Raw genomic sequence first — 139,225 nt, 5'->3', positions numbered from 1 at the left:
GTGGCAGTAATTGAATCAAGGGTCGTAGACGGCAGGGATATCCGACGGGGATCTCGTGCGGGTGTGGTCCCAGTAGTAAGCAGAGAGGCTGACGCACTTAACACGTCGGCTTCCATAACCGTCGGCCAAGAGGGTGTTGATGGCTTCTTTTTGGTGTAGGTACTATCACGTACTCAGCTGTCAGTGCATAATGAATTGCCATGCTTTGCCGTATACCGATCAAATATAATAATAAATAATAAATGCGGACAACATCACATACATTGTTCTGAACCCAAAGTAAGTTGCTAAAGCACTTGTGTTATGGAATTCAGATACAATGAAGGTACCACAAACACCCAGACCCGAGACAATGTAGAAATGTGAATTTTTACATTGACCCGACCGGGGATCGAACCCGGGACCTCAGAGATAGCGACACCTTGAAACCGGTGCGTACGCCACTCGACCACGGAGGTCGTCAAATATGGGAGACGTAACCTAATAACATCCCCGGAAAAAACGAAAGGGCACTGCACAAATGTATAGCATGAGGTAGAGAAACATTTTAAGTATCATATTACTAATTGCTGAAATCACAAACCGAACTCATCAGTTTTGTTTTTTTTTACTCTGTGCAAAAACTAAAAAAGCAAAAAAAAGTATTTGATGTGCGTATATGTTACGTCCGGTCGGCAGAGCATAAACAGCCATTTTATTATGCTTATTGTTGGTTGTTTACCAAAATCCTTAAATATATTTGCATAAGTTAAAATAATTAAGTTAACTATACCTTAACGTAACGGTTGAAGAAGTACTACCAGGTATACGACATACGGTTACGGTCATAAAATTGGTGGGTGACAATTAGTTTGAGGGCACTCACAACCGATTTGTTTTTCTTTAAAGTGTGCGAAACGCTCACAAAAACAACGGGTGATCTATTCATATAGTAAAATGCAAGTAGGTATGTATTTGTTAGTTTAGTGTATAGTTTGATTAAAAAATATTTTTGTTATCCAACCGAGTTGTTTATCTTTAGCCTATTGTACTGAACCCTCTGCGTCGCGAGAGCAACTCGAGTAAATTTTTCCTTTTCATTAATCATATATTGTTTATAAACGTAAATACATTCATACTCACGACAGTAATGTGGGTCTGGCATATGGTGACTGCCGAGGTAGGGGAAATGCGAGGTGTGCACGAGTGGAGTGGACTGGCAGCTCCCTTACTGCACAGCGACCCCGAGCTTGGCTTAGAGATCTACACGATTAAAGCACGGTATTACCACATAACTTATGAGTTAGAGAAGAAAACAACCAGTTCTTCAAAATTACGCATTCTCATATTTTTTTACAGATTATGTATTATTAGGGACGAAAAATCATCGGAATCATTAAAAGGTACAAGCGCTTTTTTTCCTGTTAGAGCTCGTTGAAAGACTCATATTTTTTCATGAGTCATTTCATGTTTACGTGGTCCTTTCATAGTTTCAGTCTTCAAACCCTGGTAGTGGAAAGTTAAAAAGGAGTTCCTATTTACCTAAGAGTAGAACGTGCTACCCTTTGTCCGGCAAAAAAGGCGTAGTCCTGCCTTGCAGCTCGAGCCAGCCCCTCCTCCGCTGACGTCACCAAATTATCAGCGTCGGAATATCCTCGAATGTAGAATGCATTTAGCTGAACATCTTTTGTTGACTGTAATATGAAACTAACTGAACTTTGTCTGGAATCTACACTAATATTAAAAGGCTAAGAAATTTATTTGAATGCGCTAAAAAATAATTAATATGGTCCTATTTCTTTCAGTGTTAGATACCTAATTAATGGAGGAAGACTATAGAATTTACCATGACACTATGATTAATAGGAGCAGAGTGAACGAAACTCTTGAAATATTAATACGATTTACAGAAACCTAGCTTCTATCTTCTTACCCAAACGGACGCAGTCTAGTACAACAGGTAGTTTATTATAATTTTTCACAAGAATAAAAAACGTAAAAAGTAAGAGAAGTACGATCATGATATACGAGATGTTATTCTGTAGAAGGTATAAAACCGAAGTAGTTTAATTCTAAAGTAAAATAATATGACAAAGAAATGCTAATTTTCATGTATAATAATAATATTAGTTAGATAGTCGGCTTAATGCGGAACTGTAATAAGCAAAAAACTGATAATTAAAACTAACAAGTATTTATTTTAAATGCTGGTAATTTTACGCTACGCTTTGCTGAATAACCGGAAAAAGGCTCAGAGCTTTGTTTCTGGAAAAATCATTATTACTGTGCCACAGCTTGACTGCTGTAAAAAATTCTCGAAGCCATTAATATATATTTTTTTAAGTTACAGCCTCACTGCGTGGTAAAGGAAGGCCCCTTTCGATTTTTCCACTCTGTCCGATATATTGGTCCTAAAATCCATTTTTGTGGTATGACTCGTCTTTTTTCATTTTATGTATTTGTGAACCCACTGGGTTATAGCTTTTGCCCATTGGGACAGTAGGGGTAAAACAATCTGAAGTTCTGCTTATAAATTAGTCCTATAAAACGAGTATGTCGTGAGCAAACTTGATGGGTGCCTTATTTTTGTAAACACTTTATGAAAACCCCATCTACCTCTAATCAACCATCTATCATACCACCTAAAATAATAAATTTCGTCATCATGGCGACCGTATCAATTAGGATAACTACGTCACTTGTTTTACCCTCGCGATGGAAACTTACTTACCTTCAACAAAATCAAATACTTCGATCAACAATTCATTCATTGTAATTCAAATCTCTCCTCAAAAGCAAACGAGATAACTTTTGTCAATAGTTGTATCAATTTGAATCCATGGCTGAGCTTTGTAATTTAAAATATCAAATACACATTTATAACGAAATAGATTTTCTGAGTATTGGTTTTGGGTGTCTCTGTTTTGTATATAAATACCGTGCTTACACACATTTTCCCTAGAATAGTCCCTAGACAATAGACATATCGAAAATTCTTAATGATGATGGAAAATGTTCAAGTTTATGAAATTGCAGATATCTCTTCGAAATGTTATTTTCAAACAATTGAACACACACTACAACTTTTGTAGAAATGTCATTAGCATTAAAATCAGTTTTGAATATTGATGAAAAGGTTAACATTACCATGAGGTACATTTGATCAGCGCCATTTCTTATGTATCCGATTTTAAAGTTGGGAGAGTGGAGAACTGCTGCAATGGTGTCAACACTGGCCACTCGGACTGATAGAACTGACGTGATGAAGGCAGCATATGCATTGTAAGTGACCACAGCGAAGAACAGGCAGACTATCAGCACCACACTCGCGGCAGGATTCGAAGGAGTCCACGTACCGCCTTGTAACAGAGTAAAATAGGTTTTTTTTTTAAATTCCACAACTTTCACACAACGCCATCTAGTCTCAAAGTAAGCAAAGCTTGCATTTTGAGTACTAGACAACTTATAAACATACTTAAATATTTCTAAATACATACATGATTTAGATAAATAACACCCAGACGCAAAACAAATTTATGATCGTGCTCATCACACCATCATTTATCCTAGGATCCACGACCTCCGGTATAGCAGTTAGGGTCACTAACCACAAGACCATCAGGCAAAATACATTGAATACTAAAGAGAGACTAGCATTATACGTAAGAGCTCGGATAGTTGAATGGTTGAGGTCATCTAGCCAAACCAAGTGGCGTGTCGCTCGATCTCCGCATGGGAAAAGAGTGTATTAGATCCTCAAATGCTTATCCTGAGTCTGGGTGTATTTGTGCATGTGCTTTGAATGTTAGGATAACGTTAGGATTACATTCATCATTGTGCGAGACTTAATAGAGCTAAGTAACTGCATTTATCTGTTCTGAAATAGCAACATTTAAATGGGAACAATTCAACATAATCTGTCAGGCATACGAGTACTTTTACTGTTTTACATAACTATCGAAATACAATTTGTAGTTAAAATTGACTAGCATTGAAGTACGTCATTTTATACTTCGCTTATCAAAGGACCGACAGAAAATCGAATTCCGCCCTGAAGATACGCTTTGTCGACAAACACATGACGGCATATCCTAATCATGTATTACAGGAATCCAATGTAGTTTCATATAACCAGATAAACAAGCAAATATGTATCAAACTTGTTAATTATTTCGTAAGAATTTAGGTTATTGACAACTCCTTAACTTTCGTCTTCAGAAAACAAAAGCACGTTAGCGCTATGCTAATCTATGATGGTAAAGGCAGCGTTGAACTTACTATGAAAAAATATTTACTTATGAAGTGGAAAATCACTAAATTAAAATGTCGTCTTTAGCTTTTCTATTAATTCCAGGCATTCAATTAACACTTGCGTATTACGTCATTTGTACTTTACACCAAGTCATGAATCTAAAGCATTAGGTATTTTAATTAATGTAAGGTTCTGTTTATGATCACGAAACACAAAATAAATAAGTTATTTATGTACATAAATAATTTTCTTGACAAAACTGTATCACATGGAGCCTAAAGAACTTAAATCTAGCTAAGTTTTGTGCAGATCGAATTTTGCCACATAAAACGTGATTAAACAAACATGCGTAATTTAGTGTAGTATACTGACATTTTTGACAAGCGCTGAGCAGAACAAATACAAGAAGAAACAAAATTATAATGAAAATTAAAGTACTTATACCACATTTTAAAGACAATCAATTTTCATTCAAAAAATAAGTTGCACCCTCTATTCTCTTTTTGTTTTCTGAGCATGAAGATAAGTAGGTACTCGTTGAACATAATTTGTGATGAGTTTGTAATTTATCGGAAATAGGTTTTCAGTAAATACTAATTTATTGACAAACTTAATTATGAACAGTTGGACGTAAACTAGCACTTACTGAATTATCAATAAACCAGAATTGTCTTGCTATGAGTTATAACATCACACTGTTTTGCAAAACATCTATCTTGAACACAAACCCTGCATTTAAATAAATACTTTTATGCCTAATATAAATAACAGTAGGTGAATCATACCGTCGCAATCTGATTTTGTTAGTGCTACGGAATAGTAGTTTCTCAGTGGAGTAACGAAACGCTAATAGCCGAGCAGGTAAGTGAAAAAAAAATAGTTTTAATATTAAGTAGGTACATATTATTAAATGATTTTTTTTTTCAAAAATAAAGTTGCGTATTATAACGTCTAACGTTGGATATTTTTGAGCGTAATGCAACTTAAATATAAATGAGAAGCAATAGTCGATATCTACATATATCGAAAGTGATCAGAAAGACCATAGTTGGTACCCAAGCCCTTTAACAAATCTGAAAAGTACACTAGCGTCTACTCAATAATTGAATTAGAATGAATAAATGACAAAATATAGAAGTATGCTATCCTTATCCTTCTCTATAACCAAGACATTAGAAATACACGTTATTATGATCCTTCAGCAGGATACTCCTGCTACATATCTTTTATTATTAGTACCTGCTAGGAGGTCTTTGGTTTTTAGTTTTTTAAGCGCCTATGTCTGATCCCACCTCTTCGAAACAAAAGCTTTCGTTTTTTAAACCTCTCTGTACCTATCATTCGATTTTTCTGATGCGTCCCGCGTTTGCAAAAAAAACACCTCACTGCCGTTTGCAATTAATATTGTTATTTTTTTATCAAATAAGTTCGCACCTTGTTGACATAGAATCCCTGTAGACCATATCAGTGCCTCAGTACAGCCCATGCGTCTTTCCCTACTGCGTACAGTCGTGGTCATTCTGCTGATGACGAAGACGGAGATCGCGGCGAGGAGTGCGACTGCCATGACGCAGGCTACGAGCCGAGCGCTGAACGGAGCCAGGAATATGTCACGGACCGTTGACGTCTCTTGCTGTCGAATATATATGTTGCACCTAAAACACAAAGAAGTTTTATACATACAAGTGACAGTTGATAGAAAGCCATTATTATCTTAATTTTTTGAAAACCGCCAATGTATGATCCTCATCATCGGCCTAGCCTTTTTCCAACTATGTTGGGGTCGGCTTCCGGTGTAACCGGATTCAGCTAAAAAGGTCTGATACGTGTAGAAAAGAAATGTCATTTCCATACAGCAAGGGCAAACTTGCTACAGGCTGAAGTGTCTTAAATATGTAAAATAATGTTGTACAGTAGTATTCTGGTGTTAAAACTATTTATTTTCTATGATATTAAAATCGGATATTGTTCAGGTTTAGAATATATCGAACAAGCCTTTTTTATCCTCATATTAATAGTATACAATAGTACTGCATCTGTGTATGAAACGGAAACTCTTAAACGGCTGGATCGATTTAAATTAGTTTCTAGTATATGTTTGCTTAGCTTCCAAACTTATATAATCCGCCATATTCAACTTACATTGTTTCTGCTATTGGGAAAATAAAATCCATGTCTTGTCGGCGCGTCGCGTGAACTGTAACGGGTTCGAGTGCGAAATCTACAGAGTCATCCATCAGGGCGCCAAGTAAGCCGGTCCAAGTACCCTCATACGTGCGGAAACCCAGCTTACTGTAGTAACGGATCACGGAACTGATAACAAACACATTTATTTGGTTTAAAAAGTCTTTATTTGACCTGCGAGGATTGGAAGTAAGGAAAAAAGAGATCGCGCAGTATTTTTAAATGTGGTTCCAAAACATTCTAATGTGGAAAGTGTTCCACTTTTATAACGTTGCCTTTACGTAATAAATTGATTTAAATTAATATTGACTAAATCTGATAATGTAAATCTGTTTAACCTGTCAGACAGATATCCAAAAAATAATGAAACCGTGTTTTTCTGTTTGTTACATCATTCAAAATTAGGGAAGATTTAATAATAAATAAAACCTTTAAGATTTGTACTGGTAAGTGACGTCTCACGAGATTTTTAATCTCAGTACCCCTACATTATCGGTTTTTGGTGAAGACCCTCACTATAATACTCATTGACATTTACGTAGTATTCAGTCGCACTGTCAAGAAATGTAGTATATCGTCCAACATTGGTTCTGCGGTCGGTCCCTCGTCGTCTAGCGAAGGGCTTCCATTCTCCGTTGAATTGCATCTGCCCGCAACAAGTTGTTCTCCCAAGAAATTGCGGGATTCTACCGGGAATGGTACCTCGACCGCCGACATTGACTGAACGTTATTCCAGTTACCTGTAATGTAAAATCACTATCACTATCACTACATTCTATAAAACGAAATCGCTCAAGCTGTCTGTCTATCCCTATATATTTAAAAGATTTTGATGTGTGTTGTTTTGTAGGTAGAGTTATTCAAGTTGAAGGTTTTTTAACATACTAACATCCGTGGTTTCTTAGGTTTACGCGAATGTTAGACATTGAAATGAAACGACTTTTACGGATTTTATCGCGGTTTAATTTTTGGTTTTAGTTCCCGACGTTTCGACACCTTTGCAGGTATCATGGTCACGGGCAGACTGAGATGGTGTTCGTCTTGACAGAAGATGTTGCTCGTTCTACCTTCATATTTTTAATTAATTATTTATGGTCCTCATAGGACCATAAATAATTAATTAGTAAATAAAAAATTAAGGTGTCGAAACGTCGGGAACTAAAACCAAAAATTAAACCGCGATAAAATCCGTAAAAGTCGTTTCATTTCAATACTAACATCCATCAACTAGTAGCGAAACATTAATAATTTTAGAGGTTTCTTATTTAACGATATTTTTTTGCGCTTTCCGTGCAAACGCTATAGATCAAAATAATGTACTTACTACAATATTATCACACCTTAGCAAGGTCTACAAAAAACTCCATAACAGCACGTATAAGTTTGGCACAGATAAACCATTTTCATGCTTATAAGTTTTGTTTTAAAAGAATGCTGATTTGAAAAGCTTTTTATTAAAATTATATTTATCTTTGTTCAAATAAATAGGTAATTGTTGACAAATGTTCAATATTTTGCCGTTGTGCCTTAATAAGTCTTGTTGTTAGTTTTGGGAGTTCCTAAAGCTATTGGTTTTCAGGATTCCAGGTTTACCTTTTAGGTACGGTTCTATTTTTTTTGTACTTTAACTTATTTATTTTCTCAAAATGAGAATTCTTTCAAAACCTTTCAGCAATAACTAACATCTACGCGAGCAAAGCCGCTGACAAAAGCTAGGGTTATATAAAATGAAAGTTCTGAGAATATTGAATACGTGTTCATAAGTGCATTTCAGTACGCTTGCTTGCGAATTTCATTTGAAGAAAATAAATGTTGCTGTTATTGGTTTCAGTGAAGTAAAAAAATTAATGGTCGACTTCTTGTAGAAAGGTAATATTAGACTTACCTAAATAATACGCATATAACGTCGAGTTTGATCGTACTTTAAAGTACTGAATGAGGCTGGCTACTCTTTCAGCGCGGTGACCTTGATTCCATTTCTTGAATTGATTCGAAGAAAATTTACTTGCGTTCCTCATGTTGAATATCCTTGAATAATTGAAATGTATTATCCCTGACTGGAATAGCGGTAAAACACTTCCATCTTTCTTAAAGGTTTTGTTCCTGGTTAAATTTTTGAATCTTTCTGATGTACGATAGTAATTTTGTTCGTATTCGTTTTGGTGGTTTCTGTTTCCGTTGCGGAAATAACTGAATTGGTTCCTTTGGAACGTCCGCCGGCTAGTGGAGTCTCTACGGTCTTTATAAATAAAGTTTACATCACAAAGTCCAAGAGCGTCTCTTTTAAACACAAATTGACTATAGGGATAAGCAACGACGATGTTCTGATCAAAGCGCACTGATGTTGCATTTAATATCTCATTGACAGATCTAAAATCGTGATAAGACCTTGCCGTTAGGAGCCAGTCATAAGATGAAGTGTCCATTTTCAATTCATGAAGCTAAAAAGATAAAGATATAAATCGTTAAATTGTCAGAAGAAGGCGCGATAAACTTAGGTTAATGTACGTTACTTAATAAAAGTTACCTTTTTAACGAGTTTTGTAACATTTTCTGTAGCATTTCGTCTAAAACGAGGTAACAGGACAATAATTCCTAGGTTTGCTCGTATCCGAATGTTGTCCAGTGAGTCTAAAGAGGAGCCCACCCCGTTGATACTGAGACACTTCATAAGGCGGACTATGGACCACTGGCAACCTACAATTATAACACAAATAAATCTTATATATGCCTAAGATGTTATCCTCATAACAGAATTTATGTCTGTAATACGATATTGATAGACATTAACATCATTATGTAACATATGTTCTCTTAAATTTGCTTATCGTAGTATCGAGGCTTTGCACGTTTTACTTTACTACATTTTCATTTACTGTGAACCTAAGATAGCGTAAAGAAAGGAATTTACTTATCCCCTGTGTATGATGATATTGGAGAGGGCTGACATATAACCCGGACAACACAGTCTCCCTTTGGAAAACCTAAATATCGAATATTTCGAGATAATAGCGCTTCGGTTATTGGAGACAGGTCTTCTTATTCACACATCATTATAAAAATAACCTTTTTATTTACATCTGTTTACTTAATATTCACGCGTTTGCATTAAATACTTATAACTAAGATGTTTGAATACAGTTCACTAGTCTCTTAGTGTCGAAATAGATAGGCACAAATATTTTTATAGATTTCATAATACAACCATTAAACAAACAAGCCGTTTTTGTCTAGATCTTGGATATGTGACAAAACATAAAATGTCACATTTACTACTTTAATCTGTCGAGCAATTTAAACTGCAATAAAGCAAAAATCAATTTCAACTAAATCGTTACTTTGATATTGTCCATTGTTTAGACCGAGATTATTCTTCACGTCATCATATTTCTTTGTGGATTTAATATATTGAAGCTAGGAGCGGTATTCGTGTCACGTTGCGCATTAGGCATATATGCGGCTTCCATGGGTCTGATCGGTTTGATGGAGATCGATTCAATGATTCACAATAGCGATTTATGAACATAGTTATCAGTATTCAACGTCTTTGGTGAAAGTACGTGACAAGGTATACGGTGGTCAGATTGTGTACTGTACCTCAGACACGTAGGGTAAACAAACGTGATCGGTGGTCACCACGCTCACATACATTTTGTGCATTGCACAGATGTGAGTACGCCTGAATCACACGTGAATCGATTGTGGTGCTTGGATTATTTAAATGTTGTGGATTGTTTAGTGTTTTATGTAAACCGGTGAGATATTGGTAAGTGGATATTTATGATGTTTTTATTACTTTAGTTATGGATGTATATGACTATATATTTTTTAGTGGCATAAGGATATTGTTTTTATTTTTCTATTTATATTCGTTTTTATGAACACCTATAACTTTCTGAACGGATCTTTTTATCCCGCATGCTTTTTATTACTGTTAGCTTATAAAGCATTTATCGTTTAATTTAAAATTTTCTTCAAAATTGAATTGTTTCATGAGATTTTTGATCTTGTAATTATTTAATAAATTACTTATATATTGTGTGAAATATTATATTATTGAATATTGACATTTTATTTTTTCATCAAAAATAGAGATCGTGTTTAATGAATAATCCTACGTGGATACGGTATAGGGGCTTTACATTAAGATTGATTTAAATAGCAATACAAATATGATCACTAAGTAATTTGTGAAATATATAATGTATTACAAAAGTATATTTACATTTCAGTTATGACATTAGTGGTAATGGAATAGTCGCAAGCGCAAAACGTTTGCAAACAAATCAATATAAAGTATTTTAGCAAAAAAATTACAACTCGTTAAAGCCAACAAACTTTTGGAACGTGCTGTGAAGTTATTTTAAAGAAATCACGTGAATTATTAGAATGTGATCGTTATGATGAGTCCTCATCAAGAGTATGTCCGTGTTATAGTTATATATTATTCATCATTATATAATTTACACTTAAGTTACCTTACATAACGTAGTTGGTTACTTTATAATTTTATTTGTATGTTGTCATGGGACATTACCAGCCATTGCAGCATCTATCTACGTACCTAGCTCCGGTCTATTGGGTTAAGTAATTAACACTATTTAGTTTAATCACGAGTTTCATTTATTCACCTCATTTTGTAAGGCTACCTAAAGCATTTTTAATTGGGACCTATTAATATCCAGCTTGGGATAGTGTTGGAGTAAGATTCTAAGTTATGGAAATTTATATTATTAACGAAGACGAAGATGGGCTGAGGATAATGATCACGATGACGAATACCGGCCTTTTCTGTTCTACTGCTAAGCCTGCCTCTTCCTATAGAGAGAGCCGACCAAGGGTGGTCCCATAGATCACTCTTGATCGGATCCCTCGGATTCTTGCTCACTGCGGCTTGGCGATTCCTGATTCCCATATAATGAATAATCAGTGAAGTCTTAGAAGAATGCAAATTCTTAGACTTTGTAAAAGTCATATTGGCACCTTCCCGCGTTGAGTTTGAACTTGCTACATCAATTCATTAAACCGCAAGGCCATTACGACATTTTTTAACATTAGGATAAATTTAGTAATAACAGAAAAAAAGTACACATTGCAAATATTTGTTAAAAACTCAACAATTTCAACGTACGTGTCATATTGAGTGTGTACGTAAGTGTGATGTGTTGCTCTTATTCGAGATTGTGAAAACAGCCTGATGATAGCAATCATTTATATCGGCATAGTTCTAATAGCAATCAATCTTCAATTCCGCATATCTAAGGAGTATTAGAGCTTTCTTATAAGGATTACCTCTCTATTTTGATTAAATGATAAGTTTATTTTTACCTAATGAATTTTAAACTTTACGCGAATATTAGACATTGAAAGACATATCATTTTCAATTACTCTCGCTCACACTTTTTGGATCGTAGATAGTTTTTGTTTGTGTTATAAGGAACACCTTTTCAAAAATATATTATAAGTACTTACTAAGGTACCGTACTTAGATCTTTAAAATATAATACCCTTAGTGTATAACATCAAGAGACATAGAGGCTACTTTTAATACGTTTACAAAGAGGATAAAATAACCTATAAGCTGCTTTTGCTTTGACATAGTAAGTAAAGTATATCAAATAGGACAAGGCATAATAAAAACGGCGTTTCATTTCATAAAATAAATCGATTTAGTGGTACGGAACCCGCAATACGTGAGACTAACACGCTCTTGATAGGTTTCTTTATACAAAATAGTAATAATAAAAATAATCCCTGTGAAGGTCCAGCAAGGTCTTGATGTAACAAAGCTGATAGGTTTGCTCTAGGCGGTGTTTATCTAACAATTAGCAAGAGACATAAACATAACTTTGTAGCCACATTAGTTCAGTAATACTAGCCTGTTTAACTATTTAATTATATCTTATGTGTTTTAACTAATTTAATACACGAGTTAATGTATACTAGAATTACGGTTTATAGCTTCCGTCTATATTCTTAAAGTTTTGTTGTTGATACGCAAATACTGTTATTGTCAAAAAAAAATACAAAGCAAATCTTCAGTGTCAAATATATTTACTTCGTTAAATAATAAGAGATTTCGTTTTATTACTTGATTGCTCTTCAGATATAACTTTTGAAAGTTATTCTGGAACTTCTTTTCAAGAATACTTATTATTCACACAAGAGTGCACAAAAAGACTTACTTATTTGTAATTTTAATTTGATTTAAGCTGCGATTGCACAGATTTATTTATCGCAAATTAAACTACACCTGATACGGTCGGTCCGTCGAGGAATAACCATTTATGTCATAACTAGTTCCTCCGTATTTCGGAAGTCTTAAATTGTGACACGACTTTTATTAAAATTTACATCTTTGTCAGTCGTCGGATAGTTAGAAGCTAGAAAGAAACTTTGACAACCAGTACTAAGGGGTAACGTCTTGCCAGGGTTACTGGCTTGAGGAGGTCTGATAGGATGTCGCTCCTTGTGCAACATAGATTCTTAGCTGCATCCGGTTAGAATGGAAGCCGACCCCAATATAATTGGGATAAGGCTAGACTGATGATGAATTGGTGTGTTTAAACGTAGTTATTACTAAAAAATAACGCATTAAATAATTTGATGTTTAATTCTTCATTGACACTGACCTTTCATAGTCATGTTCAAGATAGTGATTTATCATCTCTGCTCAGCCTCTTCAAGAAACGCATCAAGAGTTGCAAGAAACTCAAATCTTGCACGAAAGATGTTTCGAAACAAAATATTAGGTACAGGCTGGTGTATTGCATAGATATAATTACATGGTCGAAATTGATAATGTGTTGGTATCGAAATCAAAAACGAAAGTTAGAAAACAAGTTTACTTAATTATACACAATCGTACATAGAACATAATTAGATAAGTATATACTATGCAGGTTATTATGATTTGCTTATCAATTCAATATCGAAATAAAGATTAATTTCACTACATTTCTCTCTATACAATTGATAGTTTGTTTATTAAAATAAAAATACAAACAATTTTGTAAGGATTTTCGAATTTTCTTTGGGTCGACATTTTCACTTGGGTTGAAATTTTCACACATAGGTAATGTTTTTCGGTAGCCGCTATAAATAATAAAATAAAAATCAATTTTAAGTAACGGTTGGAACGGTCATAACACGTCAATTAATTTGAGGATACCCACAAATTGGATTTGTGCTTCGTTAGACTATTTGTACGGAACCCTAAATATCGCGAGTCCACCTCGCAATTGACCGTTTCATTTCTAATAAGTGCGTGATATAAACAATATTTTTAAAATGTAAGTATTTTGATTGCGTCATGATATATTATATTTCTAGTAGTAGACATTAAATATCGAACATATGTTAATTATTTCGCGTTAAATAGGCCAAGGACATTGGATTGAAAAAATCTTTTGAATAGTATTTGTATGTCAAGAGAGATTACTTGTGACATGACGCTTTTAGCAACAAGTTTTTGGTTACCACATCTCATAGGTGTTATGCAATACGAACATCGGCCAAATAATTAATATTACCATTGACTTGTGTTGACATTTCATTTATAACTTTATCTAACAACTCTTTTACACATTCTATGGATTTTAGTTTGTTAGCAGTGATAATTTGAATTTATATTTTTTCAAGGATTTTTTAAAACATCAGCGGTCACGGTCACTCAAAGTTGGGTTTATTAAATACGTTTTTGACGAACCATGACGCTTATGTTAATGTTAAAAAGGAAACCTTCTTAATATCTGCCTAGTGATCTAAAATATTTTAAAGTGCTGCTCCCGTTGAAATTAAAATATTGGTAAAACCCCCTTTGTACCCTTGATTTTTGTTTAAACTTGACTTTCAAAATTAAGGTTTGTCCGTTACGTAAAATGATTCGAAACCAGCGGAGTGCAGCGGGTTGAACTTACCGCCTGCGAATGACGGGGCTCACCCCACTGACCTTAATAAGATTTTCGACCTTCATAATGCAAGTTACATTATCAACATATGTTTTATAACACAACATTAGCAATTGTAGCCTGAAGCTTTTGATAACCTTGATTATTATGTTAAAATACGAATATTCACTTTTTTGTTAATGCCTCGACTCTAATTGAATGTTTTTATGTACATTTATTAAAATGACTACGATTATCGCACATGCGCGTGTTTTTGAATACGTTCTTTAATGCAGATAATTCGTCTTCTCGATTCAATTTGACGCACACAGGGTCAGCAGCTACCATACCATGTTAATTCTACGATACGCCGGAAAACCGGATATCGTGAGTAATTATACGGCCAAAAAAGTGTTTATTGTTTAAAAAGGTCATGCGTTGAGTCGATGGGCGCAGGCTATACCAATGAAGACCTCAGTTGGATTCCGACGGATATGAATAGGAAATAGTTTATACCTTGTTCTAAATCTGGTGTGAAGACGATTGCTTGTTGCCATCCGCGCCACACTGCGTACTCCAAAACAAACTGCAGTGGCGCCAAAGCTGATTCCGGACAAAAGGCTGTCCCACGCGAAGCTTGTGTAATCAGAAGAGCACACAACACAGGCCAGAACTTCATACTTAGTTATCTAGATAAAAACCCGTTGTATCCCACGGGATTTTGCCTATCGCTGGCAAGGGAATAATAATTATGATAAAACTTAGTTTCAAGTAGATGCTTCGTTTACCAAGGCTACTAAATCAAGGAGTAAAACTCATCCAGTGATTAACATCACGTCACTAACACCAAACCCGTTATGAACTAATGACGTCATGTAGTTTAGACAAAGGGTCAGGAATGACTTGACAGTTATTAATTAATTGCGCAACCCTATTTCCATCACATATCAATTTGTTTGCATGCTCAAATGTCTTGTCTGTTGTTAATGTTTTGCAATAAGAGGTCATATCTATGACCCTACGTTACACAATATTTTTTGGCTAGTACAAAATTTTTCGTACTCTATACCGAAGGCCTAGCCCATTGGTACCAACAAAACAGGAAAAGTAACCTTGACACTTTAGAAATAAGGGCGATGTCAGTGTCAAAGTCACCAGTGATTTGCGGTTGATTGTACTAACCTCACCTGACAAGAAGTTGCAACATAGAGGCTTAACGTACACACTTCACTTAAATTATCTTAAAACGAAGTGGCTTTTGGTAGAAAGTATATGATTGGGTTAAGGACACATAACGTTTTAGACAGGTAATATAATATATAACGTGATAGTAATATAAATTCTCAAAATGGAAAGCGCTAAGTGCGTTTTTGTTGTATTTTTTTTCGTTTGCATCAGGCTGCAATACCAGTTACTTATCATGTAAACATTACATATCAACATCCAAGAAAAATAGCTCATAAATAAATCGAGGCAAACCGCGAAGTCATGCTTGTATATAAATCCTGTTCATAGACAATCAATCTACGGTTATTTTGAAGTTATAGCTTCAAATATGAGGTAAATTATTATTTCATGTGATAGTACATGATTGATGTGTATGATATGTAGACGGTGTCAATTAATATTTGATTGGTATTTGTAAATTACGATTACTAGATACTATTAGGAATTTAGGAGTGACACTTTATTGGTGATTAATTGTCATGTTTCAAAATTGTTTCGACGGTATAGATAGCTAAAAGGTAGGGATAAGCAACTGGCTGTATGTTACTTTACTCGCGTTCTTCGCGCAACTGTAGGTTGTAAGATGATTAAATACATTTATGCCGACTAAACATTATGCGAGAGTGTCGCGGGTTCGATCCCCGCGTAGAACAAGTGTGTGTGATCCACAAATACTTGTCCCGAATCTTTGTCTTCATGCAAGTGACTCAAATATGTATGAAACAAGAATGAATAAATTTCTTAATGCGTTGCTAGTTTTTTTTATAAAAAAATAAATAATCATTACACAAGAAAATGTGTAATCATTTGATAAGAAATTTTCTCTGAATCATTATATACCTCTTTCGAAGATTTAATATGAACATCATTAAAGTTATTAAGGGCTTTATTGAGTTGGAGATTATAATAATAATAAATAAACAATTGATCGTAAATAGCTGCCCCTGAGTTCACGCCTGCTATCAAAAAACGTGAAAAGCACGGCCTTTGCCGCTACATCTTTGTCATTTCAATGCTGTTGGTTATAAAATAGTTGAACTTACAAATATATTATGAACGAAAAGTACTAAGCTGAGGCAGTAGTTTATATTATAAGTAAGTATATTTGAAGGTGAAGATGCAGTAATCTAAAGAATCACTATTTCGAATTTAACAAACATTATTATATTATTGGATAATTAAATGATCGAGGAGCTATGAGTTCGAAAAGATCAACCTTTATAAAACTGACATTATATCTACTTATGTGCAGCTAGTAAATAAATTATAGTTAAATAAAAACCAGTTTTGGAGATATAACTAATGCAATCTCTTTTACATAAGGATAAATGATAGACTTCTCAAGGTCTACAGAAAACGTAACAGTTCAAAAATGAACTTTAAGCGTGACTTGCTAGTTTAAGCTTTCTAAATTCGATTCATCTTATACGTTGCATAATCATTTTAAGGCATAATAAATCGTCACAACTATTTGATGTAAAGGTTATTTTTTTAATTAAATACCTACTCTAAATACACCCTGATTAGAAACATTTTGGTATTTGTAAATAATGTGTATAATTTTTGTTTTGGTCGTATATTTTTTCAACCGAGTTCAAAAGTATCCACACTCTAAGTGTTAGATACTGATCCTTTTTGTATCAGGAAATATATACTAACCAATATTTTTCTTTTTTTACAGTCTTCTACAATGGCTCCCATCACCTTCACCGAGACTGAGTTAATAGAACCCCTGCACACAAACGACTTCATAGAATACAAACTCACTCAGCCAGCTAAAGAAAAAGATGAAGACACGAAGGCCAACGGGAAGGGATACACACTCAGCAGCTATGAGCAAATGCTTAATAAGCATGACCCCAAGTTCTTGGCGCCGGTGCGAGCGTGGGAGAGGCGAATGGGATTCCTGACGCCGATCAGATGGGTCAACGCTATCAGCATAACTCTGTTCCATCTCGTGGCTGTCATTTGGCTCTTCCACTACATGTTCCTCAGCAACAAACCGTTTAGATGGCAGACTGTTTCGTTCGGTAATTTTCATAAACCCTTATTTCTTATTAACCATAGCAGCCATTAAGGCTGTTTTAGAATCTCCTTCAACGCACTTTCTATACAAGCTTGGTAAACTGTGAGAATATGCCCAATGGAAACACATTTGCTCACTGATTTATGAATTTTACCGTTCCAGGTATGTTCCTTGGTGTAGTTGCTGGCTTCGGCGTCACTGGCGGAGTGCACAGATACTGGTGTCATCGCTCCTACAAAGCTAAATTACCACTACAGTGGATCCTTTTACTATGCTATTCGATAGCTGGTCAGGTAAGTTCTACCGCCTAGATTGAATAGTAAGTAAAACTATGCACGGTCAAGTTTACAAGGAGCATCGCACTTTTATGAATTCAAAATATCATGAGCGATGAAAAACTCAGCTCTAAAAATTTGACCTATATATCAAAGATAGGAACCTAAATCGCGGATTACATAGTTACCGCCTAAACGTTACGTACTTTATAAACTTTTCGACGTTAGTCCGTTGCATAGTTTGATAGATTGGATAAACTCGAGTAAACGATTAGGCGTCTTAGCCATATAGGGAGTCGTGCATTCAAACAATTTTATTTGCAGTTTTTTTACCTTTTTCCCTAATTTGGCTACTAGGTATTTAGGTTTATAAAAATCCCGAATCTACTTTCAATATATCCAAATTTATATTCAATTCCACTTATAAGGAAATAGACACCAAGATTAATATTAATATTTATCGCAATAGAACACCATATTCGAATGGGTACGGGACCACCGGGTGCACCACAAGTACTCTGAGTCATCAGCAGACCCTCACGACGCCAACCGCGGCTTCTTCTTTGCCCACGTCGGTTGGCTCATGATGAAGAAACACCCTGACGTGCTGAAGAAGGGCGACCAGCTGGACATGAGTGACATCACTAATGATCCTCTTATTCAGTTCCATACCAAGTAAGTTATAGATTTTACTTTAAAAAACCGCCCAAGTGCAAATCGGGCTCCAATTTCGACGGTCCTGTGCCAGCCTTATCCATACTCGACCCTAACTATATCGTCGACAAATCTTCCTCCCTATAAAGCGAAACTAAGGGTCTGATTCATAACTTTATCTATTCGATCTAAGAAAAATGGTTGAGTTGCGAAGGCCAATTCATAATTTATTTGATTATTAAACTTATCATGGCATAAATGATGGCAAAATTACTTACCCAGGAAATCGGCAAATCTTAGCAGTGTATCTATTAAGTTATACGCAATTATCACGCTTATTTACCAATTTCTGCAGGTACGTACCTGTATTTTTTTACCTGCCTATCATTTTTCATCTTATGTTTATTTAATGAGACATGCGTGTGGTACATCTCGCGTGCACAATACCTATTATTATTCGAATAACATAATAGATAAATACGTGAATTGCAATTTTTCAACCTTTTTATCGTTATTAATTTAATAATTCATTGATCAAAAATATATTTGGCAATAATAAGAAATAATAGGGTCTTGTGTACGTAGCTTTATAATACCTACAATGCTTTTTATGATGTTCTACATCAAACAATTAAAGTCATCCGTCATTTTCCATAGCGCAATAATGTGTTTACTACTCACATAAACATTAATGGTCCATTCGCATGGCTCTTGATGTGATTCCGTTTACAGAAAACACCCAAAAATAAAAATTGCTATCTTCCAATTAAGTACAGTCGGCAATAGAAGTAGGAAACACGATCCGAGAAACTAAGTATATACGAGGGGGTATAGATAGGGGGGCCCCTATTTATAATTGCCGACGATTGAATGGAAATTGGATTAAAATGACGATAATCGTATTTTCCTAAGCATTTCAATGTTTCAGTTCCAACACAATAATTGCAATTTCACTGTATTGACATTATGTGTATTTACATGAAAAGCAACCCATTGAATTCGATCGTGTACAATCGTGTTAAACCTTTCCTACTAAATTCATGTCATTGTACTTGCCTAATTAGAAATCTTTTACCGTTCCAGATATTTCATGCTATTCAAGGTAGCGTGCTGCTGGGTCATACCGTCGATAATACCAGCGCTGTTCTGGAACGAGAGCTGGGAAACTTCCATCATGTCGCAGGCTGTATTACGGTACTTGTTGAGCCTCAACTTTACGTGGTCAGTCAACAGCTTTGCTCACCTATGGGGCAACAAGCCTTACGACAAGTAAGTATGATCCTTGTATGATCCATATTTTTTTATGGTTGGTTATAGTTGGTAAATGGTTATAGATTTACCGATTTGCAAGGCTTTTGAGTTTAGTAGCATTATAAACTGTACTGTATACATACCTAAGATCATACACATCATAATCAGCCCAATAAGCCGCCATACTAGAGAGGCACCTACCTAATGTCGAACTCCTTGTTTCAGATACATCATGCCAGTTGAAAATTGGTTAGTTTCTCTTGTAGCAATAGGCGAGGGCTGGCATAACTACCACCACACCTTCCCGTGGGACTATAAGGCTGCAGAACTTGGAATACCTATGAACCTCACCACATCTTTGTTGAATTATTTTGCGAGCATTGGCTGGGCTTATGACTTGAAGACGGCGTCGCCATCACTTGTGAGGGCGGTGGCAAAAGCCCGCGGAGAACCGCAGGAAGAATTAGATTAAAACACCCGTGTTTTACATTAAATTGTAGGCCATTCAATTGGGCAATAAATTACCTATAAACTGTTACCTATAACATCAGACAAAAACGCGCGACTTTTTGTCGATTAATGAATTCGAAACTTAATAGCTTTTTTGATATTCATATTTTGTATTTTCGAATTCGTTATCAGTCAAATTTGTCTAAGTTTAAAATGGAGTACATGCAAGAAAACTAACGAACTACCCTCTTTTATGATAGGTATGACAGAGAAGGGTAGAATACCTAAATCATTTGTTATGCGATAATAGTCAAATAGGTAGACTACTAAGCACCACACTATCATGCATACAATAGTGATAATATTTATTGTTATTTGGGTGTTCGTTTCTTTGATAGTTATTATAAATGTTAGATGGTGACAAACCAGTATAATGATTGTGCTCAATTATAATTACTAATAAGTTACTCTAGTATAAGTATTTACCTCACTGTTTAGTTATACCGTGCAGGTACCAGCGCCAAGACTTGGCAAACGTGATCTTAGATAATATTTATGGTGTACTGAATTTTACATAAATAGAGAAATATACGTAGGTATTATTCATTAAGTCCTTTGTCTATGTAACTAATTATTAAGTTCATAGTTAAATAAATAAAAGTATAAAACCTGCAAAATGTGTTTACTTTTTGCGTAGTAGTAAAGGATAAAAGCACTTTACATTTGACAAGTAACATTTTGACTTGTGTCCTAACAATTCCTTTTAAAAAAAGGTTGTACTTTTTATCTTTGCCAGTGTCTCTGATCAAGAGCGATACGTGCTTTGACGACTAATAAACATTTTAAAATTATAAACAGACATTTGATGAATTAGGAGTTACTTTAATTTAATTCAACAATATTATGTAAATGAATCATCCTCACAAAGCATAAGCATGATCTGTCCAATCAAGATTATTGAACATTATCAACAGTTGAAATAATACAGATTCAGGAAAACCTCTAAAACGATTTAAATCACAATTGCAGCACCAACACTACAAACCTAAATAAAATAATGTACCTTATAACAAGAAAACAAAAGTGACTCTGGCTCACACACAAATCTTTCATTCACTTAACACTTTATATTTTGACCACTACATTCAGATCAAGTTTAGATTTATCGTAAAATTATGTTATATTAACAACTAACAGTTTTACCTAGACAGTACTATTTAATACAACATGAATGAACAAAACATGGCTTCTTGACACATTTCTGTTAAAAGACGAACTAAAACTCAGTCTACAAATGCCAGAAACAGTCCTTCACTTTTATCTATCTAATATATAAAATTCCCGTATCACGATGATAGTTACCGTATTCTTTCGAAACAACTTCACCGATTTTTACCAAATTTTATATGCGTATTCAATAGGTCAGAGAATCCGCTAACATCTATTTTTCATAACCCTAAGTGATAAGGGTTGTTCACCCTTAATATTTTGTTTAGTTAGGCGGTACGTAGTTCGCCGGGAGAGCTAGTGATGTATGAAAGAGGAATTTATGTGAATACTCATAGAAGTTCATAAATCTGGGATATAGTCATGGCTGCTTCTATAGGTTCTCTAAAAAAAGTTTCTTTGAAAAGGAGTCAATCTAAACTTATCAGCCCATATCAGTTTATCACATTTAAATTACATGATCATAATTATAATACATAATATATAATTATCTCCAAAATGGCCATTTTATAAAAAAAAATAGGAGATAATTAGTACTCATATTTCTGCGGGCAATAGCATTTGATTGTGACTAAAATGTAATTGATTAAATGCAAAATCTAGAATTACCTACCTACAAACTTTGGAAAAGATTTTAGATAATATAATATGATAAAGAGCAAATGGAATTGATGTGAAAAAATTTTGAACATAGAAATAGACTTTCAGGTAATCTAGTAAATAAATCTCATCAATGTGGATACATATTCTGCCCTATCATCTAACAGTTACAGCATCATGTATTAAATTTCATTGAGTACCATCTAAGTCACCTAAAGTACCAAAATTTTGGAATTGGTGCTTCAGTCTTCAATTAATGAGAAAAGCTCTACTTTAGGCTTTACAGGGTTCCCTATGGAAACCACCTCTAATTTATTATCCATTTTGGGTTCCTTCACAGACCTTACATTATTCTCTTCTTTAGGTGGCTTCCTCTTTAGGCTGAGGACTTTGTTGGTGTAAATACCATCAGTTCCATTGTGATCACTGTTTGAGACCTTCCTTTTCTTGCTCTTTGTGGTGGTAAGGTCTGCATCAGAAGAGTCTTCGTCATCAAAATCATAAACTGGCACAGACCTGCCACTCCTCGTGGACCTCATTGGTTGTACTCTTGTTGTCTCCTCAACTATCTGTATTGGTGGGGGCCACACAGCAAAGTTAGCAGACTGCCTTGCCTGGCGATAATTGTTTAATGACATGAGTTTGATATATATTGCTAGAGTTCTAGCTTTTTCTGCTGGAGTTATTGTGGTGGGTAACAAACTCCATGGCAAACGTCTGTCTCTTACATTTAAATATCTTCTTTTCATAGACTTTTTCGGAAGACTACTGCTTACATTGTTCTCTGTCTGAAACATTTGAGAAGACTAAGAAGTTATAAGCTACAAAGATGCAGTTCAATAATATAAATCAAATGTTTAGGTATTCGGTGTTGTCAGACACTAACTTTGTCTCGGGCAATTTCCTCCTCTTTTTCAGTGGATTTTGAGTTTTTCAATGCCTTCAGCAGATCAGTAATTTCTTCTTTAGTGAGATTTTCTTCATCCAAACCAAAATCTACAATAAAAACCTTTAGTTAAAATTTTACTATCAGTGATGATTGATTTTAACCAATCGTTAATTTTACACAAAGGCATTTCATAATCATAACAAAGACAAAACGAAGGTGGAAAAAATAAATAAACATATAAAAATAAACAAAATGGCATTTGTAGTGGACCGAGGTTAATCACAGAAATGGGAGAAGTTTATTTTAAAGAAAACTAAATGCATGAACACAAAATCAGCAGCTGTAGTAAATTATTCATTTACCAATCAATTCGTTCTTCATCATCCTCATTTCAGAATCACAACTATCATCTGACGATTGTGCGGTCTCCATTTTTTAAGTTTTTACTTTTAACCGGTAATATTCTACATTGTTTAAATAAATATTTAATGTATCATCAGCATATTAGTTTATCCATAAACGTTCGACAACAAAATCTAACAAGAAGAATGTTGTATCGTATTATTTAGTTGCTATAGCTATTTACTACTAATCGTTATGTCAAAACTTTTGTTGCTGAAAACTCTACTCATGTAATCAATATTAGACTCCAATCGAGTATACTATAATCGACTATTATTTTGTCTACAGATTATGTGAACTTCCAAGCTATTTGTGAAAAGTGTCCCATGACAAGGATATCAGAGTATAACTGTGCATAAATTTTGAATTAAACGTGGCAAAGTTCCAGTATGAATAAGCTAGACACCATGCTCACTGCGCTTTCAACGCCATAACCCTCCATAGACTGGGGAATAGTGGGGAACAACCAATTAATCGTCACAAAAGACTTTCTTGCCAGGGACAAATGAAAAAGCGCATCGAAGATACATCCACAAATTGTTTCATTCGTTTGTTTTATTTTTCTAATAAATTGAATAATAACCAATACGCGGTTTAAAAGTTAAATATAATTATTTAGAAACATTTTTAGTCGATTATAGTTTATCTATGTAAAACACACCTGTCTAAATACTTAGTATTGTTTAACGTTGTACATACCTACGATCAGTGTTATTAGTTTTTTATACTGTAGTGAGTGTTGCAATGCATGTTGCGCTACTTTTCAATTTTATTGTTATAGTTATCAACAAAGTTTTCAATAAATAACTTTCATTACTAACAATAGAAGCAATGTAATTTGGATAAAAATATTTCCAAATGCAGTAAATCAAGTTGCCTAGTCAGAACAAAATGGAAGAGGAGATAAGATGTTTTGTTTGTAAAGAATTCTACAGAGAACCAGTATTGCTGCCTTGCGGTCATGCCCTTTGTCGAGTTTGTGCAGTTAATTTGCAAACCCATGTACACGAAAGTGATAATTCGGTAGCCTCTAATGATTACCAAGAAGCAGACAAAGCTTCGGTATCTAGCGAAACTGACAGCGGAGTAGTATGTGGATCAAGGCCTAATAGTTACGCAGGAACTCCGGCAGCACCCGCCTATTCTAGTGCAGCATTTACCATATCATGTCCGTCGTGCAGTAAAGTTATTTATCTAGATGACAATGGTGCCGAGGGCCTACCTCCCTTTCGCGTTATGCGAACTATCGTTGAGAGGTTTGGCGGAGTCACAGGAGCGCCCCCAGCTGAAGAAGCATGTCAGATGTGTGAGGGTGAGCGACGGGCTGCAGTGGTTCGGTGTGAGCAGTGCTCTGTGCGATACTGTGCGGGCTGCAGAGACGCCTGGCACCCGACGCGCGGCCCGCTGGCGCAGCACGAGCTGCGGGCACTGGGCACGACGTGTGCGGACCATGGCTCGCCTCCAGTACTCTACTGCAACACTTGTCTTGTCCCCATCTGTCAGCGCTGCCTTGCTGAACGACACTCAACACATGAGACACAGGCATTGTCCATTGCTGCCAGAACTCATAAGGTTATTTTAAATTTATTAAAAAATATTTCTATAATTAGAATTTTTAGTGTTTAGTTTTAGAATAAATAGAAAGACCTCCAAAAGACCTACTTCATCTATGGTATACCATAACTGACTGTTATGGCATTTATAAACTAAGACTTCTAGCAATCAAGATAAAAACCATGCATAAACCGGATGCTAGGTTGCAATTTTGAAACAAACTTCACCAGATCCAAAAACACAACAACAATTTAGAACCTGTGCAAACATTAAAACTTAAATATATCAACAGGAGCTTTAACATTTCCTGATCTATTTTCTTACACTACCAATCTATATTGTTTTCATTCAATTTATGAAACTTAGAACTAATTAACAGATTTTGATTGATCCTTATTTTGTTTTTACAGACTGAACTATCCCAATCATTACAACATCTATCGGAGCAAGCTAAAGCCATGACAGAATATATACAGCTAGTCAAAGGAACAGGAGAAAAAATTAATGTAAGTATAAATAATCCTGTTATACTGAATGTTCTTAAGTATATCTTTAGTTTAGCAAATATTGGATGTGAAACATACTCCTTCAGTGGAAACATAATATGAATTATTTAGATTATAGTTTTTTTTATTGAAATATTATGCTTATAGTCTATGTCAGATTCCACTGCTCAGCAAAGGCTCTGCCTTGTTTTCTCTGTCCCTCCCCTTTTATCTTTCAGACCTCTCTCTCTGTCGAGATTTCTGGTGCCTCTGCCGTGCCCTGCGTATTTCACTAGATCATCACACTACTTTCACCGCGGAAGACCTCATTGACGATGTCCTTCCTCTAGCCTCCAGTGGGAGACGATCTTTGCTGTATTCGCGCGACAACCCCTCCCACTTATCAAGAGAACGAGTCTTGAGCTACCACCACCCCGCATCTGACTTTTCTAAATCATAGTAGATCCACAAGGATCCATTATCTTTATTTTAAGAAATTCTGCTTTACTCTAACAAATAACAACAAACTACTAACAAATTTTCATTTTTGGCAGGAGTCATGTGAAGAACTAGAAAAACAAATAGATCAGGCTTGTTCAGAAGTAACTCGTGCCATAGAGAGAAGACGCGACGAGCTAATACGAGCGGCGCGCAACACCCGCTCGCAGGCCATCACGAATATGCGCTCGTTGACGTCACACGCCGCACAAAAACTGAGGGAAGCTACTGCACTCTTACACTTCTCTATAGAAGCCCTCAAAGAATCGGATCATGCAGCCTTTTTACAGGTATGCATAAATTGTTTTTTTTTTGTATAATATCTTTCATATAACCGCATAAATAACCGACAGGGGTTATTAGCGCGTCGGTACCCACATGGTATTATGAGAAAGAATAGCGATATACCCACGTGAACGATAGCCGAAACAGGTGACGGTCAAACTTTTCATCGCGCCCCATTACATCATACTGCATGACAATGATATAATTAGTAAATGATAGCATCGAATCTGATGGTCAATTCGAAAGAAACAAAATGATGATTATCTTTTACTTTATGAAATGTAGTTTTCAGTATACCATAGGACTTCCTTTAGGTAAATACAAAACCATTAAGGTATTATCTCTTCCTTGTGAGATACAGTATTGTTAGATCGACCTAATTCTAATGCCATTCGCCGATACCGATGTATCAGCACTCTGTTACAATAAACATTGTCGCACTGATAAACTCCGTGTTATCTCCTCCGTGTCGTTTGAATAACATACAATAAAGTTGATGGATCTGGCATAAATTACAAAATGTTAGTTTTATTGAGCTATGGCCTAGTGACTGCATTTTAAAGTAGGCTAGTGTAATAAATTTCCTCTTATTTTGGCCTTTTCGTGATAACTATTTCGACAACCGCCTCATGTAATTCAATGGTTCATAAAAATACAGAAAATATAATAATTTTGCATATTTTGTAGTGTAGCACATAAAAGAGGAATTAAAAGGTCATTACGCTAAACAAAGTTTAAGTTCGCTTTGGGTAATACGTAGTGCTATTCTAGATTCTGTGATGTAGTTGCTGTCATATTCCAAATAACACAATTTGTTCCATTAAAAAAACTACGTTACTGTCAAAAAGTAATCGGGATGTACCTATAAATACACCTCAATTGTCCGTGTTAATTAGTGTGTGTTGTGTTACACGGAAAACTGAGTTGACAAAAACAATGTAGTTACCAGATAAACTATCTAATTTATTAGTCACGATGGGAAAGGCAGTGATGTAATTACTCATAGTATTTAGCCGTAACAGGTGGCCCGATCGTACGTCTATCAATAGTAAGCCATCTTAGAAATGTAAACAAATCACCGGCCGATGTCCGTGTGATATAACGGGCGCATTTATTTGTTTTCAGTGTACTGAAATACTCCTAGATAGGATATTTAAACATAGCTCTGTGCTACGTAAATTGTGGATTAGAATTATAATCTACCATTTAACGAGAATTCCAAAACATTAAAACTTTTTTTGCAGCGCTCATAGCGATCGTAGCATAGTCGCGGCATCTATAGTATCTCGTAAAATATTTCAGTATGTTTTGTTTATTAATATCGTAGGGCTCTGATATAACGATTAGATAAATAACCATTGTCTTCTTTTCTAACTATTGTTATACAAGGAATGTGGTATTATGTCAGGTGGGTAGCATTCTGTCGGCGCGCGCGCAGGACACGGCCTCCAGCCTGTGTTCGTCGCTGGACTCGCCGCCCGCTGCGCCAGCGCTCACCCTAGACATCGAACCCGTACTGCGTACCGTCAAGAGTATGAATTTCGTGGAATGCATACGTAAGTATAAAATATAACGATGAGCGGATTATATAGAAAGCCGTGCAATAATGACGCAATGTAAAGCAGAATAGAGACAAATGGCTATTTCACTTACCTAAGTACCGTTCTAGCATGCACCTGAAAAGTATTGATAATAATGATTATAATACTTGATTGTACTGATATGTTCATTTATTTTATGCGTCACTAAACTTTTTCCAAAATTATTTTCTCTTCATTGGAAATGCAGCAGCGGAACAACTGATGAACACTCCAGGTAACATTTGAAACGATCTGTAACGAAATAAATACCTACTCATAAAGAAGGTGAAACTAAATAAATGTATCAACGGTAATGTTGGTGCGTATTCACGTCATTAAATTTTGCAATTTATCTAGCATTATCACCAATTCGGGCTAAGTGTATCCGACAGTTGTTTGTTATGCTAGATTAACTATGACTTAATAGCAAACCTTCCGATTGTCGGTTCTATTTTACACCGGCAACATATCCGGTATTGCAAAACAGATTTAAATTATAAGTTTTCATTTCCAATCCTTAGTCTGAGCACGCAAGATATTGACTTGCTATTAAAAATATTTTGTGAGATCAGTGTTATTTGATTGCCAGTAAAAAGCAATGGAAAAACATTTATTCAAACAAATAAGAAGTCGATTCCAGATCAACCGTAGGTACTTCTACTATATTGCTATTGAACCATTTCAACATCATTCAATGATGCAACGGTCGGTCCCAGCTGGAGTCCTTAATCATGAGCTGACTTCGAATCGAAACAAATCGACTCGCGACCCCGCCATGTCAGCCCATGATTAAGGACTCCGGTTAGGTCGAAAACTAGTCGGGCACTCCCGATAAATACGCGTGAGTGAACCGTTGTCATCTTTATTATATATTTAATAATGAATTAGTCTTACGATAGTAACTATAAACATTTCAACATCAACTGAACATTAATATTTTCCGATTATGTTGTTATATTATTATGGAGTGGTAATAGGTTATGTTTGTATGTAGCGCCCGGAGCCCCAGAGATGGCGGTAGAGGCGTGTGCGGCGCGCGGCTGCTCGTGCACGCTGGCGTGGCGCGCGCCCGCGCAGCCGCAAGCCGTGCGGGGCTATGTGCTCGAACTGGATGACGGGCTGGGCGGGCCTTTTCGGGTGAGAACATTACGCTTTTAATAATAGATTTTTCAGGTTACCTTGTTTGAACTGATCATTAGTAAGGTTGGCATTTTGTTTTATCAAAATGCACAATATCACAGTATCAATATGGTAAAGCAAAGAGAAGAGAAGTGAATGTTTTTCTAAATCGACTGCAGGAGTTCAATATTTTATGTAAACGGTTAATGTTTAAATTAACTCTTAAGTTTTTTTTTATACTCTCTTAGTTTGTGCTATTTTCATATGTGACTTGTATTATAACCTGCAAAAGTTCGAAATTTGTTTGTTCTAATTAGCCAAACTCCCATTAAGTCATATTTCCTAAATTATTCAGAAAAGTTATCTTCGTGGTAGAAACTAGCCATTGAATCATAATTCGTACATGAGAACAAGCCAACTCAAATAATTTTTAGTCTATCTTTTTTTGGTTTGAGTCAACTATCAAGGCATAATAAAATATTGAACTTGGCTCTTATTTAACAATTATGTTTCTGATGGGATAATTTAATCACCTAATTAATTTTCAGGAGGTATATTGCGGTCGAGAAACGGTTTGCACTATCGATGGGTTGCATTACGCTTCTCTGTACAGTGCTCGAGTAAAAGCTTTCAATGGTGCTGGGGAAGGACCCTACAGCGAAGTTATTGGACTACAAACATCTCCAGGTACAAACGATCAAATAAAAAATTCGTGAGGGGCGTTGACCAGTGATATAAACTCATAGCTTTGGTGCATGTTTCAAAAACAAGTATGAAGTTGCTTGTATGGCCGTTAGTCACACCATTCAGTATGCGACGTAAACTATAATTCCATTCATTCTATCAGTAAAATTTTGTCTAGACAGATTTTTAATAAGATGGCCTGTTGGCTATTTCCAAAGTCATTTCATTTATGTAGTTCTAGAAGTAGGTATATCGTTAAATAGTTGTTGATGTCGCGTGTGTCGCAGTGGCGTGGTTCACGTGGGACGCTCGCTGCGCGGCGGCGGAGGGCGGCGTGGCGCTGAGCGCGGACGGGCTGGGCGCGGCGGCGGCGGGCTGGCAGCCGCGCGTGGCGCTCGCCGACCAGCCGCTGGCGCGCGGCAGACACTACTGGCGCCTGCGCATCGACCGCTACGACGGCGACGCCGACCCCGCCTTCGGAATCGCGCGCGCTGATGTCGCCAGGGATAAGATGCTTGGTGAGTCCCATCACATTGAATCGTGCTGATATAAAAAAAATGTTTATTCGGATAACTAAGATCCATACAGTACAGTAAACGACACATGTTAATATACAATAGTGAGCAGGGACTTAGTCCGCTGTACTAGTTTCCACATGAGGAGACAATCTATTCTATTTGCAATAGCACCCAGGATGCCGTGTCGACTTTCACGCTGCCGACTAAAAAATGATGCGGTCTTTTTACGCCATCGTGCTTATTCGATACTTCAAGAGTAAGCTATGGATTTTTTTGCCTTTTCTTCGAGATCCTAGAGTCAGTAGTTCTGTTATCTAACGTTTCTTGAGTACCTACTATAGGCCTACTGGCAGTTAAGTGGAAACATCTGCATTTTTTTTTTAATTCTCCAGCGGTTTATCTCAAAAAATTAGTAACGTTAAAATTATGAATAACGGATCATTATGTATAATGTTTCCTTGGTTGATGTGTGCAGGCAGCGACGCGCTGGGCTGGGCGATGTACATCGACGGGTCCCGGTCGTGGTTCGTGCACGGCGGCGCGCACGGCGGGCGCGCGGCGGGCGGCATCGCGCGCGGCTCCACTGTGGGCGTGCTGCTGGACCTCACGCGCGGCACGCTCAGCTTCACCGTGGACGACCAGCCGCAGGTACGCTCCCCACCCAACTACTCTATTATTGACTTTTGCATCGGTATATTTACCGGCACGGATCTTGACCGCTGACCTTCACCTGCTCAGAATTAATTTTTTGGGTCCCTTTTGCGGTATGAAGTGAGGCGCGAGGCGGGCTAAAGTGCAATGATTGGCCCGCAGCGCATCGCGTCATAGCCGTCACTCGTGATTGGTTGATATTCGTTCTTTACTGCAGTTGTATGCACAAGACGAGTACGCACAATTGATTGGCGTTTTATTTTACGATGCCCAAAGCGATCCCTACTCTTTCGCCGAGCGCTCAAGATCCGTGCCGGTAACTATACGCGTCGGTAAAGTGCGGAGGGAGCTCCCTAAGATCTATGACTGGCCTATTGTGTTGAAGGTAGTTTTGGGAGACTCAAGAAGTTCAGAAATCTCCTGGGAGATCTTCAAGATTCTGAAAAGGATCTCAATGTAGCGTTCCGCGTTACTTGCTTCTATCATATTGCCTATTCTCATTTCATCTGCTTTATACTTATTCGTCATTAATTTTAGCCCTCAATGATTCATTAAATCGCAGCAATAGTAAAGGTTCAATAAGTACTGTAGAATAAATCATTGAGTGGTGTTGACCTGAGGGTTTGTTGCCAGGGTGACATAGCTTTCACGGGGCTGCGCGGCGCGTTCTACCCGGCGGTGTCGCTGAACCGCGGCGTGGCGGTGACGCTGCAGCCGGGGCTGGCGCCGCCGCCCGACCTGCTCGTGGCGCAGCTCTCACTCGACTGAGCGTCGCGACACTCACGATGAGGACAATAAAACCCCACCTTAACTGCGCCTGTCTTACTGATCGTCTGTTACAGTCTTGTCAAGCGCACAATATGAACTGTAAATTCCTCTTAAACAAACATTACTTAAAACGCCCAAGGCAATACGTAAACTATTCGTTTGTTAGGAAACTTAATCAATATATTACTGACGAATAACGACGCCATTATTTATTTCTAAACGTCCATAGCTGTTACTTTGGTTCATCATTTGTACGATAAATACATAAATGTATTTACTTATTTTATTTTTTATATTACGAATAATGTTTTTCGAGCTATATATTTTGTATCAAGGGAAGTAATAGTGTCCCAGGCGATATCTTTTTAATCGCCTAATTAATACGCAATAGAATAACGAATTTACATTATTGTTATTGAATACATATTTTGTAATGGCCCCATTAGAAGTAAGCTGCGTTTAAATCTAATATTAATATATTAACGTCATTTAGATAGGTATACGATTGAATGGTGTGACATAATATATTGTTTAATTGAAATAATATATATTGATTTCCTTAATATAAAACTTATTATTAATATCGATATTTGACAATTATTTATCCTATGACTGAGACATTATGCACAAATGTAACTTAATAAGTTTTTGTAAAATTTTACTAAACCTGTGTGCTTAAATTATACTTACTTTAGACTCCGCAAAACTTGTACTTAACCATTATTTTGCTTGATCTCTTAAATCATACAATTCTATGGCATGAATATGAATTTGTTAAAACAATGGCTATGGTAGACATGACATTGCCTTTATTATATTCGCTATCATAAGTTTACACTGTTTGTGTTCTTTAGTTTTAAATTTAAAAAGAAACTCTCTAATTATGTCTGGGGACCTGATAGGTTACTAAAATATTCCGTTTCCCACCATGTACGTCCGCCATTTTTCTACTTTTATTTTAAGTACTTTTGCAACTTAAGTCAATATTTAATTTATATTTTGTCACGGTCAACTACGTAAACATAAGAATAATAACTATGCCTATAATATATCAATTTCTAATCAAGTATTTTCACTGATTTATAGCTTGGGCACTAAGGTAGAAGGGGATATAAATAACTAGCCTTAATGCCTAGGCTACTGTGAAAATATTAAACATATCTTAGTAAAGAATAATATCCTGTTGGAAGCTTAAGTTCGTTTCGTTATCATTTTATATAAAACTAGCTGTTGCCCGCGACTTCGTTCCCGTGGGAAGAAGAAGATATAAGTTATTATTTATACCCGTTCTGTTTTTTTTCACAATTTCCATTGTATCTTCGCTCCTATTAGTCGCAGCGTGATGGTTTATAGCCTAAAGCCTTCCTCGATTAATGGTCTATTCAACACAAAAAGATTTTTTCAATTTGGACCAGTAGTTCCTGAGATAAGCGCGTTCAAACAAACAAACAAACTCTTCAGCTTAAATATTAGTATAGATTAAAGGTCTGGCAAATACTCCGCAGCAACTCTCGATACCGTGTACAAATTGTGTACGTAATTCGCATGCAAGGAGACGTATATTCGATTAATCCGATTCATTAGTTGTCGGCTAGCGATAAGTTTGCAGTATAATTATAAAAAAAAGTTATGTAACTTAATGCTCGATTTTATTATTTTATTGATAGTCATGCTGTTAAGGGTACCGTTGCTGCGGTTGATATACTCCTTTAGTTTAGGTACTTAAAAAATGTAAACTACCTTACAATATAAATCGAATTCTTTTTGCTAATGTGTATTGTATAACATTAGTTGTAAGTTTTAAACACAGTAAAATTGTATACCTTTTGTAAACAATTATAGTTCCTGTTTAAAACGCTACCCAAGTACCTAAACCAATGGAATAATGTGCCATGATCTTAATTGCTACAACTGCAACTTGAAAATATTCATAGAATATGGAACGTTTAGCCTATTCGATGTTAAATAAATTAAGTGTCTAGGCCTTTGGAGATGTGCGAAACGTCGCGGTTTCAACCGCAGCTGGGTATTAAAACTAACCTTAGTCGCTGCAGCGAATGGCGTTATCAGGACTTTGACATCCACTACCTAATCTGTGCAACTATGTACTTAATTATGACTGATTTCCATTAAAAGTTTATTATACAATAAATTATTAAGATTCAACTTAAAAAGTTGCTTATTTATATTAGTTTCTAACCCTCAGTAACCGACTGCAAAAAAGGGCAGAGGTTTTTACTTCCGCCGGTTTATATGTTTAAACATCTATTACTCTGAGCTTCCTGATCCTATAAATTGTTTTTTAGTTTGATGAACCCTAAGTTTGATAAACAGGAAAATTAGATTGACTGACTTATTTCAGTACTTGGTGATATAACATTATAACTTGGCATTAAGTTTTTGTTTCTTTTTTTTGTAAAAGACATTAAAGTATGTATGTGAAACAAGAGTGCGAAATCATTTGTCGAATCCTTGAATTGCGAGTTGTATAATTTAAATAGTTGCGGAAGGCTGCCGCATAGTATCTATTCTGAACTGCCGCGGCGTGAGTCAGTGGCTACCTGTAAAATTATGTCAAAACTAGCGACTTCGTCCCTGTGGGTAGAAGGTATTTCCTTCTACCCACGGGGACGAAGATAATAAGTTATGATTTATACCTGCCCTGTTTTTTTTTCACATTTTCCATTGTATCTTCGCTCCTACTAGTCGCAGCGTAATGATTTATAGCCTAAAGCCTTCCTCGATGAATGGTCTATTCAATACAAAAAGAATTTTTCAATTTGGACCAGTAGTTCCTGAGATTAGCGCGTTCAAACAAACTCTTCAGCTTTATATATTAGTATAGATTATTAATGGTTTCATATTAATGAAAATGTCTTTATTTGCACATACTTTAGGATATTACATGAAAAGGCAACTTCAAGACTTATAACATTTTCCTACTACCTATAATCACAACATCATTAGGTTGTTCTAGCCGTTAAAAATAAATTCCTTCGTATATTTTCTTGGGAAAGAATAGCACCTCGAAATATAACACCAGCCACGAAATATTTGCAGAAAATGACACTACACATCTCACACTGAATGAACAGATTTTATTGTTAAAATATTTTCTTTTAGTACCTTAGCAAATTGAGTATATACAGTAATACAGTACCATACTGTAATAGTAACTATAAAAAAGGAATACAGTACCCACGCTTGCTTGCCAAGAAAGAAGCAATGTCTACAAGCCAAATATAGCGCAAGCTTGCACATAGACTTGGTGTCTAAGTTCTAGCCTCATTGCTCGTATGCATAATATGCATCATCATATTATTATGATGATACCATCATCAGCCGGAACAAAAGTTAGAAAAAGGAAGGGTTTATTTTATAATTACTGTAGGACTGTAATCTTGTTGAACATATTTTTTTTATTAAGTCAACGTTTACTGTCTGTTTATTTATTGCCTTGTACTGAAAGCTAGCTTAGTTTTAAGCATACTGCAAGTCAACAAGGATTTTAACTCAACTATTCATTTGGTCATATTCCTTTACTAGTCATGCGTACCACCGGTACCACGCTGATTGCTGGAACGAAGGTTTAATAGTAATCGAATGCAATGTGATGTTTTCCTTACTAACAGGGCTGCTAGCCGCCGAAGAGGTAAGCAAGACGTAATAAAAGATAAAATGGCGTGAAGAGTTTATTTTTGGCCCTTTTTCAACAACAATATATTTCTGAAATGTTAAAACAAGATAAATAATTAAATTACAGAATACGCTACTGCCAATATGGATAATTCTAGAATACTTTCGACACATTTGTATAAGAGCATGATTTATTGAAACTATAACATCTTTATAAAATCTTATCTGATATGCTTCCATTTTGGGTTTCAAAAAATCTGGTGTATTTTAATACGCTCACAAAATCGTTGTTTTGAAGTAGACATTGGTTCACGGTATTATCATCATGTTTCATAAACGCAGCAACAAGTTGTTGCTTAGTAATCAATGCTTTCTACACACGAAACTGAAAAGTAGAGATCAAACGGTGTGTGCATGAGAGCTTGACAATCGGTTTGAAGCGTCATTACGGTACAAGTGATAATATTACTTTTACAAGTATTGCAGTCTGTTATCAGACATCAATACAGAGAGCCATGAATCAATGTCCTTTGTTTCCACTTTTGCATTAACATTATTGCTGCTTTATTTTATTAACCTGCATTTCTCGTTATATTTAATGGTCAGTTACATTTACACATACTTCAAGATTATCGGAAGACTAAATAATTAAATATATGTATAGTTAGAAGGTACACACTCTATCTTAATCCAGTTATGCATGGGCAGCAACACAGATGTTTATATTCTCTCATTTTATCCAATTATTCAGTATATTTTAATAACTATAAATGTTTGCTGTGTTGCTGGGTGTACCATGAAACCAACATCAATCTATATCACAGATATATTTTGTCAAAATCATTTTTCCTGACTAACAACATTTGTATGCAATTTCCACCAACATCAATTGAATTTCTCTTCCATATTCCAAAACAACCCTTACATCTAAACACAATCAGCAAAGCAATCTTTCCAAACAATTTTCAAGTAACAAGACTGTTTATAATTGCATGAAAATATTCTCTTAATCCAACAGGCTAATAAAATAAAATGTACTTGGTTAAATTGTAATAATATATGAAACCAAATGATACTGAATTCTCACTTCACTAGTAGATCAATATGGATCAGTTAATTAAAAATAATGTTACAAACTCAACATCAAAATAAGAAAGGTGCATGAATTGACAGTAGAACATAATATGTACAACATTAAAGTTTGCCCTTTAAAATCCAAAGGATCGAAATAATAATCGACGAGTTTAAGTGTAATCTACTTGTTAACCAAATTAACTCTTCACTTGACATCCCGAATGTTTTATATCCCCTGAGAGCAGATTTTAGTTTTGTCATTAAAACAAAGCTCTCTAAAACAAATAAATCCCCAGTATGAGAAATGTGCCATATCTACAAGCCGTAACAGAATGGTACATTCCCCAACTTTATTTAACGTCACAGTTTCATGCAAGTATTAGGTTTTCTAGATCAACATGATATTTATACCAGGTAAGGACTGGAGAGCAAATTTTAGCAGTAACACATTGTTTTGCAATTTGGTTCTTTTTAGATCAGTCATAGCTAGTTTTTTTTTATAAGTGTCAAAATCAACTGTTATATGAATATTATTTTGACCATATCACCCTCCAGTGCCTTTTCATATCAAGCTGCAAATTAACTAAGTACTGTGACAAGAACCGCTTAACAATTAAAAAATTAAAAGTATTTTAACAGACAACTGCAAAGCTAGGGCAATATGATACTTCATCCAGACTAAAATAAAACTGAAATTTGATGTTCTTGATTATACTCAAATTTTGAGATCAGTCATGTTCTGTCTATGGGGATTTGTATCATAATGACCATACTTTTCCAAAAACGGCTTGATGACCAACATTGTTTCAAGCGGTCAGAAACAACATTACAAACACTGAAATGTTTCTTCTTTCAACAATAAGTGCTGTTTGAGCTAGTCTTACCACCTACCCACCTCACAGAATTTTATGATTTTTACAGAAAAATAACCCAGTGCTAGCTCAAACTTACAATGTGTGGGTAGGTATCCATGATAGCAGCAGAAAGTCTACCAAAATTTATGTAAGATGATGGACAAATCTAGGTAGACTCTCACAGATGATGCTCAAATAAATATTTTTTATATTTTAACAATGTAGGAATTCGCTCACAATATCCAATATGGACAAAGTACGCAAGATACCTTTTTGTTTAAGTCCTGATGTGTGGTTTATTTACACTTTAAAAAAGTAACCCATTTCAGGTCAAAGTCTTACTCACAATAAACTATTTACACTCACATTTTGTTACAATAAATTCATTACACTTTTTTACAAATAAGTTTTTTGTTTTTAAAGATTTAAACTATGTAGTTCCTTTCACCAGTCAGCAAGTCCAGTTAGTTGCGGTGTGCGCTGCAAGCATGTGCGCAAACGGTGCGACGGCGGCACGGCGTTACTTGTCGGCCGAGTCGTCGTCGTCCGGGCGCGACACGTACAGCGCCGGGTCGATCACCTTCGGGATCGGCTTGATCTCCGTGCCCAGCTCCTGCTCGATGCGGTGCAGGGCGAAACGGTCTTCGTACGTGATTAGGTTGATGGCGATACCCAAGTGGCCGAAACGTCCGGAACGACCGATGCGATGCAGGTAGGTTTCCGCCATGCGCGGGAAATCAAAATTGATGACGACGTTGACAGCTTGCACGTCTATACCTCTAGTAAAGAGATCAGAGCACACAAGATTGCGGCATAGTCCAGCACGGAAATCGTGGAATACGCGATTACGGTGCGCCTGCGCCATACGCGCGTGAATATAATAACAGCAGTAACCTAACTCAGTTATTTTCTTTGCAAGCAGCTCCACACGTTGAGTTGAATTACAAAATATTATAGACTGGTTTATTTGCAACTGTAACAAAGAAGAAAAGGAAACATTTATATTTCATGTATTGAAATATAAGGATAGTTATAGAACAATTTAGATTCTCTACCAACCTTTGAAAAAAGTGTATTTAAACAATGCACTTTTTGTCTTTCTTGTACAAATGCATAGTACTGTGTAACTCCTTTCAGTGTTAGTTCTTCCATGAGATTAATCTCATACGGCTCTCTTAAGTGTTTTTCCATGAATTGTTTAACACTCAGTGGGAAAGTGGCAGAGAACAGCAAGATCTGGCGTTCTTTGGGTAATCTGAAGAAAAATAAATGAATTACAGTGAATAAATTCCAGGCTCTTTAAGACATTTTCATGTCATATGATGAGTAACAAAAATGTATCATTTACACACCGTGAAATAACCATATCCAGCATTCCTTTGAAGTCTTGAGAAAGAAGTTTGTCTGCCTCATCAAGAACCAGCATCCTGCACTGGTCCATCTTGGCAACTTGTTTATCCATGAGATCAATCATACGACCTGGCGTAGCAATTATTACTTGAACTGAAACAAATTATTGATGAACTTAGTAATGCAAAAAATGTTTACAAATTATTAAAAATAAAATAATAATTGAGAAATTCTTTACCATTTTGATAAATACGCATAATATCATCCCGGAGATTAGTACCTCCTGTAGTAACCATTACACGAATATCTGTGTGCTTTGCCAGTTCAATGCAAATTTGTGATGTCTGGAGCGCTAACTCCCTAGTTGGTACCACAATTAAAGCTTGGATAGCATCTTTTTTGGGATCGACCTAAATGTAGAAAATTCAAAATGTTTTAAATAGCTCACTAATTATGCCTGAAAGGTATAATGTCTGATAAGAAGATCAGTAAATACGGGTTTTATCACTTATGAAAAGTGAAGGGGAATCCAAAAATATCATCATTAAAACAACAAAAAAAAACAAAAAACATACAATTAAAAATATTTTTGTTCAAACCTGTTCTAAAACTGGAATACAATAAGCGCCAGTTTTGCCAGTACCGTTTTTAGCTCTTGCAAGGACATCTTTACCACTAAGTGCAATAGGAATGGAAGCCTCTTGTATGGGGGAAGGCTTTTCCCATCCCTTCTCAAAAATGCCCATCAATAGCTCTCGTTTTAGGCAAAACTCTTCAAACTCATTTCCTCTTGTGTCTGTTACATCCTTTAAATGCAAAAATATAGTTATAGATACTTTAAAGTTAAAAACTTAAGAGCAGTCAGATGATAACATTTTCAAATGAGTTTGTGCTATTACAACTACTCAGTAATTTAAACCAAAACAACTCAAAGAACTGTAAAAGTGGAATTTTTTAAAATACAAATTTTAAATACAACTTAAAAATTACAGTCCCTAATAAGTGTTTGACTGTTTATTATTTGTAATAATAATAAGAAAGTATAATTATAAGTTAACACATCAATAAAGTATTTTATTTATATCTGTGATAGTGAAGTGAAAAAGAAACAAACAGTTACAACATAATAAGATAAGAAGAATAAGATAAGATACTACAGCAATATTTAGTTTTTCAATGGGACCCTATTTACACATGAATATTTTTCTTCCATACCTAATGCATTATTTACCAAGAATCATTTCGCATGTTTAAATAATTATAAGCAAATTGAGTGATTTAAAACAAATTAGGGCATTATTTGCAATTGAAACTTAAAAAATCAGTTTTGTTTACATAATATATAATAAACAATAAAGATAAGGAGCTCCTTTCGAAACTCATAAACATGTTTTATCTTAAACATTATTTGGTTGTGTAAAAGCAACTAAATAGGTTAATAAAAAATCAAGTATAAAATAATGAGGGTAAACATGAAAACTTACACTAGTCTTTATTCTCCTGTCTTTCGGGGGTATTTTTAATTTTGATTTCCAACCAATGTCATCGATACTTTTATCGACATCTCTGTAAGAATGCGCAAGGTTAATAAAAAAAAATTGAATTGTTAATATGCAGCATAAAGAGAAATACAAACCCCTTATTCTGACTGCTCATACTGTTTCCGACGTGATTACTTGAACTAATTCTATTTTCGGTCATCATTTTGCCAAATAATCCCACTAGGGACACGACTAAAATTAGAAACTTAGAATCACAATTCTTTGTCCAAGTCTGACACTAAACAAATTTTACGATAAGTCACTTTTCGACACATAAGCTATTTAGAAGTTTATCACGTTCACCAACTTAGTCCGGGGATATCTGAAACAATAAATAGACAATCATTAATTATCGGCCCACTTCAGACCGAGACGCTAAAGTGAGTTATCGGTAAACGAGATTACGAGACGCGTCAACAAGCACAAAAATAAGTACAAATAAATATAAAACAGTTAAAACTGACTTACACACTCATTCTAACAACAACTAATACAAGTTTAACCAAGTAAATTCAATTTAATTCCGGTTTCTAGAGTATTGAACTGCAAACCAAATATGATTGCCAAGATTATACGGGATAAAACAAAGTCGTAGTAGTTCCTTCAAATTTTAATATGGCCGCCAAGAAATTTATAGATGACAAGTTGTTAATAACTAATTGATTAGGAAAGTTAATCAACAATTAGGCAATCAAAATTGCATATATTGGAACTAAAAATAAAAGGAATTAAAATCATAAATAAACATTACCTTGATAAAATTCTACAAAAGACGACGACACTCGATACTCGACGACGACATCACAATGTAACCAAAACAGTGTTGCCAACTTATGACACACAGTTATAAACACCATTAATAATACCAAGACAACACGAAAACATTCTAAAGAAATGTGTAACTAATTAAAGTGTTTTAAATAATGTGATAAAAAAAACTCAGAGGGTATTTGTTAGCTTTCTAAGCTACCCTTCTGCTAAATTTGAACCCTTAAAAATCTGTTCTCAATTAATCAATCTGCTTGACCTCGTCTCCTTGGGTTTTAAAAAAACTGTTAGCTGAACTTGCATTGCGTAATTATTCAAGAAATCGATACTGCAAGCCTTTAACAATTACAGAAAAATCGGGCAATCTCAATATTGCCAAAAATCTAAGTATAAAATATACTCGTTACGAATTAATACATTTTACTTTATCCCAGACCCTTTATTTACTCAGGAACACCTTCGATCCATAAGGATTAAGGCAGTGATAATATACTATTGTCAATGCTCCCGATTTATTTATTTTTTAGTTTAGTTGAACAAAGTAAAGTAGGCAACTCTTTTAAAATAGGTACTATTACTTTGCCATCTGCTTAATGTCATTGCACTACACATGTCAATTGTCTGTCATAATAAAATATAACTTGTATTTACTTATCGATTGTTTTGTGATTTTCATTTATATAAATTGGCGTAAACCATGTAAGTAGCTTTTAGAAATAACTAGTTTAGCATGCGATGCAAACGAACCCAATAACTGATAACAATATACATTTTATTACTTTAATAAAACCTAAAAACTTTCAGGACCGAGTATTGGAAGTCGCAAGCTAGAAAATATTGTGAATTTTGCAAATGCTGGTTCGCCGATAATAAAGTGGTAAGTTTATTAAATATCTCGCTTTTCTATAATTTTATATTATAAGCACATAATACAGCGATGTATACTAAATGACTTTACTACACACTTTAATACTAATACTTTATTTGATTAATATTATACCATTTACTTAGGTACCTAAAAAGGTACACAACAATCTTGATGTGACTTTTTATATGAACACATAACCAATTATTTTGCTTTTTGATAAAAAATAATTTGTGATTTTTGTTTTATTGGTCACATTTTATATTTATAATAATATTGAGTTTTTGCATCAAAAGACAAACCATACAGACTCTCCGTGTTATAATTTTAAACCAACAGTATTATTTTGTCTTTTAATAATATCTTTTTTAAACAAGTAGGTTTTAAACCTGCAACATTTATAAGATAACAGGCTTTATATTTTTAAATTCATGTGCAGAAATTAGAATTAAAATCTTCAATGTCTATTTCAGTCTATTTCGTTCCATGAAAATGGTAAGAGACACAAAGAAAATGTTCAGAAACACATATCCCAGCTCAGTAAAAAAAGTGCTAAAGAGTTCAAGCAGAAAGAAAAAATTGATGATGATATTAAAAAAATGGAGGCAGCAGCAATGGCTGCTTATTTGAAAGATGTGCAAAACAATGCAGATCTAACATCACAGGTACATCTATGATACTACTTCTACATTCTATGATATTGTTATTATTAACAACAATAGGAATGGACTGATTCAAAATGGTAATAGTAACTCAATCAGAAGAACATACAATATTCTTTTACCTTGCTTCAAGGTTAGAGTTTCAAAATAATACCAAGTTGAATATCAAATTATTGTTTACAGTGTGGTAGTTTAATAATAAATAATGGAGACATATCTTTATTTTGTCTCAAAAAATTACACTGAATGGAACTTATGTGTATGGTCGTTTCTGTCAGAACTTTAGAGCAGTTTATCTTAGTCAATTTTTATTTTGCTTAGTAAAGCCAAAAATATATCTTATATAATATTTAAAGTTTTTACTTTTCACACCTAGACACCATCCGGCCCTATTGTATTTTTAAATATTAAATCTTTTATTTTTCAGAGCATAAACGAAATGATTAACCTGAGTGGTGGTAGCAGTGAAACAACTTTAACTGTAGCTGCCACACCTACCAAAAAGGCTATCTGGAATGAAGTGAAGAGTGAAGATGGAAGCTCATATTTCTGGAACACTGTAACAAATGGTATTGCATGTTGGTCAAAATATATTTGTTGGTAATTCTTTTAATTCATGAGATACATTCAAGGAAAGAAACATGGACCTGTTTAAGGCTAACATGGGGACACGGGTCCAAATAGGAGGTCTAGTTAAGAGGAATGCAATCTGAAATCTACAGGGGATCCTTTCCACTGAATACAAATAGGCATAAACAATGCAAATTTATTTCATTCTTTGTGTGAAAAGATAATAAAGCTATTGTACTGTGAAATCCTATGTTGGCCAGTTCTGAAAATTGATCAGAGAACTATAACATTTTATTTGTATTTTTTTCTTACATCAATCAATATAATAAGTGTCATGATAAGTTGACAATAACCTTTGTGTCTTTAGTCTTTATCTGTTAGAAATCGGAAGTTTTGTCATACAAAACTATATACAACCTTAGCTACTATTACTTTTATTTTGCAGAAACCTCGTGGGATACTCCCGATGAGTATGTTTCAATAGCAGACCAGGAAAAGAGTAAGCTAAAGAAGGAATCACAAGACAAAAAGGAGAAGAAAATAAAGTGAGTTTGTCTATTTTGCTCATCTTTCATAAGTAATTATTCAAATACAGATTATTGTGTAACACTATATAGTTTTAGTATTTTAAGTTTTTAACAAATATACAATTGTGTAACCGAATAATATTTTAAAATTGTATTATTTTAATTCAAAACTAATAATTTAAAATGCACAGATATTGTTTGATGGAAAAGGCAGTGTGTAAGGTATTCCAAACACGTGTTTTCTTTTCAGGAAACAACAACAAAAGCAAGCTCAAGAAGAAGTGAATAAGGAGGTCAATGCTCATTTAGCAAGGGAGAAAATGCGAGAGCTGGCTGTAAATAAAGATCCACCACCTCCTAAGAGATTTATCGACTACGGGCCGCCGCCGCGCGCCGTGAAACCATATGGGTCATGGACTCCAGTTATAACTCAGTAAGTAATTTGAAATTTATTAATTCTCATTTGTGCGATTAAGGGCCGATTTTTCAATCATCAGATAACTTTTATCTGAGGAATAAATGTGGCCGTTTGACACATTTTCTATACAAAAGCTGTCAAAACGTCAAACATATTCGTCGAATAAAAGTTATCTGGCGATTGAAAAATCAGCTCTAAATCACATAATTATGCATTCATAAAATTAATCGATAATAATATCCGATGATATTGTTATTTTCTTTCTGCTATCGCGAATGGTTTTTTTTTTAAATTCAAAATGCCTATCCGCTCAACCCTAAATAACTTTTTATGTCTACACTATGCGTTTCAAATGATAAGATAATAGTGATTGCGATCATTAAGCTAAGTTTTACAGCTAACAACTAAATATCCATATTGGATAGGTTCGAACGTGTATGTGTGAAGTAACAATGACTGTATTTTAATTTTCTTTTTAACAAATAATTACGAGACATTTTATTATTTAAATCATAATGGCTTAAAACAGTTATCTAAGTACATAATTTTTATTTTTACTTCTACTTCTATGTACCGATCTTCATGGTTTGTAAAAACGTGTTTGCCAATAGCTCGAATCTATGACTATGGCTAGCTGATGACTCGTTTAGTAACTTCTTCACAGAAGTAAAAATTCTGTTATATGAATTGTTTTTTCTCGCTATTATCGCTTTAACGTGATGTACACGCTAGTAACTTGTGTATTAAATGTTTGATTCCATTTTGCTTTCGCGAATGGTACCAAACTTCTCCGTAACGTTTTCCGACCTTGGTTTGTTTACTTGTTTCAGACCTACTGAAGTCGTTGACCTCCAGTTACCTAAGCCTGGTAAGGAGCTACCCCCGCCGCCAGTTATAATGGAACCAGAAGTCTTTCAGTTTAAGGAGAAGCGCATACAGTCACTCGGTGATGAACCTGTCGAGTTTAAAAAGCGGAAAATCAATAACCCTAAGAGAAACATGCGCCAGAAGTTAGATGATGATTAATGGTTAATATTAATAAAAAATGTAAATAAAATCATACTTTTTTTAATTTTTCCTTCCTTCACTTAATTTCAATTTGTATTACTTATTTAGTGTTCACATTTGCTAAAATAATCCCAAATGCTACAATTGTCCAAATTGCAATAAAATACTATTACTACGAATTGTTACAAATCCCAAGTGATATGTATTTCCTTAATTTGAAATTCCAATTGTTACAATTGCTAGGAGCGTCAAAAAGATTACCAATATATATATAAGGGTAGATACAGCGATAAATTTGTTTTGTAACCACCTTGCTCGATCGGTAGTTTACATTTTGAGACTGAATATAAAAAAATAATTTTAGATAGAGTCGACTATCACCCTCCAATCTGAAATACTGACTCAGTATTTAAATGATTATTGCCGTGCCACGACGGCTTTGTGGACCAGTGTCGTTCCAGTGGTCTTGACAAGGCCCATGTTTAGGAATGGATGTTGGTGTCAGGCGTGATATGTTTAATAATCATAGTTTAATAAGATGCTTGTCAAAGTTGTAGATGTAATACCCACTTAGCTACACATAGTTATGTAATGACTTGGGCTTATGATAAGGGTCGTGTGCATTCTTGTTCATTTATTCGTAGCAGTGTTAATTTAAGAATAAACATTTCTATTGATAAAAGATACCTGAAAGCGAACTCTACAAAACTAAAAGCCGATCAAGTGCGAGTAACGCTCGCGATCTTGAGGGTTCCTTGCAAGAAAACACGATTTGCAGAAAACATCGTCACCTATCAAGTTATCACCATGGCAATAGTTACTTCACTGCGATGTTTTCGTTGTGAAATAGGGAACAGAATTTAGCCTTTTTTTAATTTCAACCGTTTTTCTGTCACAGTTCTTGAGATTATAACCTGGTGACAGAGATACAGACAGTCAGCCGAAAGTTTGTTTCTAACTGTTTTTACACTTTGGCTACGGAACTAAAGAGATAAAGCACCATTAAACTACAAAATCAATGAAAAATACATGCATAATGACCCCTAAAAGATTTATTGTATTTTCTGTTAACGGATAAAACAAAAGTTAAGGAAATTGAACCCTAACTTTTTTTAATAAATTTTACTCACCTTTGTAGGGCTTCACTTTGGAAATAAAAGAGCACCCCTAATTAAAAAATCGTTTTAATTTGTTGATTGTGCTCAAACGGAAGTAGGTAGGTCTACTTATAGTTACGTAGGAATTTGTTAAGTTTTAGGGTCTTCGGGAAAATTCCAATGTTTTTCTTTTTAATTGTTTGAAATTATATTATCAATATATGATAGGTACTAGATTTTGTCCGCGACTTCGTCCACGTTGTTATGAAGGTATGAGGTAGGATATTTTTTTGATTTCGATTTTAGACTTATCGTGAAATTGCAGTGAAAACAAAAAATAATAAGAAGAAAAGTAGATAAATATTTCATCTATCTCATTGTAAAGTGGCTTCGGTATTGCGCAAATACGCTAATTATTTTAAAATTGTTATAGTGAGTCAACCTTAAAAGCTAGATATAGGAACGCTCAAGCGGACTTTTTTTTTTGAAGTTTTTAAGAGGAATAATTCTGTCATGAATGATTTTTACGTAAGTTTTTGCAATATTTCTGCTCTACTGTTATAGAACTCTACTAGGTGAAATATTTTTTTGAATAAGTTCATTAGTTTAAGAGCCAACTATTTACAAACAAAAAACCTAACTTATCCTCTGAAATTAAGTAGCACCTAAGTAAGTATTATGTTGAGTTTATAATATCAAGTATTCATAGAACATAGGACATGTTAGCTACGTGACGATATAGACGAGTTTGTTTATGTTTTTACATTTTCATTTATTTATTTATGTATGTTAACTAGTGCTCTGATCATGACAGATGGTTTATTTAATAATTGAATAAATGCAGTGTTCGTGACTACGTGACTTATAACTATAATTGATACTGTTGGTTGGCGTGCATATCAACCGCATATCGACCCATAGCAGTTCAATTATGAATGTGTATTCAAATCTGAGTAGGAATGTGCTTATCGAGAACATCAGAAAAATCACAGCCTTTACTATTTTTATCCTATCCTTTATTATTTTTTACGTCGTACCTTCATTCAGTTGATTTTAAATGTAACAGGTCCTACTCAATGAAGGTACCTACCTACAAAAAAAAAAACCGTAGAGTAAAGAGTTCTTATATGGGTTCTTGAAGCAGAGACTGAGGAAACTAATGTACAAATTTATGAGAACCTACTTGGTTTGACCGAACCTCGAAAAAAGTTAAGGATCACGAATTGTAAATAAATGTAGTTCGTATTACATACCAAAGGATTTAATAATAGAATACAAATGCGACAATAGTGTTTGTATAAACATTTTTTCCAGCCATTAATCAGTCGTCGAATTTTCTACGCGTCTATTGTCACAGCATGATCCGGGACCAATATGGAAATGAAGTACTATTAACTGTTAATGCGACATTGTGTGTGAGATTTTTTACATCCTATATGCCGCATGTTGAGGACGGTCCGAGGATCATTAGTTTTTCCAATCACGGACGGGACGCCGGACCTCGGGCTTCGTTCTGCTCCGTATATAAGCTGGACGGGCGCAGGAGAAGGCATGACATACACAGTCGCATCAATCGGCATCAGTCCTGTCTAGTGATCTACTAGATCTTGTTAAGTGAACTGTTTCATCACTGTTCAACATGTTCAAACTGGTAAGTTTATTTGTCTGTTGATAAATATATTTATTCAATAGTCATAGAATAAAATAAGTATAAGTAGGTACTAGCAGTGTATTAAAAATTGTGTAATTTGCAGTGACGCGATTTACTTTATAATTATATAATAAAATAGAGACAATGTACATACCTACTATCCAATTAATTTGATTGGAGTAAAGACACATTATTTGATGATTTGTATATATCAATATATATTTCTTTAAAAAAAATGAGATCCGCATTAAGGAATATAATTCTTGTGGTTTGACAAAGAATTCACAAGCCCAAAGACACCCAGGTTCTGTCCAAGCACTCGTGGTTAACACAAATGCTTGTCCTACGCATGGATTCAACCTGCGACGTCATGTTGCGCTGTTGGTTTTAGTGTCTTGACTTGAACCACCCGGCTATCAGAGTAAATATTGGGTATAATTTTTAAATTCCAATATCTTCCTATATAATTAACCATCTTTATCATGTCAATTTAGGATTTGTTGATCAATATGAAGACATACAACTTGTGTTTCGCAGATGATGTTGATCTTTGCTGCGGCGATGCTGCTTAGCTCTGCAGTAGCCAAGCCGCAATACGTGTTGGACTACGGGTACTACCCGGCCGCGTACTACGGTAGTCCTCTGGCGTACAGCTACTCCTACCCTTACGCTTACTCATACGGATACCCGCTAGCTTACTACTAGGACGACTAGTAGGTACAGTCGACTACGCTTATGTAAACAAATGACCTTCACTGCTTTGAAATAAAAGCGCTCTCAATAATTTTCAAACTTGTGTTGTCGACTGTACTTCACCCCTTTAGCCCGCCAAATTACGTATACCATGGTATTGTTTATCGTTTTACGAAATAAATGTAGTACCTATCTTGTATAACTGTGTAAAGTGTAATCAGTATTTAAAGGCAATAATAGTCATCCAAAAGTAGTCAGAATGTGTGATAAATTATTTCTTTAAGTGACGAGTATTAAAATTTATTTATCTGTAATCAGAAATGTTTTCTTTTTTAAATCCTATTTCTCAAAGCATGTTCCTTTTTCAAACTATGCTCACTATGTACTCATAGAACGAAATTAGGTACTCTTGAATTAATACTAAGCCACCTAATTAAGCTACCTTCTTTGATTTCTAGTTAATTTAAAACTTGAAAAGAAAATCATTCCAAAGTCAATAAAATCCATTAAATGTAAGGGTTCTTATTAGAATTCTATGATTTAACACGATATACCTTAATAAAACGCAGCTTATTGAAAATAAATGACGCATATTTTATGCTCGAATAGAGCCGCTAATAAAAATGCAAAACTATGAATGAATCTCATCTCCATAACAATTAAATATAGCATGAATTGCGGCACGTACATAGCTAAGTACCAATATTTGAATAAAACAACCATGATTATACCAGCCGACGTTTAAGACTTCAAATTAATTTTACGGGTTGAGAACAATTTAATGAGATAAAAACTGTTCATAAATTAGATAGGTATTGGTAAATTCAAAGTACAACGAGTTTTAATTTAACTTTCTTTAAGTTCATACAAAAACTCTGAACTCAGACTCTGAACAAGTGTTTGTGGACGACACAAATGCTTGTCCTACGCGTGGATGACTTACCTACACCACTCGGCTATCCATGGAGTCAAAATAATATTTGTAAAAAGTAAAAATCAAACTTGACCAACTGTATTTTTTTGGTCTTATGAGTACTGCAATTATCTACGTTACAGTACATAGCTTATGAATGTATCCTACTAAGCTTAGGTATATTAATGGTATCTAATCCATTCCACGGTCGGGGTTTTGACCTCTGAATAATTAACTTACAAACTGCCAAGAAGGTTCGTTTACGTATCCCAACCCAAAGTCTAGTTAATCGTAATACTCTTGAGTTTGACTGATCGTTTCTTAAACTTGCCCAAATAAACAAAACTGAAAGCCGAATTGTTAATATACGTACATTTAATATAAAAATATTGGTTTAATTTACAAATTGTATGTATTTTTTCTAATATTGTTTTAAATAACTACGCTACAATGATTAAAGATTTGCTCACCTATTTAATTACCATGCGTAAAGGATGTGACCAAAAAAGACTATAGTATACTTTAATATTAATATTTACGAATAAATGTTTTCGAAATAGTAACCGTAGAGGACACTTTTTGTAATTTTTACTCAAAAACAAAATCAAGTTTTAATCTCGAATATGCATACCCTATATACCTACAGTAATGAATATATGTGCACATTTTTACTTGGGATTGGCTAGAAATTGCTACTATTATTAAGTACTACAGACGATATTTTTCACGATCGAATAGAACTCAAAAATTGTGTGGCTCTACGTATGGTGTAGTTTCTGAGATTACCCCTACAACGACAAAAGCTTAATAAACTTTACGCCTCGCGCCCTAATAATATTAGTAAGTTTAAAATAGGTAATGGAGAAACATAATATGTTGCAATTGACAAAATACTCACGTATCGTAGTTACCCAGGTAAATACCTAAAATTTGTCATAAATATATTGGTAGACGCGTCATTCTTTGTCACCGTAACCATACATATTTACATGCAGCACTTTATTGATTGAGATGACATAGTCAATGACACAATAATCGTGGTATGTATCCGCAAGGCCACACTTACATCAGTGCGTGTACTAATTTGTATGCCGGCGCGGATACACCATGCTTTGACAACACAATGCTGATCCGCCTTTGGGAACATTATCGCACTTATTATATGTGGTCATCAAACAAGGAAAATACATGACCCATATTCAATAAATTGCTGTAGTAAATGACCTGAAATATCTTAGAAGCCTTACCTTTTGAGGCACTTGGTTCTTCAAACTACACTTATGTAATATTCCTTTTTTTAATATCCTAAGACATTCATTAAGTAATAACGGATCAAGGCAAAGGCACGCCCCTTAATTCCCATTGAGCTTCAGCAACGTAGTTTGGTTTTAGTTGGTTGACTGCTACGTAGGCCGTAGCAGTCACAGCAGAGCTAAGTCAACACTGTATGTATTGTGATTTATAAATAAAAACACAGGTTAGATTATGTAGGTATATTATGTAATTAGCGTTATTTTTTTCTATGTAGATAAATTCATTATATTATTTAGGTACATTAGATAGGTATGTACTATTGTGTAACGTACAATTGCCACAGAGTCAGATATTAATATCAATACATTTCTTCGTGAAAATACTTCTACAGAAACGATTTTTGTTTAACATTTATTTTAATTTTTAATGACTTCAAATAGGGTCTCATTTCGACTGCACCTACGATTTTTTTTGTAGTAACTCTTTTATCCCTCAAAATCAGTAGCTAAGTATCTAGGTTTATTTACAACTTGTTGACGCAATATGTTTTATTTATTTATCTAGATGAATTTAATAAAGATTATAGGGTGTCTAAACCCTAAACCAACAGTATTCATATCGATTAAGTCATTGCGTAGTTACCAACTTATGTAAGTCGAAAAATACTATTACTTACATACATACATATGCATATGGAAGAACAAATTGTTTTGCGACATAAAGATTTTAAAATAAATAGATAATCTAATTAGTATTTACAATCTTAATGACTTCCAAAACACAAAAAAATAAATCATACATACTTCGCGAATATAACTACGCGAATACAAGTGACATTTTATAACGTGATCCGAACTAATTTACAAATTGGAGCTCCAAAAAGAACTGATTCACTTTTACTCTGTTTACCTACTAGTTGAAAAAAACTCGTTAAATAAAAAGAAAGTTGCAACTTGACAATTGATTTATATATTATTTTCACTTCTTCCTAACGAGATGATGATGATTAATTTAATTGATACTTAATGTACGATTTACACATGTGACATTGTTATTTTTAGAGTACTTGTAGTAGTGAAATTTATTAGTTCCGAATAATTACAGTGATCTAATAAAACATATGCTAGAATATTGCGATATTAGTTAACACCTCTCTTTCTCTAGGTAATTAGTTTACAGATAAGAAATACGAAAGTAAACTCGACGTATATATTCCTTAAGGCATTAATAGTCTAAATTTATTTTGCATTCATTACTTTAGAGTTATTGATATACAAAGCTTGAATACATTGATCTAACTACATATTTCTTGTAGAAAGCAGGAGGTTACTAAAACGTACGTAATTATCACTAATGATTCTTTTTAAATTTTGATAAATATAAGATTTTCAGGAACCGATTAGTAAAGTCTAATTAGCTGCCATGTGACATGACATGTCTACTTAACAGTAGCAAGAGTTCAGACCGAGGGTAAAAGTAAATGTTTATTTCGAAAGGATTCAATAGCGTCATACATAAATTCTAAACATTATACATTCTTAAGTACACGATAACTAATGATACTAGATTTAATAGGTACAGGCGAGTAAGTTGATTTAGTTAGAAATGTCAGTTAACTTGTTTTTCACTCTGAGTTCTTAAAACCGTTCATCACTATAATATTGTTTTCGACCAACTTTGTTACACCAACACTTTTTCATTTAGTTTCAACATTGAACACTTTTGCACTGAACAGTACTTTATAGTTTTTGTCTGTATGAAGTTTTAGGAGTTGTATTCACAGGTTATCATAAAAGAAGTGTTTGTCTGTGTTTAGGCTACTTCTAGATCTGAGTCGGAGTCGTCGGAGTATTGCCGCGGAGTGGGCGGCGCTGGCGGCGCGTGTGCCGGTGAGTGCGCGGGCGACAGCTGCGGCCGCGCCAGCAGCGGCGCTCGCCCGCAAGCGCGCTCCTCCTGCAGCTTGCGAAGTCGCTCTTGCTCCTCACGTTTCTGTTTGCGCCATTTCGCTCGACGATTTTTGAACCAGACCTGCAGGAAAATTGTATTTAGTAAAATAGTTGTAAACTCTAATATAATGAACAGAGGAATATTGACCGTACATGATTATAAAATCGACGATTCGCAGAGCAAAGCCACGGTGAAAAGTGCTGTTTGGATAACACAATTAGGAAATAATCAAGTCTTCAAACTTATTACAAAGCTAAAGCTAAGCTAAGTAGGTATATAATTCACGAATTGACGTTAAATTATCTACTGAGACTGTAATTGTTATCAACCTATCTAACATTCTATCTCTTATATCGTATATCTTAGTTCATTGTATACACTTGTAACAATTCATCAGCCTTCAAATTCATATTTGAGAAGTTTCTTATTAAATCATTCAGTTTTTACCAGCCAGTAGTTCCTTGTACTTGTAAACGACCGATCGATTGTTAATGCGTCGTATTATCTACGGACAATTGAAACGACCCAATTTTGTAGCAAACATTGACCAAGCTACTGAACTGCATGATACAAAAAAAATCCTCAAATGTTTTGTTGTGTGGAGGTATCATTGATATTTCCCGGTAGGCCGGGGCTGCGGGCGCTTCCACTCGAGTGGCCAGGCACAAGTGTGAGATGTTCCCAGACTGCGGGTGGTCGCCCGCGCCGAGCGAGCCATTGTAGCGCCTGGCCGTCACAACAGTGGACCGGCCAGCCCTAACCAATTCCTGTCTAAATCTGACAACACGTATTCGCATTGTGATTCGAAATAAATAAAATGTATCTTCTAGTGAATGCTTCTGATTTAACATGCATATCAAAGCAAATTATTAACAATGTTTACTATTATAAATAGCAACCTGCAATGCAAAGAAATGAGTTGATTCATTGGAATGTATTTAAAGCAATAGGAAATTCTCAATAATAATGTTCCCGACATCATGCATAATGAGGTCCAACAATAATTTCCCAAAAGATCAGACAAGTTGATCCGGTCCCGGATAATATACCATACAAAAGTCAAAATCTACATTTTGAAAGGGCACCCTAGACGTATTCAGTAGAACCTTTAAAATTAATTCGTTAACGATAGCACCATTGTCGGAGTTAATTGCATTACAAGAGTCGGTCGGCGGCCGACAAAGGTCCCATTAACTTTCGATGAAAGAGTGACGGGGTTTTCGCGTTGGGCGCCCGCCCGCGCCCCTCCGCTCATTGGGCGCTACTCGAGCGGCAAATATGGCCGCTGCCACTGCCAGACTCCGGGGCTCCGGCTCCTTACACCCACCGTGCCCAGTGTTCGCACCCGACTCTTTTGTCATTCCTCACCCACAATAAGATTAGCCCGATGTTCTTTTATGTACTACTGATTGTGTTTGGTTTAACTCCTTGCTTGGTTTCATTGCAACCGATGACTTCATTATCTGTAATAAGAGCGCCCCTGTTTTCTGCGTATCGATAAGTGCGTTAGATACTTATCCGCACTTATTATTCCTGTATATCCAAACATTGGAATGGAAAAAGAAGAGGTTCAGTCAATATTGTTTCGCTTATATTTGTTTAACAGCTGTGAAATCGTCTATATATTTAGAATAGGTGTTCTATATGCATAAACTAACTGCTTTAACCACTGCGCGCATGATAAACATACATTATACATTATTTAATACTACTAAGCCGTATAGGTACAAAGACGACAACGTGTAGAGGCAATTAAAGAAAATTTTACCGTCAAAGCACACTTAAGAATAAAATAATATGATACCTACTGGAATATTAAAATCTAATTGGACTATTCAACTAATCCTGATTGGCATACTCTTGTTTTATTTTGATCCTAGAACTGATTGTAAAATAATATTTCGACAAAAGAGCCTTATACAAATTCGACCTAAAAATTATATAAAATTATATATACATTACATACCTACTCATACATCCTCCTAAGCTTTAGTAATACGTTAATATTATAAACCATTCAAACAATTGAGTATTATTACAGTATAGAAGTTCTATTGTTTGAGCTGGGTACTAGATTAAAATAGATTAACTTCATTAAGCGACGTCGAAACTGCGGAGCTTATAGGCATAGCTTATATCGGGGAGTTTCGTATTCCCTATTGTTTTAATGCCATTGAGAGCGTGGAGAATTCCCAAATTCTATTGTACGTTACCGCTGCAGCGTACTGGCAACATGCATGCATAATTTCAGTGCGGTAATGTTCATTCTGTTGAAGACAAACACCGTATTGAAGAGTTAAACTATGAGGATAGCCTGAAGGTAACAAAGATGATATAACTATCTCACTAAAGACCTAGTATCTACGTTCGTTTAAGTCTGGCAAAAGGTCACAAAGGAGATTGAAAACAGACTTCTGTAGAGCAAATAATTGATCCCATCAAAAACATTTTCATGTAAAATGTTGCCAAGACGAGCCCATATGACTCGCACTGTCAAAAAGTTATCAGATCTCATGTAGAGTCAAGCTTCTAACGCAACACCACCTTAGTCAAATATGTGGCTTGGCTATTTCGCTACATTCACAGAGGCGTAAGGTGAAAAATTAATTCACTGTTCATTACTTTTGTGTTATAGAATAGTTCTTGTAGTAACGAACGGTTATTAAACATTCTCTTAGGATATATCGCTGTTTTAACATTACTCCGCAGTTACATAATAAATATTGTTGCGAGGGACTGAGGCTGGTTGACTGATTTAAATCCCTAATCGATGTTATATCATAGCCAAGCGAACGAAGTCGCGGGCAACAGCTAGTATAACTATATTTTTATATGGAAACGGAGATTGTGTAGCATCTAATTTACATAGTGTTACAACTTCATGCACTATATTTCGTGAAAACAAACGTTTACTTTACTCTATTTTACAGTACCTAATCATAGAGCATGCAGTTTTATACTTACGACACAAAAGAAAGCGCTCTTGAAATTATTGATTAAGCATATGTATTAGTTAAACAATTCAGTAGTATTTACGATGTTTTCGATAGTCTGTCAATACCTGCATTACATAAACTGTGACGGATAATTTACTTGGGTAACATAGATAACGATAACTATGTGATAGAGCCTGTCTTGTGGGAAGACAAGCAGATGAGGTAGAGATGGCGTAGGGCGGGGCACCGCCCGCGGCGTCGTGCACCACGCCTTGACGCCTCGCCGGCCCAACGACGCACCCTTACACTAACAACACACTACAGTACCCGAGCAATCGTTTACATCTTCTAATTTTCCCATTTTAGAAAGTTCTTCAGAGGAATAAGCGACATTTTTACGTCAGATCTTAACTCTTTGGTTTGGTTTAGTATTAAATACGAGTGAACTGTTTTAGTTTGGCACATTTTCATTGTTATTGCATAAATATTACAATTATAATACTAGAAAACAGAACATTAGCAAAACCCTACTACATTATAAATGCGAAAGTAACTGTCTGTCTGTTACGCTTTCACGTCTAAACCACTGAACTGATTTTAATGAAATTTGGTACAGAGATAGAGTTGACCTTGAGAAATAACATAGGAAAGTTTTTATCCCGGACTTTTGAAGAGTTCTCTTGGAAACGCGATATAACCGACCTCGACGCAGGCAAAGCCGCGGGCGAAAAGCTAGTAATACATTAATGCTTAAACTCAAAGATAAAAGTCAAAACTCAAAAGACTCTTCTCAAAACTCGAAAGAGGCTTTTTCAAGTTAATATACTGACTACATAAAATAAATTGTAATAAAACGTGTTGGATTATTCACTGATGAAACGATTAATTTTATGAATTATAAATAATAGGATCGCGGAAACAATTTCATTACCGTACTCATTTATTTTATTTCAGTTTTGGGAGCTTTTGCGATGTGTTGTTATTTTAACGTTATATAACTCTGCGTAGGTACGTATTTGCCTATTTTCTTCTCAAAGATAGAGAAGAGAGATACGGAATAAATTAATTGATACGTCACTCAATACTGCAGAGCGCGCTCATCTCTTGGCTGTGGGAGAATGGGAATCGGGCCTCTGATTACAGGCATTACCTTCAGTCAACATAGGTACGATGTTGGATAACAATACTCTCCGGCTTGCCATTGGTTTGCGTTTGGGTGCACAATGTGTCGCATCTCATCTTTGCCAATGCGGTGAAGAAGTCGATTGCCTTGGTCATCATGGCCTGTCCTGCAGCAGGAGCGCGGGGCGTATACCGCGTCATGCAAATATTAATGACAAGATTCGTCGTGCTCTTGTCACTGCGGGTGTACCTGCCGTTTTAGAACTAAATAGTTTGGTGCGCAACGATGGTAAGAGACCTGACGGAATGTCATTGCTGCCTTGGAAATTGGGTCGGCCTTTGGTGTGGGACGCGCCATCGCGCGAGGGTGTCGACGCATGTCGACACATTACATACACTTAGAACATGGGATGCCATGTTCTAAGTTCAGCGGTCTCGCCGGGCGCTGCTGCTGGGGCCGCGGAAGCCCTAAAACGGCGGAAATATAATAACCTTGTTGGTAATTATATTTTTGAGCCATTTGGGGGCGAAACGTTCGGGATATGAGGACCAGGTGCACGAGTTCTTTATAAAGAACTCGCAAAGCGTTTGGTCGACTCTACACGTGATCAGAAGGCTGGTCTATATTTTGCCCAAAGAATTAGCATTGCCATACATCGTGGCAATGCAGCCAGCCTTCTGGGTACGTTTCCCGACTTTGGCAGGGATGAAGATGTCTTTTTTGACGCTTTGTAAATAATATATGTTTATCTTTTAATATTGATATAGTTTTAAAAATGTAAATATTAGTTTAGTTTAATTTATTGTAAAAAAATATTTTTATTGATTATGTAGCTTGTAAATAAATGTATCGAAGTTCTTATTTCGTAATTCCGTGTAATTCTTTGTCAACATCTACACATTAAAACAAGCATTCATTCATTGGCCTATCCTTTTCCCAACTATGTTGGGGTCGGCTACCAGTCCAACCGGTTTCAGCTAAGTATCAGTTGTTTTACAAGGAGCGACTGCCTATCTGACCTCCTTAACCCAGTTACCTGGGCAACCCTTGGTTGGATACCCCTTGGTTAGACTGGCTGTCAGACTTTTTCAAGCTTCTGACTACCTGTAGGAATAACAGCCGAGACCCACAATTTAACGTGCCTTCCGAAACACGGAGGAACTCGTTATGACAAAGATGGTCAACCATCTACGGACCAACCGTGTCAAGCATAGCTTAACCTGTGATCGGATCACGTATGCGGTTAAAGCTTAGCTACGAGCTCTTTAAAACAAGCATTATCGTAATAAAATCATAATAACAAAATGTAGAGATTTTTTTTTTAGCAGATTAGGTATAGAAAAAAGTAAACAGATCGCTTTTCTATGACTGGATCATATTGCTAAACATTGAATGTGTGTAGAACATAGAACGTGACAAGAATTCAATTAAATTTTGAAAAGCACAAAAAATGTATTACCTATGTCATGTCGAATTTTATCAAAACGGTTTTCATAATAAATTTTCTACACATCACCACCGTTTTAAATTTCCCATCTCGTAGTCCCTGCGTAGCACGTTGTGATGTGTAACCCAAAACTGTTATACACAATACTAATTTATAAAATTGTTAGCTTTGTAGAGTCTGTTAAAATTATAACGTTACGAGAATTCTATAATCAAATTTTGACGGATATCTATTAACTTCATTTTTTTAAATCATTTCAAACCTTTTCTTCTTTGCTTTTTCGTTACATTTTAAACTTTAACCTGCACGATTGATATGTTTAGTGATTAAAAGAATGGTCTAACATGGTTTTGTCGGCATCTGGTATCATCCGTCGGTGTCGGTGGCGGCGGCGCGCGGCGGCGGCGTTTCGTATCGCGGGCTAGGACGAAGCCTTACACCGTGTGAACCACGCGGATGGGTCTCGGCGCGGTGGCAGCGCGGCGGCGGCGCGCGGCGGGCGGCTCGGCGGCGAACCGAACCCAAACTTATTGTAATAATGTTGTTAGAACAAACACCGCGCTCCCTCCGCCTTGTTTGAGATTACAATTACGGTTTTAGCGAACTGATTTATTAATGGACCGCCTGATCCGCCCTTGATACTTTAATGTCGATTTAATTTGCATATCTACCTACACTAGGTAAGTAGATGCTTGTGTTTAAGTTCAAGTATTTTATGCCGGACTTATAGATGGTAATTATAACTTAGTGTGTAACTTACTTTAACACTAATCGTGCTAGACTTTCGTCGAACTTAAGCAAGAGATGTCTCATCTTTGCGTCTTAAAAAAACTACATGCAAACCATAGCTGTATAAAACTTAAAGTACTTAATGAATGTGTCTTACTTCAACGAGAGGACACACCATCGCATAAAAAGTAATTCCAAGTGTATTATACAACACACTCAGTAATGGATGTAGTTGTGTTTTTAATCCCGAGTATCGTTAAAAGCCTCGCACCTGTCGTATTCCGTTTCCCCATTAGCAACGAAATGCATTAGTCAATATTAAAGACGCCATCCGCGACTATAATTCCACAAAGGGCACTTCAAATCACACCCATCTCTTTTCGGTTGACGTCAAAACATTACTCCTCTGTACGGCCAGAGGCAGAAAAATTATCCCCTCGTGTCTGTCACTTCGTATCAATTACCGCACGCAAACACCCATGCTATTCGTCTGTGCCATAAAGTCGTATCTGCGCTCTGCGCGCCACTCGAACTGAAATTCAATTGTCAAAAGATTGCTCTAATAGTACCACAATACCTTCGCAAAGCGAAAAAGTATTTCATTTCGACTGCTGCCGTACAAAATCACACTTAAAGCTACATGAGTAAATGTCAAATTCGTTGCGGCACACTAGCCCGAAGGGAGTCCCAGAGGGTCGTTCTGCAAACAACGCGCTCCCCTAAACGTTATACTTTGAAAACAATAATTTGTATTGCGTATCGAACGCGTCTATAAATAATAGAGTGATACTTTACTCGGCAATATGACCACGTTCGATACATTCACTCGTTCTAAATAATCATTTAATTGCTTAATGCTTTTATTAAGGATAATATAATTCATGTATGATGGCTGATAGGTGAAAACGCTGCTAACAATGTTAGGGCAGGCGCTCAATGTGTACCTATGTTTAAACTTTTATCATTTATTACTAGTCCCTTTTAGTTGCCTTTTAGAATGATAAAATCTGAACGCGTGATAAAATAACAAATAATCTCTGTTCCTACTATACTGCGTACCACAGGCGCATTTATCAAAATTTATTAGATAGAGTTAACGTAACACATTACATCACACAATAAATTACTGTATCCATTATTACGCAAAGTACGAGACAGTATGGATGATACCTATAGAAAGGAATTGAAAGATTGTGTTATCAACGTTTCGTTTCACAATGAAAGAAGAACAACAAGCGTGAAATGAAACAGGGCGAGCTCTTTGATCACTTGATGCCGGATCGCTGCTCAGCTCATAAAGGCGTTATTGCTTTCAGGCGACTCGGAAGCACAGGACAAAATGGCGCCGCTTTATTACTTAGTAACACATTGCCAACGTTTCTGTTTTATTGTAGCTATCTATTAGGAGATAAGTCCTGCCGGGGGAGGCTGCAGGATGACAAGCAAGCGTGGCCGGGCCGCTGCTGGGCGGAGCGACACGCCCACTTTTTCTTGTTCATGGCTGTGTAGAGATGTTCTTTCATTTGTGTCATCTGCTCGCGCACGTCTCGCGAGCATCACTTCACCAATATAATTAGGAATGCTATATTATTATCTTCCAGTTTGATACGGACAATGAATGACAGGATCAATATCACGTGAATACAGCTTTTCAATTTAAAATAAATATAAATGTTTGTCGTAAAGTGCAGCCAGCACGAGTAGTATATTTTGTAGTTATTGGATCTTTTTTATATGAGAAACATAACGTTTTATGACAGCCAATTACTTTTGTACTTGTTTGTCTTTTATAATTGGTTTTTTAGTTACATTTAGCTAGCAGTTTAGCACATCACAGTATTGTCAGGTTAGTCTGACAAATGACATTGTATTTGTAACCATGAAAGGATTCTAATCCGTTCATTCAAAATTTAATAGGTATACCTTTTTTCATATGGCATAAAATTTTGCAATACCTTATTTTTTTGGAAATAGACAATACGCCAACGTAGAGCGACACTCGGCTCTACAAAATACAAAGTACACATATACATAGGTATATTTGGGATGCAAAAGCCGTATGTCTATCTGTACTTACACTAAAATAATTAACATTCTGATTGTATTAAAAATAAATCGATTTTTTACTGGTTATTTTATAATGAATTTTAAAAGAAGAGATTATTTGGAGTAGCTGGAGGCTGATATTAGATAACAACTCTACATTTTAAATATACCATTAATTAAGTACGACAGTTTCTATAATCAGTTAAATAGTGTCGGTCTTTAAATTTTCTAAAATTATTCGATTCAATCAGTCATTCGGTGAAATTGAAAGAAACTAACGGGAACGGCTAAGCAGAAGAAAGCTGGGTCAATTAGATTACTTTTGCTAGCACATATCGTTCGGATTTTTACAAATCGTAGGTTTTATTCAGGCGCATGGATGACATTTCTCATTATGCTAAAATTCACTAGAATCTCGCCATCTTGGATAAAATACCCAAATTTCAACAAACGTGGTTGAACCTAATTTGTTCTTTAGTATATTTTTATCAAATAAATCAGTGGACTTTCACTGGTTTGAATTGAACTTAACCTGTTATAATGTACATAAGTCTAATTAGAAGTAAATCTTTTTCCACAGTAATTTTAAATAAGTTTAGCAGTGCCGAAGTATAAGGTAGAGACGACAGAAGAAATCCGTATACAGTCAATCTGCATTAGCGAATAATGCACCTTTATTTTAGAGATTTTTTTTATTTTTTCTTGACCTTACAGCTTTAAATGTTAAGATTACTACAACAGCTTCAAAAGAACATCATCATAATAATTTAACGAAAACATTCATATTACGAAATCACGCACGCATACATAGCTAGACATATCGTATTATCTATCGTAACAGCACACAATGCATTATTATGGTTTAATTATGAATATCGTTGGAAATATAAACCGTGGAGTTAGAAGTAAGTGAATATAAGCCATTCAGTTAATCAGACAGTGGTGGCATAAGATCAACATTGGCAGCGCGCCCGCGGCGCAGCCTCCACTCGCGGAGACAACTAGATTACACCTCACTTAATAATTAATTTGTGTAAAGAGTTGAACGTGTACGCGATGGAAAATTGGAAAGCGACCCCAGTTGTCTTTTCGTTTACCCAGCCTTCGTTCTTTATAAAATATTGACACAATGAGTTTTCTTATTTTACGATCTTATTGTAGAGAAGGATCAGGTATGTACCTGGTGGTTTTTATACGCAACAAGACGTGCGATCAATCTTTGTGAGGCACGGACTAGACTACTTAATTCGTTACGAGAATACTGACTTTCAATTATAAGAATCCTTACTGTTTTCCGAAACATATCACTAAAATTTTACAATTTGGTCATTGTCTGTAAAATCTCAGGTATTGTGATCGGTTGTTGTCCAAAAGTAAAAAAAATCATGAAACACACCTAAGCTACTGAAGCGATTTTAATCTATCAATAGAGGTTATTTCAGTTAAATATGCATAAATGCACGAACACACAATAGAACACGCTGCGTCACTAAATGATAAATTATTTTAAACTAAATAAAAATTGAATCGAATTTCGAAACAAAGCAACAGCGGTGAGCCGCCGCTCGTTTTTGGGCAAGTGTTGTGATGCCTAAACAAAAGCGCTTTAATAATGCAATTTCCAATTGCCGCTGCGCAAATAGCAGGGGCAACAACAAACCGAGTGTATTGCCTCAAAAACACACAACTTTTGTTGTATCTACAATATACCTCCTCTCTCCGTCAACGCCGCTAAATTATCAAGTATTGTGAATGTTCTTTTAAAGACAATAAAAACGTTTTCTATCTCAGAGTTTACTAGCGCTACCCTACCGTATGATTAATGACTTGTCCACCTTCCTTATTTAGTTTCATTCATTAAATACATCTCTTGACCTGATCGTTTAGGTAGATTGGGAGAAACAGATAATAACTAGACAAACCCGAACTTTTTTTTAGTTAAAAGCTGACTTAGCTCTTTCTCTATACATCATCCATTTGTCTCATAACAATACTCGTAAAGATCGGATGATGTTTTACTACCCAACATTTACGTTGAGTGGCTCGTTATTTCTTTTCATAACAAATTTTTAAATATTATACAATGACAACAATTTGTTATTTTCTGATTACTTTAGTTAAAACAAGTAACAAGTCATTGCGACAAACCCAAGGTTTCAATAAAAGTTTAAATAAGAGAACAATTTATATCGAAAGTAAATTAAAGTTGGCCGATGATAAACTAAAACTACGGTTCCGCCTAAAGAATAACTGATTGATTACTCAAGTTGTAAAGTACGCAAATCGGAAAAACTCCGTTATCCGAGAAAAAGCCGTAAAAGTGCCCCTCATTAGTCTTATTGTTGTGCTTTTATCGTTCCCTACGCTCCCGGCCGGGGCAGCATAAATAAATCAAATTTAATTAACTCAGATTAATTTTCGCGGCGCCCGTCTCACGCGCGCCGCGTCCCTTTTTATTTGCCCCGAGGCAAAATTTTACTCGGTTGAAAACTCTACCCGCCCGCGGTGAATTACTATGGATTCCTTAATAAAAAGTTTACACTAAAGCAAATTTCACATGTCGACCGTTGCTCTCAACCAGACAAGCCATAGAAGTCCTTTAAATTACTTACTTATATTTATTACGTACATTGATCTTTTAACTTGTCTTCACTTGGCTTCATTTTGCCAATTTAACGGGAAAATTAATGATCCTACGATAAATTTTTACATGTGAAACATCAAGCTCTTACATAAATCATAACCTTTAGAATTTAATAAACGGGTACTGTATCTTCTCAGTAAGTAACATTTAAGTAGAATACTCTTCATTAGCTTGGTACCAAAAATATGTGACTAAAGGGTCAGAAACCCCCGAAGTTCATGAGAAAAATAATTAGGTATGTTTAATCAAAGACTCCTAACAAATCTAATTTGTATTAAGTACTTGAAATTGGGGCAAGTTGATGTTATGACTGGTTGCCATTCAGCCTAGCCGAGCCTTATGATTAACTTCTAGGATCTGAGTTCATAATATTTGGCTGCTTTATTGAAAATTAAGTGAAATAGAAAAAAGAACTTCATTACTTATTTTTTAGGTTTTTGTAAGGTTTAATAATAATATTTTATTTTAACTTTTTGAGTATCTACTGATGATAAATGTCTGAAAAGGTACAAAAATAATAGACTAACTGTATTTAAACTTAATATGTCTCTCCTTTCTAAATATACTGTAATCAAACTAAGTTATCCAAAAACATGTATTACAGTGAGTATTTTCTGAAAACCTTGATAAGTACAAATGTGCTTTCGATTTGCGCAGTCGGGCCGGATAAGATGAGTGGTCGTGTAAACAGTGGCGCGGCCGGTCACTCGCCGCTCGCCCGCTCTCCGGCCGCGCTGCCTGTCTGGGTGGCACGCTGTCAAGTGGTCAGCACACACTCGCGCCAACACCGGTAGCCCACAAACATATCCCGACTTACTTTCAACATCCCAAATTCTATTGAGAGCACTCACTCATCTTTGATAGCAATGCGTTTCCATGCTCCAAGTAATTTAAGATAGGCCACACTCAAACGCCATTGTGTAGATGATTTAAAATATATTAAAAATCCTTATATTCTGAAGTTTAAGAGTATAATCCCTTGCTTGCTCAGCTACTTCTTTCTTTGTTTTATATTACGTAGATACAATGTTTTAATCTCGTATGATTACGTATACACATTGAATAGAAGATTATAAATAAGTATATTAAAACAATAAGTTTCAGTAGTGGCTAGCGGCTAGGACTAGTTCTGCGCATGGCTACCGACCACCCACATAGGTACCACACATAAAATTTGTCGTGTCAGCATTATTGACATGTTGGCCCGTCGCTACTTCTAAACGTTACGCCCCGTTAATCTCGGCATACCAGGTTATAGGCGCCGAACAATATGGTTTTTTTTTTGAAGTTGTGATCTAGGGATTAAGATAAAATCGTTATTTTTTCATTTAAACCTCATGTCAGTAATGATTGACAGAAGTTTTTGGGCGAATTTTGCGTAATCGTATGACTCTAAGTCAGAAAAAATACCTTTTTAAAGGAGCTATTTAGGTAATAGCTCGTTTAAAAAGTTAACTAAACAGTTGAGTAGGTCCTAAACCGTTCAGTTAAACAAGATTTTATTCTGAATTCCGTCAGCAACTCGAGTTTAAGTAGAGCTGAATGTAGCTTACCTAAATAGGCCAAATATTTTTAGACGCTATTGAATAAATCCTTGATAAGCTATAAATCTAATTTCATATTAAGAAATTTAAGATTACGTTGGATAGTAAAAAGCAATCATTGAAATAATTGCCTATACCTACCTAATGTAAAAGGAAGTTAAAACTTAATTCAATGTTATTGGTTCGATAACAATTGAAACCAGAAAGTTTCGTACGAGTCCCTACCGTAAAAATGCTTTCCTTTTTAACATTTTAATATGGAAGCCATATACAACAAAGGGCAAAAAAAAACTGTTTTCTGTTGGCATTACGAACTAAGTAGATTTCATATTTAACTTTGTTTGTAACAACAAAGCGAAAAACATTGCCAATTTCATATTCAAACGTGTTTATCGAATTAATGATGTAATTAATGATAAACACCGTTAATCTAATTGCCAACATTATAATCGTTAAGCTTTCGCTTGCATGGAGTGACCGGATAGTGATTTTAAAAAAAAGTTTTAGGTTACAGAATCAGGGTATGGCACAGGATTTTAAAATACGAAACTACTAAGCTGAATGATTTTTATTAGGCTAAATATTTAATACGTCATTAGTCCATTTATTTCTTCGTTTAAAATAATAAATGCCTGCATTTCTTTAGTATTTTATCAGTGCAATATAATTGTAAAAAATACAATATTCTGTTTTATAAACTTTAATTTTTTTAGAACTTTTATTTTGCATTATATTATAAATCATGTCAGATGACGATTATTAGACCCAAATACTTGCTTTTCAGTAAGCGTAATGTGTGCCTATAAAATTATAATATATCCTGAACAAATAAAGCTACGCTGATTTAGAGTACGCTAGGGTTCCACATCAGGTTTTTAGATGTTTAAAATAAATTCAAGCTTAGTTTGACGAGTTAAAGTAATCATTATTACTTTGAGACGTGGTGGTAGACCCTCTTAGGTGGTTAGAGAGGTTTTTACCTATGAATGAATTGAGTGTCACGCTCTTTGGGACTATGCTTACTTATCGCCACCCTACCACTACCTCGTGTGCTAAATTCTAATATTTTCTAAGGTTTTTAACATGAACCTCAAAAAAGTGCACAGCCGAACAGAACCATAGGGGTCTCACTTCGGACATCCCTACTTCCTGAATGGAAAATCAGCGTACACCAATACGGATAACACTATTTGTTTGATGGAGCCGGTGTCTTGCACCAAAAGTTTTGTGCTCTCTGATATGATGATGGATGGATCGCAAAAGCTACGGTTTGGTGGCTAATAATTATTGTATTTATCTCGAATTGATTCGCATTTGCTCATCTCTTGCATTCAATGTTGCGCCAAAACAAATAAGTGACATTGTTATCCGGCAGGCGCAGTTTTTTCCGGCACGGTTGCTATCAAGATTCATCCATCAATGGAAGGAAATGTGGTAATAAATGGGTTATGGACGGTCATTTAATCATTTAATTTATTATTATAATCCTGCGAATCTCTCTAATCGAAACCCGAAAAAAACTAAATAAGTTTCCTTTTTTTGAATTGGCACTCATTGACCACGGTTTGTTTCGAGATTGTCTCGCCTAGAGAAATTTGATCTTTACCTTAGGCAGTTTCATACAAAGTATACTTAACAGCTCGAGCTAATACTACAGTCCATTACTGCTATATTATGTGTGCTGCGACTGACGACGACGACTAAAAACTGCTCCATAACGTTATATTTAATATCAACAATAAAAATAAGCATACCTCGACTCTTTCTTCTTTTAGGTCGACCCTCAACGCGAGTTGTTCTCTAAGCACGACATCGGGGTAGTGTGTCTTGTCGAAGGTGCTCTCGAGTTGTTCCAGTTGTTCCTCAGTGAATATGGTGCGGTGGCGCCGCTTGCGCTTCGGCGGGGGCCCCGTGAGCCCCGCCAGCGCCGCCGCCGCGTACCCGCCGTACAGACCCGCGTAGCCTCCAGCACCCGACACCGCGCTGCCAACTCCGCTTACACCTGGACATGAGAGATTAAGATAAATCTAATTCATGCTCGTAAATGCGTACTGGAATTTTGAAGGGTTTGACTTTAATAAGATTGGGGTAAAGAATATTATCAGATATTTAAGTAAAACTGAGAGTTAAGGCAAAGAACAAGATACTCTAAAAACTATACTTGTAGTAAATCAAATCTTAAATTAAATAAACTGGTGAAGTGCCAGTCAGACTCGCAACATTGAAGGCAAATAAAAGGATAAGAAACGAATTTTCAATAAATACCCATCAAACTGGACTGACTGATCATAATTTTTTAACCTTAATTTTGAATTTTATGACGTGCACTTATTTTTTAAGCAATAACAGAAACACATCATCATCTCTGCAAATGCAAAAGTCATATCCTAACGAGGCATGATAATTTTGACACCATTTGACAAAAACGCTGCACTCTTAGACCTAAACGTAATTTTTATTTCGACTTGAACTGAAAGAGGATCGATACGACCTATTCAATGGCAAGGTTAAAAAATCCGTTTAGTCTACTTCCAATATTAAACTAATGTGTACGACCCAAACTGATCAAAGAACTTAAGTGTAATTTTATATTTAAATGTGAACTCAAAAATAGAACACGTCTCCTCGTATCAGCGCTAATACGCGTTGGAGGAGGCGGTGCGTGAAGATCTGAGCTTAGAGCCCCATGAGCTCCCTCGGGCCGCACTCTATAAGCGTACCGTTCAAAATATTAACGCCCCGAATAAAAATTGAATATTTTTGTATACTGCCGGAAACGCGAGAGGCATTACACTGTATTATTTCTTAAAGGAATATAAAAGCTTTTAAGGCCGGCGGCACGTTGCTAAGGCGCTATCGGCGGCTTTCCACACGCGCCACCTCTGTACCTCCGAGCGCTCGCCTAAGCCCTATCGATTTTGAATACAATAAGAACTTGAGGTTTGTGAAAAATGTAACAGTATGATAAACAAAGTTTATATCGGCTGTGATCAGAGAAGAATTACAATATTATGAGTAGGTAATTACTACCTACATAAATTAAAGATAGCCTTAGTAGTATTAAAGATAGCAGGTTTGACATCGTACAAGATGTCAAAATACTTTTTTTATGTTTGTTTATTTATCTGAAATGTCTGACTCCGATATCTAAACGTTGACTAATTAAGACTGGACACTGAGCCATGCAGCGCGTTATTGGGCTTAGTGACCAGTCTCATTTAATACGCAAAATAAGTGCTTGTTAGATCTCAGAAATCTTTTATTTTAATCGAGTAATATTTGTCGATCAGCAGCTAAAACGCGTTAAAATCCCTATTGATATTAATCATTGCAGGATAAGTAATTTTAATGTTTTTAAATTTTAGTGAGAACAAGAAATATTTCTTTGTTTTTTAAGAAGATTTTTGATTATCATTTATATTTTCGTGCTCCTTATTTTAATAGAAGCATTTAACTCCTCTGTTCACTGACATTAATTTTGCAAATTATTCCACCTGATATAATACAAACATTTCATACTTCAACCCCTAATTGTAAATTAATTTGAATTGCCCTTCAGCGAACCCTCTCTCTGAGGGCGCAATAATTGTAGTGTCAGAGTACCTACTTAATAGCATTAATAAGCGAAGTTTAGGGTGAGAGAGATGACACGCTTGGACATAAAACGATTCTCAATAGATTGATACAATATCGATTGGATGATGGAGGTCTTTATTACAGTTTTCAACGAGATCTGAATTTTTACCAATCTTAGGAGAATTTTAGAATTTTAGGAGAAATACTCGAATTGATCGATTTATTTTCGTTTGATTTGCCTTATTTTTTTTTTAATTACGAACTTAAATTACACATAATAATAATAAGGCTATCACGTCTAACCTAACTAACACTATATTGGCTATTCGGAGATCAAGAGAAGCCAAAATGGTGTTTTGTTTTCTTATTAACAAAACCTGCACTGCTACCAAAGGGAACATTGCATATAATCCAATAGAGTATTATATATACGATCCGGTACCATATGCCCTTATCTCTAAAGGGATCATCGAAGTATTCCCGCTAAAAATCAAACACGCTAATCTGAGTTCCGGAAAAGGTCAGTAAATACCGAAAGAACATTGAAAGGATTTTTTTTGCCTGCTAAAAAGTCCTCATAATTACTCATCTGAATATGATGCGGTATCCATAGCCGACGATTTTTTCTAGAAGACTGCGTATCCAAAATTACATTACAAATTTCATACGCTATAGGCGAACTACATACATACATACATTTTTTTTCCACGCGCTTTTATAACTACTTTACAAAACTCAAAAGTAGTGCATGATTTTGCCACTAATTATGCTAAAATATCCATAATAGAAATGTTTGAGCTGATTTGTAATTTCGACACATCAGTTTTTTTATTTAATCTGAATACACACACATATTTATTTGAATTATGTCAATTATAACTAAAAAAACTTGGGTGAATTATATAAATTGATTTTTTTTTACATTTAAACGTGTAAGTTACTAAAGTAATACTTATAGTTCCTAAAACCCTTAAACTTACCCGTCATTGTAACTTCAAAAAAACATCGATTCAATGAGATAGTCTTAACATCGAAAATTACTGGCGCACTCAATAAAGGAAAATAAAAGTTTGTTTTTGTTATGGCAACGATTCCCCAAAGCCGGGGGATATTTTGAAATTTTTAAATGTTCGCTTGAATAAGAGGAAAAAAGATTTTAATTGAGATAAGCCGTCTTCACCCTCGATGCGGTTTGGCGTGTATAGTGTATACAGGGGACCGCCCGCGGCTTGCGGAGCCCACGCCGCCGTAGCCGACGCTGTCTTGCACTTAACCGCTAAAGTATGTAGACAGACACACGCACTGAGTCTTACTTATTCATGACTGATATTATAATTATCATAACATACACAGATAAATTTAATTTAAGTATTTACGTTAAAAATTACACATCCTTATCTTGTAATTTTTCCTTTTCGTTGATGTTATCTTGTGAAACACTTCTTTAATAATTTACTATGACTATTTATTTATTTGTGTGAAGTTACTCTAAATACACCATTTACGTATTAAGAAGTTGAATTAACAATATGAACGGGTTCAAAAACATCTCATGTAGGAAAGAAATTATATAATGCGAAACGACAATAGGCCTAAACGATAATATAATTTGAAAAGGTTGAAAAAACAGAACGCTGCCGAAATTAACGTAGTCATGAAGAATTAGGGGTTTCATCGCTACATTTTTTATGTCAGATAATTTTAAGAAGGTGTATTATAGCACCAATTCTTTAGAAATCGACATTGAAGGTGTATGAAACTAACTAAATATTACATATCTGAGTTACATTAACAATCCAATTATTAGTGGGGTGACTTTTCATGAAATTAGGACTTTTACAGTATTTTCAAAAGGATAATGTAACGTGCTTCGGAAAAAGAGTCTAATATTTAAATTCCCGTGTCACGATGTTAGTAACCGTACTCCTCCGAAACGGCTTTACAGATTTTAACCAAATTTTATATGCGTATTCAGTAGGTCTGAGAATCGGCTACTATCTATTTTTCATAACCATAAGGGTTGTCCACCCAGCACCCTAAATATTTTGTCTCCACTGTGATCAAAGTACACGGTACAAAGTTCGCCGGGACAGCTAGAAACTCTATAAATATTGCCATGTGCATGGAAATAAACGATTGTTACCAGAAATAATTTGTCAGTTTCATATTTGGAACAACGGGAAATTCCTAAGCAGCATATTTTTTTAGCGTAAATATGAAAAAAAAACAATTGCATTAAAATTCAAATTCCGAAACCATTTTGTAGTTGGTAGTATGTATTCTTGACAGAAGTTTAGAATTAAAGATAGAAATCCACTTTAAAGTTGCGAAAATAGATATTGGTAGAACGTGCAAAATGCATACGTAATGACGTTTGTTCTTCAGGGGAGGATTATATATAGCGCGTACCGCTCAATAACATCTACGTGGACATATTTTTGGAATTTAATAAAATTAAACTAAGAAAATGACTGTTGATATTAAGTTACCGATATAAAACTCTACTATTCAATTAATATTTGCTTTATTATGACTGTTGGGGGATAACTTTTCTGCATTTCATAAATAGTGACATAATTTTAAACTGTACAAGGTTGTTTCTTTGTGTATGTTGATGCATTAAGTTTCTTTCAGTGACCTAGTGTGTTACCCCAACTGTTTTCTGCGTCAATACTGTTTTGTTTTCAAGTTCTTTTAATTTGATATCACTAAGCTTACTTCAATTTCAATAAAAATCTAACGATTTTATCGGTATGTCGAGAGCGACCTCCATCTTTCACAATATGAATGGATTTATTTATATTCCATGGATGCAATTTCTTTATATCGTGTTTCTAAGTTTACTAACTTACGTTTCTGACGCATGAGTACCTACTTATTTTAATTCATTATAGATATCAACTTTAAAATGTTCTTCTATAAAAAGTCTACCTAAAATAAAAACATTTTGACAACAAAATGTTTGAATCATCGCATTGCTTTTCATTAATGAACTGAACTGATTTGGGTGAATGAAAAGTTGTTGAAAAATAGCTAAATTCTATTTTGTTCTGTTCTTCTAAATCTCTTCTGTTTCTTGATTACAAGAACATCTAGTTGCAAGCTTAAGAGACCATGGGGATAAAAACCCCTTAAACATTCATTAAGATTCTTTTTAATAAAACTTAAGTGTAATACAGAAAGGAGAAAAGATGAAGACATGGTGATCAATACAATGTTCAATTACCTAAATATGCAAAATGCGACCATTTTCTCGACACAATGCCAGGTAAGCATATTTGTAATTATCCCTACCTGACCTACGAGTGTTTACTAAATAGCAATGTTACGTAACGTTGCAATTTACACTTAATAGTTTTATTATAATCCGGTGAAACAAAATTACATATGACTTAAATATAGTAGCCAACTGGCAGCGTAATTGAGCCTAGTTTTTATCAGTTTTATGGAACTGAAACTGGATCTACGAAATTCTATGAAATCACTCCAGTTAATCGTAGTTGCCATTAAAAAATAAGGCACGAGTACATTATGGTGACTGTGCTACACTATCACTTTTTTCTGATTATTCAACAGTGTTTCTTTATTAAGAGTTTGAGAATTGGTTTTATTTAAGCTTTTAAGTCTGCTCTTTTATTATCTTACTTCACAATTAACAATTATTATTTTTATACGAAATCATACATTTACAAATTTAGACTTTAAGATTCAACACTTACACCGTTTCGCGATTTATCTTATAAGGTTCCTATCGTTAGATATTGGAACTGCCGAAGGGCCTTTTTTAATAACTTAGTTGGGTTACGGTGATATTCGCATAACACTATTGAGCAAAGACACCAGCAACATCATAAAGCAACATGTTTAATTAAGATTCACGCATTAGGTGTATGCTTGTGTGCATTTTTTCAATATCTCATTTCTTCTTGGTTCAAATATTAGTTAAGCACAATTTTTGTTCATTTTTTATAACTAACAGCTGATAAGAACATTTTTTTCAGAATAAAATTTATTCACCCCCGAATATCAACAATGAGTAAGACGGAATTTAAAAATGAATAACAATTCAATTTAGCTTTAATATTGTCTGCTTTCTTTTTTCAACTTAAAGGGATATAGAATAGAACTGAATATTCTTTATAGCACACCATAGAATGACATCAGTGAAATTAATGACATACTAATAGCGACATCTTCCAGACAACCTTTGGATGTACTAAAGTATACAAATATCGAGTAAGGCAAAAGAGCATGATACAAAACGACTAGTCAAAACTACTGTACAATAGAACCACTAGATACCTTAGTTAGTTATGAGTTTATACACGATAGATATATATAGGTTGGCGAACAATCTTTACACAGTACAAACGAAGTCGAGTCCACTGTCAGTTGTCTCCATAGAGTAAGCAACTCGTCCATGGGTCAATGTATACGTTTCTACAACAAGCTTCCCATTCATGTTCGTAAGCTACCGACTAAGAAATTTAAAACTTTTATTAAATTAAAACTATCCGGAAAAGGATATTACAAAATATCAGTTTATTTAAATGATAAAAATGCTTGGGATTGAACTGCTCGCTTATACAGCTATCATTATTTGTGTACATAATTATTGACATGTTTTGTGCTTTTGCATTAAATTTATTTTTGTTAATATTAATTATTATTTGATTTAATAACATGCAACTCATTTGCGTTATTATTTTTTAAATCTTTTTTATACATTTTTTTTGTAAGTATAAACCTTATGCAGGTATATTATCAATTTATTGAAATACTCTGCATTAGTTTATACAGTCGAATTTGAAAATTGTCTGGACTTTAAAAGAGACTGAGTGACTGACCCCTGAGTTTGTTTAGACATTTCTTCTTAGGATAGTCAGCTAGGAAATGTCGGCTCCATCGTTCTCAAAAAAGACATGTAAAAGTGATAAAGAAATATCCTATTTGCAGAATAAATATTTTCATTTCATTTAATTTCATTTCTGCTCAGATCTTTAAAACTAACATTCTCAGATTTTTAAGCAGTTTTGTAGAAAAGAGAAAGGTTTATAAATATGATATATAAGTTTTGTTCGTTTAAGCCGCAAACGCTAAATAAACATTACGACATATGACCCATCATAATATTTTAGTGCTTTAGTACAGCTAAAGAGGCAAGCTACTTTGGGCATTTTATTGTACTAAAGTTAGTTCCATTTTCATGGAACTCTTTCTACTAAAGTGATACTTCTTCTTAACACTAAAATAATGTAAACCGGCTAATAGATCAAATCAATTTGTTACGGTTAATATACGTTCTAAAAAAATCGATTTCAGAGTTCACGTCTATATTGATCTCTTCAAAATAAACTTTTTTATCTATATCTACCTGACATGATAAAAAGTATGTATGTTATTGAACAGGCTCTAAAACAACCGAAAGAACTGAAAAATATAACTTCAATGCAAAGCTTAATTATTTACTATAAACTTGGGACATGTTACATCCCGAAAACCGGAATAAATATTACTTTTGTAAGCTACGCTAAAAGTTACGCAAAAATCATGTACACGATTGTGACCCTTCGATAGCCCTGAAAAGTGTCCGGGACAAAATATTTTTTTTTTCCTGGAATTAAGTACATTATTAACCCCCTTTACTCTCACATTATTTTGGAAGATTATTGGAGACTCGTTTAAAAAATCGCAACAAAAATATTATTAGGAAACTGGACGAGGTAGCAAAAAGCAAAAGGCAATTCAGCCAGAATGTTTTTATGCAGTAATTTATCGATATTTTTTTTTAATTCTTGTGCGTTGTTTCTACTACTTTTTGTTAGTTTCCTCGTCTTTCGTTCGGCTATTAGTTAAAACTCTTTATGGTTCCGTTCACCTGCTTTGAGAAGCCTGATCATCAGTTGTCATCGATCATCGAGGCAAGAATCGAGGGCTTGAAGCCGACGTTAGTCATTTGTTAAGTTCCTTAAAATACAATAACATCCTTTAAGATTAAACTACAAGATTAAAATCAAAGTCTTGGTGAGTCTTTTTGTATAATAATTCACGAGGATCTATTTCAATAGTATTTTTGATTTGGTAAATCTTTGTTGTTATTTTTAATTTACTTTTAGTCGCGTTGGATTTTTAAAGTGACCTTTTGTGTTTTTTTTAATATAAAAATGATCTGATATCATTTGTCATTTCGAATATTTATTTTTATTTTAACTTATTTATAACTTATAAAATTTACCAATAACCGATATTCACACAAGCAATGACGCTGGAAAAGCTAATAATTTCTATTTAACAATGAATATGAACACGCAACGAGAATTTCGTTATCTTTCGTTTAGATATGTATGTTATAATTACAGCTTATTATAACTTTGTGCACTACAGACCAGGACACCGATTCATGAAATGCCGATGAATGAATTTAAAACATTTTGCAACACAATAATTGGAAATTCAATACGGGCGGAAGACTCGCTGCCAATACAATGAATTTTGAGAATACCAATACTGTTACATTTAATCCAATTTCCATGAATTCATCGACAATTGTAAATAGCGGAATTGGGGCCATGGTTTTATGTATGTATGTATGATGATAAACACGTCCCCTTCGCATGTGTGTGCTGCAAAATTAGGTCTTAACTTGTGTAAACAGTGTTCATTCATCTTAGAGTAAACCTTATTCATGCAGCCTGTTTGCTATTAAGCCTATTCCGTTATGTACTTTAGTTTAAAGCCGCAACATTTTACGTACAGTTCAATGAATTTGCATTGTTATAACAATCTTATTTCTTCTTCCTTGATTCCCGGAATAAATAAATAATTAATAAGTTATTTGATTGTAAATTATTACCGGCGTAGAGTTAAAGCAATATGTTTCAGAAAAGTGATACTTTTGGCAAACACGGTACGACGGTGTAGCATGTAAGTTCGTGCGTAGAAGTTTCGTAGCATGCGTCGGCTGAGGCGTAGCACTTACGTAGATGTGACACAGATCATGTTTCAGATCGTATTTTAAATCAATTAGGTAACTTTGCAATTCCCTATAACTTAAATCTGGATGAATTAAAAGATTACTATCATTTTCATAACAATTCTCTCAATCATGACAGGACACATGGTGCCTTTCTGACGGTTCTTAAACAAACTTTTTCATATATGTATATTTATCTAGTTTTCTCCAAGTAACTTTGGACTTTAAAACTTCTTTTTTTCAGCAATACTTTATTTAGCGTTTGAATGGTTTTCCAGAACTCTTTCCGTTGCCATTTGCTTCATCAATAAGTTTACCTTTAAGTCAGGAAGAAGATAACTGCATAAAATAAGGGAAGGAGGTGTTTACCTAAACTGTTGGCAAACGTACCAAAGAGGTCATGTGCTCTATGGAACGGCGAGTGCGCCAAGTGCTGCAGCTGCAGCGGCGGCAGCGGCGGGTGCGGGCGCGGAGCCAGGATGCTGTCGATGGTGAAGAGTGGCGCGGGCGGGCGCTCGGGCAGCGCGCCGCCCAGCAGCAGCGCCGTGCTCAGCAGCGCCGGCGCCTCGCGCGCCCAGCCGCCGCCCGCGCCCCCCATGCCGCCCTCCTGCGTCGCCACGCTGCCGCCCTCACCGCCACCAGCTCGAGACCACAACGCACCACATTATACTATACTGACTAAAGTCTCAAACGACATCATCAATGCACTATCTTTGGGAAATACTTTGGAACTGGCACTTTGGAACTTGCACTATTTTATAACTCGTAATCAGCGATGATAAATAGTTGGACAAAGTCAACGAAACCGGAAACGCGTAGTATTTTTGGGTATGATGATGAGATAACACTCGGCGTGATGCGATTGCGAGCAAATCGTTTTAGTGAGTAGTAGGGTCGCGGCGCGAGTGTCGTGCGGCGGCGTGTGTGGGGTGAGCAGAGCGGCGAGCAGGGCGTGCGCCGGGGCGTGGCCGCGCAGGCTCCGCCCCGCGCACAGCTTAATGGATGTGACAATACGACGCTCCCGAACAGTTGATATAATAGTAATCTGTGTATCCCTCCCTATAAGTTGTAATCTGTTATAATGAAACGCGTACGTATGTAGTGCGGAGAGCGCCCGCCGGGCTGCTCGCCGCCCGCCCGTTAACTGCTCGTAGTGAGCATCCTGCATAACGCTGTGTATTTGACAATAATCTACTTTCCTTTCAAAATATACCATTTGCATACACACATTAATTACAATCAACACTTGCTATAGTCTTTTTAAAAAAATATCAAGAAAATATATTTTTTGTTACCTTGAATGTCTAAAGAGTACGAAGAGAAACAAGAAGCATGCATACTCTTAGCAAATTAACTGTTATTATTTTTATATTAATAATTTTTATATTAAGCTCTATAATTTTTCAGCTTTTCTATATACTGAAAATGTATTTAATATTATCTGATGATTATATCAAAGTTCTTATGGATCTCTGTAAATAAAGGTGCTCTTTATATAGAAAATACCTCCCACACATGTCACGGGACCGCGACACAGGCTTTTTGTGATAATTGTGAAGACGGAGGATTAGCAAACTTGTACCTAACAACGAACAAATTGAATGACTTGTTTTGTCAAAAGTTGCGCCTGCGGCGTTCACGACGCGTTCGCCTTTTTGCAGCTTATGAGAATCGTATAACAATACCTAATACTCGCACACTAACACACAGCTCCTATTATACGGATAAAGGGTAAAAAAAGGTTTTGTCATTTAGTAAGAGGAATCGAAATAGATGTTATTAAATACGAAATTTGGAAAAAAATAAAAAAAATCCGCAATACTACATTTGTTACATGAATATCGACAAAATTCGGTCTATGTTTTTTGTTAGGGATGAAAAGATCATTGCATCAAGTCATTATCATCTTAACAGTTAATGAAAAAGATCCTATTTAAACTTCTCAAATATTGTATGTAGCTAAGTAGATCATATTGATCTGAAAATAGTGAAACATTTTCATTTTGTAGAGTCGGATCCAGGCGTCAGTTAGAATTATCTCGTAATGACACGCAGGCCATTAGCGAAGTAGGTATGACCTTACATTAACAATGTCCGTTTATGCGTGTCGCGGTGTCCGCGGTCCGGGGGCGGCCGCGGCGCTCGGCAAACATTGACAAAGCTGGGAGCGAAACCCGAGCGCCGCTCTGTTTGCCTGTAATTGATGTAATTAGTCGTGTCGCCCAGCTGCTCCCGACGAAACCTCCGATCTAATGTTTGAACAGTTAATATGATACTTTTACGAACCGGAAACATCTTTACGGTGTTCTATTCCGGCAAATATTGGTCACTCGACGATGCGTGACAGTAAGTCAAGATTACCTGTAAAAATCAAGATTTTTTTTCGACTAGATCAATGCAAACAATTTGAAATTCGTTTACAAAACGACATCAGTAAACAGAGGCTTACTACCTTAGTTCCTAAAATCACATTGGTTGTTATTCTGTTGAAACACGTGTAGATAAACTGGTTTGATGCGTCGTAAAGTTGTCGAGACTGATTTGAACTACCATATGGTAAATAGAAAATGTCAGCGATAATTACGCAAACTCTATGTGTTTATAGCACAATTAAACAGACCGCAGTCCCACTTGAAACACTTCTATGGTACATCAGAAAGAGCAAAAAGTTATACACTAGACTTCTTAAACAGAATACTGTATAGCTGTTTCAGACAAACTTAATTAAAACACAAACTTTAGTTACGTCTCTACGATGCTTGGCTTACATCTGCTCTCGATCAACAATAAATATCGATTTCAGTATTAATATCCCAAACATATTGTGTCACTGTGGGATGCAAATGTAAATACACGGCTTCATATCGGATTGGTACTGTGCTCGGTAAATGTCGCCGATTTGTTTCGCTGTGACGGTAAGCAGCTGGCAATCCCTCTGATGCGAGCCAATGCAAAATTAACTCTATATAATACGACGATTATCCGCGTATGACTTAATACAGGACACACACAAAGGGCATAAGCATGAAAATAGCTAACAATGGCCGGGATTATCCGGGGCTAACCTCCTGATTGCCAACAATGTGTTGTTCAAACCACGTTTGCTATGCCCAAACATTACATATCCAGTTCTACACATGCGAACAACATTACAATGCAATAAAGCTTGATACTAAATCGTACAGTTTTTATTTATATTTTTTTTATTTATACACAATATTATTATTACATTTGGAGTTTGCGAAAACTTTTAATTTAGCTAAGCTGGCTTTGTACAGATAAAAACAGTTGGGCTTGATTCCAAGAATGTGTATGTGTGTATTTTTCAAATATAAGAACAACACTAATTTAAATGTATTTAGAACACTTCGCAGAAGTCATTTGTTTTTTATTTCAAATGTTATGAATATTACTTTGTATTATTAGTAATTTTAATGACAGCTTTCAATTTCCTATTTCAAATATGTAATAACATATTTAAAAAGAATTTCAGTGATCTATTAACACATAATTATGTATGTAAACTAGTATGAATAACTGTTGAAGCAATCTAAACTTATAAGAATTGTGTGTGTTCAAAAAATGAATTTGGCAGCATGTGTGTAATACTTATCGTACCTTCCTACATTTATGAAGAGATTTAATCCTAAGAATATAATGTTACAGTGATAATAGTGTTAGCAAAGCACGTCGGTAACAAGATTGAGTGATGTAGGGCTAGGCTTCTTAGCGCCTAATTCCCTTAAGCACGGCGCCCTGAATGCGCTAAGAGCATTAGTGCTACTGGGGCTCCGGTCGTGTTCTATTACTTTATACTAAACACCCATCAACATTATGTAGGCCGTGCGTTCCTGCTAAAGTTTCTTATAAGAAATGTTACTAGGTTATAAGTAGGTCGTAACTATCTACAGATATCCATCGAATTATGTCACAGAGATTATATTTGAGTAGACATTGGCATTCTAAATTTTAAACGAAAACTCTTGTTCTTTCTTTCGATTACTTAGATGACAGAGATGTGAATGACTCATAAAGTGTCACAGAAATCGTAAAATACTTCTTGAAACTACATGAAATCAAAAATCTGAAAGTCAGGTAGTTGGTTTGCGATTACGAATTTAATTGTACTGGATATTAGATTTCAAATATTGACAATAAAAAAGTCACGAATGTTTGATTATCTAAGTAATGTAGTTTTAGACAAGCTTAATAAACGACTGTCACCTTGCGTAACATTTCCAACATTTCGTAGACAACATTTTATGCGGTATCAGAATAGATAATTAATATCAAAACTTGAATGAATTTAGAATTTAATTATAACTCATGCACTAACAATGGTTGTAAAAAGATAATATTTAAGAATTCTATACGATCCAGGACGGCTCAGTTAACTTTCACAAAGTTATTTAATAAAAAGAAGATCATTTACCTAGGACATATTATCATTCAGCTATTGAATCTTATACATGAAATGTTCGTGTATCACCTAATTAGGTATCGTCAATCTTCATTGAGGTATCGCCTTATGAAAAAAACCTTCTTATTTATCCCGTAGCATTAAAAACTAAAAACAGTGAAAAAGCGAGACATCAAGCAAAGTTGACTTCTTAAACAGATTGAAAAAGGCTGAATACGTATCTACTTTTTATCAGAGAGGTTCAGAAATTACATAATGTGTAAATCTTCTATGTTTAGCGAAAGTTCATCAGAAGGCCAGAAGGCCACGGGAACCTTGATCGGCGACCGGCGCGGCGCTCTTTTGAAACTGAACCTTTAGAAAAGTGTTCAATAGACCGCGACGATCATGAACTTATACATAGCGAGCGAACATAGCTAATTTATAAGAGAAAACCAGTTTTTATTATGTGGTATTTAAGTATGTACCTACATAATAAGTTTATTAAATTAAAATTCTTGTTGAAATCATTTTTGTAATGATGCCGCGATGGTCTTCCTTTTTGAGTTAATGCATAGTCTCTGAAACATAGCTTGGTAGAGAAAAAATACTTGTAGCTCGAAAAAAATATGTTAGAGTGCTACACTAATAAGTTGCAAAAGTAAAATTAAAAACCCTATGATGAGAGATGTGTAATTACTTGGGTTTAACGACCGCAACTCGCAAAGCCGTCGCTAAGGAGTCGTGTTGAAAGTAGGTAATAAGAAACTAATACGCTGAGTAAATAGGTAATCATTTTTTTTTCACAATTACCTATTCAAATAAAAAAAGTTGAAACGTTGCATCTGTTCCCAATTTGCAGGATGAATTAAATTAAAAGGCAATACAATAGCAAACTAATAACCAATAGTAAGCACCTACTCCATTATTATACTTAAATGAAGGAATTGTGTAATCTATTAACACTGAACGTTACAGCGCTGCAGCGGTCTTAATTAAAATATGTCACCGTCTCTTGCACACTGCGCTCTTACAGTAATGTATTGCAATACATTTGTCTCAACTGAAATCTATTGAAAAATTCAAGGACAAGTAATCTAAGTATACAATAGACAATGTACCAATGTTATAATATCTGTTATTTCCACACAAAACAGCGCTTAGCCCACATAACATACATACTTTTCTATAAAATATCGAGTGTTTACAAAAGACCGTGATGAACTCATAAGCGTGTATAATCAAACTGAATACTCAAACAGATCTGCATTATGTTGTAAAGATTCCGGACATGGACCAACAAGGGTGAGGATTAACAGTGCTAAGTCATTCGGAAGAATTGTTTAACGCTATCCAAATAGCGGCGTTTGGAACACGAAAAGACCCACTAAGCAGATAATTTCCGATAGAGTCGAGCTCATGAACCGTCAATCAACTGTGTGTTACGTTGAATGAAGATATCTCCGTGGCGAGGTTAACAATACCGCCATTGATGTCGAGGCCTATTCAAATTGATCCAGCGTTGTCTACGCACGCAGTCGACCGGCATGCGGTACTTACTTGAGAATTAAATAACTTAAATATCAAAACTTATTGATAATCGCATACTTACCTGAAACTTGTAGGATAATCTGGACTCCGAGAAATGTCCCGTGTTTCGATTTACAGGCTGTATAAGCAGTCTGTGCTTTCTTTCAAAAAATCTTATAGGTAGACTTCGTTCTCTTAGAAATTTAAGTAAAATAATACATACCTATATTTGGAGATGAATAGAGCCGCTTGTTCCTTCTATAGATTTTTCGTCTTTACCACCTGATTACTGCATGTTTAAACAATAATCAAGAAGCAGTTCGTACAATTTTAGTAAATACATACATTGTTAACGCGAATATTACATACCTATATCAGTTTGCAAAAAAAAACAACACTGGTACCGAACTCATTATTTCATGGTCATGAAACAAGTAACAATACGTCCCTCCATAAATAAAACAAAAAGAACGTCATTGGGGCGTGTTGCGTTAGTTAATGAACACCTTATATCTGCATACAGGGGCGATACAAGCGAGGGTGACGTAGTAGATAATCGCCGAGTAATCTGTGCCCGGGGAGGTCTTTGCCCAGTAGTGCGTGACTGGCCCTCGCACAATCACATGTAACAAACTTAATTAATTCAAATTGTCACTTAAATCATTTTGAGATGATCAAAAAACATCCTACAAATTATCCTGATTGCTGTGAGACTTTAACGGTGTTTATTCGGATCTGGTAATGGTATATTATAATTTTATGATCGAATGCAAATCATTATAATGGGATTTTCTGAAAACCAATCTTATGTTAGCGCCGTATTTTACCCTAAAACATTTTTGTCCTTAAACTATGTAGTTTCAATATTTAATTTGTAGCGATACGTAAATAATGGAATGCAATTAACTTTGTTCTCTAATAAGCAGTACTAATTAGTTGACATTATTTATCCTATTTACATTTTTATGTGCTCACATGTAAATGATTATGTCGCGTTATGAATAATCAAAACGTGTAAGATGTTTTAATGTAAGTAGGCATTATAGAAATCGTTTGGCCGTCTCAATTAAGATCACTAAATTACGGTCGCCTGAACGGAAATAACAATTGGCTCTACCTAAACATCCGACACAAAACTTAGTCACTGGTTTATTTTAATTTGTCCATGAACTAGTGCAAGCGCTTGCGGAATAATTTCTCCACCGCTGTAGACGGTGCACTACAACTAACTGATATAAATAGGCAATCAATGTATCAGAGGTCAGTCACAACCGGACTTCCTCTCAGGATCTACCTTCAGAGGAAGTACAACAATTAGAGAAGGAGTACACCTCTACTTGAATCATGAAGGTGCTTCTAGTATTCGGCGTGCTGTGCCTGGCCGCCTTGTGCGCCAGCTACGAAGCTAAGGACGAGGACCAGGCGGTGGCTGCGTCCGGACACCACCACGAGCATGGCGGCGGGCACGAGCACCATGCCCACCACCATCACGAGCACGGCGGCAAGGGACACAAAGGACACAAGGGACATCACCACCACCACAAGGGTGATCACGGTCACCATGGCAAACATCACCATGAAGGACACCACCACGAACATGGCGGCGGACACAAGAAGCACTGGGACGAGCACGACCACCACGGTGAACACCACGAACATGGACACCACCACAAGGGAGAGAAACACGGCCACAAGGAGCACCACGACAAGGGAGAGCACGTCGACGGGTACCACAAGAAGTACCACAAGGATCACTTCCACAAGGACCACCACTTCCACGACGGACACCACCACGAAGGCAAACACCACAAGCACGGACATCACCACAAACACCATGAAGGTCATGGCGGTCACCACAAGAAGGGCGGTCACCACCACTCCGGCCACCATGAGGGCCACCACGGCAAACATGGCCACCACGACAAGCACCACTACGACGAAGACCACCACGGCCACAAGGGACACCACGGACATGAAGAACACCACCACCACCACCATGATCATGGCAAGAAGGGAGGCCACGAAGACCACAAACACTGGGGCTTCCACCATGGAAAACATTAACGCTTTAATGCAGACTTGTTGTTATGAATTACTGTTAAACATGGAAATTGTTATTGTTGTTTATATTTTTATACGAAGTAAATAATTTTTCACAAAATAAATATTTGAGTATTCTTTACATCCCATCCCACCATTAGTTGCATAATATTTGAAAACAATATATTAATTTCAACCATAAAGGTTTTAACATTACTTTGGTTTCACAGATTTAACAAGTCGTTTAATTAACATTTTACAAACTAATAGTAAAAAGGATTGCAACTTATAAATGGACTTGGATAAGCATAATTATGCATGAAGCTGAGCTAACCATGAAAAAGGCCATGACGACAAACTTTGACCATAAACCCATCCAAGGCAAGCCGAACAACCTTGATAACTGACTAATATATTTTTATTAATCATTATTGAATATATTTATTACATAATACATACATCAGTAATTTTCTAATGCTGTTAAAACTCTGGAAGCTGTTCTTTTATTGGTTTTTGATTTGTCTTAAGATAAGACTAGACTAGTCTTTAGATTAAGGGATACAGTATCATTGTGTTAAAACGTATTGGGCAGAAATCTGCTATTATGTAGAATTATACATGAGGTACATCAAGTACATTACAGACTGAAAGCTTAACTGAATACAGTTTGAAAAAACATGAGAGTATTTTATTGCTCTCGTTAATGTAATAGTAATTAAACTTGATAAATGTTGGGTTAACAAAACACGAATATGTAACATAGAATGGATACCTTAACCGTCTTGAAGAAAATAATCAATCTAGATAAGTATGGGTACTTTTGTGAAGTTCATGAATAAATGTGAAGCTCTAAAATATTAAAAATTTCAGGAAATTACTAACTACTTCTATTATTACGAACGCGAGTGTTAATCTAAAGTAAAAACTTGATTGTATAGCTAAGTATAACACATCGATAATCGATTATAAGTAGATAATCATCATCCTAGCCTTTTGCTATGTTGGTGCGCCTTCCATTCCAACCGGATGCAACTTGTACTAGTGTTTTACAAGGTGCGACAGTCTAAGTCACCTCCTCAGTGACATGGGTAACACGACACTAGTTACCCAGACTTTCCAGCTTCTTACGACCCGTAAAGACTGTCAAAGATAAGTAAATAACATGCCTTCTGAAACACAGAGGAACAAGTTATAACATAGATGGTTACCCATCCTTGGACCGACGGTAACAAACGTAGCTTTACCTGTGGTCGATCAACGTGTGCATTTGTTGTTTAGCCATGAAGTCTAAAATATTTTTTTTATGTAGGTATCTACTTCGAAAAATATGAAATTAGTAACAAATAATTATTTATTGACTGCGCGATGGGGAGTGATTAATTTTGTAAATAGGTAGGTATTTGAAGACTCAGTGCACCTGAATATTACAAGAAGGCCATGCTGAGTATAGTACCGTCACCTTATTATTTTATGACGTTGCGGTACGTCTTCCTTATACTTTAAGGTATAAACTAAAAGCGAACTATTTAATAATGTTGAACTATTTATTAATGATGATTTCTTAAATGATAATATTGTTAATTAAATAAGATGTAAAATATAGATATATATCTAAAAAAAAATATGTATTTTAAAATTCCTATATTATATAATTTGAAGTCTTTTTCCAGTTATACTGTTTGCATGCCTTATGGTAAAATGTACAAGGTTCCTAATGTTTTTTTCTGTAACACCACTAAATGTATATTTGATACCTGAATTTTGTGCAAATAACGATGTTTGAGTTTGAGTTTACGGATGTATAACTTTGACCGTTCAATTCTCTACTTGTTAATAGTTTTAGATAACATAAGGTCATGTAAACCATTGGTCCTTAAGGCTAAACTATATTTTGGACCATCAAACCTATAACTTTAGTTCTTAAGTTATAAAGAAAACAGTTCTTGCTTACGTATACAAATGTTCAGAAAAGATTTGATAGAAAAGTTAATGAATAGGATGACAATTATATAAGTTCTCTATTGGCGGTTGCTACTCACCTAATTACCTAGGTACCTAATCAGTCCGTGTAGATAGGTACAATTAAGATCCGAATCGAACGAACAAACGTTTTCTTAGTTTGATTCGGTTCTCAATGCAATCTCCAGTGCTTAGTTCTGTACCATAGTTTTATCGACTTAACTACATGTCCTCATGTAATATCTAAATTAAATCATTAAGCTCGTTTTTAAAACATTCTTGTTTAAGTCATGTCAGCGTATACCACATACAAACCAAAATAAAAGTTTATGTATTATACCTATGTACGTAGAATCCTGCCTGTTATTTTCTCCTAAAACTTTTTAGCTAAATAAGCTAACCTCAGTCCTTTCTAAACAAAGCTACGTAATTAATGATACTTCTTCCAGGAAGAACGAGCAAACTATGAATAGAGTAGTTGGTAGACGGGCTATTTACGAAACGAATCATTCAAGTTATGATAAGGCTAACCAACCTCTTGATTGATTGGATTGTTTACAGAGATAATTACCTTAAGGTACTTTTTTTGCGTAGGCCGTTGACATGTCGCAATGCAAAGCGTAACGCCGTCTGAGTTCGCCGCTGGCGTCCTTGCCTCTTGGTTTCACCGACTGCAACCCGCAAATTTAATGATATAAAATGCTGCCACTGGCAGTTGACAGACAGTTCAGTCCAAGTATTCAAATCTACAACAATTAGAGAAGTGAAACAATAAGCATGAGGTCGCTAGTCGCCCTTGCAGTGTTAGGATGCGTAGTAGTAGCTTGCTCCAGTCGAGAAGTAGAGCAAGGTGACCTGGTAGCCGCTGCCAGCCATCACGGGCATCATCACGAAGAAGGCGGAGGCAAGGAGCACCATGCCCATCATCATCACGAACACGGTGAAAAGGGCCACAAAGGCCATAAAGGACATCATCACCACCACAAAGGCGAACATGGTCATCACGGCAAGCACCACCACGAAGGACATCATCACGAACACGGAGGCCATCACAAGAAGCACTGGGATGAACACGATCACCACGGCAAGCACCACGAGCATGGACATCACCACAAGGGCGGCAAGCACCATCACAAGAAACATCACGATAAGGGTGAGGAAGTAGAAGGATACCACAAGAAATACCACAAGGACGAGTACCACAAAGACCACCACTTCTACGATGACCACCACAAGGAAGGCAAGCACCACAAACATGGTCACCACCACGGACACCACGAGAAGAAAGGAGGACATCACAAGAAGGGCGGTCACCACCATTCCGGCCACCATGAAGCGCACCATGGTAAACACGGACACCACGACAAGCATCATTACGACGAGGATCACAAGGGACATAAGGGACACCACGGACACGAAGAACACCACCACCACCACCATGACCACGGCAAGAAAGGTGGTCATGAAGACCATAAGCACTGGGGTTTCCACCATGGCAAGCACTGATATAATTACTGATAAGATGTTATTGTTAACTTTGTTATTTTATGCATGTAAATAAACGAAAGCTTATTTAATACGTATTTTGACTTAAGATTTTTAACTTATACGTATTGAAATGAAACTACTTTTACGGATTTTTTCGCGGTTTAATTTTAGATGACGGTCTGCCCGTGACCATGATACCTGCAAAGGTTTCGAGACGTCGGAAACTAAAATCTAAAATTAAACCGCGAAAAAATCCGTAAAAGTAGTTTCATTTCAATGTCTAACATTCGCGTAAACCTAAGAAACTTATACGTACTTTAAACTTTCAATCGACAACAACTCAAGAAAATGAGCAACACTATTATTATCAGTCATTGTAACGGAACTAATTCAGCTTAACCATAACACGATGTCGTCACAACCGAAGCCGCAGTCCGCAGCGCCGGCGCAGAATCATTCATCCAGAAATCAGCATTGGCTATTGCTAAATGACGATCTGTCGACATCAGATGAAAGCGATCTTATCTATAAATTCAAAGAGCGGAAACTACATTAACACTGTGTTCGTAACTTTGGTGACGGCTACGTCTTGAGGTGAACCAGACAAAGTAAGTGCAATATATATATACATGTTACTTCAACTTTACACTGATTAGTAACTTTATAAAAAACGACATCCCTGTTATTTTTCCCAGATGCGGCTTCTTCTTTCATTACAAATATTGGCGTGCGTGGTAACATTCACGCACGCTCGGATTGTTGCTGAATCAAAAGGAGAGAAAGATAATGCACCCCAAGATGCAGCTGAAGTGGCTGCACCTACTGGTGTTGACCTATCTGCAGCCGGCAGTGAGCCCTCAGATCAAGCAATAGCGGGAACCGAACACAAGAAAGCTAAAGAGAGCCATCATGAGGAGGGCGGAGGTCATGAGAAACATGCCCATCACCACGAAGAGCATGGTGATAAAGGTGAAAAGGGCTACAAGTCACATCATCATCACGATAAAGGCGATCACGGACACCACGCGAAACACCATCATGAAGGTCATCATGATGAACATGGCGGCCACAAGAAGAAACACCACGACGAGCACGACCACCACGGCGAACATCATGAAGCCGCGCATGGACACAAGGGAGGAAAATTCGGCCACAAAAAAGGACACAAGAAAGGTTCCAAAACCACCGGATTCCACCATAAATCACACAAAGACGAATATCATAAGGAACATAAGTTCTACGACGACTTCCACAAGGGAGGCCATCATCACAAACACGGCGACTTCCACGGACATCATGATAAGAAGGGAGGTCACCACAAGAAAGGCGGTCATCATGAAAAGGGTCATCATGAGAAACATCATGGGAAGAAGGGCCACCACGACAAAGGACACTACGACGAAGACCACAAGGGCCACAAGGGTCACCACGGTCACGAGGAACATTTTGCACATCACCACGACCACGGCAAGAAGGGAGGACATGCCGGCGGTAAGGAGCATGGGTACAGCCACGGAAAGAAATCGTAAAGATAAAATAAGTAATCTAAATGATTATTTGTTAAATTATATTGTTATTTGTGTTGTTATATTTCGAAACAAGTCATTGTATATAAAAAATTACGTAAGACATTATTAATTTAAAATAAAAATATTTACATTGCGTAGTCACCTACATTTTTTACCTAGTATAGATAAACTAGCCCAAACAATCTGTTTTTTTTCTGCAATATTTTTATTGTATAGCTTCTGGCAAGCTACAAAACATTAACAACACTATTACATTGCACTAAACTAAAAGACTGCACCATTATGTATATGTATGCATTGTACGTGAAAATTAATGTACTGAATTTAGTCATCATTGAAATGATCAAAGAAACCAATTGTTAAAAGCAAAAAACGACATCTAAACAACATGCATAATAAGGTAACTACTGAAGTTATCAGAGCAAGAAATTACACAATTATTTTATTTTAGAATTTATTCAGTGTAGTTGCATAAGGTTTACAACAAAGCCATAAGTGGAGCAAGATGGTCAAACTCAATCTTTTCAGTAATATTTTTAGTCTTAATGTTTTCATCCTGATTGGCAATAAAGATGAGGTTCCCATCGTCTCTCCATCCATATTTCTTAACCCAGTGCTTCAATGCAACATCTACAAAAAAAAATACAATAAATTTTAGAACATTAAATTATGAATCCGAGACTCATTTGAAGAAAATACACTTCTATTCAATTAATTTTTTAATTACTAGCCAAAATACTTATTTATTCAATATGATACTGACCCTCAATTCCTCCCAGTAGATTAGCAAGGTTGTTCTTATCAATGGTCTGGAACGTGATTCCAACAACATGGCACACAAATTTTCTGATGGAGTCATGGAACCCACTGATTCTGTTACATAGTTCAGGCATCTGGTGAACCCGGTTCCAGAACTGTGCAAAGTCACACTGCTCTAGAATATCAGCCAAATACTTGATTTGTGAAATTGTTTCATTTTCCACCTGAAACAAATATATTTTTTTAAACTATTGAGAAAAATCTTTCATTTACACTTATTCATTATTACTTTAATGTAATTCATCAAGCAACATATTCGCATTTACTTGAGTGGTGTGTTAACACTGGCACAGAATTATAACAATACCAATTAGTATATTTACCACAGATTCAAGAAGCAGACATTTGCACAGAGTGAAATCTGTGTGTGGGAAATTAGTCAAGGCCTTCAATAGGATCTGGCATGTGATATCGGCGTTGAACTTTTCTGGGTTGAACTGATACAGCTTGAGGACTGCCAAATTTGCTTCCAAGTCATATGTGTTCTCTCTTGATTGCATCTCTACATACCTCTCTAAAGTTTGTAGATTGGCAGGGTTGTATCTGAAAAGTATAGCATGTATTGAATAGCAACTCTTTAAGAATTAAATAAACTGTATCGTAAGGTGTGTATGTTTCAGTACAGTAACGTAGCGTCGATGTACGTGAACATAACCTTTCACAGATCAAAAATTAACATCTCTTATTACCTTTCAATACTTTTTAATATTGTTGCAACTGTTTGCTTCATGGTCTCAGCCATTTTTAAGTCTTTTTAATACAATCTAACACAGAAAATAAAAATAAATGTACTACGAGCGTGGCATCAAGAGTTGCAACACGATTGACAGTGACAGCAGACAATGTCATTCAAAGTTTTCATGCTCGCTGACCACAGAAAAAGTTCATATTTTTTGAAAATATGTCTATTACAAAAAATACAAGTTTTCTTTCTTTTGAAAAACAAATTCCAATTTTCTCTAAATGAAGTAAAATGCTTAGCTGAGCTAATTACCTAACCAATTCAAAGACACAAATCCAGTTAGAAATTTATTTTTGATGCAACATTTAATATTAAACCTTTTAATTTTATATGGATCTTGTAGTTCTGAATAAATACTGATATCAGCAAACTATAAATCCTAGGCAATAGTTGGTTAAATTCAGATTTCTTATCAGAATGTAGGTTGAAATTCATTTAATAGCTTATCAAATCCGATTTAAGAAGTAAAAATCCGTCAGTTACAGTCGTTTGACAGTTACTTGACGTTGACACAAATATTAATCGGTGGTGGTTGGAGGTAACTTGTGTTGTCGCTTTACAACAAACTGTAACACGGTGTTTTAACTTATTATTTGAAACACTGGCGCAAAAAATTAAGTTCCATTATATATTATATGAAAAACTGGCATAAACTTAATAAATTGGACGAAGTTCGACGTTGACTTGTTACTTAAAATCGAAGTTAGAAAACAAACAGAAAAATGGATCAAATGCTACCAAGCCCGTATAACATACCTGGGATAGGCACTCCTTTACATCAGCCTGAAGAGGACCAGCAGATCTTGCCAAATGCTATGCAACAGCAGCATCAGCACCAACAACAGCAACAACAACATTCCTTAGCTGCGATGGGTTCATCACCACTTGTCGGATTCGGCTCATCATTAATGGGAACTCCTCAAAGATCAGTTCATACTTACGCACCAGCCGCCAGTTATGCCACACCTCAACAAATGATGCAGCCTCAGACACCAGTAATTATTTTCTATTAGTAATTATATTTGGTTACTATCAGTAAGTCCAACCTTACTTATGGACATTTAAACAATGTGGATTGTTTAACTTTGACAATGATACCAAAAACTACACTTCCAATGTACACTCTCATAATCCCTATCTTGTTGTTATTTTCATGTGTCTTCTTTTTTTAGCAAAACCTTATGTCACCGATGATTACAAGTGGCAGCTTGGCTGGCCAGCAGATGCTCAGTCAAGCCAGTCCAGCACCCATGACACCCATGACTCCACATTCTGCAGACCCTGGCATTTTACCACAATTACAGTGAGTATCAGCTTACAATTATGAAACAAGGTTTCACAATTGGTTTATTTCATCTGATATTATTATTACCAAATTTAATTATTAGTCTCTTGGATATTCAAGTTGGACAATGATATGTTTGTCTTATTCATATGCCATGTCAAGCAAAGCACACACAAAATGTTTTATTGCAATCTTTAAGGAAAAAGTTTGGTGCTTTAAATTTCTCAGATTACTAAATCTAAGTAGGTATACCATTACTTATCTTTGTAATTTTTCTTTCAGAAATATTGTATCAACTGTCAATCTAAATTGTAAATTAGACTTAAAAAAAATTGCTTTACACGCAAGAAATGCAGAATATAACCCAAAGAGATTTGCTGCAGTTATTATGAGAATACGAGAACCCAGGACTACAGCTTTGATATTTTCATCAGGCAAGATGGTGTGCACTGGTGCCAAGAGTGAAGAAGATAGCCGACTAGCGGCCCGAAAATATGCAAGAATTATACAGAAACTTGGTTTTACAGTAAGTTTGTTAATTAAAATAAATACAGAAATTAAATTAAAATCTTGTTGTAAAACATTAAATAACATGTACTTTTTTAATTTTTAGGCAAAATTTTTAGACTTTAAAATCCAGAACATGGTTGGAAGTTGTGATGTAAAGTTCCCGATTAGGCTTGAGGGCTTGGTACTCACACATGGTCAGTTCAGTTCTTATGAACCCGAACTATTCCCTGGACTGATTTATAGAATGGTAAAACCAAGAATAGTATTATTGATCTTCGTGTCTGGAAAGGTGGTCCTAACAGGAGCAAAAGTACGAGAAGAAATTTATGAGGCCTTTGATAATATATATCCCATATTAAAAAGCTTTAAAAAGCAATAATGTTTATGTTGTATTATTTAAGTGAATTAAATAAATTTTGTTCATATTTTTTAAATTTTATATTTTGTTTTTATTTCATTTTAATTCGAATCGTACTACATCAGTATACATGAATGATTACAAACTTCACAAAGAGCCGATTAGTAAAAATTATAATATATGTGAAAATACCAGTATCAGGCACATAAAAGATTCGTACCAACGAAATAGACTGTAACTTAAAACGCCTTTTCATATATAAAATGTAATGTAGGCTCAGCGTAGCTTAAATACTGGATACGTAGAAGGGCTCCTCAAAAGCCTAGAAATTGAAGTGAGTCGTAAAGTTTTCAGAAAAATAATCTGTCAACAACTGACAGCTGAAGAAGTAAAAACAAGTTTCCTAATCGAGTGCTGGAACTTATTCTCAGTTTGCATTAATACACAGGTTTTTTTACTTTAAATAAAAGTATAAAATATATCGTCATGATTCGGTAATTTTTTTTAACTCGTACTGGTCTTAATCGAAATGTGCGAGTACTTGTAATTATACACACTTACCAATGAAACCGTTTCAGTGACTGTTTATAAGTGTAAAAGTATTCGTGTAAATAACAATATGAGGTCCGACATAGAAAAGGAAGCCGGAACATGGCTTCTAAAACGTTATGGACAGTTTTTTAAGACCCAATATCAAGATCTTACTGGCCCACTAAAAGGCGACTACTGGGAAGAAAACAGGACATTTTTGCCGATACAAGTAGCGATGTCATCAAATGAACTCATACAAATTACAGATTTAGTATCGTCAGATAATACTTTAATGACGAAAGTATTAAGTGTGCTGTCTTCTTTGTGTGTCGAAGTTGTGGCTTTAAAAAAGGAAGCATTTGAAAAGTATGTTTATCTTTTGTAACACTTTATATACATGTAGAATAAATAAAATTGTACAATAATAAATGCATCTTCCTTCCATCAATCTCTGTCAGTCTCTAATTATGAACTAAGACACTGAATTAACTAAATTAAATATAAAAAAACAATATATTTTTACAGCCACTGTTAATTACCAGATTTAAATACATATTGTGAGCTTTTAAGAAGTTAAAAATGCATGCTTTTATTTGAAACTATTTAAAAACAAAAATATTAATCAATACCTTATTTGCACAGTTCCTTAACAAATTGTTAATGTTTTAATGTTTTGCAGGCATTTTATTTTTTTATCAGTGTATGAAGAGTACAATAGCAATGACATTGGCAAACAAATGGAATCAATTTGTGGACTGAGTGCATTTGCTACCCGCTGTGATGATGTTCTGCGTAACCTCTGCAGCCAAGTGTTTGCTGTTTTTACTAAGAGTGCCATTAATATTAGTAAGTTAATCCTACATTATTTTAGAAGTATTTTTTGTAACATGATAAAGAACAAATTGTTTTAGTCAAGTTGCATTCTTACATTAGCATAGCATAGCATAGCATAGCATAGCATATTCCATTCTTACATTCTTGTAAGGTACTTTAGAAAAGGTCTTGGTTTCTTGGTTTAACTTTTTACCCAAACATGTTAAATAAATAGATAAGATTTATTTCAGTGGTACATTTGATTTGGTTATCTTTATTGCCGTTTACAGTACAAATTCTTTGCAGTTGATTATTTATTTTTCAATTGACTATTTAGACAAAAAGACACCATGATTGTTTACCATTTTTAAGAACCTAAGGAAATGTGTTCCATGTAATGAAAAAACCTTTTTTTTCAGATGGGATTCAACTCCACTTCATAATCAACCACATTGGGGAATTATTTACCATTATCATATTACTTGAAGTTTTGATATCAAATACTTCATTAATAAGCAACTGGAATAAATATTGCAAATCCATAAAATCATTCAACAAAACACCAGAAAATCTAGACTTAACACAAGAAAAGTTCCAGGCCATGGTTGGAGCTTTAAATAATATTACAAAAAAAATAATGAATGATGACATTGTCCAAAAGAGTCTCAATAACCTGACAGTGCTAAGAGGAAGTCTGGTTGATAAGAATTGTTCTTTAGTCACTTCAGAATTCAGTCAATATTTGAAACAGGCTATAGTAAACTTGGACAAATTAGTACAAGAGCAGCCTAATGTTAACAATATGTACAAATGCATTAAAGTTAATGGTCTTTATGTACTATCATCACATTTATTTGGTAACAGTGACAAGAAAATTTTCAGGTCTTTATTAGATTTGAATACAAAGGTGAGTTGCAAGATGACATGGTGCCTCTATTGAATTCAGTAAAAATGTGTCTCACTTTCTCTCAAAATAAATTTATTTCCATTGTAGGCTTTCCCTACAATTGAAATAAAGTTTACAGAAAAAACTCTAATCTCACAAATTGCTTACTTTCTTGCTACTGAATCTGGAATATTTTAACAACTGAATATTTTAGGTTCCTGTACTGTTACATACTCCTGTGGTCTGCTATCTGTCTGTTCATTTGTCACCAGGCTGTATCCCATTAATTGTTATAGCTAAATAGTTGAAATCTTCACAGATGGTGTATTTTTGTTGTCTCTATAACAACAAATAAATGAGTTGTTGCGCTCATACACAAGATGGCCTTTACGTGTTAAATTTTTCTTTTAGCCTATTTGTTTGACGCCGCGATTGGCGTGAATCCTAATAATATTTTTTCCTGTGTTGTTTTTCAGGCACACAGCATTCATGTTATCGGAACAACAATTTGGTTTCCGGAACAATTTCTTCAACGGCACGTGGCCTCGCAGTGGGCAAAACATGATAAAATGTCACAGTCTATGATCAAAGCACGCCAAGCTTACATTAGTATGAAGAAAAGTAATTTAGTAAAGGACATTACGAATCTTCACTTCCTGTGCACACAGTGGGTGCTTAATGTTGAAGAGACATTTTCTTCCAACAATCATAAGCTCAGTGCTGCTGAAATGAGCATGCATGCGAAAATACTTCTGGAAGGTCTGGACATTGCATCCAGCACAAACCATTCAGTGCTGACGTTGATCAACTTGCATCTTGCACTTGGTATACCACTGCCTAAGAGTATGTTGATCACATTGTTTGAAATTATGTATATGTTAAAGACTTTAGGTAATGCGCTATCCCGCAATCGAAATCAAATTATTATATCTATAAATATGGTACTGCAGCATTTAATATTTCAATCTACGTCATCTATACTAGAAGTCAAAAAATCCTTGATGACTGATAAGAATTATGCTAATAAAAGGCTCGACGAGTTGACTTGTCTGGTGATAGCTGAGAGAGCTCTAAAGGGAGCATCAACTATAGAAAGGAATATAGCAGCCCATGTTGCTTTAAGTTTTGTACCAGATTCAACCTACTTAGAAGACAGTTATGTCAGGCTTGGCAAATTGCTTGACAAGATTCAATCATTATCAAATTTTATGGATACCATGGAAAAGTTATGCAATTGCTCCTGGTTGTTGTGGCACCAAAATATAATTCCAATTTATTTCGAGCAGAACTTCAGCATGCAATTAAATTCATTAAAACTAAAATATTTTTTGATGGTTTTGGAAGACTGCATTGTATTACTACACAAAACCGATAAACAATACGACATAATAAAATTTCAGCAATTTCTTAATAATATGAAATCAATGATCGAGAAAGAAGTTATACAGAGCACCAGTCAGAATATAGAGACCAACTTACGTCTACATATTCATTCACATTTGCAGCTGGACGTAATTAATCCATTTACATTTGAAATGACTAAGAAACTGCTGTTAGTCGTAGATAATTTCAGAATCCAATGTCTTTACATGTCCATAGTCCCATCTGTTGAACATTACCTATCTACAATGTACTACAATTTAACAACAGTTGTTTTGTCAGATTGGAAAACTTATGGCGAAATGCGACAAATGGCAAAATTTAAATTCAATTTAAATACTGTTCAAGATAATTTACCAACTCAGACTTTAGAACAGGGTTTGGATGTGTTAGAAATCATGCGAAACATTCATATATTCGTGTCCAAATACTTGTACAACCTGAACAACCAGATTTTCATAGAGAAAAGTAGTAACAACAAACATTTGAATTCTATTAACATCAGGCATATTGCAAACTCCATAAGGACTCATGGTACTGGAATTATGAATACTACAGTGAATTTTACATACCAATTCTTAAAGAAAAAGTTTTTTATATTTTCTCAATTCATGTTTGATGAACATATCAAATCAAGATTGGTAAAAGATCTGAGGCTTTTAAAAGAGACTGCTGCCACCAACGGAAATATGTATCCCTACAAGAATGCTGAGAAATTTAACAAAGGCATACGTGTCTTAGGATGCAATGACGATGGACAAAGCTATTTAGATTTGTTTCGCGACTTGATAAGTCAAATTGGAAATGCAATGGGATATGTGAGGATGATTAGGTCGGGAGGTCGCCACTGTTGTTCGGATGCAACATTGTTCTTACCAAATCTGGATAACGTCGTGTCTTTCAAGGAAATGTGTGAGGAGAGTACTCTTGGACCCGGAACAATTAAATCTTCAGAAAACTTGGATCATAATATTAATGATTTGATATCAAACTTCATTCAAGGCACGGAATATTTTAAACTCCTTGTTGACGTTTTTGCGCCAGTTTTTCGTAATCCTAAAAACGTTCATCTGAAGAACTTCTACATTATCATTCCACCATTATCTTTGAATTTCGTTGAACATATGATACTGTCTAAAGATAAAATGTCGAAGAAAAATAAGGTCGGTGCTGCATTTACTGACGACGGCTTCGCAATGGGAGTTGCCTATATTCTTAAATTATTGGATCAGGTACTAAAATATATATGTATATTTTGTATGTTGTACTTATAGCTTTTTTTTTTTTGTTTAATTCGTTTTTCATTTTCAACTATTTCAGGATACTAATTTTGAAGCACTTCATTGGTTTGACTCAATTTGGAAACATATTAGTAATGAAAGAAAACTACTTCAGGAGCAGCAAGACAAGGGCTCTGTGCAATTACAACAGGCTTTAGCACTCACTGAGAAAAAGTTAAAAACATTGGAGGAAGAATTCAAATTACTGTATTACAGTCTTACAAGTGCAAGAATATTTTTCAAATGATACTATAAGTTTAATAACCATACAATATGTAAACTAGTAATCCTAAGTATAATATGATTAACATTTACCTAAATATGATTTAAAATATATACATAATACAGATAAAATACTATTTATAATGAGATCAATAAAATATATTTTCTATTAAAAATGATATTTTATTTAAATTGAATCATTTGTACTAGCTATAATTTGGTGCATTTGCAGAAGTGCTCCATATTCAAGATGGTTTTCCAAGTATTTGGCATATTTCATGATAGACCCGCCCGCACTCTCGCCTTGAAGATAGGAAACAAGTCTTTTCATAGCTTGGTAGGCCTCCATACTTGATGTGGACTGACAAGCTTTGTGAGCTAGCACTTCAGTGGCTTGCATACTTTCATCCAATGGCCCACAGTAAATACATGGTAGTTTTTTGTCACAAAATATATATTTATCTAGTAAGCTTGGGCATTGATCTATATTTAGTGGTACATTATAAATTTTACACCACCGTGATATACTGTGATCACTCTCAGTATCATCTTTAACATTAAAGAAAAGACTTCCTTCTCCAGGAGGGAATGATAGATTCTGTATAAACTTGGGTGGCACATTGTAGAATGCCATACCAACCATTTGTAAATAATCCAAAAATGATGAATTATCTTTTCCATATGTTAAAGTTCTACTTATTTGTAATCTTCTATAATGATATTTAAAACATTCAACAACCTTTTCCAATATGTTTGTAACATATTGCAGATTATTGGTACTTACTATTCTAATGTTTTCAAAATGTAGATTTCTTATGAAGTGGTCTGGTATATCTAATACCAATGTAACAGATTTTCCTTTAGATACTAATTCACTTTCCCATTTTGTTAAGTAACTAAGAAGTACAGAATAATTTACTTGTGAATTAGCACAGTAATAGTAGGTGACTGGCAAGCTCCTGGCATGTGCTTCCGTTTCCATTAACTCTTTTCCCACAACTGCTGCTTCTCGTTTATCAGTTCCTATGCTATTAACTATAAATAATAATGATACATAGCTATCTCCATGGTGCCCATTTAAATAGCTATTGTAATCCAGATTGTGTGATAAAGCACAAACACCACCAAGGTAAACATCCCTTGAGTCTGAACTTTTGAGAAATCTTTTCCATTCTTCTTTGCCTTTTTCGCTGCACACATTATCACAGTTATATTTTGATATATTGTGCCGACTGCGGAAACTTGACAACCAGTCGTCAATACAAGTGAATTCTTGAGTTAATCCTTTGAGAATATCCATTGCTTTACTACGGAGTTGTTCCTCAGTGACAGTATTTCCACTTTTGAATTGCTGATCAAACCAATCCAGCAGATTTTGTTCTAGATTTAGATTACTAACCTCTTTAAGTAATTTGTATTTCTGTGTATGTTTCTTTATGGTAGTATCCTTCTGTTTGTATATGTTTGTTATAGTCTGGAGATTAACACCATATTCTCTAGCTACATCAGACTTGCATTGACCGTTGTCTAAGGCTTGTATAACTTGTAATTTAAATGTAGCGTCGATTTTTGCTTGTTTTTTCTTAGGGAAACCTGCAATAAAGTCTGACTGATCCTCAAGCACATTTTTCTGACCAGAACTCCAAATTGACATACTTAAATATATAGTTTAAGAATAACAGGTTATTAAATGTAAATATTTAAACACTATTACTTTTAATAAGACCTGTTTAAGTACTAAATACGAGTAAGTTTCCATAAAACATAATGTTGAAAATATCTAACACTCAACCAACACTCAAAGAGACTTGTCAAATTAAACGTCAGATGTCAAAATTTGATAGAACAATGCTGGATTGCCATACGGGCAAAATTCTATTGAGCGAATTACCAAGAAATTACCAAACAATCAACAATTCTGTTTTTTAGGGGTGTAATTTCAACAAAATTAAATCATTACCAGCTTCGAAGATAAATCGTTTAAACACCAATAAGTAAACTATGTCAACACAGGTAGAAGATATTTAGACAATAGCAATCATTATATTTTGATTTAAAAGTGTTTTCAACGTTTTGAACTTATTATAATTCAGAACAAATGTTTTTTGATGTGAAACCTCCATGAGCGCACCTGATGTGTCCGGTAAATCTGATTATTGACCGATCATTCAGGCCGAGGCAACGCTGGGCCTCTGTTGCCCGAAACCAGTAACAAAATCGCGTCTCCTCCGCAAGAGAATCCACTCTCTACCAAGAATTTCCCACATCCCAAAATTCGGAGTCTCTGTCCTTTTCTGCATAACCAGTCGTTACTACTTCTTTCGACACCCTGTTTATAAGGCTACCTGAAAGACGTATCAGGAAGCTGTAAATATTGTGACATGACGATAGGCACGTTGATGACCAATCAACTGACGCTGTGTCCCACAGCTGGGCAAAGGCCACTCCCAAATGCTTCCACGATTCTATTTCTTTGGCCATATAGAACCCGCCCTGGCCGTAACCGTTTATACCGTCTTACCACTCCTTGTTTTTTTTTTCAACTGGCTGAAAATCCTCATGGACATGCCTCTTGTACTTGACTCTTGCTGGCTAAAACCACCGCGGGACCGCGGTGTGTCTACTCGCACGCGTGGGGCCGCGGAAGACCAAATTCTTCCACAGCCCTGCACTAGTTCTGGCCGGTTCTGGTGACTAGTTCTGGCAAGGGGTAGTGATGTGTGAACACGCCACGGCTTCGTAGGCAGACCACGGCGGCGTCGTCCATTCGCTGGCTCCTAAGGAGACCTTTACAAGCGGTCACTGTCCATACGTTTGATCAGATCCGCCCGTTGGTCTGGCAGACAGGCAGAAGGATAAAACATTTTCTGATCTTATTTTGTTACTCACCAGATGTATTTGCTACATATCTCTGTGTTTTAACCCCTGTACGTAATCAAGACTAGGCTCTATGAATCCGTATAGGTAGTGACCTTTTTATAAAAAAACAAAGGTAAACTTGTACGAAGTCAATGTTAGTAGGTAGTCGTAATAAATAAAACAATATGTAAGTCGATGTATGCTAACATATAATTTCAAAACTACTGTATCATGTAGTATTCAAATGTAGATTGTTAAACTTGCACATGTTTAAAATACAATATAAAATAGGTACTTATATTTTAATAACTAAGTTAATGCTCCAATTTAATGGAGTAATTTACAGATAAGAAACCAATTATATTTGCGGTTACTCATGTAGGGTGCAGCGAACAATCAGCGCGCCATTCGCCATGGCAAATACAGCTTTTCTATCATTGTAAAACGACTTTAAGCATTTGTAGATTGAAATATTTTTAAGCATTTGTAGCACTGTCGCCATGTCGAGGAGTAACAATGTTTCTGTTGAATCTAAGTCTGCTATTGGTTACTGGTTACATACGTAAGCTGAAGATAATAAACAATAACCAACTCTAGTTATGTTTGTCTGGCAAACAAATCTATGTAAGAAAATACGAGTTGCACAGTTGAATAACAGCTTATGCTAAATATTATGAAATCACTGGGAAAGATAATAATATATCATGATGACATCAAAAAATGACTATTGCTAAAATATCAAAGAAAGTACAATATTTTTCCTTGTCGTACAGTATACAGTCTGTGGAATACTTATAACTCATAACATCGAGAAGAAAACACTCACTATTTTTTACTAAAATTAACTTGATAAGCAAATGCTTTAAATGTTCATATTTTCATGTAACTCACAATACACGCCGGTTTAGCACTATTGATATTTAGTTAACGATTCCGAATAACTTCACGTTAAAATGTATACGATTGTCTATGATTCGTCCGAGTTGAGCTGAGCGTCATCAACGTCGACGGGATGCTGTGGGAGCGGTTCATCAAGCTGCGACGGCGACGTGACTGTTGCGGTAGCTGTTACGGTAGCGGTTACGGTAGCTGTTACTGTAGCGGTTACAGTAGCGGTGACTGCGGTGGAGGCGGGCTTAGCAGTAGCGGGCGCCTTCGGGTAGTCATTAAAGATGTGGATGTGGGTAACGCGACGTCAGTCCGCCTCGTGCTCGTGTAACTGAGCCAGCAAAGCGGCTCGCCGAGATTCCAGCTCTGCATCACTCCAAGCAGTAGATCCACTGGATCTGAAATTTAATATACTTTTTAACCCCTAAGCCACTTTCTAGTCATTAAGGTTTATATGTATACACTTTGACATATACTTTATGATGAAGATTGGCACTTTCTCTAAATTTAAGAATATAAGGTTCGGAAATAGGAACACAGTCTTTTAAACTGGCCCATCCATACAATGTTCAATAAACTAACAGAAAATGAAAACTAAAATAAACCTAGGTAGTTAGTATTAGCCAAAAAAACGGTACGTGAACATTGATTTTTCAAGCTTTTTAAGGTTTCCTTTTATAAGCATCTATACATTTCTTTTAGGACCTGCTATATTTATTCGTGTATTTTTCTTTAATGTTACCGTAAAGAACTGTTCTCTTAATTACTGTTTGGAATAAAAATTAAAGGAAATTGCAGCAGGGCAGACAGAATCGTTATATTGTGGACTACAAGACTGGGACTATGAACTAAATGTAATATATCATATGCGATTTAAATTATTTTTTTCATATATCATAAACCCGAATATACAACAAGAGAGTATACGAAAATTGCACGTTAGTCATTTCGTCAGTTTTATGCCTTAGCGGAATATAGTACCTCATAGCACGCAAAGCTGGGAATATATTGCATTTACATACCGTTCCTTCTTTTCCTTTTTATCCTTCTTCTTTTTAGGTTTATGCGCATGTTCATGTGCTTCTTCCTCAGGGCTGGAGGGCGCACTACGCTTGGATTTTTTGCTTTTATGTCGCAGCTGTTCGTCATCCGTTATACCACCCTCTTCTGGAGTCGGCGATTTCTAAACAAGAGAAATCACACTTTAGTTTTTTTTATTATGTTATTAAAACCACAGTAAACCATCGGACCTTGCCTGCAAGGAGTGAAATCATAAGAGAGGGAGATCTCTCAGCTCAACAATTGATCCTTGGTGTATTCACCGGCGTTATCCCTCTGTCCATAATCTATCATATCTATGTATTCGATGAGACAAACTATACCAGCATAGCGGAAGCCAGTTAAGATCGTGATTTCCTCCAAAAATCACAACATTAGCTGGGCCAATATGATCGGCCGCAGACAGTCCAGAGAGCTGTTACCAGTAACCTCAACAAAGCTGTCTCGCGGCCTCATAGAGCATAAGCCTTTACGAGCTCTTTACGCCAAGCTCCATCGCAGAAGCCTGCGAAAGTCCCAGGAGACATCTGCGCTTTTATGCCACAATAGGCCAATTTGGAGCGTATGTGCTTAAAAGATGCCCGCTACCAAGTACCATCGGACTTTCTTACACGGTAAATGAAAAGAAAAGCCAGAGAGTGATCAAAAAATACATATAGGGTGAGAATGCACATCCTTTATAGTTATATAGATTAACTTACCGGAATGGGCGAGTGTTTGCGATGCTTCTTTTTAGACTTCTTATGTTTCCTGCCTTCATCTGACGTCCAAGTGCCATGGCTCGGCACTGGAGACGGCGAGCGCGCCGTTTGCATAGGAGACGGAGACCGCGACCTCGACTGAAATAAAACATGTACCTAGGTTAGCTTGGATTAGAGTTGTAATTTACGTTATTTGTAAGTCCTATTATCAATCTGGAACTACAGACAGCAACAACATTCGACTTATATTGTTAATGGTTTTGGACCAATATGTTATATGGTTTAATACAAACCAGAGATGCGGAGTGAGATCGTTTCTTTTTCTTTGATCGCTTGGCTTTCCTGGACTTCGGATGATGGTAATGCATACAACTTTCTTCCTGCTCATGTTGGAAGTCCTGAAAAATTTAAATTATAGATTGATTTGTAAACACATAAATAAAGTATGAATAATAACTATATCTCTATAAGTACTACTTTCTAAACTACACTATCTAGTAACATTGTCATACCTTATAAATTCTAACTCTGTCCTCTTCATAGGGCACAGCGGCAAATTCTGGAGCACTGAGATCTAGCTTTTCTTTGACCTCATTCCATGAAAGCTGGTGATCTATGTTGGCATCAGTCAGGGCCCATTTAAATGCACTTTCTATCTTCTTCTGAGCTTTAGATTCTTCTTTTATCTTTTCTTTATTCCTGGCTTCAGCCTAAATTTTAAAAATTAAGAATAAATAAATGCCAAATAAATATTTTAATGCTGCTCAGGACTTCAATGTAAATGTGAAAAAAGCATTAAGTTGATTTGCCCGTTTTATAAAAGAAAAAAGAAAAAACAAAGAGTAGAAAGTACCTTTTCGAGTAGTGAATTATAAGTTAACTTAACATTGCCAGCATCCAGAGATGCTGACTTACTATCTTCACAGACAACAGTGGCAAACTCTTCGAAAGTAGTATCAGGCTTGACATCGAAGCTCTTCTCTTTCAATATTTCTTTGATAACCTTCTTTTCGTCATGGAATCGTGCTTTCAGATTCTCGACATAAAACTTGAATAAATCCAGTGGCGTCGATCCGCTTTGCCCTGTGAAATAGGAAAGTGGGTAATTAATTTACGTGCACAAAAAAGGGTCTTATCTGTATCTACAAATATACGATTATTGTAAATCAAATGTGTTCAATTTTGTGTCAGAAATCGAAAATTAGGTCACTAAGAATCAGTTTTCTAGCTGTTACGAAGGAAGACGCAACAAACTCCACAGAACAGCATGCTGTCTTTTCATTAACCTGCACCTTGCACCTTTTTACATTATTAGAAATAGCTGTTATAGGAATTAAAAAATACGTACCGAGCATAGCAGAGAATCGCATGTCAGCAGATATAACAGGGTATAATTCTACCCACAATGACATGGACGTCAGTTTTCCTTCTTCATGTAATGTGTCGAGCAAAACCTGAAATTATCGCTTCTTGAACAAATTGTTCCCACAAGATTCACATAAACTAACAAAAATAATGACTATCTACTTGCTACTATTGGTAGAAAGGAACTAAATTGCAAGTTCTAATTAAATAAAATTATTAACGAAAAGTTTTTATCTCTTAGTCCTTACCAAGAAGTTATCTCTGTTCTTTCTTTGCTGTCTTTTGTTGCGTTTCTTAACTTGTTCACGTTCTTGCAAATATTCGGCTTCTAAATTCCTGATATGTTGTTCAAACACTAAAACATAAAAAAAAGATCCTTTAACAAATTTGAGGTCGAAAATAACGTCAGAGAGTGCTCCAAAAACAAGAGCACATAATAAGAAATAGTAACAAAACATTTATCAATGGAATATTCAATATATTATATTTATTATTAGAATATACTCAATAGATTATTGCTTCCATAGTATGCCTACATTTTGACCGATGGTATGTTATATTTGAGAACAGTATGGACCTAGGATAGTTTGATCGTGTGCAGGGTGGTAGGTTGTACGGTTTTACAAATGGTGACTCAAATACATACCAATGAGAGCATCTTCTTTGTCCATGCCTAACAAACTCACATCGTTTTTGAAAGCCGAGTTTTCTAATAATAACACCTGTGCTTCACTCCATGTGCTACTGTAAGTAATTTCACTCATATTTTCTAAAACCTGCAACATCATATGAAATTATTTATTTGAACCAAAATCCAAAATCAGGTGTTTTAAAGAATTAACAGTTACATTGAGATGTAACACAGTTCATTACTAAGTCAAAAATTGAATTTATAATCAACAAAGTATGTAAATATGAACGAATTATAAGTAATTTCATTAAGTATTTGTTTTGTATTACCTGGGCCAGCATTTTCATATTGCGTTTTTTCAAAGTCTTTGCCTCTTCCTTCTCTCTTTTCGTGATAGTAAATATGCAATCTTCAAATATATCTCTTCGATCCGATTCGGGAACACACCGCCATATCTAGGACAAAAGAAAATACTATTTAATGGGATGGCATAGTAGTTACATTGTAAAACTAGAAGGGTTATAAGATCTATTAAGAATCAAACTACATAAAATCTTTGTAACTATTGAATTATTTTCAGTCTTAATAAAGTAGTTGGGAATTTTACTTTTAATGGCTTTTTTTTTTTTACTTACCTCAAGATTACTAAACATCTCTTCACATTTGTAATATTTTGTTAATGATGTCACACGGTCACAACTTAACAAGAACTCTTCTAAGTTTTCTCTATTTTTCTTAGTTTTTAATCTGAAAATAAAAAATGCTTTTATGTATAACAACTATTAGATTTTTTTATAAAACATTGCGTTTTGTTTGAAATCATTTAATAATTTACCTTTGTTCCTCTCTTTCATCTTTCAATTTCTGAGTTTTGTAGGCATTAAATGCTTGCTTCTTTTCATTTAACTTCTTAAATGCTGTATATCTAGGATCTTTTGATATGATTTTTACACACTGTTCCCATGTAGCGTTTGATGGCACATTCTGAAAAAACAAACTTTTTTTATAAAGCAGATATTACAATGTCTAATGGTAACTAATTTAATTTCACATTTTTCTCATTCTTACCCTATCCTTAAGGAGTTCTTTGAAAGCTTCAATAGCCTCCTTCTTGTCTTTATACTGCATTTCTGGCTGAATTTCCACATTATCAGTATTGTTGCCTTGCATGGGTGCTGACATTTCTTCAGGTTTACCTTAAAAAGTATTATAGCAAGATTCTGAATAACTGGCAATAATTAAAACCTTTCAGTCAACTGCATATTGAAATATTTATATTAAAAAAATCTAGTTAATACTAAGACTCACTTTCTTCAGGGATGGGTATAGAGTTGGCAAGGTTTGTATCTATAGATGCAAGGGTTTTGGCCATTGCCTCATCTAAAGCTGAGCTTCCAGTTTGGTTAGATGGTGAAGCTGGTAAAGGGACTTCTCCAGGAGTTACTTCAGCACTTAAAGCAGCCCTGAAATATGTTTAAGTAGCATATATTATCTTACAAAACGTCAAAAAAGAAATTTGAAATTTAATAAAGTAAAATAGTGTCCAAATAAATAAAATTGATTGCTAAACAATAAAACAAGTTACTGGGCAGCTTCTTCTGCAGCTATTTTATCCTTGATCTCCTGAAGATCTTTAGGTATAATCCAGCTGGACTCCTTAGTTTCGATGTTATGATAATACACACGGCCAGCATCTGTTGTGTATTCCTTCCAAACACAGGCTAACAGTAATTTCTGCAAAAAAGAAGTAGTAAGGATTCATTTTAAGACAACAATATAAAACACTACTTTATTTTTCATTCCCTGAAAAATATTAGAAATACATACTTCTGCAGCAGTTTTCAAATCATCAGGTTTCTCCCAAAGACTTTGCTTAGTGACAGAGTTATAGTAATATGTTCTTCCATCAGGAGCTTTGTGTTCAGACCAGGGACTGCTCTGGTTAGCCATTGGAGCCACATCCGGTGCAGGAGCATTCATATCCTGTGGTTGATAAACACTCTTTCAAATCATTAGTCAATAAATACACTACACTATTAGTTAGCATAACATTTTGAGTAGAATTTTGAAACTTAGACTAAAATATTACTTCTAAAGATATTTAAATAATAGCAAATGAATAAACCTCTAAGCATGCACTTTAATAAACAGTCCATACAAATGGCCATAACAGAAAAAAAGCATAAAAAAATCATAAGTAACCTTACAGGTTTAAATGCAGGAAACCCAGGAGGAGGCATAGAAAATGGTGGTATCATTGGAGGAAACCCCATAGGCGGAGGCATGCCACCCATGTTCGGCGGCATACCAGGCACAGGAGGCATACCCACTGCAGGTGGCATCGGCGGTGGTAGTCCACCCAGCATAGCCGGAGGCATTAACGGCCCAGAACCGATAAGACCAGGCGAACTGGTCCCACTATTGGGCGGCTCCTGAAAATTAACACGACTTCATTACGGAATGATAAGCACAACACAAAACGTAAAACATACAAATGTTTTTGTCACAAATCTGTAGGCTTTATTTGATTGATTTTTGACATAACCTAAAAACTCACCATTTTAACGAAATATTGTTTTAAACAAATGAAAGTTCTTCACATTCAGTGTCCTAAACTCCAATTACAGTTCCGCACTAACATCAAAAACATGAAGACGAGTTTTTTCACAAAACACCAAACAGCAGATTTTTTATTTACTTTTGACAAGATTCATTACATTGATTGGCATTCAGATTGTAGCATCAATGGATTGATTGAAGGATTCGTCATTAAAAAATTCCACAGATAAAGTAATTTATCGCAGTTGAAATAAAAATCTTGTTTGGCGACAAATATTATTACCGCTACAAAACAGATAAATCTGCGGGTAATTAGAAGATCTAACTAAATGAATTACTTATTGCCGACTTCAAAAAAGAGGAGGTCAACGTTCCATACCCAACAATTTTTATTTTGAAACAGGTGTGCAAAAAAAAATAAATAATATAGTTGAAATAAATAATGATGAATCTTATTTATTTCAACTTAATTTATCAATTCATAAAAATGTTATAATCTGAGCAAATTCTAAAAGAAACAAACCTTTGACACAAACACAATGGCATAGTCAAGTGAGCTGAAATAGTAATACTTAATAAACTGTGATGTGGAGCACCTCTAGATCAGCTGTTTTGTACGAGTTGCCAATTTGGAATTTTATGACATTGACAGAGATATGAAGATTATCGTTATTTTTGTTATATTTTCAGACACCAAAAAGTGAATTAGAGAAGAAACTTACCTTTTATACAAAACAACAATAATGCGATTTTTAAAATGATTTCACTGGTGGCTAAAGTAATCAATGTATTTGCTACAACGCTTCAAAATATTCTGCTATTAGCATCGTTCACTGGAAGATTAATAGTTTTAGCAGTAACGTGGATCTCATCTGTAATTTATAGCACTTTAAGAAGCATAGTCGTATTCTTTCAAATTGTTTACGATGACAATGTTGCAATATTTACTGAAGAAATACCAGCTTCAGCCAATGGGATAATTGATTCAGCAGTCAATCAGTTTTTTCACATTCAGGATGGAGTTGTTGATGTCTCGCACAATATTTATGTGAAATGCGGTGCGGCTTTGTCTGGAATAGACTGGCTAATACGAACACTGTTTGTTATAATTAGTGAGTTGATGACTTTATTTAAAAATACTGTGATACTAATAGGTGATACCTCTTGGTTTATAATCACATTTATACCTGTGCACCTGCCTCCCCTTCTGAAAGCGGTTTTTAAGTATATTGGAGAAATAATTGTGAACTTAATAGTAGATGCCTACATGACATTGTTGAAGTTTACAAATTATTTAACAGAAGTGCCTTTTCAATCATTCATGGGTATCACAAGTGCCATTATAATTGTGCGTTTATGTGTGCATTTTAAGGAATCAATATTACATCAGGTTACTATGTTGTATTGGTCACTCATAAGAAATGTACTATATTTATATTATGTTATTTATAATTATTTCACAAACTCTGATGTAGGCATGATAACAGAAATAGCTAATGGAAGAGATGTAGGACTGAGAGAAATGCATTTCAATTCAGAAGAAGTAGATGATGCTGCCAGTGCAGCTGATGCATTGTGTGTGATATGTCAAGAACGCCAGAAGTGTGTACTGACACTGCCATGTCGCCATGTCTGCCTGTGCACAGACTGCTGCAGACGCTTGTATGGATATCAACGCACTTGCCCAATATGCCGGACATTTATTTATCATGCAGTAACAGTGTACTTGTGACATTCAAACAATATTTTAATACTATAAGCATTCCTAATGTTAATGGCATTTTATTTGTTATTGAACTCAAACACATTGAGTCTCTTAGAAAACTCATTGAATAGCACATATTGCAGAATGTCAATTGCACCCCATTTTGTAACATAATATAAGGAATGTGTAACTCTAAAAGCAATATTATTAACATGACAAAATAAAACTTCTTTTATGTATATATTAAGATGAATATATTATTATGATTCAGTAATATCACAAGGATAAACCTCTACTTAAATTCTATGAAAAGTAAACAGGGATCTGATATCTATACTCCGTTGGTTTAGGTAGTTAAATAAGGTAAAAGTTGTGGTGTCTTTTTATACAAAGTAAATAAAAGTGGTAATTTAGGTTGGTATTTAATCTCATTTATAAACAGATGTATTGTTTGCCTTTTCTAAATACCTAAAAATATAGAGTATAGAATAGATATCTAGCTTATATCTGATTGTTAATTATGTAAGGAATGACAATTTCTTTAGTCATTATGACCATTTACATTATTTATAAGAGCATTTGAATACCAAAATACACTAGTGGAAATTAAAATGGGTTATATAAAGTCTATATTATTTTAATTTTTATATCACATAGATTACATTATCTTAAAACAGATCAAAAATAAATAAATTAGTAATACTAGAAGCATACATCATTTAATTACAGACTAGCTTCATAAAAATATTATGACACAAGATAAAAATGTACTTTTATTTGTGCTTATTACACTAACAAATGTGTTGAGGCGTATTTCTAATAAGTATGAAAGTACTTTTATCAACTTCTCTTCTTATGTAATATAGTGAAGAGAAAACTCATACTATAATTGTCTTGCATATGCATTTAGTGCATAGGTATTATCATTATTATGTAAGGAATCTCTTCCTTCAACACTCTGATTTAATCTTCTCTGACGAGTGTCTAGATTTAAGTCCTTAAATGATATTTGAAAATCTTTAAATGCATTTAACATAAATACTGCTATAATAACAATAAGAAAACCACACAGACATCCTATAATGTCTGGAAGGCTCATGTGATCCCATTCCTTGAATAGAATACCTGATGCTACAATGACTAGTATTGTAAACATGACATAGTACACTGGGGTCACAATACTAGTGTTAAATATGTCCAGAGACTTGTTCAAATAGTTCATTTGAACCATAATACATCCCACAGCTGTTAAAAACAACAACCAGAACATATAATGAGAAAAATTGTTAACTTCTCCTGAAATACTTTCCCTTACACCTAAAGCAACACCTTTACAAGACACAACTGTCAAACTACCTATAGATGAGCATAGTAACAAATAAATAGTAATGTTTGTGTTACCAAAACGAGGAACAAATACAAATTTAATTATTAAACTCATAACACATATTGATCCTACATATGATACAAATGAATAGTCAAACAGCTTATCAACCAACATACTGAATGAATCAATTTCTTCTGACTTTGGTGAATGTATCACGAAGACTATGGATCCAATGATACACAACAAGCATGCAATCTGGAATTGGAAATTAAAAAAGTGAATAATTAAGATAAGTTAATTTAACACAATTTACTATGAATAGAAACCATACAGACTTTTCCAATGAAGTTCAGTTTCTCATTAAGGAACTTTGAAGATAGGATTGCTGCAACAAGTACACTTAGAGCCCCAAGCGGAGTCACCAAAGCAGCTGGAGCAAATGCATAGGCAAGTAGATTGGCAGCTTCACCAATACCCACTACAAATGAAAAATTTGTTATTAGATATGGCTCAATTGAGCATAAGTTTATTAAATTAAGTTACATACTTGTTAATAAACCAAGCCACCACAGCCATTGTCTTAAGTATGCAAAACCACCAGCAGAGGCCCTAACATTTCCAGACAGTTGGAGTTTCTTTAGAGCAACTTTTTTTATTATGAAACTAGATCCAATAAATACACTAGACGCGATAGCAAGGGTAAGACCGATTGAAAAGTGAGAACTATTATATTGATGATCGGAACCCTTCATTTTATCTCCTTGAAACAATTATTTTTTACTCACATATGTCATCAACAGATTAGCAATAAAATAATTTATATTTTGCTTTTAAACTAGTCAATAGTCAGAGCTTTACGTAGGGAAAAGAAAGGTGCTGAATTTCAGATAAATAAATAACTAATATCTGTGATATGACAGTATATTAAACGTTGGAGAAAAATATCTTATGATGAAGTTAGCTAGAAGCTAGAAATTCAGTACGCTATTAGTCAATTCTCTTAGGAATATAAAATTGTAAACATAAATTTTGCCGATAAACAAACAGTCAAAAATCAATTCCAATATGTCAAAAATTCCCACAGAATACAGATTCTACACAGATCAACAACATTATATATTTGAATAAACAAACAGACACTCCACTCTACGATACTAAGTTTTTTACTACACGCATATGAATATATACGGTACATAAAAAGAAAAACAAATACAATTTCCGTCCGCCTGTTTATACTGGTCTTACCCACTGGCTGAACCGATTTTGACCGGACTTTTGTCTACAAATAGCTCGTACAGCTTCTACATTCAAGTACTTCGAGTATTTTTGGTTAAAATAATTGTATCCTACATTTCGAGCAAATTATGATATTTGGTTTTATATTTGGATAGGTAATTGATTTTCTCAGTCCCCTTTATTTACTCTCTGACTAAAAGTAAACAGATGAGACTGAATTCTATGGTAACAGGAGTGAACAGTGAACTAAAGTTATGTGACACGTCACGACTTCATGTTTGCACTTCGTTTGACAACAGCTGGCTGTCATAAGTTTTCGATAGAGTTTCCAGTGAATTAGAGTGTTATTATATGATAGATTTTACTCTTGTCCATCAATGAGTTGTAAATTATATCCTTAAACAAATTTATATACGTTACCGAAAATATAGCATGCGATGCTCCCTCGTCGGCGAAACATCGGAGGTGTGACAGAGAGATTACCTTCGGAAAACGATTTGGATTCTTACAGTAAATTAGACAAAAAAGGGATTCAAGCTTCTAATAATACTAGTGTATACAACCCGTTTTCGAAAATACAAGTAAAGCCAGTGCAGTCTAACCATTTTGTTGACACCGACATAACATTTGATATTCTCCAGGAATTTGTGTTTGAGCCAGTTATGGCTGCTAGAGACAGGACAAATGAATTTATATCAGCCGTACGGAGTCTGCAAGGCAGGACCTTGGCAAGGCCTGTTGTCAGGGATGAAAGAAAAGCCCAAATACTTGAGACTTACTCTCAATTTATGAGCATGGCCAAAGTTATTAGCAAGAACATAACCAGCACCTATGCTAAACTTGAAAAGTTAGCTATGTGTAAGTATTTATTATGAAGTGTCATTATGGGAATGAATCACCAAATATATTACACAAAGTATCTAAGTGAACTACGAACTTACTTTAAACAATTATGATGTTATGGTGAAATTGGTTCTTAACAAAATAATTTATTCTTTTTAATGTATTTTTCAACATTATCAGTACTGCTTGTTTTATAATTTCTTGTTGTTTCATCAGTGGCAAAGAAGAAATCATTATTTGATGACCGACCAACTGAGATTCAAGAACTCACTTATATCATCAAAGGAGATTTGAGTTCCCTTAACCAGCAAATTGCAAGACTGGGTGAGATGCCTCGGGGACGTCGCAGTATGCACAGTCACTCATCCAGTGTTGTGCTGGCTTTACAATCACGTTTGGCTTCTATGAGCAATCAATTTAAACAGGTAAATAATTTTTGTAAAGTAATTTTAATATAATATAGAATTTCCCAACCATAGCATATTGTAATCAAATGAATTGTTGTTTATTAGATTAGTACAAATTAAAGTACAATCTTTATTTGCAGATGATCAATGTTTCAACTATCCTTCATATTGTTATATTTCATGTTTTTTAAATATTTTAGGTTCTTGAAGTCAGATCAGAAAATTTAAAACACCAGAACAACAGACGTGAACAATTCTCAAGAGTAGCTCCATTGGTTAAGGAGGTGCCATCTCTTCTGCAGCAAGATGATGTCAGTATTGACCTTGGAGATGCACCAAGCATGCAAACACAACAATTAGCTATGAGGGATGACTCAGACACTTATGTGCAACAAAGAGCTGAAACAATGCATAACATTGAGAGTACTATAGTTGAGTTAGGAGGTATATTCCAACAGCTAGCACATATGGTGAAAGAGCAGGATGAAGCTATTGGCAGGATTGATGCCAATATTCAAGAAGCAGAAATGAATGTTGAAGCAGGCCACAGAGAAATAATGAAATACTTCCAAAGCATCACTAGCAACAGAGCTCTAATGTTCAAAGTTTTTGGTGTATTGATATTCTTTTTTATATTTTTTGTTGTTGTCATGGCCTAAAGTTGCTTTGGTTTTATTGCAAAAATATATCATATTCAAATATAGTTATATTAAATTTGTGGGTAATTAAAAACTGGTGAATAAAATATCATTTCCTCTCTGATCATCAAATTCATAAATAATAGAAAATTACCAGCACTTGTGCAAGTTACTTGGTAGCTTCTGGTTTCATGTTTTTGTTAACATGTATGTGATTTAGATCCCAACAAAATGTATAAAAGTTAGGTTTATATAGAAATGTTCCAATTATATTGGTTAATCATAAAATTCGCTCTGCTTGTGACTTGCCACCTAAATGCTATAGAAAAGAATCAATTTTCTGTTTATTCCATTTTGTTCATTGATGACTTTGTTATACTATATTATTATAAAACGGGCTAATGTGGTCCGCGCTGTTGGCGAGACATAGTGCAGCGGGTTTTCTAATGACACTCTTAAACAGTCAAAAAACTATTTGTATTAATTGCACGATCGTTAGAAACAAATTTAGCCGTAATAATTAAACAATTGGCTTTTCATTTAGTATTTTAGTTCAGTTTTTGAATGTCTTAAACAAATCCGCTGCGCTGCGGTCGACCAACTTTGTGAGGACTCTTAAGATGTCAACAAACAATCATAAACTTAGTAAATACGCATAAGATTAAATTATCGAAAAAGTATATTCATAACGTAAAACTGCCTGTGTTCTGCAAGAAGTTATACGCCGCTTCTGAGTGAAATAATAGTTTGTTTACAATGGTTGCTGGTGATTTAACTGAATGCACCATGAACTTACAATCTCAACTTTGAGGTCATAAAATTAGTTTCAATATTATAAATGACTAGCCAATGTAGCTAAGAAAGCATATAAAATCGTTTAATCGCAAAAGGTGCTTCACAGATTCACAGGCCACACTAAGAAAGATAAGGAACTTGGTAAACTCATAAAGTTATTTATTATAAAACGGGTAGGATAATATACATTTACACTAAACGCAACTTTAAAATGTATTGTTACATTGACAAAGAAAATGTTGACGCTTAATAAGCTCACAATTAAACATGTAATATAGAAAATCCAACAGTAAAATTGAAATTTTATGCAAATGGGATTTGTAAAATATTATAAATAAAATAACTTTAATCATGTTTATAGTTTTTTCACTACCCAATACAACACTTTAGGTGAAGACAATTAGATTTTTATTATAAAACATGTACCTACTTTTTGCTTTACTACAATATTGTTCTAATATACTTAAACTTTATCATATTCATCACTTGTAAATAAAACACTGAAAAACTAAAATAATTACATTATTTATTAAAAAAAATCATTATTACTAACTTAACAAAACATTTTATTGATAGTGAAGATCTTACTTCTAATAATTTTGGTATTGTTGATGATTTTGCATTACTGATCACATAGTTTGCAATAGCTACAAACTAGTTTTGTTGTGTTTAATACAACTAATCGAATTCTCATAACTACATTACTTATTCACTATACATTAAAATATTTTTATTCGTAACATAATATATATCAAGCTTAGCATTATTACGATAAGGTCACTTGTGCATAGATATAAGTAAAAAAATAAGCCATTTTTAACATAATACAAATACACTCATTACGAACCGCAGCTCATACACTCATCTCTGTTCTGTAGAGAACAAGTAATGGCCGCCATATTAGCATCATCGACTTCCGTTTTACCATTCATGGCTTTATTCTTAACTTTCGATTTGTCAACAGTAAACTGTATAGCATTGGCTGCAGGTTTTGTCCTTAAATAATACATTCCAGTTTTCAAGCCCATTTTCCATGCATAAAAATGAATTGATGTCAATTTACCATAATTTGGTTCAGCAACATGAATATTGAATGATTGACTTTGATCAATAAATGCTCCTCTGTCGGCTGCCATTTGAATTGTTGTTTTTACAGAAATCTCCCAAACAGTTTTATACAAGTCTCTAATGTCCTTAGGTATGGCCTCAATATTTTGAATAGATCCATTGTTATGGATAATGAGATTCTTCATTTCCTCATCCCATAAATCTGCATCAGTTAAATCTCGTAAGAGATGATGATTTACTACTTGGAACTCACCAGACAAAACACGTCTTTGGTAAATGTTTGATGTGAATGGTTCAAATGACTCATTATTACCTAAAATTTGTGCAGTTGATGCAGTTGGCATTGGGGCTAACAGAAGTGAATTTCTAAGACCATGCTTTGCTATTTTTTCTTTGAGTGATGCCCAGTCCCATAAATCTGTGGGTACTTTATTCCACATGTCATACTGTAGGACACCTTGGCTTGCTGGGCTGCCTTCATAGGTTTCATAAGCTCCATTTTTCTCAGCTAACTCACAACTAGCTTCCAGTGCTCCATAATAAATTGTCTCAAATATCTGTTGATTTAATTTTATTGCTGCTTCACTTTCGTATGGTAATCTCATTAATACAAAAGCATCTGCCAACCCTTGGACTCCAATACCGATAGGTCTGTGTCTCATGTTTGAATTTCTCGCCTCTGGCACAGGATAATAATTTACATCAATTATTTTATTTAAATTTTGTGTTATTATTTTCGCAACTTCTTTCAATTTAATAAAATTGTATGATTTATCTTCATTAACAAACATATTTAGTGCAATAGAAGCCAGATTGCACACAGCAATTTCATCAGCTGAAGTATATTCAACGATTTCAGTGCAAAGATTACTGCATTTAATAGTACCCAAATTCTTTTGGTTACTTTTTCGGTTGCATGAATCTTTGTAAAGCATGTATGGAGTACCAGTTTCTACCTGTGCTTCAATAATTGCTTTCCATAAAACTTGAGCTCTTACTTGTTTTACAAAACGCCCTTCCTTTTCATACTTCTCATACAAAGTATCAAATTCTTCACCCCAGCAATCAGCTAGGCCAGGACATTCATGTGGGCACATGATACTCCAATCTTGATTACTCTCAACTCTCCTCATGAATAAATCAGGAATCCACAGAGCATAAAACAATTCTCTGGCACGGACTTCCTCTTTGCCAGTGTTTTTCTTTAAGTCTAAGAATTCAAATATGTCAGCATGCCATGGTTCCAAGTAAATTGCAAAAGCACCAGGGCGCTTGTTTCCACCTTGATCAACATAACGGGCTGTGTTGTTGTAAACCCTCAACATGGGTACAAGGCCATTGGACACTCCATTTGTGCCAGCTATGTAAGTTCCTTTGGATCTAATGCAATGAACATGAAGGCCTATACCACCTGCAGATTTAGAAATCAAGGCACATTGCTTCAGTGTATCATAAATTCCTTCAATGCTATCATCCTTCATAGCTATCAGGAAACAGGAAGATAATTGTGGGCGAGGAGTAGCTGCTGAGAACAGAGTTGGACTTGCATGAGTAAAATATTTTTCTGACAGTAGATTATAGGTATTTATAGCGGCCTCTATATCTTCACCATGTATACCAATGGAAACCCGCATAAGCATGTGCTGTGGCCTTTCTGCTACCTAAAATCAAATTTAATTTAAAGTAAAGTCACATATTTACTTACGTAAACAATCTTCATGTACATTTTGTACATATGGATTAAATTATTCAACAGTTTTGTTGGGGTTTTAAACAAAAAGACACCAAGATGGTACACTCTTATTATTACAGTGTAAAATTCAATAATTACCTTGTTATTAATTTTCAACAAATAAGACCTTTCTAAAGTCTTGAATCCAAAATAGTTGTATTTAAAATCCCTGTCATAGACTATGGCAGAGTCCAGCTTCTCCTTATTTTTTACAATGATGTTGTAATGAAAATCTGATATCATTGGTGTTCTCTTTTTGGTATGAGGATTAACAATGTTGTATAGATCAGTCATCACATCTGAAAAGTATAGAAACACTTAAGGGCAAAATTCTTGGAAGGCCGATGATTATATAACACATTCTGTGAATGAAAGGGTAAGTTTGTTTAACTTAGTAAAAGACAAAAACTTATAACTGACACATATATGAGTTTGATAAAAAAAGACAGAAAAGAAATACATCCACTGTATTTCTTCAGTTATCCACTGTATCTTATATTTTTTGTCCAGGATGAAATGGATTAATTTCAATCCAGGCCAAGAATGGCACAATTAACATTACCTGAAAAATGTTTTTTGGTTTCTTTGTGTAGATTGGAGATGACCAGACGGGCAGCAAGTATAGCATAATCTGGATGATCAGTAGTCATGGTGGCTGCTGTTTCAGCTGCTAAGTTATCAAGCTCCACTGTTGTAACCCCAGAGTATATACCACTTATAACTTTTAATGTTATAGATACCTGTAAAAAAATACATATTATAAGGCCCTTTAGACAAAGGAAAAATAAATTACCAATCAATTATATTTTGAAATGAAAATGGAACACATTTATAGTCCCAACAAATTAGTTGTTTTACCTGAATGAATTGTTTAAGCTAACCTTAAACATTAAATTCTACTCATTAGAGTTACTTACTGGATCTACAAAGTCCATATTTAACCCATAGCATAATTTCTTAATCCTTGATGTTATCTTGTCAATATGAACCTCTTCCATTCTTCCACCTACAAACAGTCCAAATAAATTATATAAGTGGGTATTTTATTTTACGGTATTGTATGCAGTAAAAACTTCATATATTTCATTTAAAACTTACATTACTTATGTAAAAAAATGTTAAGTATATAATAATATTGTATAGCTATATATACTTAATAATATTGTATACTATTATAATCTATATTCTGAAGCATTACACTAAGTGGGTTTGATATAAAATTATGTGAGAATTACATCCTTGAACAGGTTTGCTTGTAATAAATATTCCATTCCAATTTAAATCAAAAAACTTTTTTTCTAACAAGCTTCTCATACTGGTCTAATAAGGAAAATCTTTATAGTTAGTTTTTAACTGCTTCTATATCCTAATCCTGTTTACCTGCATATATACCTACACCATGCAGCTACCGGGGTCATGAAAACCTGTTAAAACTACTTAAAACTTGTTTCCCACTTTAAACACGTTTTATAACACGATGTTTAGAAATTATCCCAACATAGAATTTTATGTCAGCCCTATTAGATTTTATTCAGCTAGGGCACGATAAGTAGTCGGCGGGCATATTACACAAAAGTGAGATAAGTAGGTACATGAATTCGTACAAAAGTAAAAAAATGATACTATTTCGCCATTGGCATTGGCGAAGGTTAGATTTTAATTATACGAAAAAGGTAATGTTGTAACTATAAAGGTCAATAAACTATAATTTATATCCGAGTTTGCGGCAAGTATAAGAATATGTAAAGACCTTACCTCTTTTCAGCACAAACAGTTTATTCAACTTGCCAACCATGATGACTTTATCAAAATTGTATTAAAAAACAATAACGTGCTGAGTACTGCTTAGGATATCGCGAATTTCCACAAAAGATATTGAAGATGTTTCTATCAACGTTCAATTATCACGACAAGACGAGAGATTAAAGTATTTATTCCTTTTTTGAAAGTCCTTTGTCCAGAATCGACATTGACCAACGAATTGAATGACGTTAATTATGGCGGGAAAAGAAGGACGACGCTATTCGGCCGTTCGGCGTCACAGATAAGTAAATATTCACATATGTTTTTACCATGGGTTATTATAGGGATTGTCCATGAATGCAAATTAAATGAAACATTTCCTTGGATTTAAGAAACATTGGAACACTTAAAACTAAAATTATTCTGAATAAACTCCTTGAAGTCACCAAAAACTTATCAGCAAAAAATATAATTGTTTTAAAAGATAACTAAAGTGCCTTTTAATGTAGTACGAAAATTGGTGGACCAATTTAACCTAACACTTCATTTAATTTTTTCATTCTCAATGATTTTTTAGTAGCATTTTTTGAATAGTCTTGTCATACACTTAATATCTGTAAGCATACAATAAAAGGTTACTAAACGTCTCCCGCAGTTCGGAATTTAATTTTTGTGTTGCGGGGGTTTCACAAATATTCGCGTATTATGCGCAGACACCCAAACTCAGAGCAAGCGTTCGTGAATAATCCAAATGTTTATCCTGCGTGGGGATCGAACCCTTGACATGTCGTATACACTGGCTTTGGCGTGTGCATGTACTGTAAAAGTGGGTTTACTATAAATATTATAACAAGTAATTACCTACTGTTACAATTTTTTTAATGCACTAGAGAGAGGCGGTATTGTGTTCCTAAAAAAGGATGAAAGAATACAATGATTATAATCACTGATAAATTATCAGTGTCAGTTGATAGAGATCGACTCTCAACCCAGGATTTTTTTTGTGTGATTATCATGATAATATGTTCGGTACCGGACGTAATGTATCTATAATATGTATTTATTTCGAACGCCATGCCGCGCAAAAGCTAAGCTGACGCCATGCTTGCTATACTACGAAATTACTACGAACGACAGTAGATTCGATCGCCATGGCAGATGACGTCACTTCCATTTGTCGAGGTGAATGAAAAGGCGGACTTTTGAAACAAGTTAGCGGGGTTAATTTTTAGAAAGCACTGAAAGTAGGTAATTGAAATATCAATCCTTGCTACGTTCGGTGAAGGCAAAATGCTGTCTGTTTAAATTAATAAGCCTGGGGCCAAAGTGCCCATACATGATCTTCATACCGTTTCTACATTCCTACAGTTTTAATTTATAAAAATATGAGCATGTTTATCACTATCAGTAGTGTTGTACACATGATACAAGCTTTGCCTTGTTAATATTAGTTCGAGTTGGTTGTAAAATATCTCTTTATGGGAGAATAGACACCTAGAATCCAAAGTAGAAGCAGAAATATTGTATACGGTAGAACGACGGAGAGACGGTAGAAACAAGACACGGATTTGAGAAAGGGTTGCTACCTCGGTCTTGTGATAATAGGTTTCTTATATTTTAATAATCTTTTTTTTCAGAAACAGATAAAACCTTTCCAAAATTCTTTTTTTGTATTTACTTTTCAATTACACTGCCACCCCGTATTCACCCCGTTATACGGTAATTACGAGCGCAATACTAATCAGACTATTGTACTATAAGTAAATGCTAATGTATGAAGGTCAATACCTAAGATATGCTGAAAAAGTATGCATGGAATGGAAATAAATTGGCAGGCAGAGCCTCGTCGCTCACTAAATGGGCTTCCTATGATACACCGCCACGATAAGCAGCATATAGGCTATTCCAGTCAAAGCAGCTACGGTTGTAGTAAAGTGCAACACCAATATCACAATCATCAATAACAGAACTGGAGTGGGTTTCTACGTTATTACGCCATTAGACACTGGTGGAATATTCCTATTAATAAATTAGACTTAAATTTTATAATTTTATTATCATTTAAGCTTATAAACATAATAATAACAATACAAAATAATAAAATTTGCCATTCGATATTGCAATATTACTTAAATAAATCTATTTAACTTATTCTATAGCTTCTCAATATTGGATATATTATGTCCAGGGCTTCATTAATTTCACCTCTTGTTTTGCCTCCTAAAATTAGTACATAAGAAGTTAGTTTATGCATTTTCAATTTAGGTAATAAATTAAAACAAATTGTAACTTGTTAGGTTGGTAATGTTGTGCCAAATATTAGTAAGGAATTACTGAAATAATGACATGTTTCAAGTCAAACACTTTCATCTGTATTTACTGTAGTTACTTGACAATCTGCTGTTTTTGAAAGGAAAACAGTTACAATTTACTTGAGCTAGACATAGGTTTAATACTATGGTCATACAAATAATTACCTGTGAATACTATCTTTCCATTAACAAATATTAATAAAACAACTCTAGGTCGCACCATTCTATAAACTAGACCAGGGAACAATTCTGGTTCATATGATGCAAATTGACCATGAGCCTGTTGTAATGCCTCTAACCTAATGGGAAATCTTAAATCAGCTGTGGCTATGAAATTTTGTATTTTAAAATCCAAGAACTTTGCCTGAAAAAGAAAAAAAAAATATACTGCTTATTTTATGTAAGTAATTAATTTTTTAGATATATTAACTTCTGGTTATTTAAAAACTTACAGGGTATCCAAGTTTATGTATAATTCGGGCAAATTTTCTTGCTGCTATATATGAATCATGTTCATTTCTTAGTCCTGTGCAGAGTACTTTTCCAGATCTATAAAAATGATTACATCTTATTGCTGTTAACACTGTTAAATAACTGCTGATCATATATTGCCATTTAATTTAATATTTTACATAATTTTTTTTCTGGAACTAAAAACTTACCTAAACACTAATGCTGTGGCTCTTGGATCAATCATTTTCATGACTACACCATGAAATCTGGCTGGATTGTATTCAGAAAAACGAGTTCTACAATAAATGTCCAATAGTTTTAACTCACAGCCAAGATGTACAGTTGAAACACAGTTCCTGAAATACAAATTTATTATTAATGTACCTACTATTGTAACTATTTATAATTATAATATACAGCTATGTCTAACTACTATGGCCTACAATCTAGACGTAATAGATTTTTGCTACTAATGTTATATTTAGAATTTTTTTTCATGGAAATAAACAGATTTAATTTTTTTATTTTTTAACTGATGCATGGGGCTATAGCAATGAGTATGACTGAGGTGCTATTTAAACTAGTATGAATAGACCCTAATTAGAACCTTACAGCTTTATAGGGATGTGATAGATAAGTTGTTAAAGTAACTTACTGAACTTTTATACTGTTTCTAGCTTGATTAGTTCCGCTAACCATAGGGGTGATAGCAGTCATGGCACTGTGTGGGTTAACAGCCTGTGGTGTGAAACTGCTGTGGGTAGGTGTTAGTGCCACCTCACCGGCCACATAAGACTGGGAACTTGGGATGGCTGGAGTGGCCGGTACCGACTTATTGGAGCCAATCTGACTTGGTGTTTGATGAATGTTTATGTTATTTCCATTGTTTGAGTTACTTATCTCTATCTGTAATGTAACCAATGGTTGTATTGATAAAATTATCGAAAGTTAAGGAGATATTTAAAATTAAACTGTATATTGTGCATGATTTATTTCTATGTTATTAAGGTCTATATTTTTTTCCTTTTTCTTATAATGTGTTCCCAGAGAGAAAAATATGCTGAAGAAGGTTACATAAAATCAGAATACCTCTTGGTTCATATTGGTGCTCCAGTCAGGTGTAGGTACTGATGGAGTTATACGTTTCTCCACACTTTCCATGGTTTGATCAGTTAATTTATCCATTTTAAAAATTACACGTGCTTTGTTTTTTCCGATAATGAATGTTGTAACTATAAAGGTACGCAAAGAATTATTCTGATACACATTATATTAAGTAACTTGCATAAAAGTCCTGTCTGATTTGATTTGCCGAGTTTTGTTCACTTCGAAATCGTTATAATGATTTTGAGCTGAGGCACGAACAGTTGGACACTTAACCGAAACCAGTTGCTGTGTGTGTGATGCTTGATAGTCTAGTTAACAAAATACTATTTTAATGAAACAAGAGATTGCGAAAATCCACGAGAGTAACAAAACTCTCAGACGGCGGTCAACAGTAGTCAACACGAATAAAAATAAAATTCTTCAATTTCGGTTTGATGCTTTATCTGTCAAAGACAGACAGCTCAGCTGTTGTCTATGTCTAGTCGTCTTTTATTCAATGGACTTAAGACACAGAGTACAGACTACAGACTAGCCTACGGGCTTTGAAAACGGGTGCTTGAAGTAGGGTTGAGGCTTTTATTTTAAAGTAAGTAATAAATCAATTGCTGCTAATTGAGGATGTCTTTTTTGACGCTTTGTAAATAATGTATATTTTTCTTTTTATATTGATATAGTTTTAAAAATGTAAATATTAGTTTAGTTTAATTTATTGTAGTAATAATTGAATTCACTCTTAATAAATTGATATTTATTGCTGGCTATTGTAATCAATAAAGCAATACCAAAGAAATCGGCGCATCGATTAAAAATCATTTTTTTTGGATTAATATTAACACTCTGTGCCAAAGATTGTCACTTTGACGATACATTTTTGGGTTCTGTGAATTCCGTAATCCGTGATACTTATATTTATTATCAGCAGGGCAGCGTAACCGTATCGAACTATCAGTATTCTGGCCTGTATAAACAATATACCTTAGTGTTTGTTGTTTAGAAGTGAAAACGATATATGATTTGTGGGTATCTTAGTCTACTGCAGGACATTGACTGAAACACATTTCTTTTAAAACAAATTTCAATAAAGTTATCTAAAAATGAATATGCAACAACGAGAAGAAAAGCAGCTTGAGACTACAATTCAGGCCATATTAAATAGAGTAAATGATTTGAAAACAGCCATTCAGTCTCTAATTAATAAGGTTGAAACAGAATATGAGACTATAAACTGGCCTACGTTCTTGGATAACTACGCTATTTTATCAGGACACGTAAGTATTATAATCTCGAAAGAAACAACTTAGTTTTATATCACTGTTTTTTTTAGATTTTTCATTATGTCGTTAAAATTCATCACTTAAACTAGTCACCTGTATAATGTTATAATGTTTACAGTTGACTGGATTGAGCAAAATATTACAAGCAGAACTGGCTGCGTCACTTAGATCTAGAATTGTGTTGCCACTACAACTTAGTTGTGAGCGGGATGAAGCTTTGGCTCGACTTACAGAGGGGCGGGTCCCAGCTTGTACCCATGATCTGGTCCCAGACTTGCTACGTACCAAACCTGAACCACAAGCTGAACAGAGACTTCAACAGTTTAATCACAAAGCCAGTACCCTAAGTTATGATACCGCACAGGTAATTTCTAATTTGTTTAGTTTCAAATTGTTTTTTGTTTACTATAATGCAAATATGTGTACCAATATGTCCTATAAACTAGTGTTACAATTGAACACCTATATAAAATTATGGGATGCAATAAAGAACTGAATTTAAGTATATATGTTGGTTTACAGAAACAAGTAGCTCAATTCACAAAAGTTGTAAGCCATGTTTGGGAAATAATATCTAAAGGAAAGGAAGACTGGGATGGAGAATCCATGAGATCAGCTGGTGAGTATATTTGATACATTCAGTTTTGCATACTATTCACCATAAACCAGAATAGGTATCTGCCAAAGGTCAGATAACACAATTTTTATGACTTTGATATAGGTCATAAAAATTGTGTCCTACAGTTTGGTCTGTGTATTTTGTCTGTAGTTTTGATGATTATCTCCTTTGGTATATGCAAAACTTAGCAGCTCCTTTAAGTTATTGTATCAAATACAATGGTATGGGAGAAAATTAAACAAATGGGTACATTGATGTATTAATGGATGTATCGAATGACTTCATGGCATTGGAAATGACTGCTGGATTGGTGTATATTGGTTGTGACTGAATTATTGTATATTTTTTGTAATCAGGGATGCAACCAACTCATAGTATTGCTGATACACATGCATTGGTGACTGCTGTGGGTACCGGCAAGGGACTACGGCCCGGCATTCCGTCGATAGTGCCACAGGGCGTGGCACCTGGAATGGGACCATCACGAGGTCCTACGCCACAACTAGGACAAGCTGCGCCTTCATTACCCAAAGCACCATCAGCTATTAAAACAAATATCAAAGCTGCAAATCAGATTCATCCTTATCAACGTTAATTACTAAAATAATAAAACCAATATTTTATTTAATTAGTTTTTTTATTTGGAATAAATATCCACTATATAATACTAATGTTATTTTACTCAAAAGGGAAATTATGCATGATAACTTTGTGGTTGCAACTATTTTTTTTTTGTTTAAGTTATTGATATTGTTCAATATTTTGTTAAACACTTATTAGTACACATCGCGGGAACCGGTTGCCCACGGGTGGTACAAAGCATTTACAATTATCTTGCATAGTTGCCCAGTTAACATAAAGACTTTTGTGATTGATAATATCAAGTGATATTACTAGAAAACAACATTTTTAGCAATTAACCGTATATTAGCAGACTTGCCATTAATACATTGTAGCATTACATTCTTATGTGCAAATATAATAAGCAAAACATTAAAGAGAAACGACAGTGAGAAGGCCACATTAAACATAAAATGAAATAATACAATTAAATTAATTTAATGTATTAACCTGAAACAAAAGGAAAGTAATTTTAGTAAATACACATCTATACTAATATATAAAGCTGAAGAGTTTGTTTGAACGCGCTAATCTCAGGAACTACTGGTCCAAATTGAAGAATTATTTCTGTCTGTTGAATAGACCATTAATCGAGGAAGGCTTTGGGGTATAAACCATCACGCTGCGACTAATAGGACCGAAGATACAATGGAAAATGTGAAAAAATCAGGATGGGTATAAATCATAACTTATATCTTCTTCTACCCACGGGAACGAAGTCGCGGGCAACAGCTAGTATTACATATTCAGTTTGATATCCATTTATAAGCAACAGACTTAAAAAAAAACAACATTTGTATATGTGTGATGTCCTACCACAGAAATCAGTGTTATTTACTTGACGCTTATAAAAAGAAACTTACGATGTCGTCAATCTTGAGTATAGCGCGTACGGTTTCTGTGGCGAGCCCGAGGGCCGAGGCGGTGACGTGCAGCGGCTGCAACACGTGCTCCTGGCGCATGTCGGTGACGCGGCCGCGCCGCACGTTCACGCCGGCGTTGGAGCCCGACCCGCTCTCCGCGCCGCGCGCGTGGGCTGCGCGCAGTTCCGTCACTGTCTCGATGGGGTTCAGACCTAGGACGAGTTCATTTTAAGTTTAAGGAGAAGTATTCACGACAAACTAGATACTAGTCGAAAGGCCCGCCAGCTTCGAACCATACGAACATTAAGTCGGGAAGAAAACTTTCCTCTGTTAATGCTGGGTATAAACTATCTGTAGTTGTTTTTCGTGAAAGAGGAACAAACATCCATAAACCAAGATCTCTGTTAAGAAGTAGTTACCGGCGTTTTCAGCAAGGGTGGAAGGTACGACTTCCAGGGCGTCGGCGTAGGCTCGGAGGCAGTAGTGGTCGGCGCCGGGCGCGGCGAGCGAGGCGCGGGCCAGCGCGGCGGCGGCGGCGGCCTCGGGCGCGCCCCCGCCCGCCAGCAGCGCGGGGCGGCGCGCCACGCAGCGCACGGCGCACAGCGCGTCGTGCAGCGAGCGCGCCGCCTCCGCCACCACGGCGCCGCTCGACCCGCGCACCAGCACCGACACCGTGCGCCCGCCCGCCGAGCAGCCGCTCATCTGCAACAGCGACCCGACAACTCAGCTTCATGTTACAATCGCCGCCGCCAACATTGCACTACAACTATGTAACATACACGTTATGCTCACCTTGATGTACTTGCCGGCGGGTTCGTTAACCTCTTCGACTAAATCAACATTAACAAGATTTTCCGCCGTGAAATGATCCAGTGATGCAATAGGTCTGCATCCAAGAGTTTTGCACACAAACTCAATGTCTTCACGTTCAATGTCCTTGATTACCATAGTCTTAATTTTGTCCAAAAAGTGGATTGCCAAGTCACTAAGTGCATCTCTGTAAAACATAACTTTTATTTAATTTTTACTATTACAGTATTAAGTATAGTGCCATCTATTCAAACTTGGAAATTACCTCAGAATAGATTTTTGTACCAGTAGTACATTACAACCAGCTTTTTTGATTTGCTTGACAATGTTTAAGATATATTGGCGTTCTTCTTTCAAAACACGGTCCATAGCAGCATAATCTGACACAATGACATTGTGGTCCATCTGTAAGTATTTGTATAGTAATAATTTTATATTAAGGTATTTGTATGTCTTATTAATGCATTATATATCATAATGATAGATTAAGGAAACTTACATCTGTTTTTGGAGGTGAAATACAGAACTGAATAAGTCCAACTTTTGCTTTCTCAATCCTGTGTGGTCCATTGACATTGGATGCACGATGAGGGATGACAAGTCCCTGGATAAGCTCTGTGTCTTCAACAGTGCCTCCAATACGCTCAATAACTTTCACGTCACGGAGGTCAACACGCGCGCCCACGCCGCCAACAATTGGTTCCATTACTACCAGAGAAAAAATGAATACAGTTTTAACTACAGGCATTTTCTATTATATTTTTTTAAACCAAGCACTCCTTTGAGATGCTCCCTCTCAGTTAGTTACAAGACAACTGCAGTATCATCATCAGCCTAGCCTTTTCCCAACTATGTTGGGGTCGGCTACCAGTCCAACCGGTTTCAGCTAAGTACCATTGTTTTACAAGGAGCAACTGCCTATCTGACATCCTCAACCCAGTTACTTGGGCAACACAATACCCCTTGGTTAGACTGGCCGTCAGACTTTTCAAGCTTCTGACTACCAGTAACGACTGTCAAAGATGTAGGAATAACAGCCAGGACCCACATTTTAACGTGCCTTCCGAAACACGGAGGAACTCGTTATGACAAAGATGGTCACCCATCTACAGACCAACCGCGTCAAGCATAGCTTAACCTGTGATCGAATCAGTTATGCAGTTATAGCCACGAGCTCCTCACAACAACAACTCCAGACAACTGCAGTATATTTAATCTAATTCCTTATGTAAATTTTTAAGGCAATAGGCCTCTTTTAAGGGACAGACACTTCACATAAGATACTGACCTGCACAGATAGCTTCCACAGCAATAGGAGCAAGGATTGTGGAGTGCTGTGATACTACTTTAGAGTTCAGGGAAGTTGCTGCTGCTTTCAACAGGGCTTTTGTGTTTGATAGATCCACTGGTGTAGACATACCTTCCACAACCTAGAAATAAATAACAGTTCATTAGTTTTGGGTTAACAACCGACTCATTCTAATCCACTCAAGAGGTTTTATTAATTATATTATGACAGCAAAAAAGAAAGATATACTGATGGCAATCATACAAAACCAAGGCAAATTGCTACTGAAAACAACAAAAAAATCCTATTTACCTGTAAAGCCATTTGCAAGGCTTTTTGGAATCCATCTGAAATCACTGTTGGGTGAATTCCTTTCTGCAGAAGTTTTTCAGCAGCATCAAGTAAAGCACCAGCAATTACAACAACTGAAGTTGTGCCATCACCAGCCTCTATGTCTTGGGCACGGGACAGTTCCACCAGCTGAAATAGGTTATTGACATGAGAAACATTATTCTAAAACAGTTAATTAATTACCTACTTAAATAAATAATGTTATGTGTTACCATTTTTGCAGCTGGGTGAATCACACTCATTTGCTTCAAAATTGTGGCACCATCATTTGTAATTGTTACTTCACCATTGCTGGCCTGGATCTGGAAACATAATGATGACATTGACAAATAGGCCATGAAAGTGTTTTTAATCATAAAATAACATGTCTCTGCATGTATTAAAAATCCTTTTACTACACATTAAAATTGGCTTCACTTTGTTAGTATTATCAATACATTATTAAGTATATTCATGAAGAAATATCATTTCGATAAATATTATGTCATGATTTATCATGTACATTCAGAAATACAAAACAAAACCTACATTTGAATATATTATATTTGTTTATAAAATAAAAATTACCATTTTATCCATACCACGAGGTCCCAAGCTTGTGCGGATGGCATCAGATACAGCTGAAATTTTTTATGTATTAATTATTTATATATTATGTTATTTCCATTAATGCTTATTGCTTAATAGCTTATTGAGAAACTGAAAAGTTTGGAAGGAGAAGGGCCTTTACCCGGCATGGGATCTTCACAGGCTAATTGAAAAAATATTTAATGTCTCCTCTGTTTACAAGTACTGCTGAGTACTTCATAGCACACTAATGGTCTGAGAAAATCCATTTAATCCCTTATTTAAAACTAGATACGAATATTATTCTCATTACTGCTTTAATTCAATATTTTATGAACGAAGTAATGAGTCATGTTGCTGCATAAATTTTATAATGGATTTCAAAATTTAATTTGGATATGTTGTGGGTGCACATACTTATAGTAGATTTCTGACTAATCACTCAACAATTTCTACATTACACTTACGTACAATTACACTTACAATTTCTAATTCAAGTCTATTTAACTGTGAATTCATCATTAAAATGTTCAAAAAGTAGTTTTGGTCTAATTTCATTACACTCCTGTACTTTACATAAACACTTCCAGAAAGTGCTCAATATTTTATCATTTAACCAAATAAGAGTCGTTTTAAATAATTTATTATCATCTTCACTAGAGATAAAACCATAGATTTTCGAGAACATCACGGGATTATTTTCCAATCAAACAATGAAAATAATGAATATTTGCATAAAATTCTGACAACTCGGTCATTATCCAAGCGCAAAGTTTTCGAAAGTCTATTATAAAAAGTTGTTTAAGTCATAAATAGCTAGAATTCATTAGTTTAATTTACAGATGTTTTTACCTTTAGCGGCATTTATATTGCTAAGCCTTATGTCAGTTGGCTTGCTTTTATCTTTGTACACAGCTGAATTAACTTTAGCAGAATCACCACCAGCTTTCGGAGCCATAATTGAAAATGTATTTCTTTACTTTAAAACAGTAAAATTAAAGATGAAAACAGATTGAGATTTCAGAATCCGAATAACTTTTGTTTTCAATTTCTTACTGAATTGACACTTGACAGTTGAATGACGTGACCATAGACTTCATTAAGAACTTAGAAAATCCCATAGACATGATAAGACGTTCAGAATCCATATATTTTTCCATGGAATAAATCATTTGTGTCGACTAAAAAAACGCATTAACTTGTGATCTAAAACCACTAATTGATTCTGTAACATCATATTCGTACATAGAACATGAAAAAAAAAAAAACATTTTATAAAAACAAATATGACTCCCGCATTATGGAATTTTATCTTTGTGTCGTGGGGGGTTTCACGGAGCACAAACATTTCAGTCACATGCAGTGATGCACAAACCGCACTTGGCGCACTGTAGGACGTGTGTTAGGCTTGGTGACCTATACCACTTGTCTCTCCGTAGTCTATGTATATTTATACCACAACAGTCACTCGGAACACGCTTACAACACGGTTTTAGTAAATATTTAAATTTCACAATAACTCATTCCCCAATCTCTTATCCCCATGTCCGTTATGTCCATGCCCTACCGAGAATCCACCAGTATTCCGGTCAGTACTACATGTATTTCAGTGTCCATAACATACGAGTAACACGACGTTGCGTTGGTAGAAATTAATAAAACAATTAGCGTAGGTATTGGTATTGCTAATTGTATCTAAATTACTTTCTCCTCTATATTATGAGTAGAGTATAAAAGTGTATTATAGCTATGGATGTGACTGTAGTCTGCACATAAGTTTTATTATTTGGACATCTTTCTAAAATCATTTTGTTTCTGTCTGTTCGATTTTCACGGCTAATTTCTGCTGACCCCATTTTGATGGAACTTGGTATGGCGTCGGTTTAGCCTCCAGCATGTCTGGCTTTTTTGTCACAATAACCGAGATTAATGCAGCTCAAAGTGATGAAGACCGAGAAGTGGGTATTATATTATGGAGCAACTTGGGGAAAGTATGACCAATAGTAGATCGGGGCAGGATAAGTTGATTGTTTGAAAGGGAAGCGAATTGTACGAGTAGGTCCGATCCTAGACACTTGTTATAACAGATGGATGATGGAAGCTATTTCAAGCTTAGTTTTAATCTCTTTCTCTTCCAACCTGATATTTTAATAAATTAGGTTTTCTCTCCGATATGTTTTTTATATATTTCCAAAATCGTACTGTATACAACCAATACGTTTAAAGAACTACGATAAGAATAAACGGAAGTAAACAATAAAATAAATTTATGGATTAAACAAAATATTAAAATTTATTATATATTTATTTCAACATCAGCAGAATAACGATAACTCATAGAAAATCTAGAGAGGCAAGTTTTAATATGAAGCGATAATAAACTACAAAACAATTTACAGCTTACGCCTCATCAGTACATCGCAACTTTCAATAAATAATTCAGCCATTTTTATTTCTTGATAGTTCTCTGGGTCTTTAGTAGTCTTTTTATCGATTTGGACTAGTATTTTTTGTAGTACTATTTTTGTAGTTGCCAGTGAAGGATGAGCAGGTATTGAAGTGTCTAGAACCTGTAACATGAAGAAAAATAATATTACTTCTTTTATAAAATAATGTAGGCAGCATTATTTCATATGACATGGTTCACTTACTGTGCCTTGAAGACGTTTGTATAGCTGAGGTGGCATAGTAACAATCCACTCTGGCTGATTACTAGAATGTTCCAAACTCCTTTTAAACCTCTGTGTAGTTATAGCCATTATTGATGGTAATACAATTTCAGGCTCCTTAAGTAAACTTATAATATTTTCAGCCAACATATCATATCCAAGATGATATAACGATATGACCTGTAAAAAAACAAATTATTTCATTTTGTTGATTTAAATCCATCTCCATTCTTGACTTTCAGAGAGACCGTCAATAGAGTTTAAAATTGCATTAAAACTTCCCATAGATCGTCCAGCCAATCGATGTACCAAATAAAAATAATTATGGCGAAAATCTTCAAAACTTTTGATCTAACTTTTAGTTTTCACGAGGTGTTAATTGAAAGTGCTGTTTAACTGCCTTGACATGGATGTTTTAGTAATTACCTGTTGACGTATTATAAAATCTTCGTCGATACTCCACAACTCTGCTAGGTGCTCGATTCTCTGTATCCAAGCAGTACACTCTTCACTATTGTATGTTGGGTAAGGTCCGACACAATCAGTCGTAGTTATGGATTCGACAGCGTGTCTGATAAGTTTAGTTATAAATTTCATTCTTGGGTTTCTTAACTTATCAGATGCCTTCATATTAATCTGTCTATTGTGAGTGCTACCAGTTAACGCCTCCAATACATACTGGTAGTCAACGTCGTATAATGATTCAAGAGGTTTCGTCAATTTTATATTGAAATGACATATGTAATAAACAGTACACGATATTTGATAATTTAAATTCAATATGTCATTGTTAACATTATTCGTGTTCTGTGCTACTTCCACCAATGAAGGGAGACTTTCACCCCATATTTTCTCAAATTGAATGTCTTGTTTTTCTTGATTGAATGGCGAGTTTGAACAGTTCAGAAAGTCTTCTAAATAAGCTGTTATAGTCTTCAGAAAAGTTGTCATGGTGGTATTATCAAAACCAACATCTTGTAGACACAATGGGTCTTTTGGCAGTCTGCCTACTTTATTCACTAAACGACAACTTACTTCAAACATGTGTTTTATATATGTAGACCATATTATTGAGAATAAGCCAAATCTAATATGAATACTCGATATACATTTCAAACATTCAAGAACAGTGTTAAGATATTCTAAAGTTTGCATAGATTTCTGCCATGCCATGGAATATTCCCAACACATATTTGATATAATATAATCAGCAGATGTGCTTAATGGGAACTGTTGTCGTAAGAGCGAAAACCATTTAAAGAATTTAGGATTCTCATCGACGTATAATCGGTTATTTTCAATATATAGGTAATCACAATCATTGTCATCATTGCTATTAGGCAATTCTAACCCTAAGCTAGCATATTTTTCCATCAATTCATTAGCGACAATAGCTTCAGGTAAAACCCCCATGCCACATAGCCATTTGGCTATTAATTCTGTAACAGACCCTTTACCTCTCGTGTATATATTTTTGAGATTTATATCAAATTCAGCCACATGTAACTTCGGCAGCGATTTTCCTTTAAAAGGGTCTTTAAACATTAGAATTATGCTGAGAATGGAAATGTCCTCTAGTTTTCCTATGAGAATGCCCCATTTTGCATTTTCCTTGGTAACCGATTCCCATATTTCTTCATCCTTCTCTTGAGTTTTAGTTTCAAATATTTTACTTACTGCTTTACAAGCCATTGCAACCGTCATACTTCTTAATGGGCATGGCATCTCTACCAATATATCGCGAATGCCTTGCCACCAGGTTGAAATTTCATTGTAAGCAGTTATGGTGGCTTCCTCTGAAGCATTGCAGATGTAATACACCACTTCGATAAATTGTTCAATCAGCTCAAGACTAATTTCTTCTAGTGGCATATTCATTATGTGCATTATTAATAGTTTGACTATTTGCATTGGGTCCACTTTACATTCTTTGATGAATTTACTTAACAAGTGACTCTCTTGTATTTTGAATACAGCTTTAAACGTAAAACACGCGATGTTATTAATTTTTTCACTTGATGTATCAAATGATATCGACATGTAATGAGAATTTTTATCTAACTTGAAGCATGAAACAAATTCTTTGTAAGTGCTAGTATTATTGTCAGCAAACGTAACTCTAACTTGGTGCTCCTTGTAATTATTTTCTTGTGCTAAAGTAAGCAACCTTTCTAGAATACAATTGTCGTCTTCTAAAAGTTCGAATGTTAGAGCTTGGTCATTCTCATTAGTTTCGTTCTCAATTGATTCTATGGCAATTTCATCACCTTCGTCAAAATGCAGGAAAATGTGTATTTTATCAGTCAAGTCTTGCATATCATCGGCGCTATCGCCATTTATATATCTGTAAAACAAAGTTGCTAAGCCAAGAGTAGCAAAGTAATTTTTGAGTTCGAATTCTTCAAGATTGAGATCACTTTTGAAACTATTCCATAACAAATTCAAACAAGTCATTAAATCTCTTGGAGATATTTCATATTTTCTGAGTAACATATCTATGCAATGCCTTTTCGCATCTAATGTCTTCAAATCCGATACTTTTTTTATTATTTCATCAACGGAATAATCGGCAGATGTCTTTTTTAAATCCTCACGTAGTTCTTTTAACATATATAAATCTTTGGATCTAAGGGAATGTTCACCATCCAGAGCAAAGAAAAATGGAATGTTGAACTTTTTTATTTTACCGTCAGGATCTATTAAAACACATTGTACTTCTGGCAAGTTAAGTTTTTTATGCGAATATTTTTTCTCGGCACCGACAAGGCCACATGTGTTGTACAGGAGCTTCCCGTTTTTTGTGGCGGTAAATGTTGCTACTCGGTCGCCCTTCTGCATTAATCTTATATCTATGAGACCTTTTTTAGGACTATATATGATCAAAAATATAGCCCTTCGTAAATCTTTAACAACCGATAGTTGTGGCTTTTTATCATTCATGTCGAATATCTAAAAATAATAACAAAATTAATGATAATTTACATGATCGAGGCATTAAAAAATTTATCGATTTCTTGTATTCCAAAATAAGCTATTATACTTACTTGAACAAAAGCACATTGTGCATCTCTGTAGCCTTTAAATAGTCTTATTAAATGACCTCGCGTAACATCTAAGACTGCAACTCGTCCGAAACTGTCAGCGATTGCAGCGAGCCGGCGATCTGGTGAGATGGCCACTACGTTGCCTTGGCGTTGTCCGTCGTACAGGCCGTTACGTTTAGACAAAACCTCGGAACGAATTAATGGTTCATTGCCGGCCGCTATGTTTTCGGTAGAGTTACCTCCAAGCCAGCCCCTTTAATCAACAACAAAATAAGTATGCGACTGCAGCATTTCTTTATTTTCAGTAAAACACTATCGAGAGAACTTACGGAAGAGCTGATTTGATTTTATTTGCAACCACTCTAGCAACGTCTTGAAGAGGCGGAATTGTACCACCTTCTAGAGCATAGTGAAAACCAATGTAAGGCTGTGCACCTGCTGCAAGAATTAAAGTGTTGACTGGCGGGACAGATCGATACCTGTAAACGAAATATTGTATTTTAGCTCATGAATTACTTGGTTGTAAATTCGTTTTTGGATGGTGATTCTATTATTGAGCTATGCACCGAATCCCGAGTTAATTGCACATTTGCCAGTTCATGATATATATGGGCAGTGTCATGTGGTTCCATGTTGTGTACATGTTTTATTTTAGTTTGAATCCATGTACAAATTAAATGAAATATGGTTGTATTCTGGCAATAGGATTCATAAGACGAAAATACATCTGAATTTTTAAGCAAGCAATAAGCAATTTATTTGCTTTCAAAAGCAAGATATCTGCAACAAATCTATTTAAGTGTCAGCTAATATTTACCAAATATCGTAGCCCCCATAGGTAGATGCAGCTAGCAGATGATCATAAGTATTTTTGAGATCTAATCCTACAACCGCAGCATCATTCATAACTTCTTGATCAGAGAACATCCACTTGCGTATGCCAAGACTGCGACTGTCCACCGTGTAGTCATCTTTGATTCCAGCATGAACTATAACATTAGAAACAATGTATTATTAATTATTGAGATACAAAAGCCGTATAAAGTGGATTTTACTGCCTTTCTGTGACTATCACGAATTTATTTTTGCAAATTTCAACCTTATGTACCTACCTGCAATTAAAGCTGTTTTTACTTTGAATTTTTGTTAACAATAGATGCCTACTACATGTACTTGGTGACTTTTATGTATGCCTAGTAATTAGTGGCAACAACAAATGTGAATTTAATAGATGACCATAAATAGTTACTAGTAAGTGAGCCTATTTTAATTAAAAGTTTATCCCAACAGCCATCATTTAGACAGCAAGATAATACTTAACTTACTCTAACATTACTCATCATGTACTTATCTTAAGTCTTCATAAATATGCATCTCACCTTTGGCTAGATGAGCTTTGGCATTCCTAAGTGTTTGATACAAGCTTGAAGCAGAGATGATACATTCTGAGCTTTGAAACAGAATATGTATATCATCAGGTAAAGTGCCATAGGTACCAGTGTGGCAAGATATCTTTAATACAGGCTTTTCATCAAATTTTTCTAGCAACATCAAGTGTCCAGTATTTGTATAGAATCCAACACTGCCATTTTTGAACCCCACAATAATACAAAACCAATCAGGACCATTCTGAAAAAAAAAACATTTTAAAGTTAAACAATAAATTAACCTTTGTTACTGAATATGAAAGTATCTTTAATTCGTAAATTATGTAACTTTTAGCCAATAGCTGTATAGTAATTTTGATTTTTAAAACTAATCTTGTTCTTGTATGTCTTAAATTATAGAAAAAAAGAATATATTTGGACCTAAAATTTTGTGGTGACACTGAGATTGATTGTCAGGTGAATAATGTAATTATACAAATTAATTATATGAGTAAGTACCTGGGAAGATTGTTGTGAAGGACAAATAGGTAATGCTAGAAGTGCTGTAATATCGGAAGGTAAAGTTCCACTCCAGGAAATCAAAAAAGTATTGCTATTCGTTTGGCTAATCCACTGATTAGTAAGTAAACAAAGGCGATTTTGATATCCAACTGCTAATAAACTGCTGCAAGAAGACATGGATATGGCGCATTGTGTTAACCAATTAGAGTCTGAAATTGTAAATTTAAAAACAATGATTGAATTGTCTAAAATAAATACACATTATGGAACAAGGTCGTTTAAAAACTATACCTTCTTTTTCCTTTATAAACAAAGCTCTCCCTAATGTTGATATATCGCCACAGTCAGCTATTTGTTCCACTTGACACGACATTGTTAAGAAATCATAACATGATATACATACAGTTGTTAAAATATCTAGTTTTATAACAGGTTTCGCTCAAAATAAATTCAAAATATTCTATCTATGCCTCCGTGAATACGAATACCATGAACATTGAAATATTTTCCCTGTCAAAATTAATGACATTATATAGACAATGGACCCCAGATGTATAAATCTATATTTTCTGTGCGCTATCTATATCTCTTTTTTTTAATTAAACTCATTATTCTTTTATTTTTTGTTATATCGATTTTTTTATTTCTATAATTGGGACTCGTGAGAAGAGAAGATTAGAATAATATATTGCATGTCGATTGTCGATCAATAAGGCCTCATCACCCCCTTTACAAAAAGTGGAAATTTGTCTATAGCTATCAACTTCTGTCTGTCTATGGTTCTGCTGCACTTATCTGTAGACTGTAAGTTTATTATTATTTTAATTTTATCAATAAATCTTGGAATCAAATGATTCAATCCTACTGATAGCCTTGATTAGGTATGTTTTTTTTTTCATTTTAATGAATTATTTGTAGCAGTTCTATACAAGAATATTGAATAAAATAGTTATCTCGGTTCAATAAGTTCTGTGATGTAAATAATGTATGGAGTCTATTGATACCTATTATAATCTATTGGAATTTGGTGATAATTGATAACAAATATGAACTTGTTTTGTAATTGAATGGGAGGCTTATTTAGATAATTATGCCATCGTCGGTTATTGTTACTGTACAGTGTTATTGTATTATGTGTGTAATGTTTTGTTAAAGTACTATGCTACTGGTAATATAGTTATATTAACATTACAGATTGCACACTTATGGATAATATTTTGGAAATGTAATGGGGTGCTTACACAGCAAAAAGGAAACTTCAGACTTGCATCCAAATGTTTTTCGTGTTGTAAACATTGACGAAAATGGTGCAGACCTATGCTCGGGGCAGCTCGAGATTACCGAATCCGACATTATACTCTATAGAGAAGGCAGGGACTCCACAGTGTGGCCTTTACACTCATTGCGACGATATGGCTTTGAGGGAGATATATTCAGCTTTGAATCAGGTATCTATTTATCATAATAAATTAATATTGACAATTAATGGATTTTTGGATGGTACATGAATGATTGAGTATCGAAAAAAGGTTTCAAGCCAAGACTTACTTTTTATTTTTATCAAAAAGATGAATGTGAAAGAGAACTTTCTACTCTTTCACATTAATCTTTTTCTTTCTAACTCTGCATGCTGCAACATGCAGCATAACAAACAATATTTTATGAGGAACTAGCTTTTCACCCGCGGCTTCGCCCACTTTGATGTCGGTTATATCGCGTTTCCAAGAGAACTCTTCAAGAGTCCGGGATGTTAACTATCCTATGTTCTTTCTCAAGGTCAACCCTATGTCTGTATCAAATTTCATTAAAATCAGTTCAGTGGTTTAGACGTGAAAGCGTAACAGAAAGACAGACAGATAGAGTTACTTTCGCATTTATAATATTAAGTAGGGAAGTAGGGATGTACCATATCCCTGTAAATAATTGCTGTGATGAGTCATATTTATTGTTTAACATTATTTAAGACACCAACAATTTGAGGCCCTTTAGTACTTCGAAAACTAGTTTGCTGTAGTGAGTGAAGAAAATTTACATTGGTTCCACTACATTTTTTTTTTTTGGTATGCTAATCACATATTATTTCTTTCACTGGCTTTAAGGCCCTGATTATCAGCTCTATGTCTATAAAGCTAATATCAATCATCAACGTGGTTTCAGGAAGGAGGTGTGAGACTGGAGAAGGAATATATGCATTCAGATGTAGAAGAGCTTCCCTCTTATTTCGCACACTGCAGCAACAAATTCAATTACGAAATGTGATTCATGACTCAGTACCATACCCTGTATCTAGATTAACACCATCTCCGCAGGGAAGACAAACATTACAAGCAAGTGTTGTTCACCGTTCATCTATAGATAATGGTCAACCTGATAATGTAAGGCCTGTTGTTAATAACAACCTTCCAAACATGATATCGAACGTGACAGGATCACGTAATGTTACTCAATCTCCAAGGTCACCCTCAAGTGCTGATATATTGGAGGTAATGCCACTATACCCGAGATCTCAGACAAGTTCCAATCAAGTCACTAATGTTTATCAGCTAAGAGATTTTAAGCGTGAAACAAATAACAACCAGGGTGATACAGTGGCTGAAACACGCGTGACTGATAACCGACACGTATATTCAAATGATTTAAATAAAGATTTAGCAATTTTGCGAAATACTCTACGCCAAGAAACAGCTTTAAATACAATGAGAGACATTGAAGATGAGACGCGATTTCTCGAATGCAG

At 35.1% G+C, this 139,225-nt stretch overlaps 22 protein-coding genes across 28 annotated transcripts in view; 10 read left to right on the top strand and 12 right to left on the bottom strand.

Annotated features, from left to right (window-relative positions):
* Positions 1-1,363: 1,363 nt before the first annotated feature.
* Positions 1,364-7,161, bottom strand: LOC113497418. The gene is made up of 6 exons (XM_026876965.1): positions 6,954-7,161; positions 6,374-6,544; positions 6,263-6,267; positions 5,739-5,944; positions 3,058-3,393; positions 1,364-1,673 (listed from the first exon to the last, which is right to left on the bottom strand). Exons 1-6 carry the CDS (start codon positions 7,130-7,132, stop codon positions 1,518-1,520), a joined length of 1,053 nt encoding a protein of 350 aa, XP_026732766.1. The 5' UTR covers positions 7,133-7,161; the 3' UTR covers positions 1,364-1,517.
* A 1,136-nt stretch (positions 7,162-8,297) lies between these two features.
* Positions 8,298-20,860, top strand: LOC113497379 (acyl-CoA Delta(11) desaturase-like). Its single transcript, XM_026876919.1, has 6 exons — positions 8,298-10,181; positions 17,214-17,562; positions 17,721-17,851; positions 18,303-18,508; positions 19,571-19,756; positions 19,964-20,860. Exons 2-6 carry the CDS (start codon positions 17,223-17,225, stop codon positions 20,208-20,210), a joined length of 1,110 nt encoding a protein of 369 aa, XP_026732720.1. The 5' UTR covers positions 8,298-10,181; positions 17,214-17,222; the 3' UTR covers positions 20,211-20,860.
* On the bottom strand, positions 20,857-23,522 carry LOC113497381. 2 transcript variants are annotated; one of them, XM_026876922.1, is made up of 3 exons: positions 23,267-23,522; positions 22,902-23,011; positions 20,857-22,821 (listed from the first exon to the last, which is right to left on the bottom strand). In XM_026876922.1, the coding sequence occupies exons 1-3, from the start codon at positions 23,334-23,336 to the stop codon at positions 22,258-22,260; spliced, it is 744 nt and encodes a 247-aa protein (XP_026732723.1). In that variant the 5' UTR covers positions 23,337-23,522; the 3' UTR covers positions 20,857-22,257. The 2 variants fall into 2 exon arrangements, with proteins under 2 accessions (XP_026732723.1, XP_026732724.1); XM_026876923.1 differs by having other exon boundaries at positions 20,857-22,803.
* Positions 23,523-23,924: 402 nt separating this feature from the next.
* Positions 23,925-31,836, top strand: LOC113497463 (E3 ubiquitin-protein ligase TRIM9). Its single transcript, XM_026877021.1, has 9 exons — positions 23,925-24,878; positions 25,271-25,366; positions 25,900-26,133; positions 27,537-27,684; positions 28,703-28,845; positions 29,376-29,514; positions 29,799-30,029; positions 30,505-30,677; positions 31,314-31,836. The coding sequence occupies exons 1-9, from the start codon at positions 24,198-24,200 to the stop codon at positions 31,446-31,448; spliced, it is 1,980 nt and encodes a 659-aa protein (XP_026732822.1). The 5' UTR covers positions 23,925-24,197; the 3' UTR covers positions 31,449-31,836.
* A 3,487-nt stretch (positions 31,837-35,323) lies between these two features.
* Positions 35,324-40,752, bottom strand: LOC113497171 (putative ATP-dependent RNA helicase me31b). 2 transcript variants are annotated; one of them, XM_026876582.1, is made up of 8 exons: positions 40,655-40,752; positions 39,999-40,225; positions 39,847-39,928; positions 38,962-39,168; positions 38,601-38,772; positions 38,365-38,515; positions 38,072-38,267; positions 35,324-37,985 (listed from the first exon to the last, which is right to left on the bottom strand). In XM_026876582.1, the coding sequence occupies exons 2-8, from the start codon at positions 40,064-40,066 to the stop codon at positions 37,533-37,535; spliced, it is 1,329 nt and encodes a 442-aa protein (XP_026732383.1). In that variant the 5' UTR covers positions 40,067-40,225; positions 40,655-40,752; the 3' UTR covers positions 35,324-37,532. The 2 variants fall into 2 exon arrangements, with proteins under 2 accessions (XP_026732383.1, XP_026732384.1); XM_026876583.1 differs by lacking the exon at positions 40,655-40,752 and adding an exon at positions 40,372-40,515.
* Positions 40,753-41,258: 506 nt separating this feature from the next.
* LOC113497172 (WW domain-binding protein 4) lies at positions 41,259-44,773 on the top strand. Its single transcript, XM_026876584.1, has 7 exons — positions 41,259-41,370; positions 41,476-41,548; positions 42,010-42,201; positions 42,626-42,767; positions 43,214-43,313; positions 43,546-43,728; positions 44,544-44,773. Coding segments are annotated over exons 1-7 (888 nt in total). The 5' UTR covers positions 41,259-41,368; the 3' UTR covers positions 44,740-44,773.
* A 4,430-nt stretch (positions 44,774-49,203) lies between these two features.
* Positions 49,204-75,892, bottom strand: LOC113497374 (retina and anterior neural fold homeobox protein 2-like). Its single transcript, XM_026876912.1, has 3 exons — positions 75,685-75,892; positions 66,500-66,747; positions 49,204-52,357 (listed from the first exon to the last, which is right to left on the bottom strand). The coding sequence occupies exons 1-3, from the start codon at positions 75,890-75,892 to the stop codon at positions 52,142-52,144; spliced, it is 672 nt and encodes a 223-aa protein (XP_026732713.1). The 3' UTR covers positions 49,204-52,141.
* A 5,032-nt stretch (positions 75,893-80,924) lies between these two features.
* Positions 80,925-83,383, top strand: LOC113497373 (histidine-rich glycoprotein-like). Its single transcript, XM_026876911.1, has one exon. It carries the CDS (start codon positions 82,568-82,570, stop codon positions 83,285-83,287), a length of 720 nt encoding a protein of 239 aa, XP_026732712.1. The 5' UTR covers positions 80,925-82,567; the 3' UTR covers positions 83,288-83,383.
* Positions 83,384-84,883: 1,500 nt separating this feature from the next.
* On the top strand, positions 84,884-88,380 carry LOC113497417 (histidine-rich glycoprotein-like). The gene is made up of 2 exons (XM_026876964.1): positions 84,884-86,717; positions 87,386-88,380. The coding sequence occupies exons 1-2, from the start codon at positions 86,000-86,002 to the stop codon at positions 88,237-88,239; spliced, it is 1,572 nt and encodes a 523-aa protein (XP_026732765.1). The 5' UTR covers positions 84,884-85,999; the 3' UTR covers positions 88,240-88,380.
* A 296-nt stretch (positions 88,381-88,676) lies between these two features.
* Positions 88,677-89,897, bottom strand: LOC113497375 (eukaryotic translation initiation factor 3 subunit K). The gene is made up of 4 exons (XM_026876914.1): positions 89,748-89,897; positions 89,382-89,601; positions 89,003-89,222; positions 88,677-88,869 (listed from the first exon to the last, which is right to left on the bottom strand). Exons 1-4 carry the CDS (start codon positions 89,798-89,800, stop codon positions 88,718-88,720), a joined length of 645 nt encoding a protein of 214 aa, XP_026732715.1. The 5' UTR covers positions 89,801-89,897; the 3' UTR covers positions 88,677-88,717.
* Positions 89,898-90,301: 404 nt separating this feature from the next.
* On the top strand, positions 90,302-91,976 carry LOC113497581 (TATA-box-binding protein). The gene is made up of 4 exons (XM_026877171.1): positions 90,302-90,795; positions 90,973-91,103; positions 91,368-91,611; positions 91,699-91,976. The coding sequence occupies exons 1-4, from the start codon at positions 90,523-90,525 to the stop codon at positions 91,972-91,974; spliced, it is 924 nt and encodes a 307-aa protein (XP_026732972.1). The 5' UTR covers positions 90,302-90,522; the 3' UTR covers positions 91,975-91,976.
* Positions 91,977-92,302: 326 nt separating this feature from the next.
* Positions 92,303-97,163, top strand: LOC113497350 (WASH complex subunit 4). Of its 2 annotated transcripts, XM_026876879.1 has the most exons (6): positions 92,303-92,447; positions 92,532-92,850; positions 93,164-93,330; positions 93,717-94,204; positions 94,660-96,795; positions 96,884-97,163. In XM_026876879.1, exons 2-6 carry the CDS (start codon positions 92,573-92,575, stop codon positions 97,088-97,090), a joined length of 3,276 nt encoding a protein of 1,091 aa, XP_026732680.1. In that variant the 5' UTR covers positions 92,303-92,447; positions 92,532-92,572; the 3' UTR covers positions 97,091-97,163. The 2 variants fall into 2 exon arrangements, with proteins under 2 accessions (XP_026732680.1, XP_026732679.1); XM_026876878.1 differs by having other exon boundaries at positions 92,303-92,850.
* Positions 97,164-97,227: 64 nt separating this feature from the next.
* Positions 97,228-98,920, bottom strand: LOC113497351 (jerky protein homolog-like). Its single transcript, XM_026876880.1, has one exon. The coding sequence runs from the start codon at positions 98,717-98,719 to the stop codon at positions 97,253-97,255; it is 1,467 nt and encodes a 488-aa protein (XP_026732681.1). The 5' UTR covers positions 98,720-98,920; the 3' UTR covers positions 97,228-97,252.
* Positions 98,921-100,112: 1,192 nt separating this feature from the next.
* Positions 100,113-107,372, bottom strand: LOC113497376 (pre-mRNA-processing factor 40 homolog A). 2 transcript variants are annotated; one of them, XM_026876915.1, is made up of 18 exons: positions 107,126-107,372; positions 106,776-107,000; positions 106,396-106,569; positions 106,154-106,302; positions 105,877-106,031; positions 105,637-105,764; positions 105,404-105,552; positions 105,204-105,315; positions 104,898-105,023; positions 104,584-104,713; positions 104,186-104,292; positions 103,921-104,026; positions 103,426-103,655; positions 103,085-103,282; positions 102,866-102,970; positions 102,573-102,710; positions 101,835-101,995; positions 100,113-101,210 (listed from the first exon to the last, which is right to left on the bottom strand). In XM_026876915.1, the coding sequence occupies exons 1-18, from the start codon at positions 107,126-107,128 to the stop codon at positions 101,120-101,122; spliced, it is 2,487 nt and encodes an 828-aa protein (XP_026732716.1). In that variant the 5' UTR covers positions 107,129-107,372; the 3' UTR covers positions 100,113-101,119. The 2 variants fall into 2 exon arrangements, with proteins under 2 accessions (XP_026732716.1, XP_026732717.1); XM_026876916.1 differs by having other exon boundaries at positions 106,396-106,551; positions 107,126-107,368.
* A 2,196-nt stretch (positions 107,373-109,568) lies between these two features.
* Positions 109,569-111,441, bottom strand: LOC113497123 (magnesium transporter NIPA2). Its single transcript, XM_026876513.1, has 3 exons — positions 110,707-111,441; positions 110,495-110,637; positions 109,569-110,414 (listed from the first exon to the last, which is right to left on the bottom strand). Exons 1-3 carry the CDS (start codon positions 110,909-110,911, stop codon positions 109,716-109,718), a joined length of 1,047 nt encoding a protein of 348 aa, XP_026732314.1. The 5' UTR covers positions 110,912-111,441; the 3' UTR covers positions 109,569-109,715.
* A 221-nt stretch (positions 111,442-111,662) lies between these two features.
* Positions 111,663-114,434, top strand: LOC113497122 (syntaxin-5). The gene is made up of 3 exons (XM_026876512.1): positions 111,663-112,253; positions 112,455-112,663; positions 112,846-114,434. The coding sequence occupies exons 1-3, from the start codon at positions 111,833-111,835 to the stop codon at positions 113,302-113,304; spliced, it is 1,089 nt and encodes a 362-aa protein (XP_026732313.1). The 5' UTR covers positions 111,663-111,832; the 3' UTR covers positions 113,305-114,434.
* Positions 114,435-114,675: 241 nt separating this feature from the next.
* LOC113497121 (ribonucleoside-diphosphate reductase large subunit) lies at positions 114,676-118,976 on the bottom strand. The gene is made up of 5 exons (XM_026876511.1): positions 118,634-118,976; positions 117,796-117,884; positions 117,441-117,618; positions 116,978-117,177; positions 114,676-116,807 (listed from the first exon to the last, which is right to left on the bottom strand). Exons 1-5 carry the CDS (start codon positions 118,671-118,673, stop codon positions 114,918-114,920), a joined length of 2,397 nt encoding a protein of 798 aa, XP_026732312.1. The 5' UTR covers positions 118,674-118,976; the 3' UTR covers positions 114,676-114,917.
* A 1,729-nt stretch (positions 118,977-120,705) lies between these two features.
* Positions 120,706-122,957, bottom strand: LOC113497124 (TATA-box-binding protein-like). The gene is made up of 6 exons (XM_026876514.1): positions 122,476-122,957; positions 122,042-122,292; positions 121,596-121,742; positions 121,386-121,482; positions 121,099-121,297; positions 120,706-120,841 (listed from the first exon to the last, which is right to left on the bottom strand). The coding sequence occupies exons 1-6, from the start codon at positions 122,569-122,571 to the stop codon at positions 120,765-120,767; spliced, it is 867 nt and encodes a 288-aa protein (XP_026732315.1). The 5' UTR covers positions 122,572-122,957; the 3' UTR covers positions 120,706-120,764.
* Positions 122,958-123,323: 366 nt separating this feature from the next.
* LOC113497143 (mediator of RNA polymerase II transcription subunit 8) lies at positions 123,324-125,014 on the top strand. Its single transcript, XM_026876537.1, has 4 exons — positions 123,324-123,761; positions 123,886-124,131; positions 124,290-124,386; positions 124,743-125,014. Exons 1-4 carry the CDS (start codon positions 123,588-123,590, stop codon positions 124,979-124,981), a joined length of 756 nt encoding a protein of 251 aa, XP_026732338.1. The 5' UTR covers positions 123,324-123,587; the 3' UTR covers positions 124,982-125,014.
* LOC113497142 (T-complex protein 1 subunit delta) lies at positions 125,005-129,976 on the bottom strand. Its single transcript, XM_026876536.1, has 11 exons — positions 129,739-129,976; positions 128,887-128,939; positions 128,532-128,621; positions 128,281-128,448; positions 127,969-128,110; positions 127,180-127,388; positions 126,946-127,085; positions 126,663-126,867; positions 126,290-126,572; positions 125,871-126,082; positions 125,005-125,457 (listed from the first exon to the last, which is right to left on the bottom strand). Exons 1-11 carry the CDS (start codon positions 129,842-129,844, stop codon positions 125,440-125,442), a joined length of 1,626 nt encoding a protein of 541 aa, XP_026732337.1. The 5' UTR covers positions 129,845-129,976; the 3' UTR covers positions 125,005-125,439.
* A 1,180-nt stretch (positions 129,977-131,156) lies between these two features.
* On the bottom strand, positions 131,157-137,054 carry LOC113497141 (rab3 GTPase-activating protein regulatory subunit). Its single transcript, XM_026876535.1, has 9 exons — positions 136,780-137,054; positions 136,486-136,697; positions 135,979-136,228; positions 135,417-135,588; positions 134,929-135,078; positions 134,600-134,852; positions 131,982-134,504; positions 131,538-131,735; positions 131,157-131,456 (listed from the first exon to the last, which is right to left on the bottom strand). Exons 1-9 carry the CDS (start codon positions 136,859-136,861, stop codon positions 131,280-131,282), a joined length of 4,017 nt encoding a protein of 1,338 aa, XP_026732336.1. The 5' UTR covers positions 136,862-137,054; the 3' UTR covers positions 131,157-131,279.
* A 61-nt stretch (positions 137,055-137,115) lies between these two features.
* LOC113497629 (probable serine/threonine-protein kinase tsuA) overlaps positions 137,116-139,225 on the top strand; it is a 4,977-nt gene continuing 2,867 nt past the window's right edge. Inside the window, exons 1-3 of one of the 3 annotated variants that reach the window (XM_026877229.1) lie at positions 137,116-137,292; positions 137,683-137,936; positions 138,646-139,225. The exon at positions 138,646-139,225 is cut by the window's right edge and continues 2,867 nt beyond it. In XM_026877229.1, the coding sequence (XP_026733030.1) occupies positions 137,717-137,936; positions 138,646-139,225 (800 nt within the window). In that variant the 5' untranslated portion in view covers positions 137,116-137,292; positions 137,683-137,716. Of the gene's footprint in view, positions 137,370-137,457; positions 137,603-137,682; positions 137,937-138,645 lie in introns of those variants that run through there. The other 2 variants (XM_026877228.1, XM_026877231.1) reach the window with 2 other exon arrangements.

Source organism: Trichoplusia ni, chromosome 9, assembly GCF_003590095.1.
Source record: "Trichoplusia ni isolate ovarian cell line Hi5 chromosome 9, tn1, whole genome shotgun sequence".
In the NCBI taxonomy this organism is placed as follows: domain Eukaryota; kingdom Metazoa; phylum Arthropoda; class Insecta; order Lepidoptera; family Noctuidae; genus Trichoplusia; species Trichoplusia ni.
Note: the sequence above shows the minus strand (reverse complement) of the source record. Positions and strands in the feature narration are given on the sequence as shown.

Excerpts from the sequence above, each read along its gene's own strand:
- LOC113497418 (XM_026876965.1), bottom strand. The coding sequence starts at position 7,132 with ATGTCGGCGGTCGAGGTACCATTCCCGGTAGAATCCCGCAATTTCTTG. Across the intron at positions 6,545-6,953 it reads ACAGTGCGACTGAATACTAC|TTCCGTGATCCGTTACTACA; the intron begins GTAAATGTCAAT and ends GTTTGTTATCAG. Across the intron at positions 3,394-5,738 it reads TCAGCAGAATGACCACGACT|CGTTGTGTGAAAGTTGTGGA; the intron begins GTACGCAGTAGG and ends GAGACTAGATGG.
- LOC113497379 (XM_026876919.1), top strand. The coding sequence starts at position 17,223 with ATGGCTCCCATCACCTTCACCGAGACTGAGTTAATAGAACCCCTGCAC. Across the intron at positions 17,852-18,302 it reads GCTATTCGATAGCTGGTCAG|AACACCATATTCGAATGGGT; the intron begins GTAAGTTCTACC and ends TTATCGCAATAG. Across the intron at positions 18,509-19,570 it reads CTTATTCAGTTCCATACCAA|ATATTTCATGCTATTCAAGG; the intron begins GTAAGTTATAGA and ends TTACCGTTCCAG.
- LOC113497381 (XM_026876922.1), bottom strand. The coding sequence starts at position 23,336 with ATGGAGACCGCACAATCGTCAGATGATAGTTGTGATTCTGAAATGAGG. Across the intron at positions 23,012-23,266 it reads GATGAAGAACGAATTGATTG|ATTTTGGTTTGGATGAAGAA; the intron begins GTAAATGAATAA and ends TTTTTATTGTAG. Across the intron at positions 22,822-22,901 it reads AGGAAATTGCCCGAGACAAA|TCTTCTCAAATGTTTCAGAC; the intron begins GTTAGTGTCTGA and ends ATAACTTCTTAG.
- LOC113497463 (XM_026877021.1), top strand. The coding sequence starts at position 24,198 with ATGGAAGAGGAGATAAGATGTTTTGTTTGTAAAGAATTCTACAGAGAA. Across the intron at positions 29,515-29,798 it reads TGGACTACAAACATCTCCAG|TGGCGTGGTTCACGTGGGAC; the intron begins GTACAAACGATC and ends CGTGTGTCGCAG. Across the intron at positions 30,678-31,313 it reads CCGTGGACGACCAGCCGCAG|GGTGACATAGCTTTCACGGG; the intron begins GTACGCTCCCCA and ends GTTTGTTGCCAG.
- LOC113497171 (XM_026876582.1), bottom strand. The coding sequence starts at position 40,066 with ATGATGACCGAAAATAGAATTAGTTCAAGTAATCACGTCGGAAACAGT. Across the intron at positions 38,268-38,364 it reads CTGGATATGGTTATTTCACG|ATTACCCAAAGAACGCCAGA; the intron begins GTGTGTAAATGA and ends ATTTTTCTTCAG. Across the intron at positions 37,986-38,071 it reads TAAATACACTTTTTTCAAAG|TTGCAAATAAACCAGTCTAT; the intron begins GTTGGTAGAGAA and ends TCTTTGTTACAG.
- LOC113497172 (XM_026876584.1), top strand. Across the intron at positions 41,549-42,009 it reads GGTTCGCCGATAATAAAGTG|TCTATTTCGTTCCATGAAAA; the intron begins GTAAGTTTATTA and ends TGTCTATTTCAG. Across the intron at positions 42,768-43,213 it reads CTGGAACACTGTAACAAATG|AAACCTCGTGGGATACTCCC; the intron begins GTATTGCATGTT and ends TTTATTTTGCAG.
- LOC113497374 (XM_026876912.1), bottom strand. The coding sequence starts at position 75,892 with ATGGGGGGCGCGGGCGGCGGCTGGGCGCGCGAGGCGCCGGCGCTGCTG. Across the intron at positions 66,748-75,684 it reads TAGAGCACATGACCTCTTTG|GTGTAAGCGGAGTTGGCAGC; the intron begins GTACGTTTGCCA and ends TCTCATGTCCAG. Across the intron at positions 52,358-66,499 it reads TAAAAGAAGAAAGAGTCGAG|GTCTGGTTCAAAAATCGTCG; the intron begins GTATGCTTATTT and ends ATTTTCCTGCAG.
- LOC113497373 (XM_026876911.1), top strand. The coding sequence starts at position 82,568 with ATGAAGGTGCTTCTAGTATTCGGCGTGCTGTGCCTGGCCGCCTTGTGC.
- LOC113497417 (XM_026876964.1), top strand. The coding sequence starts at position 86,000 with ATGAGGTCGCTAGTCGCCCTTGCAGTGTTAGGATGCGTAGTAGTAGCT. Across the intron at positions 86,718-87,385 it reads GCACTGGGGTTTCCACCATG|ATCCCTGTTATTTTTCCCAG; the intron begins GCAAGCACTGAT and ends ATAAAAAACGAC.
- LOC113497375 (XM_026876914.1), bottom strand. The coding sequence starts at position 89,800 with ATGGCTGAGACCATGAAGCAAACAGTTGCAACAATATTAAAAAGTATT. Across the intron at positions 89,602-89,747 it reads ATATTAAAAAGTATTGAAAG|ATACAACCCTGCCAATCTAC; the intron begins GTAATAAGAGAT and ends TATACTTTTCAG. Across the intron at positions 89,223-89,381 it reads GTCTGCTTCTTGAATCTGTG|GTGGAAAATGAAACAATTTC; the intron begins GTAAATATACTA and ends TATTTGTTTCAG.
- LOC113497581 (XM_026877171.1), top strand. The coding sequence starts at position 90,523 with ATGGATCAAATGCTACCAAGCCCGTATAACATACCTGGGATAGGCACT. Across the intron at positions 91,104-91,367 it reads GGCATTTTACCACAATTACA|AAATATTGTATCAACTGTCA; the intron begins GTGAGTATCAGC and ends TTTTTCTTTCAG. Across the intron at positions 91,612-91,698 it reads TACAGAAACTTGGTTTTACA|GCAAAATTTTTAGACTTTAA; the intron begins GTAAGTTTGTTA and ends TTTAATTTTTAG.
- LOC113497350 (XM_026876879.1), top strand. The coding sequence starts at position 92,573 with ATGAGGTCCGACATAGAAAAGGAAGCCGGAACATGGCTTCTAAAACGT. Across the intron at positions 92,851-93,163 it reads AAAAAGGAAGCATTTGAAAA|GCATTTTATTTTTTTATCAG; the intron begins GTATGTTTATCT and ends AATGTTTTGCAG. Across the intron at positions 93,331-93,716 it reads TAAGAGTGCCATTAATATTA|ATGGGATTCAACTCCACTTC; the intron begins GTAAGTTAATCC and ends CTTTTTTTTCAG.
- LOC113497351 (XM_026876880.1), bottom strand. The coding sequence starts at position 98,719 with ATGTCAATTTGGAGTTCTGGTCAGAAAAATGTGCTTGAGGATCAGTCA.
- LOC113497376 (XM_026876915.1), bottom strand. Across the intron at positions 106,303-106,395 it reads ATTTGAAAACTGCTGCAGAA|AAATTACTGTTAGCCTGTGT; the intron begins GTATGTATTTCT and ends TCTTTTTTGCAG. Across the intron at positions 103,283-103,425 it reads ATAATTCACTACTCGAAAAG|GCTGAAGCCAGGAATAAAGA; the intron begins GTACTTTCTACT and ends TTTAAAATTTAG.
- LOC113497123 (XM_026876513.1), bottom strand. The coding sequence starts at position 110,911 with ATGAAGGGTTCCGATCATCAATATAATAGTTCTCACTTTTCAATCGGT. Across the intron at positions 110,638-110,706 it reads GTGGCTTGGTTTATTAACAA|TGGGTATTGGTGAAGCTGCC; the intron begins GTATGTAACTTA and ends TTTCATTTGTAG. Across the intron at positions 110,415-110,494 it reads AACTGAACTTCATTGGAAAA|ATTGCATGCTTGTTGTGTAT; the intron begins GTCTGTATGGTT and ends TTCCAATTCCAG.
- LOC113497122 (XM_026876512.1), top strand. The coding sequence starts at position 111,833 with ATGCTCCCTCGTCGGCGAAACATCGGAGGTGTGACAGAGAGATTACCT. Across the intron at positions 112,254-112,454 it reads ACTTGAAAAGTTAGCTATGT|TGGCAAAGAAGAAATCATTA; the intron begins GTAAGTATTTAT and ends TTGTTTCATCAG. Across the intron at positions 112,664-112,845 it reads TGAGCAATCAATTTAAACAG|GTTCTTGAAGTCAGATCAGA; the intron begins GTAAATAATTTT and ends TAAATATTTTAG.
- LOC113497121 (XM_026876511.1), bottom strand. The coding sequence starts at position 118,673 with ATGGTTGGCAAGTTGAATAAACTGTTTGTGCTGAAAAGAG. Across the intron at positions 117,619-117,795 it reads ATATGGACTTTGTAGATCCA|GTATCTATAACATTAAAAGT; the intron begins GTAAGTAACTCT and ends ATTTTTTTACAG. Across the intron at positions 117,178-117,440 it reads AACCAAAAAACATTTTTCAG|ATGTGATGACTGATCTATAC; the intron begins GTAATGTTAATT and ends TATACTTTTCAG.
- LOC113497124 (XM_026876514.1), bottom strand. The coding sequence starts at position 122,571 with ATGGATAAATTAACTGATCAAACCATGGAAAGTGTGGAGAAACGTATA. Across the intron at positions 121,743-122,041 it reads AGAAACAGTATAAAAGTTCA|GAACTGTGTTTCAACTGTAC; the intron begins GTAAGTTACTTT and ends TTTGTATTTCAG. Across the intron at positions 121,483-121,595 it reads GCCACAGCATTAGTGTTTAG|ATCTGGAAAAGTACTCTGCA; the intron begins GTAAGTTTTTAG and ends TCATTTTTATAG.
- LOC113497143 (XM_026876537.1), top strand. The coding sequence starts at position 123,588 with ATGAATATGCAACAACGAGAAGAAAAGCAGCTTGAGACTACAATTCAG. Across the intron at positions 123,762-123,885 it reads ACGCTATTTTATCAGGACAC|TTGACTGGATTGAGCAAAAT; the intron begins GTAAGTATTATA and ends TAATGTTTACAG. Across the intron at positions 124,132-124,289 it reads TAAGTTATGATACCGCACAG|AAACAAGTAGCTCAATTCAC; the intron begins GTAATTTCTAAT and ends GTTGGTTTACAG.
- LOC113497142 (XM_026876536.1), bottom strand. The coding sequence starts at position 129,844 with ATGGCTCCGAAAGCTGGTGGTGATTCTGCTAAAGTTAATTCAGCTGTG. Across the intron at positions 126,868-126,945 it reads GTACAAAAATCTATTCTGAG|AGATGCACTTAGTGACTTGG; the intron begins GTAATTTCCAAG and ends TATGTTTTACAG. Across the intron at positions 126,083-126,289 it reads CACCCTTGCTGAAAACGCCG|GTCTGAACCCCATCGAGACA; the intron begins GTAACTACTTCT and ends AACTCGTCCTAG.
- LOC113497141 (XM_026876535.1), bottom strand. The coding sequence starts at position 136,861 with ATGTCGTGTCAAGTGGAACAAATAGCTGACTGTGGCGATATATCAACA. Across the intron at positions 136,698-136,779 it reads GTTTATAAAGGAAAAAGAAG|ACTCTAATTGGTTAACACAA; the intron begins GTATAGTTTTTA and ends TTACAATTTCAG. Across the intron at positions 131,457-131,537 it reads ACAAACGTCTTCAAGGCACA|GTTCTAGACACTTCAATACC; the intron begins GTAAGTGAACCA and ends TTCATGTTACAG.